The following is a 144,179-nucleotide window of genomic DNA, read 5'->3' on the forward strand; positions in this document are numbered from 1 at the left end:
AGGGCTGCGCGGGTCACACGCTGTATCCCGTGGTGCGTGTGAATTTCCACACGCTATTGGACTGGGAACAGGATTCCAGGGCTGCGCGGGTCACACGCTGTATCCCGTGGTGCGTGTGAATTTCCACACGCTATTGGACTGGGAACAGGATTCCAGGGCTGCGCGGGTCACACGCTGTATCCCGTGGTGCGTGTGAATTTCCACACGCTATTGGACTGGGAACAGGATTCCAGGGCTGCGCGGGTCACACGCTCGCCTAGAACACGCGCTAAGCATAAATTGCGGACTTTAACAATAACAAGCTCAGACGCCAGGATGAACATACCGTTCCTAGCAGCAGTGGCAGTGGGCTACCAAAGGAGGAGGAGGAGGATAGTCAGGGCCAGAATATTCACACCCAGAACCAGCCTTTTCGGGATGCCTGATGACCAGGTGTATGGGAGGTACAGGTTTCCACCACACATCATACTGGACCTGGTGACTGAGTGGGAGGATGACCTCACATCACCCACCCTGTGCTCCCAAGCACTCAGCCCCCTGGAGAAGGTCCTCAATGTACTGCACTTCTTAGCCACTGGATCATTTCAGCGGACAAGTGCCATAGTGGGTGGGGTGTCACAGGCCACCCAGTCACGCTGCCTACACCAGGTCTTGAACATCATGACTGCACGCCCATCAGTCCGCAGGCACATATACCTGCCCAGAACACCTGCAGAAAGGCATGCTGCCGCCCTGGATTTTTACGCAGTGGCACGATTCCCCAAAGTGCTAGGTGCCATCGACTGCACCCATGTGGCTCTACGTCCCCCCAGGGCATCTGAGCACATCTATAGGAACCGCAAGCACTGGCATTCCATCAACGTGCAGGTAGCATGTAATGCCAAGGGAATCATCACCTCAGTATATGCCAACTATCCCGGCTCCACCCACGACAGCTTCATTTACCGAATGTCCACCCTAAGCCGGGACCTAGAAGCTGGGCGGCATGGCGATACATGGCTGCTTGGTGAGTATGTATGCCACTGCACATGCATGCATGTTGGATACTGAGCAAGGTCACAACCTCACCAATGATACCAATCCCCACCTCCACAGGGGACAGTGCCTACCCTCTCAGCCCCCACATGATGACGCCAATTCGGAACCCCACCACGCCACCCCAGGTAAGATTTAACACAGCCCACATTACAACCAGGGGCATAGTGGAGCGCACATTCGGAGTGCTGAAGTCACGCTTTCGCTCCCTTGACCGTTCTGGCGGGCAGCTGTTATACGCTCCCCCAGTAGTGTGCAGGATCATAGTGGCAGCATGTGTCCTGCACAACGTTGCAACACGCCGGGGCCTGGCCGTGGACATGGTGGTGGCCCCACATCCCCAACCACATGCACAGCCGCTGCGCATGGGAGGGGAAAGGGCACGGGGGGAGGCAGCCCGTACACAGCTAGTGGCTAATTACTTCACATAGAAATCACACCCCTGTGGAGTGCACACTGCCCTGGCACATTCCATCTGACAATCAATGATGACTCAACCTGACACTGATCCTGAATGTGTGGAGAATGAACCGGGAATTCCATGTCAGCCTGAGATTGTTCACCTGGAAGTGTCACAATGTGTGCATCCCTACCCACACAGACACCACCAATGCAGTTTTGTGAAGTTACACATTGAAGCAGCTAAAATGAATACCCACTTGCAAAATGCAACAAGAGGACAGTGCCATGTCAGCCAACCCAACCCCAGCACTGCCACACGACACACCGTGCCATGTCATGCTAATTGCAGGTAAACAAAGTAATCCCCACAACATGACATCACTCTCACTATGTACAGTGGCACTATTAGAAACCTGCAACACCTGAAATGCTCACAGCAATGCCGGACCAACAACATACTTGAGCACGTAGTACCATTAACATGACATCAAAAATGTAACATATTAGTAGTCTCACCACCTGGAAATGCCTGCACTCCCACCACTACCAACTGTGCAGTGTTGGCGCCATGTAGAGTTGTAGGTGCACTGCTGCCAACATGGTCCCCATCGCCAGACTAGAGGTCCTTGTGTGGACTTGAGGAAGGGACCTGCAAATTGGGAGGTAGACACAGAAGAAGAGTTACACATCAATGCAACATGCAGTGTACAACACAACAGCAATATGCACTAGGAATGTATACACAGTATTGACTACAGACTGGCCACACAGCTCATGGGAGTCCAACGTCACTGTGTAATTCACTGTCACTTGGGCACACCCTTTGCAAGCCCATGGAAACGGGAAGCAGGAGGGGTGTGTGTGACTCAAACCCAAGCATCTGAACCAAATACATTACAAGCCTGCATGTGCCCAGCCACAATGCAGCGTATGCCCACAGGAACCACGGAAGCCAACAGATCGGAGCCAACAGATCGGAGCCAACAGATCGGAGCCAACAGATCGGAGCCAACAGATCGGAGCCAACAGATCGGAGCCAACAGATCGGAGCCAACAGATCGGAGCCAACAGATCCTCCCAAAAAAATTGGGAATAAAAGAAATCAAAATCAAAATAAAAATAAGAAACAATCAAAAATGGCCATTGATGGGCCCGGGGGGGTTGGGGAGGCCACCCAGGAGGTCCGAGGACAGGATGCACACCAGAACCCACCTGCGTGGATCCTGGGAAAATAAAACACCTCCATGGGCTCATGGCCCACACGGCTACCCTATTGTGGGAGTGTCACTGCTGTCGCTATTATCACCCTGTGCAGCTGCATCCGGAGGTGGTTGCACTATGGGAGGCAGCCCACGCAAGGCCCTAGTCTGCTCCTCCATGGCTGCAAGCATGCGGGTGTGGTAGGTCTGGTTCTGGAGGATGAGTGTGCGGAGGTCCCCATGCAACAACTCACGGGATGCCCGGACCTCCGCCCTCGTTGCCTGCATCTCAGCTGAGAGCGTACGGGTGAGACGCTCCAGCTGCTGTTCTGTCCTTTGGTGTGTTGAAGCCTCAAGCTCAACAAGAGTCGTCCTGAGGTGTAGGAGCTCCTGCCTCAGGGCTTCCCTGTGGCCCTGGGACTCAATGGAGATGGCCTCCTGCAGAGTCGCCAGTGCCGCCCGCCTGTCCCTGTTGGACCCCAACATGTCCTCCCTGTGTGACTGGCAGATGGAGTCAGTTGCCTGCTCTAGTCGCTCCATCAGCCTTTCTGGGGGGACAATGGAAGTGGCCACCCTATCCATGGCCTGAGCCATCATCTCGGATGATGCAGCCTGTTGGGTAGCCATACCGTAAATGGATTGCTCCCATGCGGTATTGCCAGGTGGCGTACGGCCACCACGTCGGCGGGCACCACACCTGTCTGGGGCAAGGCGAACTGCGCCTTGCTGTGCCGGCACTGCCTGAGGCTGCAGGACTGCATTCCCCCTCTGATCTGCTGGCCCAGGAACAGGATCAGATGTCGCGGAGTGTGACCCTGCATCCGTAACCACCGAAGGCGTAGCTGCCAACACTGACATCCCCATGGAGGGTACTGACCCTGGTGCAGGTGGGTGAGACAGAACAGAATCCCTCCCTGGAACACTCACCTGCGACGGCACGTAGGTCTCATCCGAATCAACACCTGAGTACAGCTCGGGGGAGGTGCAGCCAGAGACACCCCTTGAGAGCACGACCTGCAGCACTTGTGGGTTCTCCCCCACCACCACACCACGTCCCTCACTGGTGGTTGGTCGGCCCTGGGACACCTCCTGGGTCTGCACCATCTCCACAACCCCAGCAGTATCAGGTGCGTCTTCCCCTGCAAAGACATGAAAACAAAGTAATGGAAACAGGCATTAGCACCATGGCACACATTGAGGGCTGAGAAGCAAGAGAACCAGTACTTGATTGACATGTCCCACATGACTAAAACCCTCCCATGCATGCACCCACACTGCGTATGAAGTGCAGGCAAACGGCACACACTGATGACACCAAGATGGAAGATGAACAAATTTTCTGCATGCTGCCTGGCAGTGGCATCACACATTGGCCTGTGATTGGCAGGTGAAACACACATGCCATCACACAGATGGCATGTACCATTGCTATTGAGTGAAGATGGAGAGGAGGGCAGCACCTATTCATTCAGTCCAGTTCCCGCATGTAATAGCTTTTCTGATTCTAACAGGTCAGATTTTCACCTGGAGCTGCCAGTCTGTAATGGTCAAATTGCACAGGGACATGTGTGTACAAATGATATCCAGGTAACAAAGTCACTCCCCTTTACCATACCCATGTCAGACATGTGACTAGTGGACAGCGACATGCCTAGTGAAAGTGGTGGAATGCAAACAAACTGACTGAATGAACAGTGAAAAATAAGCAAATCTGTTGTGTCAAGGTGACACTTCAAGGGCAACTGGCGTGCAGTTGTGCTAGATGTCTACTGTTGGCAGAAGGGATACTGCTATGGCCAAATGCAGCTGCGCAGGAAGTATTGCATGAAGCACATGGCTGACCCATACGACTGAGGCGCACACACTCTCTCCTGCCACCCAAACAGAAGCCCTCACACACACACCATGCACATGTATGACACACACATGCATGTGCACTCACCGGACAATGCCTCGTAATCAGCCAGATCTCCCACGCCTTGGATCTGTTCCTCCGTGACGTAGGTCCCAGCGACTGACTCATGTGGAGTGAGTTCCATGTCTACTACTGGAGACCCACCTCCAGTCACTAGAGTTGCGGCATGACTTGAGGCCAGCTTACTCTTTGCCCTGCGCTTTAGGTCATTCCAGCGCTTATAGCAATCATTGGCTGTGCGCCTCACGATTCCAAGGGCACTTACGATGTCCGCAACGGTCTGCCAGTGTGCCTGGCGTTGTGCAGGTGTGGTCTTGGATCCTGCAACAATGACCATCTCGTTGTCATGTCCGGACACATACTCGACAAGTGCATTCAGTTCGTCATCCGTGAAGCTGGGCTTCCTGGACGGGCCGGACTGTGTAGCCGTGTCTGGGGCATCAGCCTGTGCCGGACGAGCACTCTTCCTCTTCCGCTTGGAAGGTGGTGGTGATCCTGAGTGTCCTGCGCCGCTCTGGACACTAGGGGCAGGAGCCCTGGTGGACTCTGTATCAGGAGTGTGGGATTGCACACTCAGCATGGGAGTTGGTGCAGGCATTGGCTCTAGTGTGATGGTGTCAGGGGGAATGTCAGCAGCATGGACTAGGACCGACACTGTCCTGGCTGGGTGTGTGAGGGCTGGGGTGGATGGAGCCGCAGCTGCCCCTGCAGCCACTCCGCCCTGCCTCCTTGGTGCAGCAGATGACCTTGCTGCCCCAGATCCACGTGGCATGATGGCATCAACGTGCACCAGCGCACGTGTCGTAGCCCTGCTGACCTGGAAGTCAGCCATGGAGTCAGCCAGGTCTGGTGCCACAATGGGCTGGTCCAACAAGGGCTGAGCATGGATGGTGTCAGCCACTTCAGCCTCAACGGGAGGGGGGGAGGGGGGGAGGGGGGGGGGATGATGGGTGCCCTTGACTGGTCCTCCACACATGGGGGGACAGGCTCACCCTGCAAGTTACGACCACGTCCCCTACCGGATCCACCACGGCCACCACTTGTGGCTCTTCCACCTTTGCCACCCTTACGGAATCCTCGCCTCCCAGCCATGGCACTGATATTAATGTGCGTATGGGAGTGGCTGTAGACAATTGTCCTGGGCAATTGGGGGTCAAAGGGGTTGGGTACCAGATGGTAATTGTACCCTAGTGCTCTAGCACGGCTGATTGTAACCCCTGGGGAAAGATGACGGGTCACGCAACGCACAGGAGGCCCAAAAAAGGGAGATGACGTGCACGCAACCCCTCTTAGACCACGTGTGCAGAAAGAAAAACCTGCACTACGCTGTGGCACCCAGTAACACAAGAATGAACGTATGCGTGTCACACGCAGCCTAGAATGACCTCTGAAGGGGTAGGCAACACACGGGGCAAGCACAGAAGTTGGATACGTGCGTGACTCACCGTCTGCCAGGTAAAAGAGCGTGAAGAATGAGCGCGTTTGGCTGGCTAAACCCCCGCCAAAAGAAGATGTGTACGCTGTCTGAGAAGACAGGACAACAGTAGAAGGGGACACTGTTTGAGGGAACAGGCCCAGGTAAACCAGTAATAGAGAAAAAAGAGAAAAAGCTGTCAGAGGTAACAGGGAATACGAACTGGAAACGCTGTGAAGTAAATCGCGTGTGAAACGACAAGAAGTACAGATTTCACCCACTCGCTCTCCACGAAAAGCACGTACAAGGAAATGGTGTTCTACATGTACCTTATATACAGGCCCACACGTACAGCGTCACTTACGCGGCGTGTACGTTCACCAATCACACGCTTTGTCACTCCTGCGTGTAGATCCATTTTCACCAATCACACGCTTTGTCACTTCTACGTGTACATCCATTTTCACCAATCACACGCTTTGACACTGGGACGTGTCACGCAACAATTTCCTGCACGTGCAGGTGACTATAGGCGCGCATATGCTGTTGACGGGTTTACGCGCTAAGGGCCTTTGCTGACGTGTGGGATTTCACTACCTATCAGGCTGTCCACGCGTTCACACACGAGAGACCACGCTCCTGGCCAGGAGGCGAAATTACTGCCCCCCCAGAGCCCTGAGCACGCTCCCACCTGCCATCTGCTGCTGCCTGACTGCCTGCTGGCCACGTGCCCCACAGTGCTGGTGGGTGGGGGTGTTGGGAGACATGGGTGGGGGCCTGGTGGAGGGTGCCCCTGCACTGGTGGGGGTGGTGGGAGACATGGGTGGGGGCTTGGTGGAGAGTGCCCCTGGTGGCGGGGGGTGGTGGGAGACATGGGTGGGGGCCTGGTGGAGGCTGCCCCTGGTGGCGGGAGGGTGGGGGTGGTGGGAGACATGAGTGGGGGCCTGGTGGAGGCTGCCCCTGCACTGCTGGGGGGGTGGGGGTGCAGGGGGACATGAGCAGGTGTGCAGGGTAGTCCCCTGTTTTGTAGGCTGCCTACAGGGGCCGTGGAGGGTGTACAGGGAACACCTGTGAGGACCCACCCAGCCTAATCGCGTGTTAAACTTCCCGCGTACCCCTGTAATACACGTACCCTGGCTAATCGCGTGTATAACTTCCCGCGTACCCCTGTAATACACGTACCCTGGCCAATCGCGTGTTAAACTTCCCGCGTACCCCTGTAATACACGTACCCTGGCTAATCGCGTGTATAACTTCCCGCGTACCCCTGTAATACACGTACCCTGGCCAATCGCGTGTTAAACTTCCCGCGTACCCCTGTAATACACGTACCCTGGCTAATCGCGTGTATAACTTCCCGCGTACCCCTGTAATACACGTACCCTGGCCAATCGCGTGTTAAACTTCCCGCGTACCCCTGTAATACACGTACCCTGGCCAATCGCGTGTTAAACTTCCCGCGTACCCCTGTAATACACGTACCCTGGCTAATTGCGTGTTGAACTTCCCGCGTACCCCTGTAATACACTTACCCTGGCTAATCGCGTGTTAAACTTCCCGCGTACCCCTGTAATACACGTACCCTGGCTAATTGCGTGTTGAACTTCCCGCGTACCCCTGTAATACACTTACCCTGGCTAATCGCGTGTTAAACTTCCCGCGTACCCCTGTAATACACGTACCCTGGCCAATCGCGTGTTAAACTTCCCGCGTACCCATGTAATACACGTACCCTGGCTAATCGCGTGTATGACTTCACGTGTACCCCTGTAATACACTTACCCTGGCTAATCGCGTGTTAAACTTCCCGCGTACCCCTGTAATACACGTACCCTGGCTAATCGCGTGTATAACTTCCCGCGTACCCCTGTAATACACGTACCCTGGCCAATCGCGTGTTAAACTTCCCGCGTACCCCTGTAATACACGTACCCTGGCCAATCGCGTGTTAAACTTCCCGCGTACCCCTGTAATACACGTACCCTGGCTAATTGCGTGTTGAACTTCCCGCGTACCCCTGTAATACACTTACCCTGGCTAATCGCGTGTTAAACTTCCCGCGTACCCCTGTAATACACGTACCCTGGCCAATCGCGTGTTAAACTTCCCGCGTACCCATGTAATACACGTACCCTGGCTAATCGCGTGTATGACTTCACGTGTACCCCTGTAATACACTTACCCTGGCTAATCGCGTGTTAAACTTCCCGCGTACCCCTGTAATGCACGTACCCTGGCCAATCGCGTGTTAAACTTCCCGCGTACCCCTGTAATACACGTACCCTGGCTAATCGCGTGTATGACTTCACGTGTACCCCTGATATGCACGTTACCCGCTTTGCGTTCCTTGTTTGGCTGCCCTGTAAACTGGTCCAGAGTTAGCGCAGCCCTTTGCGATGATTTAGCGATTTTGCTGGCTTTTCCTTGCGCGAGGGCGTTCTTGGGGGCGTTACTGGCGCTGCTGCAGGGTCGCTGCGATACTCTGCGCCACGGCTGGTTTGGGAGCATGAAATCCATGAATACGCTGTGCGCGGAAATCGGTTTTATCGCACGTGCCTGGCGCAGTCAATCGCACGCGGACACTCTGCGCCAGCCGCTTGCGACACTTTTCTGGGAAATTCTATGAATTACCCTGTCAATATCCTTGTCTGAGAAGTTGAAAATATTGTCGATTTTGTCGATTAACTGGTGAGGAGGAGACGTTATTGCATTTAATGCTTGTATGTCCTACTTTGCTACCACAAAGAATACTTTACTTTTCAGATTTTGTGAATAACATCAATCAAGTATATAGAGAGGAATTATGGCTTCACATGTTTCATGGAGACTCAATTGTATTAAAAATCAGCTTAATTGCTTGTAAACAATGTTTGTAGTATAACATGAAAAGGATTTTAGTTAGGAAATTGATTAATGAACTGTCTTGTTACTTTTGTTAAGGAGTTTTTAATGTATCACACTGTATTTTAGTTTTATATTTTATGTGAAAAACTTAATTTGAGTGATTAGTTCTCTTAATCATTTTTGTAAGTAATGTTGAATTCCTGATTATTTGAATATGAATTGTATGGGTTTTTTTGTAAAAGATTAAATTAACCAAAACAACAAAGTACAAAAAAAATATAATAATAAGGACATTGATGTGTTTAAGAAATTTAATTTAAGGATGAAATTGACTAAACTCAAAAAGTATATTTCACAATACACCAAATTTAAGACATATACTGACCTACGTTTGGGCTAAAGGCCACTGCCCTTCAGTTACAGCATTTTCACGCACTAACGTTTTTCAAAACAACATACATTGCAATGTAAAGACCCACACCCACTGCAACAGTGTTCACATGCTGTACATGATCCTATGCTCCTGTGAAAAAGCCTATATTGGCATGAAAACTCACAAGGTATCTATTAGAATTGGACAGCACAAGCCCAGAATCCGGAATGGAACCCTGACAGCACTGTTGGTGCACCACTATATGTCAAGCAGCCACATGGATTCAGACATCTGATGAATGGTGGTACACTGGATAAGACCATATACTATTGATTACAACACTTCCAATCACCTATTTTGGCTGGAAACAATTTGGATATTTTGCCTTAAAACCCACCTTTCTGGATTGAATGATGACCTGCACTGGGCGTTTCTGCTATAAACCTTGACAAGCGGTGGTACACATGCATAGGCCATTCTTCAAACATCCCATGTGTTGCCTTTCTATTTTCAATGATATGCCATTGCCACTGGTATTCTTTAAGTGGCACAATTCCAGCATTTGATGAATATCCTCTTTCCCTCCTCCCTTCCCCCTCTTTTTATTTTTTCACTTTCCCGCTCCCCCTGCCTCTGCTTTCCCCTTCTCCCCCCTTTTGCTTTGCAATCATTTGTGCATGTTGTGGATTCTGCTTCCACACCAGTCCAAAATGGCAACTGGTTTAGCAGTTCTTGTATTGATTGCCTTGTGCCACATAACACCACTTTTGGAATTTGGTTCAATACAACATGTCTAGGGTCCTTGTCATGTTCATGCCAATCCTTTGAGAGGACTAATCTTGTGTCTAGAATTGAGATGTGTTGAATGCCTGCAAGTGGTCCTAGATAAGTGAAGTGCTTTTCACTTTCTGCTGGTAGTGGTGTTGCTTCTGTCGAGGTGTGCTTGGCCTGTAAGGATATTTGGCATGTTACATCACAGAGTACAGCACTACTGCACAGGTAGCATTTTTTTTTTGATGCAGCACCACCACATGGGTGTGGTGCATTGCTATATGTGTTGCCAGATTAACATGGACATATAAGTAATTACAGGCTATTCAATCAAAAACGATTTTTACATATAAGATGCAAATCTATTTTTACAGTTAAAAGCACACATGTGCACATTCAAAATGCACACTATTTTTCACCTGAAATGCCTATGTTGCAAGAGACGCATTTGAAAATTAATAACTAACCTTATTAATTACTAACCTGACTAATAAAACTTCATTTAACATAACCCAGTAATAAAAATGTGTCTCCTCTGCAGAATTAGGCCTGCTCTGAAAGTGAACTTTTAAACGCACGTTCATTTTTTTTTCTCTGCTGCTCTGTCCACATAACTACAGGAAGCAAAGAGCTTGAAGGAACAGGAAATCAGTTTGTTACAATTTTTACTGTAGAAATGAGCCATTGTGTAGTGAGGGAGGAGATGACATGATTGATTCTGATTGGAGCAGCGTCATAGCAAGTATCATGCTAGAGGCTGTGATTAGAGTTTTGCTGGGGAAGCTTGAGGAGAGGGGGAGATCAATCGAGATCTTGCAGAGCTGGGAGAAGGACCTGTTTCCTGGCTGAAGCATTCCTGCTGCAAAAGCTGAGAATTCCAGGCAATAACCCCGGTTTGAGAACGGCAGACGCTTGTTTTCACTGGGGTTAATCTTCAAGGGAGCCAAATTCAGAAAGAGAATAGCTGGAGAAAACTCATGCTGAACAGATAAGGTAATTACAGAAGCGTGTGGGAGCTGTGCGAAAGAGTGCGAAATGGTTCAGTCAGTGTATTCGAGGGAGTCCCAGTCCCTTATCAGCATATTTAATGTTACCAATTGAATATATTCTCGCAGCTCTCTGTTCATTTTATCACAAATAATGTTGTACCATTTCATTTATTTCTGTAAAAAAAGGTTAAACTGTGTTTAAAAGAAATTTCTATAATACAAAAATATCTGAAAACAGATAGCTAGTGTGTATTATTTCTCTCTTTCATTTTGCATGGGAAAAGGTTTAAACGTGGGTAGATTTTTAAACAGTGCAATTGTCATTTTAAAACAGATGTGTGCATGATTCTATTCAGTATGGACAGTTGTGAGTGACTGTTTGTAGTATAGCTTGTTGGAGGTACATGAGCCAACGGGAAGATAGACTCTCTGGACATAGTTCCATACCGTATATAAGGTAGTGGAAATTACCACAAAAATACCACAATAGCCCTTGGTGGCACACAACACTACCACTGAAAATGTGGTATCTCTAAAATGTAGGCCTGAGGTCTCTCTAGTGATCAAGAACAATCTAGATAAAAAATAAGGGATTTTGGATATTGGGGCCACAAATAAACCAACCACTATACCAACCAACCACGCAAATTATCGCACACATTATCTAAATAGGTCTGAATTCTGAAATAATGCAATGTATTATTGTTATGTGTGACCCAATATGAATACAGAGAGTGATTATTGCTAAAAGTATTTTGGCGGTAAGAAAATACCGCAAAGCCCCAAATATCCACAAAATACCCAACAGGCCCCAGACTGATTAATTATGTTTTTGCTTGAAGCCCCAGTTGGGACTGAAGTTAGTTTGTACCCCTTCCATTCGCTCACCATGCAACATGCGCCCCGCAATAGAGGCCAGATTTTCCTCTTTTGTAGCACGTTGACCAACTCAGCTTACAAATATACCTAGCACCTTCTGTGCTGGTTGGTTAGTTTTTCAGGACATTTATGCCCCTTTTACAGACTTGCATTGGTGGAGAGGACTCAGAACACGATATGGAAGGCATTGACTTTCTATCCAGGTGATGTGTTTTACTATGAAAGAGATTGAAATGCACTAAAATTTCAAGGATGGTATGTGTTGTTTTTACATTTTAGCATTTATATTGATGTGTTTATTTTGTTTGTGAACATTGTCTTTGCTTGCGGGTTGGTTTTAAAAGTGGTTATTGTCCACTTTGTAGGTTGTTTAGATTCGCTTTCCTGTCCGAAAACTCTTGCTGCCCTGAAGAAGGCTGGCCCACTGTTTATGTTGATGGGCAGTTAGCAGCCAAAACTTGCGTTGACCTTTATCCAGGAACATCTTTCCCAGTCAAGAACTGCCCTTTTCTGCTCCTTGTGTAATTCATGTGAACAAATAAGCACTGTTTGCTTATATGTCACACAACTGTGCATGTGAGTTATTCCGGTGTGCACACCTTGATTTTATTATAGGTACAGGGGTTGATAGGATAGTACAGCTTTGGAAATATACATGGGATAGATACCCTTTGTCGTTTTGCTTATTTGCTTTAATGTTTCACAACATTTGGTTTGATGTATTTTTAAGTTTGACTCTGAGTACTATGCACAGTGTTGGCACAATTCAGGTAGGTGCGTGCAGTGAGGGGTTTGTTTTTGTTCTGTTTGTATGCAGTATTACCTCATATGTCTTATAGTGTACAATGTGTTATGATTGTATATATGTTTTTTTTTGCCACATTTTCCCTTAGTCTCCATATTTTGAAAAATATTAATTTAATTGATCCCTTTGTACTCTGCAAATACAGCCTGATTACCTAACTCACTTTAACTCTCAGTATTGAGGATTCTCACACAAAACTGGCAGCAATCCCCCCCACTTGTTATTTTTTCTTATTTGACTGCACTTGGGTTGCTGTTTTATGAAGCTGTTTTATGAATAATGTTGGTGGGTGACCTCCTCCTTCTGTTGTAATAACGTGCACAACCTGTGGCTGCTGAGGTCTTTTAGAACTAATTGCGAACTAATCAAACTAATTGTTTGCATTGTGTTTGAAGCATTACCAACCAAGCTAATATAATTGGAAACGTGTCACAGTATCATTAATGTTCTTGTGGTTCCCTCCTCCATGTCTGAGTCTGATACGCTCAGCTTCACTGAAGCACAGATTGTTCAAGCCACCAAAGGTCCATCCTTTTTTGACAATGTGCTAAGCACGTCTGAATCAGAGCGCACCATAATGGCAGATTGCTTAATGTCTCTCAAAATAAAAAGCTATCAAGACAGCACTCAATGGCCACCTTTTGGTGAAGTATCTGAAGTCAAATATTCAACAATGGGGTCTGCAAATCCAAACAGCTCCTGTGTTCTTACAGGATAATGAAGACAACAACATTTTTTTTTTCACAGATTGCTATGAAACATAGCCGCAACCTGTTTCTGCATACTATCAAAACAGTAGCCAGGCTCGCTGAAAAACTCATACAGGAGTTGAATATTTTGGACTGTGCTTTCTCTACCAACACAGCAATAGCTGATGCTGTTAACAAACTAAAATCTATTAATAAGGAATTGAGTTTAATAAGAAGTGTAATTTTAATTTAAAGAAGAAATTGAGTAAGCTCATGTCATCTTTGATGTTCTGGGTGCCAATTTTTGCAGGCGCATTTCTTTAGTTTTTCGATTCTACTTGTAACAATAATGTCCCTTTTACAAAAAAGTTCACTGAATTTGATAGGTTTTTGTTAGTGTAACTTAATAATAGCATCCCTTCAACAAAGCTTTTTCACAGAATCATTATTATAGGTATCACCCATGGTTTAGATCTACTTTTTCACATTTGACCACATTTTATGGGGTTGTTTTTTAGTCAAAAATGCAACCCCCCATCCCCCTCTATTCCCTTACCCCACACCATGTATATATTTAAAAAATGTGACCGAATTCTGACCCCAAACATTTTTATTTTTTAAATGCGGTCCAAAGTAAAAGGTCAAACGTTTTTTGAACAATTAGGCTGATACCAGCACCCATCTGAAATCGTGGATGACTAGATCAATCTCTGCAGGATAATCCTTGTGATAATATTTTGCTGTAGAGTACACTCAATGTGATGCATAATTTTCAACTTGTAAATATGAATGTGTTATGTACTTTGTACTTACAGAAGACTTTTAGTGCATGTAATGCATTTTTTAAAATTGTGTGGAAATGGCTACAATAATCATACTATGTAATAAAATGACAGATGTATGTTTGTCCGAAGCCCTGCCCGCTTAACCTGTTATCACTGCTAGATGGCGCTGTTGACTTAAGTATACATAGCCAGATGCATGTTTTTTCCGAAGCTGTCCTGCATGCTTTGCCTGTCATCCCCGCAAGACAATAATACTTCAAGTTCATCTCCCAGGCGAACAAAATGTGTATTTCATTGTATAACCGCTAGACAGAGCTAATGCCTTATGCTCACAACAACAAGCCTTCAGGTTCATTTTCCAGGCAAGCAACATTTGTATTTCAACAATGATAGCATACAATTAGCTGCAGGGATACCACTGTAACAGCATACCTCAAGTTGTACACATTAAGAAAATATGTACATTAAAAAAAATATAAACAGATAAGCACTATTTCTCTAACAAAATACATTACTTTTTTTAATGTACTTATGTATTATGTAAGTATTAATTATAAAATGTCTTGCCATGTATTATTCTATCAATAATATTCTTCATGTACATTTTAAACATTTGACTTCAATTTACTTTATCTTATGATCTCATGTCTACTTCACATCATGCTGCACATGAACTGTATTACTATGAAATCCCACAGCATTATATATTTGAGCCCAAAACCCATAAGTAGAATCCAAGACAAGGAGGAGCAGATACAACAATTGGCTGAATGTACTATGTTAAACTTTCAATGGATTCTGTAACATTTTGTTTGAGGTAATAGGTCAAGATTCTTAACAAAATAAATATTTTTCTATTAACATAAATGACGTTAAAATACACCACATCATATGTTTACACTCTGAAAATGTCTTCCTTTACGCACATTAACCTGTGTACACAGGCATCTCCACTATTACTAAATAATTGAGTAATTGTATGTTTTAATGCTGTAATATGTGCTCTTTCAAATGTGTATGTTATTTGAGCTTTCCAGTGAAATTATTTGAAATGAAGGAATCTTTTTGAGGCTAGTGTCAGGAAAATATTTTTATCATTGTGAAAATGCAAGGTAGAGATTTCAAAAGTTATATGTTTCCAGAGGTCTTTTTGAAGAAGGCATGAGTTCCAAGGATGAATGTACTTTTTTTGTACAACACTCGTGGAGATATTAGTCTACTGTTGATTGTATGTGAACATATTTAGACAGATTTCCAGAGTCGGTATGTAACATTGGTAATAACATGCCATGGTCAATTTGCAGTATATGGCAATAGCAGGCTTCACCTCCACATGTGATGGCTATGACTCTGGATAGCCAATCTATTTATGTAAAGGCAGAACCTTCTCAAATATGACTGCACGCATAATGATGGAATCTTGGAATGGGGTATGACCTAGATATGTGGTGGTGGTACAGGTTCAGATGAGAAAATAACTGACCATTTGGTAGCAGAAGATGGCCATATCAGTTGATAGATACTGAAATGGTGGGGGCAAATGCATGTATCAGTCCATGTTCATCTTATGATGGCAGTACAGGACAAATAAGTGCAAACCTTGCCCATGATTGCAGTACATAGCAATTTCCAGACAACCCTATGCCTATTGTGGCTTTACCCGGGCACAAACCCTCAGCCTAGTTGTATGGTGATAATAATAATAATAAGAAGAAGAAGAAGAAGAAGAAGAAGAAGAAGAAGAAGAAGAAGAAGAAGAAGAAGAAGAAGAAGAAGAAGAAGAAGAAGAAGAAGAAGAAGAAGAAGAAGAAGAAGAAGAAGAAGAAAAATCATCTGAAAAGTGGTCCTGCATAGCAACCTTCTGCTATTTTGTGGCCTTGTTGTGTCTTGAACCTCTATGAAATGAGGGTTTGAGGGGGTTCCAACTTATGGTTTTAATGGGTGTAGTTTGGAAGAACCCAAACCCTGATTGCTGCTTGGAATCTAAGGGTTTAGTATTGACACTTGGGAATGAGGTTCTTTGGAAGGGAGAGCCCAAGATGAGATCAATTGAAGTGCACTGGGTTAAAATTGCTCTAGCTTAGTAGGTGAGCTTTGCCTTACTTCCATTAATGTTGATATAGTAATTGATAGAGCTGAGGAGACATGTGGTAGGGATTTCTGTTTTGTGGTTTACGGCGGTGGGAGATTTTAGAGTGGAGTCCATTAAGCAGTGGGAAGAGGAAAATAGACAAACAACGGATATATGTAGTGTGCAAAACCTTTGGGATCCATCCAGGCGTGGGTTAGTTGTCACCTACCAGGAAACTGATTAGGGTGGGCTGTTAGATGTTTCTGTTATTATCCATTTGATTCCATTTCAATTTTGTTGAGTCACAACTGAATGAGTCAATTTTTGAATAGTCTTTTGTGGACGACTTGCATGTGAGTTCTTGGTAGGTGCATACAATTTTAGGGGTGCCTTACACTAGGTTGAAATTGTAGCAAGTAGGTGTAAAGTTGTATCAGGTTTCAGTGTGCTGATCTCATGCACTGCTAGTTGAATAGCCAGGTTTGTAACTTTTTTCTGATTGTCATGTGGTCTTCTTCTGTGTGGAGGTTTCTTGGCAGCAGGTTCCAGATTTTATTTAGAGGAAAGAGAAGGAAGATCCTTTATGCCTTTTAAAGTTGAAGCTTAGTACTGTTAGTAATGCATGATTGCTGAATTGGAACACTCGCAAATGTTGGTAGTTGATGAATTTCTTTGGCATGCATTCAAGGCCTTTACCTTGAAAGTCATGATGGGTGATACATAAAGTGTATTCTCTATTTGATCGGGGCCCGTAGAGTGTATGTTCGGCTGGGGTTATGCATTTGAATCATTCAGTTAGAGGGAACATTCTGCTTGCCACGTTCTACACTCCTTCTTCTATACTGACTAGATAACCCGAGATTCCAACGTAGTGGCCTTTGACTTAGTCAAGTCTTGAGAGTACAAGAACATGGAATGCAATGGCCTTTGTGTGAAGTTAAGGAAGGTCACAATGATTTAGAAACGATAATACTAGAAGACACATCTCTGTCTGATGGCTTGGATCTGAGATTCCAGAGAATGTTAAACATCTGGAATGAGTCTGAGGTTTCTGACATTTATTGTGGACAGGAGGTAGGTACCTATTTAACATTTGTCCACATGAGTATTGTGGGGTTTATTGACATTAAGCAAGGGATCATAGAAGTTCACTAAGGATTTCTTTCACTTTCACGCAGATGAAATGGCAAGAGCTATTATGCCCCTTACTGTATTCTACCCATTATATTGTCCTAGCGAAGGTGATGAGCTGAGGCAGCCCTGCCATAGTAATTTGAATTTGGTAAGTGAGCAGTGCAAGCTGGCCTCACATTGAGTGTCACACGTAATATGATAGCAGTCCATTAAATTGCCACATGAGTTGGCATATTGTCCCTTAATTCTGTACCTCGATCTATGATGCCAGTTGCTCATCATGAGATGTTTTGTTCCCGTGATGACAGTGCATGCGCCCTCACCCACATGGGGCACTTCAATTCTGAATCCCTTCTCGGTTTTTGCCTGCTGCTTCTACTGTAACCTGTCCATTCTAAACCCTGAACCCCTATTGAGATATACTCATGAGGCTCTGCCCTTTAAAGTTCAAATATATTCCTTCTCCATGTACCAGTTCTCCACCCTGTGATTCCGCTGTGCCATTAACAAAGCATGTCCTGTGTTACATAAAGACCTAAAGTATGTTTTTTGTGTTTGCTAGTATTTTTTGTTTCTGGCTGAAAGTTGGTAAAGACAAAGGTACCCAAAATAATCTTAAACTGAGAATTCTTTGTTTTTGTATAGCTACATGATTGTGACTTGATGTTTCATTTTGTTTAAAATGCTAGGTTTTGCTGATCATGGTATGTAAGCAAATGGCTCATCCTGAGGAGTAAACCTCATTAGGATCTCTGAAGGACTTATGATTTCATTGTTACTTTTCTTGTAAACACATAGAAGGTTTAAGGAGACTTCACGTTAGGAGGAAGTCTTGAATCACATGGTGCGAGAGTTACAGGCAGAAATTAGTTAGTGGTATTCTTTTGATGTTGTTCTTTTCTTTGACACTGTTTTTCACTGAAGTTGTATGCTGTTGGCCCTATAAATCTGTCTCCTACTGACAGTGTGTTAGATTTTATCCCAATTTCCTAAAGTGCTGGGTCTTTAGGATTTTAGCGGGATCCGGATTCAGGTGACCTCTGTAGAGGAGCAAAGACCTGTCCCCTGACACACAGTAATGGTCCCTATGTGCTCCTTTTTATCACACATAGATCACACAGATCACCCAGATCACACATCAGCAACAATGGATTCAAATCTGCAGTGTTTTAAAGCAACGGTTCATTCTACCACACCACAAGAACGACACCGTAGTGAAGAGGACAATGAAACATCGTACGAATTGTGGTGTTTATTTCGGTTAGTTCAAGTTTATTCGATAGTGCAGCTATCATAAACAGACCATAAGACACAATAAGAAAAAACCACAACAAATTTGTTAAAATGCATTCCCTAAACTTCACATACAGCAAAGCAATTTTGCCAGGAAGCATGTTTTTCAGCATTTCACACATTCAATAAGAAATTGCTATTAGAATAAATAAAGTGATAACAGTAACTTATTAAAAGATACAATTATTAAGGCTCAGATATTAAACTGATTTTTCTCAATCCTGCAAGAGACCTTCAATATACTTTCCCCTAGACACAGCTCTTTTCATGAACAAATGCAGTGCCCAAGAAATAGCTCTGTCTTGTATCGACAGGCAATACAGATAGACCATTGTAAACTGCCTATATCCTCTGTCTCTTAACACTTGTATTATAGTTCTATTCCTTATGCAGTTACAGGCTGAGCAGAGGACGAGAAAGTGGGCCAAAGTTTCCACCGCTATTGAGCAAAAGTGCCCCCCATCACCATCAAGCCCAACCCCCTTAAAGATACAGACAACTGAGTTCAGCTTAACAATATTAAATCTCATTAGCACTAGATTTCTGCACTGTGCAGAATATGGGCTCCATTCCAAGTAGGCTTCCAGCCTGTTAGGGGGTGAGATTAACACATGCACCCTATTTGCAGTTTTACCCCTATCAATTGCTTCTCTGGTGTCTTTTAGCCAATTAATTAGCAGGATTAATTAGCAGGGCCTTCACCTTCCCTCTGGGGTATGTTTCTATTAACTCCAGCCTCTCATACCAATGGGAGGAATTAATAGACTTTAAAATGTTTTTCATGCAGGATATCCATTGTATTTTTCTGGCCCCCCAATGTAAAATGCCAGAGATCAGTTCTCTTGAGAGGGAGGCTTGAGGAATGATCCAGGTAGATATCCAACACATGGGGACAGCCATTGTGCACTGATCCTCAATGTGACCTAACCCGAGCTCATTATGTACCATCAATATTGGGGCACTCTGGGGTAAGGTTAGAAGCCTTTTAACAAATGTATTTTCAATAGTTTTGAGTGTTTAGGCTGACTCAAACCCCCACATTTCAGACCCATATACTTCAATTGAGAGGGGCTTAGCTTTGTAGACATTGATCAGCTGCAGGATAGGTTGGGCATTTATGGAATTTAAAAAAAATTAAGTACTGCATGTGCAGCCTGGGCCATTTTAGCTGTTTGATGCTCTATATGGGCTGTGCTGCCCCCCTCCATTTTGAAACCAATCCCAGGATAGTCAAAGACTTTCAATATTGTCTAATGGAGCTCCATTTACTCTATGAATGTAAGAATGATGACAGTCTTTTCCCATTGCCTTTGTCCAATATTTTTTAACATTCACTACTCAGTTTCTCCTAGTCATAAAGTCCACATAGGTATCTAATCAAATCTGTAATGGCGTAGGTGTCCTGGCCATGAGTACAACATTATCTGCACATGGGAGGGTTCATTTTGGACCCCCTTCTGCATAACTATGTAGTCCCTCAGGGATCCTCATTTATTTTATATCTGCATCCTCCTATAGACATTTTGAGGAGACATAAAGTGCCTTTCTATTCCTAAAATGATTAAACACATGTGTTCATCAAAATTGGTAAAGTGGATGAGTCAGTTTCAAACAATACTTAGATTAAGTCATTGGCTGATAGCCCACCAACTGGCTTCCACTCAACGTAAAAAAAAACAGAAGTTGCACTGTTTGGACCAAAACATCTTCTTGACCCAATGAGGTATCCCCACCCACCTTGTTTTCTGGGTTCAGAATTGGCATTTGATACTAAAGTGAGCAGCCTCAGCTATATCTGGCAGGAGGACCTGAGCAGTTTAGCTCTGGTGGGTGCCGAAGTACAGTCTGTGTTTTACAGTCTGCGTCTTTTGAGAAAAACACTCCTGCTTGTCTCTGCGGATGACCATGAAGTGGTGGTGGGAGACCTGGTGAACTTGATATCACACTTGCACTTGGCAAAGGGGGTCATTAAATTCATACATTGATTACTTTTTCATTTCTTCCAAGTTGCTTTGCTTGGTTGATCCAGTAGTAGAAAGTAGTAGAAAATCTGAAACAGAGTGACCACATGGCCATCATGTTAAGGGTTAATATATCGTTGCAGTCTCATCCGAAAAATCAAATTCTAGCACTAATTGACATAGATAGGCCATTCATTTCTGTTCGGTGGAACCTGAAGCTGTGCAGAGAACTCACCTACAGAGTTAGAAAGGATTAATATACAACTTTTAAACTTAGTTGTTTGGGCATGAACTCCCAACAAATGGACAATTGGAACACGTCCGTGATCAAATTCCACTTAAATAGGATTGCAAATCTAGTATCTAACAAACAGCAGACACACAATCACCCTTTCAATACAGAAGTTGCTTGCCTAAAACGTGACAAGAACTCTAGATTCAGAGCACTTTGCCAGGCTCAGAGTACAAAAGTCTAAAAATTCACATACAAGATACAAAAATAAAATCAAAATACTGAAACATCAGCTTCATTTAACAGAGAATCAGAAAATGTTCACTCATCTTTGCAAAGGTAACACTGGGAATGTATGGGCAGTGCTGAGAGGAGCAATGCTCAGTGTATCTGGTAATTTAAACTCTTCCATTTCTGCTGATCGTTGGAATTCCTTCATACAACAAAAATGTCAGTTACCTCAAAAGTACCGTAATTGTCAATTTGATGTGTCAAAGTTAACATCTTTAGAGCATTTATGATTTTCCATTGGAGACGTCCAACATTGGATGACTCAAATGTTCCAAAGCAGCGGGACTGGACAGCATACCTTCTTGCATATTAAAGGCTGATCTCGATGTTTGGCCTTCTATTCTGCAAAATAAGTTTGATCACATTCTTCGCTTTAATAAAAATCCAAACTTGTGGTTTACTGCTATCATAATTTCAATCTGCAAGAAGGGTGACCCTAACGATCCCGCCAATTATTGTCCCATCACCCTTATGGACGCCTCCGCTAAGGTATTTGCAATACTCATCCTCAAACATCTTGAGGATTATATTTTCTCTCATGACACTTTGTCTAGATCTCAGGTAGGTATTTGTAAAGCTATGGGAACTTCTCTGACTGCTACCATTATTGCACATACGTTGGCAAAGTCTAAGCAAATTGACTCGGGACCCATTTACATGGTGGCACTAGATATGACAGCAGCCTTTGGCTGTGTGATTAGAAATATCCTGTGGGAAAAATGATCAGCCTAGGATTTCCCCCCTTCTTGGTTTGTCTTGTAGTAAAGTTACATCACAACACTAGCTTCCAAATTCGCAACAACCAAGAAGGAGCTCTTACCCCCCATTCCAACATTTACTGGGGTTAAGCAGGGTTGTCATCTTGCATCAACATTGTTTAAATTGTATTTATGTGACCTTGAGGAGCTCTGGAAGGGGGATTGCATGTACGCAGAAAGGCTCAGCAGACTTCATCTGCACTGGATGGGGATTGATGATTACCTTATTTTTCTCGACAAGACCCCATTTGGTCTCCAAAACTAACTGAACACATTCTCCTTGTATGCTTCTAAGCATAATTTACAGACTATTCCTGCAAAGTCCAGAATCATGATCTTCGCAAACAGAAAGAAAATAAGAACATTTCAGTTGAAAATGTTAGGCATGAAAATGCAGCGCTCATACTCTCTATGTTACCTTAGTTATATCATATCTGACATATATTCTTTGAACTCTTGGACCTCGAAGTTGAATTTAAAGACGAGGCCGTTGCTATCTCAAATGAAGATTGTGTTCAGGAAGTATAACAAATTCCGTCTGATTCCTGTCAATGATTTTTTGAAAGTGGAACCTATCCTATTGTATGGATTAGATACCTGTCTACTGGACATAAATCTAATTCTTGACAGACTCCAAGGGATGATGTGGAAACAGACTCTAGATTTAGCCCTCGCATTACCAAATCCAATTGTACGTCATGAATTGGGACTATGATCTCTTTCTGCTCTTAAACTATCTAACTACTGAAAAATGCTAGTTGCCCCATGGAATTAACTTAACCAGACCTTGAATGGGTTGCTTAAGGATTCCAAATTACCATCTCTTGTACATTTTGAAGACAAGATGAAACATCTTCCGACTTGCATAAATGTTTATGCTGTAGACCTAGAAATAGGCTTGCCGATTGTCAAAAAGAACCTGTATGAACTTGACTGGTTTACAACCATCGAGACCAATAACAGTTACAAAACATACACAGAATACACATTCTTCCTGAGAAAAAGAACACCCATAGCCCTGTATTTACATTTTAAATTCAACCAATTCTCCACATACAAGCGGCCACACCACTTGCAGGACCAGATTGGTTTAACTTCAAAAGGCTCGTGCCGATTCTGTCTAAGGTTGTGTGGGCTGGAAACACTAAACATCTAGTTTTTTATTGTGCCAACTTTGATGACAGAGCAGGTTTACTAGGCATCCATAAGACTGAGCCCAACACCTTTGCTAGGCAACTATTCTGGGCTCGATGCTTATGGGGGGATAATATTGCATGGATAATAGCTCTAACAAAAAGATTGTATAGGATTGAGGAATAACTGTACATTACTAACACTATATCAATGTAATGATTGTGTGTATCTCTCAACTGTTATGTTTTACCATGCATCATCCTGACACTGAGGGAGCTCTTGTTCAGGCAACTATTGATTGATATTGAATTTAACCTTACAGTTAAGAAATGTAAGTTAATGGCTTGATGTATGTTTTTAAGCACTTGATAAACTAAAAAGTTGGATTTTAGTATAATTGTATGTACCATAGTTCTTAGGTATTGTTATGAATTGCAATAATTGCACAATTGTGAATTTTAAGTTGCTGACAATATTTTTTATTAAATTGCATTGAAAATGTTTGCACAGTAGCTAGTTTTGTACATAAATCAAGCCTATAGTAAAACTCTATTACACCAATGTTGGTACTTGTATCTTTTAACTTTGCAGATGTATGAAAATGTAAATGTATGATAACAATGTACTATATACACAGTGTATGTGTTTGCAACCATTTCTAAAGGTTTTATGTTTTAACCAAGTACAAATAAAAAAATAAACAACTCCCAACTTGATAACTGCAATGGCCTCCTTGCAGGTATTCCATCCAAGCAATACCAACGGTGGCAAAGAGTGCAACATGCTGCAGTGAGACTGGTATTCAGAATAAGGAAATCCTCTCCCATTTCAGTCTCAGTGTAAAAGAGTTGACTTTGAAGACCATTGTCTAATTTTTAAATGTTTAAATGACCTCACTCCCTCATATTTATCAAATAAAATCTGCAGATATTTGCCCCCACGGCAACTGTGCTCAGGGGATACATTGCTGTTAGTAGTTCCATCCTCTGTGTGCTTTTCTCGGGGCGATCAAAGATTTGGAGTGTATGGTCCCACATTTTGGAACAGGTTGCCAGTTGAAATCCAGGCCTTGAAATAATTCCTGCCCTTTTTGTTAAGCCTTAAAAAACACCTATTTAAGTAACTGACTGGTGGTCACACTACGCTAAATCGACCTTCAGGTCACATCTTTTACTGCTGAGTCTGCTAATCCGTGGTTGCCTTTAGCGATCTACTGTTTCCATTGGCACACAAATACAGTTTAGTTTGCCCAGTGAATGTTGCAAATAATTAAAATCAAATCAAATCATATGCTCAAAGAGGAACTCTTCTTCTGCCCAACTGGGAAAGGCAAGAGTGGCCAGTTCCAACGTTGCATGTAACTCATTTATATATCATTTATCAATATTGGGGCCAGAACACAGCCCTGCTCATGTTGACTTAAAGGGTTGGGTACAGGAGCCCCACATCCTGTATCTGACAACACAATATATGTCTTAATATACCAATCGTATCACTTTCAATAGCCCCACCCGGGTACCAGTTTAACACCAACTGCTCTCTATCCACCAGATCAAAAGCAGTTGAAATATCTATAAATGCTGAATGCATTGGTGAGTCTGACAGTGTTACATATTTTTCTATCAGTGACACAAGGTTAAGTGCCTGGTTGAAAGTTTCAAGACCCTCAAGGAATGCCAATTGACAATCTCCAAGAATGTTCTGAGTATTTACCCAACTCACAATGTGTTCCTGTATTACACTGCCCATTATCTTTGAGACTGTGTGCAGTAAAGCAATTGGGCGATACTAGCCAGGCATCGATTTGCCTCTCTTCTTGTATTGCATTGAAAAGGTTGCAAAGTATTGGGGCCCACGGATTTATGTTGGATCGATATGGATATACTGCGATAAGGCACTTGTGTGTTGTTAGATTTTTGCCTTTTAATCACCTTTGTTATATCGAGGCCAATTGAAAACGGCCCTCTCAAGGGACACTGTACTGACTAAAATCAACTTGTGTCTCTCCCTTTCTCCTGTCATCAGATGAGTCGTTATTGAAGATGGCAGAGATGTCAGCCTGCACATTTGGGGAGGATAGCTCAGGGGCCACGCATTTGTCTTGGAAGCAAGACAAGGTAGCGCATTTGAATTCCGATGTTATAAAAGAACATTTATAATTATAATTGGTCTCTATCACTGAGATTGGCAACCTGTGGTCAAAAACCTTTCCACCACCTCCAATAAATCCTCCCATACTTTAAACGCTATGTCCCTTTTTGCTTTTGACAGATCTTATATTCTGCTCTTTTCCTATTTTCCAAATCACTGTTTTGCGGGCTTTGTGTATCATCTAGATGTATCCTAGCATCTTTACAGTCTTTGTTGTACCGGCCTTGGGTGGGTTTGGTCACAGGAGATGCACCCTTTTTCTACAGACTGGCAGCAATATTTGTACACATCTTTCTGAAAACAGACATCATACTGTCTGGGTTTGGTCTCTCTTTTAAACACTGCAGTAATAGGGGAGAGACTACCTTAATGTCCTGCTAACAAAAAGTGGGTTGAGGCAATTCATTCTCATCTAATCCATTGACTATCAGATTTCAGTTCACCCTTTGCTAAAACTGGCCCAGGATGTGCTTCATGGCTGCACAATAGGGTCAGTAATAAGGGGCTATGGTCATTCTCGTTTCCCTTATATATCACCATATCTTCTATCAATGTCCAATGTTAAAGTATGATGATTATGCAATGTTCATTTGAGATCAATGAAAGTACCAAAGTCCATCCTACCCATCCTGCCCATCTTATGTTTCATCAATTTTGAAACCTGCTGAAAAAAAGTACAGCTACCTGTCAATATACCCTACAAATCACTCACAATGAATACTATTGTAAACTACATTGCATAGGGAACACTTTTCTGTAAATACATCTCTGTCCTTCATAAGTGCTTTCACAGGAGGTAATTCCGATTGTTGTTACTTGAGGACACCCAAGATGACAACCAAGAGTTTAGTGCTGGCATCACCATGACCACCATTGTCTCTTCATCAGCAGCTATGACCAGAGATGGGTGCTCATTGGCACCCATGATCACCTTGGAATACTCATGGGGATGGCAATCTAGCACTTCCACCGGCTCCACTGTCTTTCCATCTACTCCTATAAAATCCCTTTGGTGCTGAAGGGGTGGCCATGTATCCCAATACTCATGGAGCACCCAAAACCACTTTTGATTCCCATAGACAACCACAACCAGCTAAAAAGTCCCAACCAATCTTGCACTGCTGCTTTCTCAGAATCATAAAGTTGCTATGAAACCTCTATATGTATTGTAGAGTTGCAGCAGTCTAACAGCATCATTGAGATACAACTTCTGTGCAAATCTATACACAGTGAAAAATTGAGTTGTAAAGGGATGTTGTGATGTGAGATAAAAAAACGGTACAATAGAAATGTTCACTGTGGCACCTGAATATTAATAACAAATAAAACATGCCACCTAACTACGGATTGGGATTGTATGGCATGTGGTGTTTAATGACTGCCAGAATTACATACTTGAAAAGCCGGGTCAGGCCTCTGATTTTGAAATACATTTTTCTAATGGGAAAAGACATGCTGACATGTACATCCCAGCCCAAACCTTAACACAGCAAAAGGGCCTGGTCAATGAACATATGTGTCTTGCTGAAGATGACACAAGGAACAGTGTATTAAGGAAAGTGTGTGTCATTCTGCAGTTGAAACGTGAAATATGCTAATCAGTATAAGCAGGCTGAGAGATAAATGCAGCATTTCCATTGAAACTTCCGCCCATCAAAATGTTGTGCACTATGTCAACTCAGAGCACAAAGTGGGCCTTGCTCACAAAATAAAAATAAAAAACTATGAAAGAAACTTGCATTTCTCGTTGACTGAAAATCACTTTTCAGTTCAGAAATGGACATCATGTAAATAAAAATGCATTTGTGAGTGATCAAAATGAACAGCAGCCCTTTTATTTTCAGTTTGCCACATTGATAAAAAAAAGGGCTGGAGGAAAGAATCTATGATTCTTGGGAGGAAAGCGAGAGAATGATCCTCCAATGGAAAAGTTAGCACTAATACATTTGCACCTTCTAATTGTAATAAATAGAGGTATGGCTTATACATTAAAAATAGGCAAGGACAAAAGCTCACAAAAAAAATATCTGTGATGGTGAGCTGCAAAAATCTCCCAAGACGTGCCCTTCATTCACCTGGGGGTATCCTGAGACAGCTGCCTGACATCATGGGTGGAGAGGCCTTAACATTGAGAGGCCTTAAACATTGCCTGGGAGAGAGAAACTGCAGGACACCAACAGCTGACGAGGCCCTGACCCTTAAGGAAAGCTCGATCAGGGAGGAAAGCTGGTGACAATATCTGACTGAAATGAACTGACCATGAGCTGTCCAAAGAAGAGCATGGAAGTCTTCTCCGAGAGCCCCTACAGACATCCCATGTAAGTAGAGCTGATCCATTTGAAACCAAGTGTTTCAGGAATCTGCCTGCCTTATTTTTGTCCCTTTATGGTGAGTAGGGGGTAATTGTGTAGAGCCTTAGCATATTTGATTGTATATTAATTTAATTGACTCCCAAATACATTGAATCAGGGGGAACTTGGAAGAGTTCAAAAAGTTTACCCTCCCTCCTAGCAGGAATAATGTTATAGTCATATAAAGTAATTGGGGTGTACTGGACACAGATAAAACACAATTTGTAATGTCAACATTCCCAAACCTTTGCTTTAAAACAAAAAGGTGTTTGTTACATTCCCAACTGTTAAAAAACAAAAAGATCTGTGTCCCTAAAATTAAATTCCCAACTGATAACCATTCCCAAAACTTGCTTTTAAATTAAAGGTATACTAAAACAAAAATACCAAATGCCACCACTCCTGAAGGCACACTCATATACGCTCACGCCCCAAAAAATACAAACCGCTAGGGAAAAACAGGCAAGAGATTTCTTGCAAGGATAGCAAGTTTTAATCGTACAAAATTTAAGGGTACAAGCAAAGGACTCTGCTGCTCGAGAACATTCTGGCTTCAAGTGATACAAACATGAGCTTATAAGGCATCACTGCATCATCACCATATAGTACAAATCTGTGTGGCTATTTGGTGAGACCCTATACATTGGCCTGCTCCATAGGGGATTCCAGGCTGTGATTGGTTCCAATCTTGCTGTCTGTCTTCTCTCACATGGGATCAGCTGTGCTCATCTCTCCAGGGACTGAAGGTCTGGCCCTTCACATGTTGCAATTACAGAGTTACTATTTCAAGATAATACTACCTAATCACTATGGCATGCACCTGGAAAATGTGGGGATTTGCAGAGGGGGAGGAATACGATCATGTTGACCCACACATTCTTTGCCCGGTTCATATCGCACTCTCTGCACCCAAGGTTTCCACCCTCGTTTTGAACTATAATTTATTCCTCCTTGCACCTCGCGGTCCAAAGGAGGTATTTATGGAATAAGGTGAAATGGTTGTGTTTGTTTAGATCTTTTATTAACATTGGTTTTATGGGTGGTAGTCTGAGGTCATCCACTATTGCGGAATTCAGGGGTCCTTGGACTGGGTCAGTGGTGGGTGCCATTATTCCTGGTGGGCTGGGTGGGAGTTGGATGTCTGCTGTTGGCTTGGCTGTGATGAATATGCGCCGTGAGGAGTCTGTTGCTGTCTCATGGCCTTGCAGGCTGCATTCCTCTCTGGGACAACAAGTAATTGCAACGGTTGAAGAATAAAGGGAAGTTTCTATGGGAATTGGCAGCACAGGTTTATCTGCCCTCAGCGTTTGGGCCTGTTCAGTTTCTCCGGTGCCTCTGCATTTACTGCGCAGCCATGCAGGACTGAATGTGTCTACCATAACTATAAAAATTGCATCTCTTTATATGCACAAACTAAGTCTATGCATCTATAATTCCCACAATATTGTGTTTGTACCTGGTTTCTTAGCACAGCCCTCTCTCCCCGATACATCACATGTCTATCTATGGGACTCGCCTCACTCTGAAGCGCCTAGTGGGGTGGGAAAGGCTAATTTCCTTCCCAACATTCTCCTCTTTCATTACTTCTACAATAAATTCCTCCACATACTTGTGCTCATTTTCCCTCTTCACTGCAGCTTCATATGATGGTGTCCCCCCTAATTGCATCCCCATACTACATATATTTTGCATGCTTTCTCACACTTTCTCATACTCTTTGGGAGTACATGTCATATAGATACATCCCCCATCCCCTGCTAAATCTGCCCATACTTCCTTTCAGGGTCTGGTAGGGGGGTTATCATGTGGTACAGTATGTACACTGTATCTCAATAGGGTATGGGGACCATGAAGGGGATGGGTTGATCAGTTTGTATTTCTATCTCCTTTCTGCTATGAGGTACTTTTGAAATGCCAATTGAAACCATCATCAGTGTGCTATTAGGCACTGCTTTGGCACAACATTGGAGGCCCAGCTGGCAGGTGCTAAAAAAGACCAGGACAAACATGATGACAGGTACCAGCATCTTCACCAGTGCTCCCAGGAGGGATGGGGCCCAGCTGAATGCCATTGTATGCCAGTGCTCCTCTTGAATGCCAACTTCCTTTTTCATTTTTAACCCTAAGCCGTGCACAGCAGCTATGACGTGTGACAAGGACCCATTTTCAGCATCTTCAGAAGGCACTACCGATCTTTTTGCAAATGCCTCCTTCCATCGCCATCAGCATATCCAAGAAGTAGTGCTTTTGCATTGTCATCAGTCTCATGTGGCGCGTCTCAACGCTTATGATGTTGAACCCCTACTCATTGTCATTTTCCAACTGGACCAATTCCCAGCGCATGATCTGCAGCCATTTAGCATTGGCTGGTGCTTGTACGTCAGCTAGCAAAAATGATGCAAAGAAAGGATCTGCTGACCTAAACAACTTGTATTCTTTGGGTATTTCTTCAAGCAGTGCTAATGAGTCTTTGGATAGACAGTTTGATGTTGTCTTTTTTCTGCTCAATTTGTCATATTGGTTCTTCCCAGAAAGGATGCAACATTCGGGTGGTAGCAGTGGGTTTTGTTCTTCAATCATTGGAGACACTGTTAGTGCTTCATCAGGCATTGGCACACCTTTCAGGAGTTCTTCTGGGACTACAAGAATAGCCCGTCCATGATGGTGGGAGGTGCAAATATGCTTGTTGGCCACACAACTAGTAGTAGTCCATCAGTGCTGCCGTGCCCCTCTTCAGATCTGGAATCAACAATGTTCTGTTGAATCGCTCATTGTAGCCGACAAAGGCAGTTCCTTCGCTGTGGAAGCACAGTTCATAGCTCTACTCTCGGTGCACTTTCACTAGCTGCTCTAATTGCTGCAATCCATGTCAATTTTGTGACGTGCTCTGTCCATATTTTTGCACATGTTCCACATCATTTTTTTCGTATCTAAGGAGGCTTTCAGCCCGGCAACTGAGCAGCATTTCTTGACACTTGTTGTTTACAAATTGTGCTCCTTTAATCACAAAATATGGCTGTTTTAAGCAATTGATGTTTGTTGGGTTGTTCTTGCACTTGAGGGTATCTTGATCGACAAGCTATAGCTGCACGCTGTGTGCCTGGAAGGTTCCTTTTAGCTTACATAACGCAAGATGAACCAAGCATTGTGCCTTTATAATTATGACTTCTTGTGGTACTAAAACTTTGGGTGCCCCTGATGCGTGTGGTATCAATGAGCATACCTAGTAACTGCTATTGGTCATTCGTCTTCCGATTGCACTCATGTCAGAATAGCAACTATTTGAGTGCTCTGGATGATAAATATCTTCGATAGCATGCAAGCCTAGGCCATGGTATGCATCGCATTTGGTCATTCGTGCTTGTCTTTTCATTATATCATGGCATGATATTGAAGTGGGAGAATGGAAGAACAGGCCCCCCCTTCCCCTCTCGCGCTTGGCCTAGAGGATCACGGCCTAGGCACCCGCCACGAGAGGAGTTTGCCTATCTACCAGACGACCAAATACCCTGGTACAGGAACATATGGATGTGCCCACCTACCTGCCCAGCAGCCCGCCCTGCCCATGCCGGCACCTGCGGCATGGATCAACTCGACTAAACCTACACGTCGTTAGAGATGCCATGATGACCTAGCCAACGGTCAGCACACCTGTGCACACATGCACACCGGACACTCCCACACCAATCCACACGAAGAACATACTCAGTGCTATGACATAGGCGACAGACATACCCACGGACGTGCATCTTTATTATTTTCCACATAGGCTCTCAAAATGCAGAAACGCAAGACGCATAATGAATTTATCTAAAAAGGCTTGCTCACGTTTCTTCTAAGAACCATGTACCGTAATAAAGAATATAACGGAGACACGATACTGAGGATAGAGCAATATGATAGCGTAACCTAAAGAGCTCTGCATCAAACGGTTCCACCTATGCACCAGGCCCAAGTAGGCCGCAAGCAAAAGTTTCCATGAACATTGAATGAGCGAGAGCTCGGTTGCTGACCCTGCAGAATGAGCCCGGCGAAAGCACACCGCCAAGGGCACGATGTTGCAATCTCGCACGCTGCAAGCCGACGCCAAGGTCGCACCTGCAAGATAAACCAGGCACACAGTGGGAAAAACAATATTAATTGTGCTGAATTCGGCCTCAAACACGGTCCCACCTCACGTGACAAAGCCAAACCTGACAGGATGCCAAGCCCAGGAGGAAGGAGACGCCTGAATCCCACATTTCAAGACACAGGCAGATACAATTAAAAGACTCATTGGACATCTGCAGCAGTGGGAGTAGTCGACTTCCCAACATATGAATAAATCCTCACATTGTTTACACCTACCCATAGTAAAAACATTGTTGCAAATGACAGGTGCACCGCGAGCTGGGAACAGCGATAGTCCCAGACTGGGAGGCTCGCGAGTGGACCAATCAGAACATGGGGCTCTTATCATTGATGCCATTAACATTGACCAATCCTCAGAGGTCTTCATGTAACAATTTTCATGTATCAAATTGAAGGGACAGCCCAAGTATATCACCTGACTAACCCTCAACCACTAATACCGTTCTCTATATGTATGCTATACTAACCCTACCACTTGAGTAACCAATCCAGAGTGGAAATAGGTTTTTTGCTAAACTTTGTAAGATGACGCAAGTAGCGCGTCATACTAAGGTAAAAAGGGCCTGCGAGCCTCACGATTGTGTGTGTGTCAGGACGGACGCGTACGATCCTTGACCCATCCCTGCCGTTTTGTCTAATAAACAGCAGAGTCACCTTGCTTCTTGCGTGTGTCTCATACTCTATCTCTTTTGGGATATACGGGAGGAGTTGGGGCCTCCCTGCCCGGAGGTCTACGGACGGCTCGGCCAACCCCGGCGGAATTTCCCCCTGACAAGTTGGAGGCACTGCTGAGATCTGTTTAAGATCTGTTTTTTATTTTTATTTTTTTTCCAGGTACTCCCGTTGCGAGGAGGCCCGGCGGCGCGGCCCCCTCTGCCGTTGCCCCCTTCTGAGGACTACAGGACCATCGCGGAACTGCGAGAAGACCGGACAGCGCAATCCGGATATTGGCCTTCGGGAGCCGGTTGAGAAGTATCCCGCCCGCGGTTGGCGAGTGTCCAGACGTGGTCCAGACGAGGGGAGGTGGCGAGCCGCTTGGAGGGGTGCACGCAGTCGAGCGGCCCCGCATCAAGAGAACTTGGTGAGCATGCCACGCACAACAAGCAACGTGAAATTGTGAGGGAGGGGGGAGGAATTAAAAACGGGAGGTGGGAGGTGTTGCACAGGTGCGCGGCGAAGGTTTGACAATTTAGTGTTGGCAATGAAATGAACGGTAGCCGAACGAGTGCGAGAGCAGTCGGCTACGTTGCGCGAGAGAGGGGGGTGGAGCACGAAAACATCACGTGCGGCCGCTCGTAGACACTGATTGGCCTAGGTCGCGACTATGTGTAAGGGTGTGTGTGTGGTTTCCTACGATTTGGCATTTATTGATCAATGAGTAGATGAGGATCCCTATTGTTCGAGCAAGAAACTCGATAGGTAGATGACGTTTCCCTGTCGGCGGTAGCTAGTTAGTTGCCCAATACGGAAGATAATTGGCTGGTTAAGCCCTCCTGTCGAGGGGCGTATCACACGCGAGGCGACGCATAGTGCGCAGTCCGATTATATTATTGATTACCTTGTTCCATGGGTGACAGGAAGACAGCTGTGAGGTTAACTGGGGTAGATTACAAGTGTATTTTGGACTTAAAGAATATATGAAGAACTTACCAGTAGCTCGAAGAGATCGGTGATGTCACCAGTAGGACTTTCATAGGATATCCCGAGCACAAGGAATCTTTCTTTCTGAGAGTGGTGGGGAAGAGAACTGTGGTAAGGGAGTGGAAACGGAGATAAAAGGTAATGAGTTGATCGGGGAAAGGCGAAACGGGGAGCGTGGCTGCGCACGGAGAACGCCGGCCACGGCGAGTGTAGAAGAAGGAGGAGGAGCAAATGAAAATAGGCGACTGTATAAGAATGTCACAAGGGGTACGCAGCCGCAGGGGGCTACGTGCGCCTCGGCCGCAGGGGGCCGTAAGGGTGTTGTGTAAAGGAAGAAAGAAAGAAGAAAATATACAAATGTAAATACTATATTTTAATAATTTTCCTTAGCGGACTATCGCAAGTCCCCAAATTTACGGGGCCAGGTAAAGGTATAAGGCTGTGTATTGTAAGTGTTAGCAAGATAATAGCTACCAAATAGGGGAAGGATAACAAGTGGAGCACTACTATGTCACACGGGACAGGATCGGGAGGGTGGGGGAACACCCTCACTACCCCACTACAACACATATGTACCACACTGTCACCCCATAGGGAGAAACTGATCAAGTATAGCATAGAATGGACACAGGGGACGGACAACAAAATGATAACACCATGGCCGCCTAATGGTAGCTTCGATCCATATACCCAACATTCACTATTAAAACATCTGCATAATACATACAAAGGGAAGAAGTTGACAAACCACGTGGAGGTGTTTAACTTATGGAGGATGTTCCAAGGGACCCGACCAGGACCAAATGGAATGTTCACTGTGGGGGAAATACCGGAAGAAAAAGAGATTAAGGAGGAAGGAGAGAATGGGAAAAAGGGGAGTGAAGACCCAAAGAACACGGGGAACGGACAAGAGGGAGGAGAAAAGAATAATAACTCAAAAGAAAATGAAATAAAACAGAGCAATGATATACCCCTAGCAAAGGTAGTGAAAACAGAGGGAGGGGGGTTGTACCCTTTAAGAGAATTAGGAGAAATAGAAAGAGGACAGTTAAGGGTGGCTGAGGGGTACTCGAACCCGGCATACAGCCCGCCACCATATGTGGCTCATAGGAAGATGCCAGCAGGGGAGGGGAGGACTGGAGAAGAGCAAACTGTGGAAATAGGACATGATGAGTGGGTAGCTGCGCAGATACTATTAAAATTACGAGGTTCATTAACAGGAGAAGAGAAGGAGGTAGTAAGGAAAATAGACGAGGATAATACCAGGGAGAGTGGAATGAGAGGGGAAGAGCTGTTACGACAAAACGAAGAGATTTTGGAGGAACGACTAGCAGAGTTAAGGGATGAACAGAATGAACTGATCAAACAGCTCGAGAGGGAGGAAAGAGAGAGAGCGAGGGGAAGGAAAGAAGGTAAGAATGAATTGGAAAAAATAAGGGAACGAACTGAGGAGCAAAGGAGAGAAGCTGAAAGGGTAAAAGCAGCAGCAGAAAGGGTATCAAGAGCAGTGCTACGAGAGAGGAAAAGGGAAGAAGAAGAGAAAGAAAAAGAAATGGCAATGTGGAAGAAGAGATTACTATCAGAAACGACTAAGAAATACGAAGAAGGGAGGGTGATAGAGAGTATATTATAAAGGGAGAGGGTGAGATGGGAAAGGAAGAAAGAGGATGAAAGGATATTGGAAAAGGTGAGTAGCGCAGTAATGGAGGAATTAAAAAGGAAAAGGGAGGAAATTGGTAGAGAGATGGAGGAGAGAAATGAAGGGGAAAGAGAAGATATGAGGAGGGAGAGTGAAGTAAGGGGGTATGTGTATAGAGACGCAGAAGTAGCAACAACATCAGCGCAAAGGGGAACGGTTGGTAAAGGAGAAAAGGGAGAACCGGACCTAATAGACTTAAAAACAGTAACAATCAAGGGGAAAAAGACAGAGTGGGGGCTGCCGTTTGTGAATGACTTTTGTAGTGAGGAAGAAGAAGGAATGGAGAAGGAAGGAAGAAACAGTGAAAGGGAAAGTCTAGATAAACTATACACCACCCGGACCAATACAGACTCACCATGGATCTGTAGGAGAAAGGATGAATTAGAGAGAAGTGAGGAGGAAGAGCAAGGGATAGCGGAAAGACAGACACATGAAGCCACACCGTCACCATCACACCCTCTCCCATCCTACCCCACATGCTCAACCACCTCACGCTCATTACGTACAATCAAACTTGCTCCCTTCACAAACGAATTGACACCCTATGCAGGTGGTCTTAGAGACCTCCCTAGACGCAGGCAGGAAGGACGAATACACATGCCCACATTAAATACAGGAAATGATGGAAGAAGGGGAAAAGATGGAGAAGAAAGAGTTATGAGTAGGGGAAATACAGACGAAATTGACGATGTAGGAGAGAGGGAAGAAGAGGAGGGGTGTGAGGACTCGATTTTATGGAACCCAAGGGATAAAACGAGACACAACTTAATGCCACTTCTGGAGAGGGGAGGGGTTAGACCACAGTACGTCCCTTGGAAGCATACAGACAAAGAAAATATAAAATGCAGGCTCCCATCATTAAGTGGAGGTGCGGGTAAATGGATATATGAAATGGAAAAACACACCGCAGGACAGAAACTGGCAGTGGGAGATGTAAAGGGCCTTCTAATATCGATATTAGGGGATGCAGCGGATGACATTTGGAAGAGAGCGGGATTCCCTGGGGTAACAATAGCAAACACATCGCACGATGGGGCACCATTCGCAAACTGCAGACATGCACTATGGCAGGCACTGAGAGTACAGTACCCAGACACATCAGACATAGGAGCAATTACCTCACGCAAGATGCGTGAGAACGAAGATCCTGTTGATTATATCCAGGAAATCCAAGAGAAGTGGCGCATGGAAACTAGAGAACAATGGGACAAAACACCAGCAATATTTTATCATATACTAGTACAAGGGCTCCCAGAAGGAGTTCAGAAACAACTGAAGAAAGTAGTGGGAATGGAAGCAAAAGCATGGCCAGAAATACAACTGACAATAGTGCATCATTGCAGGACATGGCAAGGAAAAATGAAACAAAAGGAAGAGGACAGGAAAACGGAAGAGGCTAAACTAGTACAGAAAAAACTTACTAAATACACAATGGAAGGGGCACTAATAACTACACTTACAACAATGACCCAAAGCCCCACACAAGTAGTGGCTGCACAAGATCCCTCCCAAATACCACCTTCACAGACTATACCACAACAGGTGCCGCCACTCCAACCATACACAACCAACATGGGAGGAGGATACTCAATGCCAGGAGCTGGGTATTATAATTACAACAGGGGAAGAGGAGGAATTATGAGAGGGAGAGGATACGGATATAACACACAACAGCAGGTGGGAGGACTTAGATATTCCTACCCCACCGGACAACCAGTATACCAGGACAACACAGGAAGCTTTCCATGGCAGAGTAGGGAACCACCGGTGTGTTGGAGTTGTGGATTAGTAGGGCACATGTCACGCACGTGTAGAGTAAGACCAGGAACACCATCATGGAGCGAACAGGGACAACCAAGGCCCACACAGGAACAGCAGGGCATACAGCAACAGCAGACGTTGCAACAGGGAAATGAACAGCAACAACTAATAACACAACAACAGCCACAGACATATTCACTGCCACAACAAAAGGTAGCGATAACACAACAACCCCAAGCACAACAAACACAACTGGGTAGGGTGACGGTCCTGGGACACAACCCTTACACAGGAAATGGTCAATCGTTGTACCCTCAATAGGACAGCCCACAGACGGCCTTGGTGTGTCCCATCCTGTCAGTAACACCTAATAGTGCGGAGGAACCACGCATAGAGGTAACGATAGGTGACAAAAAATTATCATTCCTTGTTGACACCGGGGCGACCCGGTCTTGCATAAGGGAAGGTACATTTAAGATGTCGGGCGAAGCCATGAACACCCAAGGATTCTCTGGGGCTAGAGGGTTGGTTCCCTTTACTGATAACATTCCCTTATCTATAGGAGATTATGACATGTCAGTCCCACTTTTATATTATAGTGCCTCACCAGTAAATATACTGGGGAGAGACATCATGAACAGGTTGAATATGACGATCTCCTTTGCGGAGGATGGCATAATTTGCTCTACTCCAGGAATTAACATGCTCACAGCACGACAGATTATGCAAGCATACTGCAGACAGACAGCGATTAGGGCTGAGCCAGTAGATGGTGAACTATTCCAGTACGGGACAGACATGGCATTTGCATGGATGCCAGGGATAGAGGGAAAGACATGGAGGAGGCCAGGTGCCTATTTGTTCAGACCAGAAACACCAGCCCATGAACCAGAAGGAAAGGTGGTTCCAGTGGACATTGAGAGCATTATAGCAACAGCTGATTACATTGCGGTACATGCCCAAGACAGAGAAGGAAGAGCATGGAGGGCAGTGATAGCACTAGCAGAAGGATGTAGACTCACCCAGGTGTCAGATGAGGAGCTGTTCTCAGAAGAAAAGGAGGAAGGTGAAATGGTGTTTATGATGAGTGTGGAAATATGGCTAAAAGTGGCGTACAAACAAGTGGCACAGAAAATTGCAATGGCACTTGAGGCACCCACATCCACCCCAGTTCCCTTCTTTGAGGAGGATATGACAAAAGTACCCACATCATTATGGACTACCGGCCCCTATGACGTGGGGTGCATAAAAAGTATAGGGGGAGTAAGGATAAAATTGAAGAAAGGTGCAATACTCCCCAGAGTGAAACAGTACCCACTATCTAAAGAGGCAGATGAGGGCATATATGAAACCATAACGGCCCTTATAAATAATGGCATATTGGTCCCCTCAGAATCACCATGTAACACGGCTGTATAGCCAGTGCGCAAGGCTAGAGGGGGGTCTTGGCGCTTCATACAGGATCTCAGGCCCTTGAACAACATAGTAGAAGCAGAATACCCTATAGCCGCAAACCCGGCCACAATATTGTGTGGCATTCCAGCAGGAGCATCACGATTTACAGTGATCGACCTTAAAAATGCTTTTTTCTCAATACCATTGCACCCAGACTCACAAGATTTGACAAGCTTTACTTACAGAAACACAAAGTGGAAACACACCAGATTGCCACAAGGGTACTGCGAATCACCCTCAATATTCAACAGAGTAATACAGATGGATTTGGGTAATATTGAAGTGGAAAGCACAGTGTTGCAGTATGTCGACGACATAATAATTTGCAGTACAAATGAAAGAACATGCAGAGAGGACACATTAAAGATGCTGACAATACTGGCTGAAAAAGGTTACAAGGTAGACATGGAAAAGTTACAGTACTGTCAAGAACAGGTACTTTACATTGGTCAGCTGATATCCCAACATGGAAGAAAGATTGCACCACAAAGAGCACAGGCCATTTCAAAAACGCCAGTACCACAAACAGTGAGGGAACTGCAGCAGTTCCTGGGTCTGTGCAACTACTGTAGAGCATGGGTATTTGATTATAGCTCATACATAGGACCCCTGCTTGAGGCGTTAAAGGAAGCCAATAAAGGGGAGAAAAAGTTGGGGTGGACAATGGAAATGAAAGAGGCTTTTGATGAACTGAAAGATGCGATATCAACTGCTCCGGTACTGGCAACCCCAGACTATGAGCGACAATTCTTTATATTTTCACATTGCGACTCAGCAGTAATGAAAGCAGTATTGGCTCAAAAAACAAGCATGGGCTACAAACCAGTAGCATTTTACAGCGGCCACTTAGACCCTGTGATGTTAGGTCATTTCCCTTGCGAACAAGGTCTCGCCGCAGCTGCTTTTGCGGTAGAGAAAGCATCAGCAATCACCATGGGGTGCCCGACTACACTGTTTGTGGAACATGCACTATTTGCAATATTGAATAAACCTAAGTCCACCCTAACCACGCAAAGGGCATCAGGTTATGAGATCATCTTATCCAGAGCTGAACTATCAATTGTTAGATGTAGCACGGTCAACCCTGCAAGGTTCCTAGCAGAAGTACTTGAGGAAGGAGATTATGCACACGATTGTACGCAAATCACTGAAATGTACTCATGTACTAGAAAGATTGAAGAGAACGCACTAGAGGGAGGTGAGCTCCTGTTCATTGATGGGTCATCAACTATCGATCAAAGGGATGGTATAAGGAGGACTGGGGCAGCAGTGGTAAAAATGATGGAGGTACCGGTGTGTGTGGCAATGAAATGTGTACAACTACCACAGCATTATTCCGCTCAAGCAGCAGAACTAATTGCACTAATCTTGGCGTTGAAGGAAAGCTTTGACAAACGAGTGACCATATATTCCGATAGCGCATATGTTACGTCCACTGTCCACTCAGGGCTGTCGAAATGGAGAAGAAGAGGGTTTAGGAGAGCTGATGGCACTCCAGTGCAACATGCCCTCCTATTGGCTGAACTAATTGAAGCAATAAATGACCCCCAAGAATTAGCTTTGGTCAAATGCACCGCAAACACCAATGGTGAAGACTACATTTCAAAAGGGAATGCAGCAGCAGACGCACATGCGAAGTATGCTGCATATTTTGGTGAGATATGGAACCCCCCAGAGTCAGAGAGAGGGAGAGGGAGGGGAATGGCTAAGGAGATGTTGATAAGAGAAGGGTACACCCATCTCCCAGCCACACAGATAATGGAGCTACAAGCGGCTGCACCAATGGCAGAAAAAGAATTATGGGTAAAAAGAGGATGCACAATGTCACCAACTGACGCACTATGGCGCCAGGGTGACACTGGAAAGATTGTAATACCACTGGCACTATTGAACACCGCCCTGAGCCAACTACACCACCCAGCCCACACAGGCAAGGAAGTAATTGCAGCACGAATTAGGGAAGACTGGTTCTGCCCTGAGTTAAATTCTCATGTGTCAAATTTTATCAGCAATTGTCTCACATGTCAACAGTTTACGGCCGGTCACACTCTGAAGGTGATAAGAGGTACTATACCCCGGCCAGAGGGACCCTTCCGACATCTCCATATTGACTATGTTGATATGATCAACGTATGTCAAGGAAATAGGTATATGATTGTAGTAGTATGCCCATTCTCGAGGTGGATTGAAGCAGGGCCCTGTTCACATCCAGATGCATTTAGAGCAGCTAAATTCCTAGTGAGGGAGGTCTTCCCCAGGTGGGGAGTGTGCGAGGTACTGCGGTCAGATAATGGCCCACATTTCGCAAACGAAATGTTCCAGCACATCACATCCTTACTGAACATCAAGCATAAATTTGCATCTGCATACCACCCACAGGCCAACGGTATATGTGAACGCCTGAATGGCCTATTAAAGGAGGCAATTGCAAAAATACAGCAAACAACAAAGAAGAGTTGGTTGTATTGCCTTCCACTAGCCCTATTTGAGCTAAGGAATAGACCAGGTTCCGACCACCACCTCACCCCTCACGAGGTGGTTACCGGACGTCAAATGCGCCTTCCCCTAACGCCAACATCAAGAGCATTTACCGATCACGAGAGTACTGCAAATGTCCTTGGTGATGAAATGTACCAATATGTGTCTTCTTTGATTACTAGTGTAGTGTTTGTGTCTCAACAGCTCGAGCGCACGCGGGGCGGGTCTAACAGCGATCAACAAAAAGACGCGGATAAAGAATTGGAAAAGGAAAGACTGTGCAAAGTTGCTAAAGGTGACCACGTACTACTTCGCAATTTCAACAGAAAGTGGAACAGCCCACGCTTCACTGGCCCCCATCTGGTAGAGGAGGTATCAACGAGAGCAGTAAAGCTACAGGACAAACGTGCCTGGAATCACCTACACGACGTAAAGATCTACAAACTCCAGACCCGCCCCAGCGCCACCGACAGGGCCACTGGAAGAACAACAACAGCGTCACCAACGGAGGAAGAGACTTCTACTACAACTAACGGCCTAAGTGTCCCCATACACTGCCACCCCTCAGATTCCCCAGAGACAACTACTAGAAAAGAAAGGGGTGATCCCCATATCGCCCACCCCATGGTTACACGATTAAAGAGTAAAGAGACTTCCGCCAGTTGAGCTCCAAACCGTCTGCCCATTGACCCCCTACCCATTGTAGTAATAACTGAACTGAAGGACATTGTCTTGCACATATACACATGTAAACACCTGAATGTTCTCTTTCTTTTCTCTCGCACATGCAGGTACAGCGTATTATTGTACTATTAAGAAAGTAGATAACTAACCAATTCACTGCCCAGGAGTAGATGGTACCCTCAGGCGATAATTACCTGGAAGAATTGTCACACCAATTTGTATATGAAATAAAAAGGCCAACGTACCTGAAAAGAAGGAGGGTATGTGTCTACTACACAGCATTCCTCTTGGCCATAGAACATTCAATGCCCCACCTCCAACCATACTTGCCTGCCCTAAAAGATAGATCGCTTAGATTGGCGTGGGAACAGCTCTTCGCCTGGGCACTGAATGACTACTTGATAGGGAGAGCTTAAAAACAACAACTAACATTAATAACGAGCATATTAAGAATTTTCAGGCGGGCAACTGTAACGTCGCAAGAATAAGCTGCCAGACTGCAGCAAGGTAAGAGCAAAATGCCGGTGAAATTAGCATTTGTAATAAAATTGATGGGGATTTTAATGACCACCGGATTCTTGGCTGCCTCTGTATGGCAGTACAGCTATGCTATCAATATTATTGCTGTACCCAAACCTAATACACCCCCACCCCCAGCTGCAACAGGTGTTACGTCAGGTGGTACTAGTAAAATCCCACACAAGGAAAATAGAGTTAAACGCAGCACATACTCAGATAATAAAGGTATTGATGATTACATACAAGATTCAGCACACATCTCAAACAACATATGGTACCAACACATGACCCACATAGGTAAGCAGACAACAGAAGACAGCTGCTACGTTTGCTCATTAATCCCATACGCCATGAGCGCTTCTCGAACATTTGTTGCCACGGAGATAGATGAAAAAATAGCACGATGTATAATATACCTGGCACTGTTCCAGACGAAAGGAAGATTTCAAGGGACAGTGGTGCAACTGGTGTGGAAAACACGAGATACATATCCATATGAAAACAACTTCCTCAAGACTTATTTGAGTTACCACAAGAGCAGTTTACATGCTGAAGGATTCAGATACATAACAAGTGGTCCTGAAAAAGGAGAAACAATGAAAGAAACACTACAGTACCTACCATGTGATTGGTACGCCACTGAAGTCCCTGGTAAGAACGGATGTTGGGAAAGACCACTGGTGATAATAACAGGGAAGGTGTACATGAACAACAAATGGGACATAGGAGTGGTTGGTAGCAACATGGTAACAAGAGAAAATATTTCAACTATTGATGGACACAACCATAGATGTTGGATGACTTGGGTCAAGTACGTATCCATGCTCACGTGGATGGAGAAGGATGAAGACCCAATAACAATACTGCCGCTAACTGCGCCTAAGGTATGCTACCAACATAAAGGGGAGGTGGACGTAGGATACAACACCAACTGTGAAAGCGTGATGGAGCTACCTGAGGGGGGAGCAGGAACAGCAGTAGTAATGGAGCATTACTGGGCCTGTGGAGAAAAAGCATACCACACACTGCCCCCTCTGTGGAATGGTATATGCACAATAGTGCACGTTAATGTACCATCACTAGTGGTACCCCAGAAACATGTCAATATGGCGAACTTCCCCAAAATGGATGAAGGGAACAAAAGGAAGAAGAGATCTGTACAACCTCAGAAGGAGCCAGAGAGCAAAACTGACGGCAATAATACTGTCCTGAATAGAAAGAAAAGACAAGGAGAACCTCTGACAGGAAATTACCTATGGGGAAGGTCGGAAACAGCACTCACTTCAATTCCACCAGAGCACAGACTATTCAGCAGAGCAGCAATGTTCTTCTCCTCAATAATACATCCAGGACTACAGGCTTACGCAAACGCAAAATGGCTCCAGATAACTCGATGGGAACTAATGATGACTATTAATTCTACGGTAAATGGATTCAACGCAATAAAAGAGGAACTGCGAGCTGTGAGGATGGTAGCACTTCAGAACAGATATGTACTGGACCTCCTCACAGCAATGGAAGGAGGAGTTTGCGCTAAGATAGGACAATCATGCTGCACATTCATCCCTGCCAACGATACTGACAATGGTACACTGACAGAAGCAGTTTTACAATTGGCCCAGATGCACTAAAAAATGATGGATGAAAGTAAAGGTGTGAAAAAGGATGAGAGCTGGTTTTCAATATTATGGTCATGGATGCCATCTTGGCTGTCAGATGGACTGAAAATTATAGTTGGATGTACTATTTTGGCTGTAGCTACACTGATCATAATAAGATTTTGGAAGGCCCGGAAGGCACGCACCACAGACGAGATGATCGAAATGGTTGGTATGCACCTCTTGATGCCAACAGATGACGGCCAACACACAGGCACAATCATAAAAGAGAGAGAGAAGTTGCGCAACCAGATCATCACCAACCACCTGGACCCACCATCTGTGAAGCTCGAAAACCCAAGAAACCCAAGGAGCTACATAGGGAAATGGGTATACTGCACTCCTGGAGGAACCTGTGCATATATGTATTGGTCATTTGAAGACCATGTTAACCACTATGGACATTTGGGAGGAAAAACTAAAATATGGAGAGTAAGAGGAGATAAAGAAAAGGATATGTTTGTGGTCGACAAGTCGACCAGAGGGGGGACTGAAGTGGGAGAATGGAAGAACAGGCTCCCGCCCTTCCCCTCTCGCGCTTGGCCTAGAGGATCACGGCCTAGGCACCCGCCACGAGAGGAGTTTGCCTATCTACCAAACGACCAAATATTCTGGTACAGGAACATACGGATGTGCCCACCTACCTGCCCAGCAGCCCGCCCTGCCCATGCCGACACCTGCGGCATGGAGCAACTCGACTAAACCTACACGTCTTTAGAGATGCCATGACGACCTAGCCAACGGTCAGCACACCTGTGCACACATGCACACCGGACACTCCCACACCAATCCACACGAAGAACATACTCAGTGCTATGACATAGGCGACAGACATACCCACGGACATGCATCTTTATTATTTTCCACATAGGCTCTCAAAATGCAGAAACGCAAGACGCATAATGAACTTATCTAAAAAGGCTTGCTCACGCTTCTTCTAAGAACCATGTACCATAATAAAGAATATAACGGAGACACGATACTGAGGATAGAGCAATATGATACCGTAACCTAAAGAGCTCTGCATCAAACGGTTCCACCTATGCACCAGGCCCAAGTAGACCGCAAGCAAAAGTTTCCATGAACATTGAATGAGCGACAGCTCGGTTGCTGACCCTGCAGAATGAGCCCGGCGAAAGCACACCGCCAAGGGCACGATGTTGCAATCTCGCACGCTGCAAGCCGACGCCAAGGTCGCACCTGCAAGATAAACCAGGCACACAGTGGGAAAAACAATATTAATTGTGCTGAATTCGGCCTCAAACACGGTCCCACCTCACGTAACAAAGCCAAACCTGACAGGATGCCAAGCCCAGGAGGAAGGAGACGCCTGAATCCCACGTTTCAAGACACAGGCAGATACAATTAAAAGACTCATTGGACATCTGCAGCAGTGGGAGTAGTCGACCTCCCAACATATGAATAAATCCTCACATTGTTTACACCTACCCATAGTAAAAACATTGTTGCAAATGACAGGTGCACCGCGAGCTGGGAACAGCGATAGTCCCAGACTGGGAGGCTCGCGAGTGGACCAATCAGAACATGGGGCTCTTATCATTGACGCCATTAACATTGACCAATCCTCAGAGGTCTTCATGTAACAATTTTCATGTATCAAATTGAAGGGACAGCCCAAGTATATCACCTGACTAACCCTCAACCACTAATACCGTTCTCTATATGTATGCTATACTAACCCTACCACTCGAGTAACCAATCCAGAGTGGAAATAGGTTTTTTGCTAAACTTTGTAAGATGACGCAAGTAGCGCGTCATACTAAGGTAAAAAGGGCCTGCGAGCCCCACGATTGTGTGTGTGTCAGGACGGACGCGTACGATCCTTGACCCATCCCTGCCGTTTTGTCTAATAAACAGCAGAGTCACCTTGCGTGGGGCTCGCAGGCCCTTTTTACCTTAGCGTGACGTGCTACTTGCGTCACCTTAGCAAAATTAACAAAAAACCTATCGCCACTCTGGATTGGTTCCCCGAGTGGTAGGGTTAGTATAGCATACATTTAGAAGACTTGGTTATTGGTTAAGGGTCAGTCAGGTGGTATACTTGGGTTGTCCCTTCAGTTTGATACATAATAATTGTTACATGAAGACCCCTGAGGATTGGTCAATGTTAATGGCGTCAGTGATAAGGGTCCCATGTTCTGATTGGTTCACCCGCGAGCCCCCCAGTCTGGGACCATCGCTGTTCCCAGCTCGCGGTGCACCTGTCATTTGCAACAATGTTTCACTATGGGTGTGTGCAGACAATGTGAGGACTTATTCATAAGCAGGAAGGCCGACTACTCCCACCATCGCAGATGTCTGTTGAGTCGCTTAATTGTATCTGCCTGTGTCTTGAGACGGGGGGATCCAGACGCCTTCTTCCTCCTGGGCTTGGCACCCTATCAAGTTCGGCTTGGTCACGTGAGGTGGGGACCGTGGTTGAGGCAGAATTCTGCACAATTAATATTACATTTCTCACTGTGTGCCTGGCTTATCTTGCAGGTGCGACCTTGGCGTCGGCTTGCGGAATGAGAGTTTGCAACGTTGTGCCCTTGACTGTCTGCTTTCGCTGGGCTCATTCTGCAGGGTCAGCAACCGAACCCTTGCTCATTCAATGTTCATGAAAGCTTTTGCTTGCGGCCTACTTGGGCCTGGTGCATAGGAGGAACCATTTAATGTAGGGTGCTGTAGGTTATGGTATCATATTGCTCTATCCTCAGTATCGTGTCTTCGTTATATTCCTCATTATGGTACATGGTTTTAGAAGAAGCGTGAGCAAGCCTTTTTAGATGAATTCTTTATGCGTCTTGCGTTTCTGCATTTGAAAAGCCTATGTTGAAAATAATAAAGATGCACGTCCGTGGGTGTGTCCGTCGCCTACGTCATAGCACTGAGTATGTTCTTCGTATGAATTGATGTGGGAGTGTCCGGTTTGTCTGTTGCACGAGTGTGCTGACCGTTAGCTAGGTCGTCATGGCATCTCTAACGATGTGTTGATTTGGTGCTAGATGGTTTAGTCGAGTTCATCCATGCCGCAGGTGTCGGCATGTGCAGGGCAGGCTGGTGGGCATGTGGGTGGGCATGCGAGTGGGCACATCCGTATGTTCTTGTACCAGGGTATTTGGTCGTCTGGGAGATGGGCAAACTCCTCTAGTGGTGGGTGTCTGGGCCATGATCCTCTAGGCCATGGTTGAGAGGGGATTGGTGGGAGCCTTTTGGTCGCTTTTCCCACTTCAGTCCCCCCTCTGGTCGACTTGTCAACCACAAACATATTCTTTTCCTTATCTCCTCTTACTCTCCATATTTTAGTTACTCCTCCCAAATGTCCATAGTGGTTGACATGGTCTTCAAATGACCAGTACATATATACACAGGTTCCTCCAGGTGTGCAGTATACCCATTTCCCTATGTAGCTCCTTGGGTTTCTTGGGTTCTCGAGCTTCACAGATGGTGGGTCCAAGTGATTAGTGATGATCTGGTTGCGCAACCTCTCTCTCTCTTTTATTATGGTGCCTGCGTGTTGGCCGTCATCTACTGGCTTCAAGGGGTGCATACCGACCATTTCGATCATCTCATCTGTGGTGCGTGCCTTTCGGGCCTTCCAAAACCTTATTAAGATAATTGCAGCTTCAGCCAAAATAATGCATCCAACTATGATCTTCAGCCCGTCTGACAGCCAAGATGGCATCCATGACCATAGCATCGAAAACCAGCTCTCGTCCTTTTTTACACCTTTACTTTCGTCCATCATTTTGGAGTGCATCTGGGCCAATTGTGATACTGCTTCTGTGAGTGTACCATTGTCAGCATTGTTAGCAGGAATGAATGTGCAGCATGATTGTCCTATCTTTGCGCAAACTCCTCCTTCCATTGCTGTGAGGAGGTCCAGTACATATCTGTTCTGTAGTGCAACCATTCTCACTGCTCGCAATTCCTCTTTTATTGCGTTGAATCCATTTACTCTAGAGTTAATTGTCATCATTAGTTCCCACCTAGTTATCTGGAGCCATTTTGCGTTTGCGTAGGCCTGCAGTCCAGGATGTATAATTGAGGAGAAGAACATAGCTGCTCTGCTGAATAGTCTGTGTTCCGGCGGGATTGAGGTGAGTGCTGTTTCCGACCTTCCCCACAGGTAATTTCCTGTCAGAGGTTCTCCTTGTCTTTTCCTTCTGTTCAGGACAGTGTTGTTGCCGTTGCGTCGGTTCTCTGGCCCTTTGCGAGGCTGTGCAGATCTCTTCTTCCTTTTGTTCCCTTCATCCATTTTGGGGAAGTTTGCCATATTCACATGTTTCTGAGGCACCACTAGTGATGGTACATTAACGTGTACTATTGTGCATACACCATTCCACAGAGGGGGCAGTGTGTGGTACGCCTTGTCTCCACAGGCCCAGTAATGGTCCATTACTACTGCTGTTCCTGCTCCCCCCTCAGGTAGCTCTGTCACACTTGCACAGTTGGTGTTGTATCCTACGTCTACTTCTCCTTTGTGTTGGTAGCATATCTTAGGTGCAGTCATCGGCAGTATCGTTGGGTCCTCATCCTTCTCTATCCATGTTAGCATGGGTACGTACTTGACCAAAGTCATCCAACATCTGTTGTTATGCTCTGCAATAGTTGTAGTATCTTCTCTCGTTACCATGTTGCTGCCAACCACTCCTATGTCCCATTTGTCACCCAGGTACACCTTTCCTGTTATTGTCTTTCCCAACATCCTTGTTTACCAGCAGCTTCAGTGGCGTACCAATCACATGGTAGGTACTGTAGTGTAACTTTCTTCGTTTCTCCTTTTTCAGGGCCGCTTGTTATGTATCTGAATGCTTCGGCATGTAAACTGGTCTTGTGGTAGCTCAAATAACTCTTAAGGAAGTTATTTTCGTACGGGTATGTGTCACGTGATTTCCATACCAGGTGTACCGTGTTCCCTTGAAATCTCCCTTTTGTTTGGAACAGTGCCAGGTATATTATACATCGTGCTGTTTTTTCATCTATTTCCGTGGCGACAAAAGTTCGGGATGCACTCATGGCGTATGGGATCAATGAGCAGACGTAGCAACCGTCTTCTGTTGTTTGTTTACCTATTTTGGTCTTGTGTTGGTACCACATGTTGTTAGAGACGTGTGCTGAATTTTGTATGTAGTTGTCAATATCTTTATTCTCTGAGTATGTACTGTGTTTAACTCTATTACCCTTGTGTGGAATTTCACTAGTACCACCTGACGTAACACCTGTTGCAGCTGGGGGTATATTAGGTTTGGGAACAGCAAAAATATTGATAGCATAGTTGTACCACCATCCAGAGGCAGCCACATACCCAGTGATCATCAAAATCCCTATCATCTTTATTACAGAGGCTAGTTTCACCGGCATTTTGCTCTTACCTTGCTGCAGTCCGGCAGCTAATTCTTGCGACGTTAAAGTTGCCCGCCTGAAAATTCTCAATATGCTTGTTATTAGTGTTAGTTGTTGTTTTCAAGCTCTCCCTATCAAGTAGTCGTTCAGTGCCCAGGCGAAGAGCTGTTCCCACGCCAATCTAAGCGATCTATCTCTTAGGACAGGCAAGTATGGCTGGATGTGGGGCATTGATTGCTCTATGGCCAAGAGGAGAGCTGTGTAGTAGACACGTACCCTCCTTCTTTTCAGGTGCTTTGGCCTTTTTATGTAATAGACAAATTGGTGCGATAATTATTCAGGGTAGTTATTGTCCGAGGGAATCATCTACTCCTTCTGGGCAGTGAACTGTGTTAGTTATCTGCTTTCTTAACAGTACAATAATACACCATACCTGCATGTGCGAGAGAAAAAAAAAGAGAACATTCACGTGTTTACATGTGTATGTGCAAAACAATGTCCTTCAGTTAGGTTATTATTGCAGTGGGTAGGGGGTCAATGGGCAGAGGGTTTGGGGTTCAACTGGTAGATGCCTCTTTACTCTTTGAATGTGTGACCATGGGGTGGGCGGTATGGTAGTTACCCCTCTTTATTTCGGTAGTTGTCTCTGGGGAATCAGGGGGGTGGCAGGGTATGGGGACACTTTGGCCGTTAGTTGCGGTAGAAGTCCCTTCCTCCGTTGGCGATGCTGTTGCTGCTCTTCCAATGGCCCTGTCGGTGACGCTAGGGCGGGTCTGGAGTTTGCAGATCTTTACGTCGTGAAGGTGATTCCAGGCATGTTTGTCCTGTAGCTTTACTGCTCTCGTTGATACCTCCTCTACCAGGTGGGGGCCAGTGAAGCGTGGGCTGTTCCACTTTCTGTTGAAATTGCGGAGTAGTACGTCGTCGCCTTTGGCAATTTTGCACAGTTTTCTCTTTTCCAATTCTTCATCCGCGTCTTTTTGTTGATCACTCTTAGACCCGCCCCGCGTGCGCACGAGCTGTTGAGACACAAACACCACACTAGTAATCAAAGAAGACACATATTGGTACATTTCATCACCAAGGACATTTGCAGTGCTTTCATGGTCGGTAAATGCTCTTGATGTTGGCGTCAGAGGAAGGCGCATTTGGCGTCCGGTCACCACCTCGTGAGGAGTGAGGTGGTGGTCGGAGCCTGGTCTATTCCTTAACTCAAATAGGTCTAGCGGAAGGCAATACAGCCAACTCTTCTTTGTTGTTTGCTGTATTTTTGCAATTGTCTCTTTTAATAGGCCATTCAGGCGTTCGCATACACCGTTGGCCTGCGGGTGATATGCACATACAAATTTATGCTTGATGTTCAGTAAGGACGTGATATGCTGGAACATTTCATTGGCGAAATGCGGCCCGTTGTCTGACCGCAATATTTCGCACACTCCCCACCTGGGAAAGACCTCCCTTACTAGGAATTTAGCTGCTCGGAATGCATCTGGGTGTGAGCAGGGCACTGCCTCGATCCACCTAGAGAATTGGCACGCAACTACAATCATATACCTATTTCCTTGACATACGTTGATCATATCAACATAGTCAATATGGATGTGTCGGAAGGGTCCCTCTGGCCGGGGTATAGTACCTTTTATCACCTTCAGCGTGTGACCTGCCGTGAACTGTTGACATGTGAGGCAATTGCTGACAAAATTTGACACATGGGAATTTAACTCGGGGCAGAACCAATCTTCCCTAATTCGTGCTGCGATTACTTCCTTGCCTGTGTGGGCTGGGTGGTGTAGTTGGCTCAGGGCGATGTTCAATAGTGCCAGTGGCATTACCATTTTTCCAGTGCTACCCTGGCGCCATAGTGCGTCAGTTGGTGACATTGTACATCCTCTTTTTACCCATATTTCTTTTTCTGCCATGGGTGCAGCCGCTTGTAGCTCCATTATCTGTGTGGCTGGGAGATGGTGTACCCTTCTCTTACTAATAGCTCCTTAGCTATTCCCCTCCCTCTCCCTCTCTCTGGCTCTGGGGGGTTCCATACCTCGCCAAAATATGCAGCATACTTCGCGTGTGCATCTGCTGCTGCATTCCCTTTTGAAATATGATCTTCTCCATTAGTGTGTGCGGTGCATTTTACCAAGGCTAATTCTTGGGGGTCATTAATTACTTCAATTAGTTCAGCTAATAAGAGGGCATGTTGCACTGGGGTGCCGTCAGCTCTCCTAAACCCTCTTCTCCTCCACTTGGACAACCCGGAATGGACAGTAGATGTGACATATGCACTGTCGGAATATATGGTCACTCGCTTGTCAAAACTTTCCTTCAACGCCAAGATCAGTGCGACCAATTCCGCTGCTTGGGCAGAGTAATGCTGTGGTAATTGTACGCACTTCATCGCCACACACACCGGCGCCTCTGTCATTTTCACCACTGCTGCCCCAGTTCTCCTAATCCCGTCACTTTGGTCAATCGTTGATGACCCATCAATGAACAAGAGATCACCTCCCTCTAGTGCATTCTCTTCAACCCTTCTGGTGCATGAATACATTTCAGTAATCTTTGTACAATCGTGTGCATAGTCTCCTTACTCAATTGCCTCAGCTATAAACCTTGCAGGGTTGACTGTGCTGCATCTAACAATTGATAATTCAGCTCTAGATAATATAATCTCATAACCTGACGCCCTTTGCGTTGTTAGTGTGGACTTAGGCTTGTTCAATATTGCAAATAGCGCATGTTCCACAAACAGTGTGGTTGGGCACCCCATGGTGATTGCTGATGCTTTCTCTACCGCAAAGGCAGCTGCGGCGAGACCTTGTTCGCAAGGGAAATGACCTAGCATCACAGGATCTAAGTGACCGCTGTAAAACGCTACTGGTTTGTAGCCCATGCTTGTTTTTTGAGCCAACACTGCTTTCATCACTGTTGAGTCGCAATGTGAAAATATGAAAAATTGTCGTTCATAATCTGGGGTGGCCAGTACTGGAGCGGTTGATATTGCATCTTTCAGTTCATCAAAAGCCTCTTTCATTTCCATTGTCCACCCCAACTTTTTCTCCCCTTTGTTAGCTTCTTTTAACCCCTCGAGGAGAGGTCCTATGTATGAGCTGTAATCAAACACCCATGCTCTGCAGTAGTTGCACAGGCCAAGGAACTGCTGTAGTTCTCTCACTGTTTGTGGCAATGGTGTTTTTAAAATTGCCTGTGCTCTTTGTGGTGCAATCTGTCTTCCATATTGGGATATGAGCTGTCCAATGTAAAGTACTTGTTCCTGACAGTATTGTAGCTTTTCCTTGTCTACCTTGTAACCTTTTTCAGCTAGTATTGTCAACATCTTTAATGAGTCCTGTCTGCATCTTTTTTCGCTTGTGCTGCAAATTATTATGTCATCAACATACTGCAACACTGTGCTTTCCACTTGAATGTTACCCAAGTCCATCTGTATTACTCTGTTAAAAATTGAGGATGACTCGCAGTACCCTTGTGGCAATCTGGTGTGTTTCCACTTTGCATTTCTGTAAGTGAAGCTTGTCAGATCTTGTGAGTCTGGGTTCAGTGGTATTGAGAAAATGGCATTTTTAAGGTCTATTACTGTAAAACGTGACGCCTCTGCCGGAATGCCGCACAATATTGTGGCCGGGTTTGCTGCTATTGGGTATACTGCTTCCACTATATTGTTCAAGGGCCTGAGGTCCTGTATGAAGCGCCAAGATCCACCTTTAGCCTTGTGCACTGGGTATACAGCTGTGTTGCATGGGGATTCTGATGGGACCAATATGCCATTATTTATAAGGGCCGTTATTGTTTCACATATGCCCTCATCTGCCTCTTTTGATAGTGGGTACTGTTTTACTCTGGGGAGTATTGCACCCTTTTTCAGTTTTATTCTTACCCCCCCTATGCTTTTTATGCACCCCACGTCATAGGGGCTAGTAGTCCATAGTGATGTGGGTACTTTTGCCATGTCTTCCTCAAAAAAGGGAACCGGAGTGGACGTGGGTGCCTCAAGTGCCATTGCAATTTTCTGTGCCACTTGTTTGTATGTCACCCTTAACCATATTTCCACACTCATCATAAATACCATTTCACCTTCTTCCTTTTCACCTGAGAAGAGCTCCTCATCTAACACCTGGGTAAGTCTACATCCCTCTGCTAGTGCTATCACTGCCCTCCACGCTCTTCCTTCTCTGTCTTGGGCATGCACTGCAATGTAATCAGCGGTTGCTATGATGCTCTCTATGTCCACCGAAATCACCTTTCCTTCTGGTTCGTTAGCTGGCGTTTCTGGTCTAAACAAGTAGGCAGCTGGCCTCCTCCAGATCTTTCCCTCTATCCCTGGCATCCATGCAAATGACATGTCTGTCCGGTACTGGAAAAGTTCACCATCTACTGGCTCAGCCCTAATCACTGTCTGTCCACAGTATGCCTGCATGATCTGTCGCGCCGTGAGCATGTTAATTCCTGGAGTGGAGCAAATTATGCCGTCCTCCGCAAAGGAGATCGTCATATTCAACCTGCTCATTATGTCCCTCCCCATTATATTTACTGGTGAGGCCCTGGAATATAAAAGTGGGACTGACATGTCAAAATCCCCTATTGATAAGGGAATGTTATCAGTAAAGGGAACCAACCCCCTAGCCCCAGAGAATCCTTGGGTGTTCATGGCTTCACCTGACATCTTAAGTTTACCTTCCCTTATGCAAGACCGGGTCGCCCCGGTGTCGACAAGGAATGATAATTTTTTGTCACCTATCGTTACCTCTATGCGTGGTTCCTCCGCACTATTAGGTGTTACCGACAGGATGGGACACACCAAGGTCGTCTGTGGGCTGTCCTATTGGGGGTATAATGATTGACCACTTCCCGTGTAAGGGTTGTGTCCCAGCACTGTCACCCTACCCAGTTGTGTTTGCTGTAGTTGGGTATTGGTCGAGGTTATGTTATGGTCTTGAACTTGTGTAGGTGGCTGTACTTGCTGTGCTAGGGGTTGTTGTGTAATCGCTACCTGTTGTTGAGGCGGTAGGTATGTCCGTGGCTGTTGTTGTGTTACTAGTTGTTGCTGTCCATTTGCCTGTTGCAATGTCTGCTGTTGCTGGATGCCCTGCTGTTCCTGCGGGAGCTCTTGTTGTCCCTGTTCATTCCACAACATTGTGCCTGGTCTCACTCTACACGTACGCGACATGTGGCCCACCAATCCACAAATCCAACACACCGGTGGTTCCCTGTTCTGCCATGGAAAGCTTCCTATGTTGTCCTGATATGTTGGGTACCCGGTGGGGTAGGAATTCCTAAGGTCCCCCACCTGTTGTTGTGTGTTAAATCCGTATCCTCTCCCTCTCATTACTCCTCCCCTTCCCCGGTTGTAATTATAATACCCAGCTCCTGGCGTTGTGTATCCTCCTCCCATGTTAGTCGTGCATGGTTGGGGTGGCGGCATCTGTTGTGTTACAATCTGCGATGATTGTATTTGGGTGGGGTCTTGTGCAGCCACTACCTGTGTGGGGCTTTGAGTTATTGTGGCAGGTGTAGTTATTAGTGCGCCTTCCATCGTGTATTTAGTGAGTTTCTTCTGTACTAGTTTAGCCTCTTCCGTTTTCCTATCCTCTTCCTTTTTTTTCATTTTTTCTTGCCATGTCCTGCAATGATGCACTATAGTCAGTTGTATTTCTGGCCATGCTTTTGCTTCCATCCCCACTACTTTCTTCAATTGTTTCTGCACTGCTTCTGGGAGCCCCTGTACTAGTATATGATAGAATATTGCTGGTGTTTTGTCCCATTGTTCTCTAGTTTCCATACGCCACTTCTCTTGAATTTCCTGGATATAATCAACAGGATCTTCGTTCTCACGCATCTTGCGCGAGGTAATAGCTCCTATGTCTGATGTGTCCGGATACTGTACCCTCAGTGCCTGCCATAATGCATGTCTGCAGTTTGCGAATGGTGCCCCATCGTGAGATGTGTTTGTTATTGTTACCCCGGGGAAGCCTGCTCTCTTCCAGATGTCATCCGCAGCATCACCTAATATTGATATGAGAAGGCCCTTTACATCTCCCACTGCCAACTTCTGTCCTGCGGTGTGTTTTTCCATTTCTTATATCCATTTACCTGCACCTCCACTTAATGATGTGAGTCTGCATTTTATATTTTCCTTGTCTGCATGCTTCCAAGGGACATATTGTGTTCTAACCCCTCCCCTCTCTAGAAGAGGCATTAAGTTGTGTCCCGTTTTACCCCCTGGGTTCCACAAAATCGAGTCCTCACACCCCTCCTCTTCTTCCTTCTCTTCTACATCGTCAGCTTCGTCCATATTTCTCCTGCTCTCCACTCTTTCTCCTCCACCACTTCCCCTTCTTTCATCATTTCCTTTATTTATTGTGGGCGTGTGTATCCGTTCTCCCTGTCTGCGTCCAGGAAGGTCTCTAAGCCTTCCTGCATAGGGTGTCAGTTCTCTTGTGAAGGGCGCTAGTTTAGATGGGCATGTTGCACGTAATGAGCGTGGGGTGGTGGAGCATGCATGACGGGACGGTGACGGCGTGGCTTCACGTGTCTGCCCCTCCGGCATTCCATGCTCCTCCTCCTCACTTCTCTGCAGTTCTTCCTTTCTCCTGCAGATCCATGGTGAGTCTTTATTTGTCCGGGTGGTGTATAGTTTATCTAGGCTTTCCCTTTCACTGTTTCTTCCTTCCTTCCCCATTTCTTCCTCTTCCTCACTACAAAAGTCATTCATAAATGGCAACCCCCAAACTGTCTTTTTCCCCCCAATCGTTACTGTTTTTAAGTCTATTAGGTCCGTTCCTCAATTTTCTTCTTTACTACTCGCTCCTCTTTGTGCCGATGTTGTTGCTACTTCTGTGCCTCTATATACCTGCCTCCTTACTTCACTCTCCCCCCTCCTATCTTCTCTTACTCCTTCTTCTCTCTCCGCTATTCCCCTACCAATTTCCTCTCTTTTCTTTTTTAATTCTTCCATTACTTCACAACTCATTTTTTCTAATATCTTTTCATCTTCTTTCTTCCTTTCCCATCTCTCCCTCTCCCTTTCTATTATACTCTCTATCATCCTCCCTTCTTCGTATTTCCTTGTCGTTTCTGACAGTAATCTCTTCTTCCATATTGCCATTTCTTTTTCTTTCTCCTCTTCCTCTTGTTTCCTGTCGCGCAGTACTGCTCTCGATACCCTTTCTGCCGCTGCCTTTAGCCTTTCGGCTTCTCTCCTTTGCTCCTCAGTTCGTTCTCTCATTTTACCCAACTCATTCTTACCTTCTTTCCTTTCCCGTGCTCTCTCTCTTTCCCCCCTCTCGAGCTGCTTAATCAGTGCATTCTGTTCATCCCTTAATTCTGCTAATCGTTCCTTCAAAGTCTCTTCCTTTTTCCTTAACGGCTCTTCCCCCTTTCTTTTCCCCTCTTCCCCTTCCATTTCACTCTCCCTGGCATTATCCTCATCCATTTTCCTCGCCACCTCCTTCTCTTCTCCTGTTAATGAACCTCGTAATGTTAATAGTATCTGTGCAGCTACCCACTCGTCATTTCCTATGTCCGTAGCCTGCTCTTCTTCGGTCCTCCCCTCCCCTGCTATCATCTTCCCATGAGTTGACCCTGTTGTACTAGTCCGCTCCCCTCCCGTGTGGCCACCTGTAGCTGTATATGGAGGCGGGCTGTATGCTGGGTTCGAGTACCCCTCAGCCACCCTTAATGGTTCTCTTGCTATTTCTCCTAGTTCTCTTAAAGGGTACAACCCCCCTCCCTCTGTTTTCACTACCTTCGCTAGAGGTATATCGTCACTCTGTTCCTTTTTTATTTCATTTTCGGTGTAGTCGTCACTCTTTTCTCCTCCCTCTTGTCCTCTCCCCGTGTTCTGTGTTCCTTCACTTCCCTTTTCCCCACGCTCTCTCTCCTCCTTAATCTCCTTCTCTCCAGTTGTTTCCCCTACAATGAACATTCCGTGTGGTACTGGTCGGGACCCCTGGAACATCCTCCACAAGTTGAACACATCCATGTGGTGCGTTAACTTCTTCCCCTTGTATGTATTGTGCAGATAGTTTAATAGTGAGTGTTGGGTATATGGATCGAAGCTATCATTAGGCGGCCATGGTGTCGTCATTTTGTTGTCCGTCCCCTGTGTCCATTCTATGCTGTACTTGATCAATTTCTCTCTATGGGGTGATAGTGTTTTACATATGTGTTGTAGCGGGGTTGTGAGGGTGTTCCCCCACCCCCCGATCCTGTCCCGTATGACATAGTAGCGCCCCACTTGTTACCCTTCCCCTATTTGGTAGTGGTTACCTCACTAGCAGTTTACAATATACAACCTTGTACCTTTACCTGGCCCCGTAAGTTTGGGGACTTGCGATAGTCCGCTAAGGAAAAATTAGTAAAATATAATATTTACATTTGTATATTCTTTTCTTTAGTTTCTTCCTTTATACAACACCCTTACGGCCCCCTGCGGCTGGGGCGCACGCAGCCCCCTGCGGCTGCGTGCCCCTTGTGACGTTCTTATACCGCCGTCCTATTTTCACTTGCTCCTCCTCCCTCCTCTGCACTTGCCGTGGCCGGCGTTCTCCGTGCGCAGCCACGTACCTCCTTTCGCCTTCCCCCGATCAACTCATTACCGTGTACCTCCGTTTCCACGCCCTCAACACAGCTCTCCTCCCCGCCACTCAAAAATGAAAGATGCCTGGTTCTCGAGATGTCCTATGTAAGCCCTGCTGGTGACGTCACCGATCTCTTCAGACTACTGATAAGTTCTGCATATATTCTTTAAGTCCAAAATACACTCGCAATCTACCCCCGTTAACCCCACAGCTGTCTTCCTGTCACTCCTGGAACAAGGTAATCAATAATATAATCGGACTGCGCATGCTGCGTCGCCTTGCGTGTGATACGCCCCTCGACAGGAGGGCTTAACCAGCCAATTATCTTCCGTCTTAGGCAACCAGCTAGCTACCGCCTACAGGGAAACGTCATCTATCTATCGAGTTTCCTGCTCGAACAATAGGGATCCTCATCTACTCATTGATCAATAATTGCCAAATCGTAGGAAACCACACACACACACCCTTACACGTGGTCGCGACCTAGGCCAATCAGTTTCTATGAGCGGCCGCACGTGATGTTTTCGTGCTCCGCCCCCTTTTCTCCCGTAACGTAGCGGACTGCTCTCGCACTCGTCCGGCTACCATTCATTTCATTGCCAACACTAAATTATCAAACCTTCACCGCGCACCTGTGCAACACCTCCCGCCTCCCGTAGTCAATTCCTCCCCCCTCCCTCACAATTTCACATTGCTTGTTGGGCGTGGCATACTCACCAAGTTCTCTTGATGCGGGGCCGCTCGACTGCGTGCACCCCTCCAAGCGGCTCGCCACCTCCCCTCGTCTGGACTACGTCTGGACACTCGCCAACCGCGGGCGGGATACTTCTCAACCGGCTCCCGAGGGCCACTATCCGGATTGCGCTGTACGGTCTTCTCGCAGTTCCGCGATGGTCCTGTAGTCCTCAAAAGGGGGCAGCGGCAGAGGGGGCCGCGCCGCCGGGCCTCCTCGGAACGGGAGTACTTGGAAAAATAAAAATAAAAGCGGACCTTAAACAGATCTCAGCAGTGCCTCCAACTTGTCGGGGGGAAATTCTCCCGGGGCCGGCTGGGCCGTCCGCGGACCTCCGGGCAGGGAGGCCCCAACTCCTCCCGTATATACCAAAAAGATAGAGTATGAGACACACGCAAGAAGCAAGGTGTTTCTGCTGTTTATTAAACAAACAGCAGGGATGGCCAAGGATCGTATGCGTCCGTCCTGACACTCTCTCCGCAGCGTGGGGCTCGCAGGCCCTTTTTACCTTAGCGTGACGCGCTACTTGCGTCACCTTAGCAAAATTAACAAAAAACCTATCGCCACTCTGGATTGGTTCCCCGAGTGGTAGGGTTAGTATAGCATACATATAGAAGACTTGGTTATTGGTTAAGGGTCAGTCAGGTGGTATACTTGGGTTGTCCCTTCAGTTTGATACATAATAATTGTTACATGAAGACCCCTGAGGATTGGTCAATGTTAATGGCGTCAGTGATAAGGGTCCCATGTTCTGATTGGTTCACCCGCGAGCCCCCCAGTCTGGGACCATCGCTGTTCCCAGCTCGCGGTGCACCTGTCATTTGCAACAATGTTTCACTATGGGTGTGTGCAGACAATGTGAGGACTTATTCATAAGCAGGAAGGCCGACTACTCCCACCGTCGCAGATGTCTGTTGAGTCGCTTAATTGTATCTGCCTGTGTCTTGAGACGGGGGGATCCAGACGCCTTCTTCCTCCTGGGCTTGGCACCCTATCAAGTTCGGCTTGGTCACGTGAGGTGGGGACCGTGGTTGAGGCAGAATTCTGCACAATTAATATTACATTTCTCACTGTGTGCCTGGCTTATCTTGCAGGTGCGACCTTGGCGTCGGCTTGCGGAATGAGAGTTTGCAGCGTTGTGCCCTTGACTGTCTGCTTTCGCTGGGCTCATTCTGCAGGGTCAGCAACCGAACCCTTGTTCATTCAATGTTCATGAAAGCTTTTGCTTGCGGCCTACTTGGGCCTGGTGCATAGGAGGAACCATTTAATGTAGGGTGCTGTAGGTTATGGTATCATATTGCTCTATCCTCAGTATCGTGTCTTCGTTATATTCCTCATTATGGTACATGGTTTTAGAAGAAGCGTGAGCAAGCCTTTTTAGATGAATTCTTTATGCGTCTTGCGTTTCTGCATTTGAAAAGCCTATGTTGAAAATAATAAAGATGCACGTCCGTGGGTGTGTCCGTCGCCTACGTCATAGCACTGAGTATGTTCTTCGTGTGAATTGATGTGGGAGTGTCCGGTGTGTATGTTGCACGAGTGTGCTGACCGTTAGCTAGGTCGTCATGGCATCTCTAACGATGTGTTGATTTGGTGCTAGATGGTTTAGTCGAGTTCATCCATGCCGCAGGTGTCGGCATGTGCAGGGCAGGCTGGTGGGCATGCGGGTGGCCATGCGAGTGGGTACATCCTTATGTTCTTGTACCAGGGTATTTGGTCGTCTGGGAGATGGGCAAACTCCTCTCGTGGCGGGTGTCTGGGCCGTGATCCTCTAGGCCATGGTTGAGAGGGGATTGATGGGAGCCTTTTGGTCACTTTTCCCACTTCACACCTTTACTGCGAGAGGGGTGGACAACACTTCATAAGGCCCATGGAATCTAGGATTTTTCCACTGGCGCATGATATGATATGAAATGATAAGGCATTTATAACGTGCCTATACACAAGTGTTTCAACCTCCTTGCATACACTATCTCCCCCAGCAACAATGGTTTTGTGGGCGTGGTGTCTGGAGTATGTTGATCTACAGTGCTTTGAGTACCGTCTGGGCAAGGTGGTGTGATTTGTCCTGAGCCGCATTTTTTCACACGTGTTAGATTATTTATGTATTCTTTGAACTTTTCGCCCAGAACTGCTGTAGATCTAGGGGCATCTGATGCCCTCCTGATTGGGGAGATGGGTTTGTACATGCGCCTGCCCATTACAATTTTGTGTGGTGAGAGGTGGTGGTCATTACTTGGCTTAGTTCGTAAATCGAACAGGGCCAGGGGCAAGCAATGCATCCAGGTCTTTTTTAGAGTGGTTCAAAGTTTGGAAAGCTTGCTTGGGGGTGGTTAATTAAGCACATGCAGTGTTTGATGCCAAGTAGTGCAGTCATTTCTTTTAAGAGCTTGTTAAAAAAGTGTGTGCCATCATCAGACCTCAAAACATTGCACATCACCCAATGGGGAAAAATCTCATGGACCAGAAATTTTGATGCACATTTGCCATCTTGGTGGGCACAAGGGCCAGCCTCAACTCACCATGATAAGGGGCACACCACTGCAATGAGATATCGCACTCCGTTACATCTCTCACTCCTGTCCGCATAGTCACTATGGAGCTTGCGGAATGGCCTGATGGGTCAGGGCAAGGTGCCTTGTGACATGCAGAGAGTAATTCTAGTGCTGAACAATTGTTGTGCAGTGTATGACCATGGTTGAGAGGTGTTCCTGGAAGTTTGGTATGAACTAGTCTTCCTGGATGTCTGCTGCAATGTGTTGTTTTGAACTGTGAGAGTAGTAGTGCAATTGCTCAAATGATGTCTGCAGTAGTTCAATGGGCATTACTGCCTTGCTAGTGCATTGCTAGCTCCATAAGAGATCAGTATCTGTAAGGTGTGGGATCGTATATAGTATGTGCGCTATTGACTACTCTTATGGTAGTTTAACAATAGGATATTATGATCCAAATCAATAACACTGCAAAAATGGTTGGCTGCAGAAACAACCTCCGACAGAGCTTCCCACAAGGCTCTGTATTGGGTACTTGATATAAAAGAAAACTGGGAAGGTCAACAAATCCTGCGCTCAAACCCTTTGAGTTATAAAGTCCAAGAAATAGGCATTGATGCCAAGATCATTAATGAGATAACAGTTCAAAAGTTGCAGAAATTCTTTTTAATATGTGGAACAGCCGACACGTGTTTCGACCCCTGGTCGTTTTCAAGGCAGCAATTGATTCAAAAAGGTCGATGATTATTGTTGTCGAAAAATTACTTCGCAAAGTTGAAAAGCTGATATTCGTCAATTATGTAGGTCTTCTGTTTTTAAGGCCTGGATTATTGGAAAACCAAAATATTAGTCATGGACCAGTCTGTTTTGCTTCAGCGGCCAAATGGTATGTGGCTTAATATATACCCGTAACAAAATCACAGCTTTCAATAGCTTCACGCCTTCAATATGTTTCTCAATTTTTTCTTAAAGATTAAGGGATTATTCCCGTGTGAACCGCTTCCTTTCAAGACACACGTCCTGTCTGAAAGGAAGCGGTTCCCTCTTTATCCTCAAACATCATCCAGAGGTTCAATATTTCCCATCTGTTTTATAACTGTTTCCCTTTGTCCCTTTGTACTTTTATGTCAGAAAAATGTACATGTGTTCTAGCATAATCTTTGCAAAGAAACCCTGCTCTGGCCATAAGCGGGGCACCCCCCCACCTCCAGTCTCAGTCACCCACTGGTTGTATTACTTCTTGATCCTGACACAGTACAACAACAGGGCCTTACACAAGTAATCTATGGGCACTTCTCCCCCCATGATCGCATCCTATGTGTGTTTGCTAGGAGCGCTACGCCTGTGCTAATACGCCACGAAGTTATACAGATGTTGTCAAAACCACAGTTACATTTTCCCCCCTCCTCTTTGTTCACACAAAAAATATAATTTTTCTTACCCCACCCCCTGCTTCACTTTTCGGTCTCCTTACTTGCACAAACCACACTCGCCTCACATGCACGCAAACCACACAATGCCCCTCCTGGCCCTCCTCCATACCCAATAAAAATGCATGAATACAATAAAATAACAATCACTACTATACCCAAGTTCTCGATGTATATGGAGCTCCTATGTATTTCCTATTTTCTTCTTCATTAAACAATGTTTGTGGTGCCACCTTCCCCCCTCACTCAGGGAGACTCCCTATCTTCCTGTTTTCTTTGCCCTATTATTCTCCTTAAAAATTTAATAAAAACAAAAAACAAAACAAACCACAGGCATACCACACTCCCAATTTCAATCTCTGTGTGTTCATACTGTTCACACTTCCCCATACATCTGTCCCCTACTTGTTATCCCTTGCAAGGCTATACTCATGTCCGCCTATTCGCCTGAACTCCTCCATTCCTGGAGTTCCAACACCGGCCTGCACCTCCCCTTGTGGCCGCACCCTGCTCCAAAGAGCAGGCATGATTTTGCAAAGATGGCTCCCTCACCGCCACTGGCAAGTACATGTTTTGGGGCTGGTCGCTGCAGGTGGGTGCATCCTTTCCAGAGATTTTGCCTGGATACCTCTGTAGGAATGGCGGGCGCTGGGATCTCGTTGGGGTCCCAAAATGAAGGCATGCCCATGGAAGCTCATGCCAGAAAAAATACAACCCGCTAGGATAAAAAGGGCAAGATATGTCTTGCAATGATAACAAGTTTTAATTGGACAACAAGTAAGGGTGCAAGCAAAGAACTCGAGAGCGTTCTGGCTTCAAGTGATACAGACATGAGCTTATAAGGCATCACTACATCATCACCATATAGTAATACTCTGTGTGGCTGCTTGGTGAGACCCTATACATGGGGTTGCTTCAAAAGGGATGCTGGGCTGTGATTGGTTCCAGTCTCGCCAGTCTGTCTTCCCTCACTTGGGGTTGGCTGGGCTCATCTCTCCAGGGACTGAAGGTCAGGCGCTTCACATTTTGCTATTACAGATTTACTATTGCAAGATAATACTACTAAATCATTATTCTATGCACCTGTGAAACTTGGGGAATGGCACAGGGGGAGGAACACGATCATGCAGACCCACACATGCTTTGCTCGGTTCATAACGCACACTAAACACCCAAGGCTTCCACCCTCCTTTAAACTATAATGTATTTCTCCCTGTACCTCAAGTGGCACAGCGAGTAGAGCGCTCGCTTTGACATTGGTGGAGAGTCTGCTAACGCAGGTTCGAATCCAGGCGGGGCCAAACTCAGCCTTTCATCCTTCCGAGGTCGATAAAGGAGCACCACACACCGTGGGTAATAATAAGCAGCGCTCAGATACCTGAGGGTTTGTAGCACTATATAAATGCCAAAATATATATTATATATATATATATACATATATATATATATATATAGTCCAAAAGGTGGTGTATTTATGGAATAAGGTGAAATGGTCATGTTCTTTTATGACCATTGGTTTTATGGGTGGTAGTCTCAAGTCAACCACTATTGCAGAATTCCTAGATTCTTGGACTGGGTCAGTGGTGGGTGCCATTACTCCTGGTGGGCTCTGTGCAGGTTGGAGGTCTGCTTTTGGCCTGGCTGTGAGGAATTTGTGCTGCAAGGAGCCTGGTAATGTCTCATGGCCTTGCAGGGTGCATTCCTCTCTGGGATAACAAGTAATTGCAACAGTTGAGGAACAAAGTTTCTATGGGAATTAGCCGTGCGGGTTGATCTGTTTCAGCCTGTTCAGGTTTCTCTCGCGGGCCTATGTTTATCACACAGACATACAGGACTGAATGTGTCTACCATAACTATAAAAATGACTTCTCTTTACATGTGCGCACTAAGTCTATGCATCCATAATTTGTTTCTATGTCATTTCATGGCCAGTCATTTTTACTACGTTATTTTTACGAATACATTTTGCTGAAATAAGTCATCAACATTTTTATTTTTTATTTTTTGGGGGTCCCCTCCCCGAAACCCTCTTCCTCCACCTATTTTTAACTATTCCCGACACCCCCAATCCCTTATCTGCCCCCCCAAAAATGTTGATAAATTATTTCAGCATAGTGTACTCGTAAAAAAAAACTGTTGTCAAATGACTGTCAATGAAAGAACGCTATACCTATAATTCCTGCAATATTGTGTTTGTGCTGGGTTTCTTAGCACAGGCCTCTACCCCTGGTCCATAACATGTCTATCTATGGCACTCGCCTCACTCTAAAGCGCCTAGGGGTGTGCGAAAGGCGCATTTCCTTCCCAACACTCCTGAAACATTGTATTTAAACAGAGGTGTGCCTTTGGCCCAAAATGAAAGTCTTAAACTGTCCCAGCACCGAAGACCTGTTCTTTGAACAGAGGGCATTGCATTTTTACAAATGCATGGGTTTTGGTGCTGGTGGGAGAGGCGTTTTTCAAAATGAAACTGGTGTAATTTCCTATGAACAATATGCACTATCTCCTGAGAATGTTTAAGTGACCCTGCTAGCATAACAATGTTACATTGTTTTGAGGTGAAAAAGAACCACATGTACAATGTGTAAACTATTCTCATGTCAAAACTGTGCTTTGTTCTCACTCTAAACTTTATCAAGTACTATATGCCTGTTACTATATGCCTGTTTTGTAATTGAAGTTTTGTTGTCTGCCGCAGAGAAGGTGGCATGCGTAATCAAGTAAAGTCATTATTCATTGAGCTTATAATTTAAATAAATATACATTCTTTCTATTATCCCAACCTGGTTCTTGGCTCATTGTCAGCACAGGGGGAGATTTACTTGGCTCTATATGAGTCTTCAATAGGGCTAGCGTTAAAAACAAATACAAATTATCATGGGGCTTGTTGATTGGTGGGAAGGAACTCCCCACGTTAAGGGTGGTTTCTCTATATATTGTTTCAAATTGGGGGTTTGCCCAGGATCTAGCTTATTATTTTTGACTCATTACAAGTGCATTGGGGACAGGATATTCATTTTGGTGTAACTGAATTGAAATTGAAGTAGATAAAAGGTCACTGTGCCATATTAAATTACCACCAGAACTTGACCCCAGGATTCCAGGAAAGTGTATACGTGTGTTAAAATAAGATTGTGCAGAGTATCAATGCAAAAAGGAGATTGATTAGAATTGATTTTTGATTTGTCATTTTGTGTGGAAATCAAGCAGGAGCAGGGTGAGTTTTCCCATGCTCAAAGAAAGTGTTACAAAGTTGCAAAAAGCCATATTAAAAATGAGTACTGTTGAAGTGAATAATGGAAGGAAACATCTCCTGGCTAAGGTTTTCATTTGAGGAGAATGGAGTGAGGACAAAGCAGGGAGCTGGCAAACTGGAATGCTCAAGGAGGTTACCTTAGTGAGCGCTGACATGTGATTTGAAGGTGGAGTATTGCATCACGCATTAACAGAATTTTACATGATACAATATATTCGGAATAAGCAGATTCAAACGGCTCAACTCACAGCTCATTTATATTTCCATGTGCAATTGCTTGAAGAGAGATTGCAACATAAAGAGGCTGATGTGATAAATCAGTATGACCAATTTCAGAATACGCTGAAAACACAGCAGCAAGCCAGTGCTGAGAGAGAAAGAGAGTTTGCTATGCTGCATGATACATTACAGAGAATGCAGAAACTGTAAGACACCTTCCAGGCCAACTGAATTATCAGACTGTTCACAATAGAGCTTTTCAAAAAAGGTAGCAGACACCCCTCTCCAGAAAGAACATGGCATAATAACCTGTTCTGTGGCTCTTTCCCACTTTGAGAGTCTGCAGCCATTGCTTTTGCTCACTGTACATTTCACAGATGGGAAATATTAATTTGCACATAAGTCTTTGTCACGTCCACATGGGCAGTCCAGCACCAAAATGCTATGGCAATTCCCTTCTGAACAAGAGTAAAATCAGCAGCGCTATACACGTGTTTCAGCCTTGTTGGGCCTCATCAGTGAGGTGGAGCTGTGCCTCTGTGAGCACAGTGAGCAGGGGGTCCACCCCTGGGTTCCCTCAGGTAACTCAGGGTGACCAACCCCAAGTTCCTTGAAAATAAGCTAAAGTGTGGCTGTGGACTCTCGAGTGGGTACCTTTCCGAAAGAACAGGTCAATGGGTCGTGTTTGTTCTCGCAGAGGTGCACGTATGACTAAATTTGGATTGCTCACAATAGGGCGTTGGTGGATGGGTAAGATAGTCATGGTGGCAACAGTAAAGACAGACACAAGTGATCACAGTTCGAGAGTGTTTATTAAACTGCAAATGCAGGATGGAAAAATGCCTAACCTAAACCTAAATCTAAGATGGGAGCAAGCATCAAATGAAAAATAAGGCAGTCCTTGTGGCCTCTTGTCAAAATAAAAAAGGCCAATACTAAAAAAAAAATATTGCCAAATCCTTACAACCAATTACAGAAAGAGTGTGGCATAGAGATTTCACTAAAGAAAGAAGTCTTCCATATAATAAGTCAGGATGTGATTGCCAGGGTTCTCCCTTCTTCAGTTTTGAACACGGGACAAGGTGGGTCGCTTGAGCACAGCACACACTCAAGCATTCCTGGCACGAGTCGACAATTCCGTACCAGCTACCAGGTCCTCCGATGGTTAAGTCTCTTTTCAATAAAAGTCTCTTGCCTTCTTGGGCCTGATGTTTTCAACAAAACAAAAAAAAAAAAGTTCCATCTTAAGTGATGAATTTCCACCTCCTGGATCTCCCTCTGCCGGGTCAGATCCAAATGCCAAGGGGGACAGTCCACTTCCCCTGGTCTTACAAACCTTCTTGTAGTCACAATCTTAATGTCTTTTCAACCAATTCACTGTGGACATCCCTCCGCCGAGTTCACTCTGATCAACATAATGTTCATGGGACTTCAGACTTCGTCCCTTCTTGTTAGCATCCCTGCGCCAGGTTGACTCTTGCCAATTTGCAATGAACTGTTTACTACTTTTACTATGCAGGATTCATTTCCCTTATTTTCCCAATCATATGTTGGTCAAAGACTTTCGAATGTACAGAGGATTTTACAAGACCCCTGTATGACCACTTTGACCCCTTTTGCCTTTTCCTAAGGCCTTCTGGTTTTCACAGTCTCTACCATTGGGTAATCACCCAGAGTTTCCTACTTGAGCACCCATGTTGTGCCGGACTTCTCTGGAGCTGATTTTCCCCCTTTTTCATCAATAGTCAACCTTCCCTTACAGGAAGCCAAGAAGCAGAAATAGCCATGCCTGAGATAGAAAATACCATCTATCAATATAAACAATCTCAAGATGACTTGTCAATGCCAAAATCACAGTTAAATGATGCAGAATGCACCATGTATCTAGAAGTGACTAAATAAATTGAACATGGTTTTAAACATAAAACTAAACCTCTGCTCCTGTATTTAAGTAGTGAAGCTGGTTCTGGAAAAAGCATTCTTAATTAAAATAATCAGCACATTTCTACAACTCTTAGCACACAACCTTTTGTCTGTTGTAACAGGCCCCACAGGTTTAGTTGCCTACAACATAGGAGGTGCAACTTTACAACAACTACTGTTCCTTCCAGTAGAACACCAAAAGAAATTAGAATTCTACAAATTAGCAGCTGAAGCTTCTACTGAAGTACTCAGAATTCTGAAACAAATGAAAGTGTTCCAAATAGATGAAGTAAGCATGGTTTCCAACCTCATGTTGGCTTTAATTCACCTCAAAATGCAAGAATCCCCAGAAACCATCTAGGAAGAGCAGTTTGGAGGAAAACACGTTATTGTTTTCGGAGACCTCCTACAGTTAACACCAGTAAAATGTCAACTTATTTTCAAAACATTAGGAAACAAACAAAGCCGCAACACACTCGGCAGCATAGGAAATGTAAATCTCTGGCAACATTTTCAGTACAGATAACTAACTCAAAACATGTGTCAGTTTGCAGTCCTCACCTATGCTGATATTTTAAAAAGCATTAGAACTGGTCTACTTACCATATACGCACAATCCATGCTAAATAGTAGGCTAATCCATGAGCTATATGGGCGAAACCCATCTGCTCCTGATGTCATGCAACAATTAACTCAACAAATATAAACTGCATCTCCTTAATGCCAACCCTTGCAAGCTGTAGTCAATTCAATGAGACAAAGTTTAAAACAAAGAAATGCAACCCATACTACATATCAGCTCCACAGACATACTAGAAGTGCATGGCATGACACTCCCTACGTGTCAAAAAGCACCACTAAATTGCTGTGAAAAAATGTATCTCTAACACAGCGGGATTGGAGAAAATATTCACTTTGTGTCTAAACTGCAAAGTAATTCTAAAATGCCGCTTGACATAGAACAAGGTTTAGTCAATGGAGCAATTGGTACAGTTGTTGGCTTCCTAACATATTCACATGACAACAACATTCAGTTTGTAAAAAAATTGGCCGTACATTAGCATGTTTCCTTCTTTTCAAAGACATGTATCTATGCAGAGAACAATTCTCTTTGTCACTTGCATATGCTCTCATTATTCACAAATTGCAGGGTCTAACCTTAGATCACACATTGATTGACATTGGCAGCAAAGTCTTTAAAGAAGGTATGAGTTAGTAGCACTTTCAAATCTCTGTACACTCATTGGTCTATTCCTAGTAAACTTTGATGCAAACAAATAAATGCTGACATTGCTTGCATCCTAGAATTCAACAGGCTATGTGGACTGTACACCCCCCATATAGATATGTACCATGTACCTCAAAAGGGAAAACCTTTAAAAAGAAAACTAATAAAAACAGAACCTATATCAGATCTCCCAAGAATACCACTAAAGAAACATGACCAACTGCTTCCCCATCAAATAATACAAACACAAAACTGTGTAGTACAACCTCAACTGCATTTCCATCAGAAGACAGAGACACATATCTCTTCTCAAAAATTGACTGCATGCCAATCAAAGGATGCAGAGGCACAACTCTCGGGTCCATTTCAATTGCACAACAGAACTGGAGTAAATCTCTACGCAAATGTAACAAGTGGGAGTGGGCAGCACCCGTGTCCACTTTTTTCACCTAGGAAAACAGCTCCATATCACCTTTATTCCACCAACCGTGCTCGCCGCAGACACTGAAAGATGCTCGCAGATCCAACATGGCGACAGTTTAAAAAATCGGACTCACCTCAAGCTTTCTGCCTTCCAATCAGTGTGCACCAATGATGTCTGGGGATATAACGTCACCCTCTAATTGGCCCGCAGGCCTGTCCGCAGAGCAAATAGGGAAGTGAGCCTGCAGACCGAAGCCAGATATCACCCAAAACATTGTACCTACTTGTTGCCAATTTTAAAAAGAAATACTGGATGGATTTACACAAAATTTACAAAAGCATGCTTTTCTCGACCAAGCCGCCGTTTTGGCACAGTTTTGGTGAAAATCCATCCAGCAGATTGGGCTCTAGGTGTGTCCAACATTTGTTTCCCATTGTGTCTATGAGGAAAACCATGCATTTTGTGACCCGCCTATAACTTTTCCACTACTGGATGACACCTCACCAAACTTCGCAGAATCAATCCAAGATGGTGACATAGCTTGTATTGCAAGGTTTGATGAGGATTCATCCGGGGGGCAAAGATATAAGCTGCCCAAAAAGTGCTCTTCCTATGGGTTAAGCAACTTAACCATAATTACACAATTACACAGCTGATACTGCAGGGCGTGTAATTTTTTCTATTATCCGGCTGCACATGAGTCGTCAATAGGGCTAGCGCTAAAAAATGAAATTAATTATTGTGTGTGGGGCTCCTTGATTGGGGGATGCTTCCTAGGTTAAGGGTGGCCTCTCTCTCTCTCTCTCTCTCTCTCTCTCTCTCTATATATATATATATATATATATATATATATACATATATATATATATATACTCAGTGAAAAAACTTTGTTAAAGGGACGTTATGGTTCCAAGTAAAACCGAAAAACCCTTGAAATTCGCCAGTTATGATAAGCTAAGCAACCATAACTCGCGCCACCACCGTGCACTGCTAACACTAACACCCAGGACATCAAAGATGACATCACAAATGTTATTGATGACATCACTGATGACATCACAGGTCTGGCTCACTATTTTTTCTTTTGCTGACATATCTAGGCCACATGATTTTCTTCAGTAACAGTCAGAAACTAAGAATTTTATTTTATTTGTAGACATATCCTTCTAGTAGGTTCTTACAGTAATTCCCTTAGAGTACAGTCACATCATATGAAACATATACATATGGGAAAACACAAGCTTGAAAGACAGCAATCCTTTTTGTGCATAAAGATAATCACTAGACTTATGAGCACTTTCTGATAGTTCTGTTGTTTTTTTTTATGGCTGTACTTTCCCTGTATATGGTCATATTTGTACACATTGTACTCACACTACTTTCCTTAGAGTCCAATTACATCAAGTGATACATATACATAGGGTAAAAAGCAGCTTTGAAACAGAGCAATCATTTATTTGCATGAAACTAATCAGTTAAGTTATGAATTGTTTCTGCTACTACTTGTGCTGTTTTGCTAACTTCACTTTCCCTGTATATACCCATAATGGTATGTGTTCTTGTGTCTTTGTGTTTTGTCTATAGTAATGCAATTATGTAATACATGGGTTTTATTAGCTACTTATTATATGTTTCACAGTACACAAAAATCTATTAAGAAAACAATTATCATTTCATTATTCAACATATTAACTTTACGAATATCATACCTTCACCTTGTACACTGCACACAATGTTATGTTTCTGTATGAGTAGCTTAGTATACTAGATAGAACCCCATAATAGGATGCTATTTATATCAATGCATCGTTCAATGCACTTATTAGGGTATATTTCTTGCAATGATTCTTGACACTTTTTTCGCAACATAATAAGAATCCCTTCTACACATATTTCATGAGAAGTACATACACATGTGATGTCATCAGTGATGTCATCAATGACATTTGTGATGTCATCTTTGATGTCCTGGGTGTTAGTCTTAGCAGTGCACGGTGGTGGCGCGAGTTATGGTTGCTTAGCTTACCATAACTGGCGAATTTCAAGGGTTTTTCGGTTTTACTTGGAACCATAACATCCCTTTAACAAAGTTTTTTCACTGAATTTCATAGGTTTTTAGTAGCGCAACTTAACCATAACGTCCCTTTAACAAAGTTTTTTTCACTGAATTTCATAGGTTTTTAGTAGCGCAACTTAACCATAACGTCCCTTTAACAAAGTTTTTTCACTGAATTTCATAGTTTTTTAGTAGCACAACTTAACAATAATGACTTTGACTTTATATACATGTAATATGGAACTGACTAGATCTCTTCTTATGAACTTGATGTCCGCGAACTTATTTAATGTTTGCTGACATGTTCGGAGAACAGTACCACTACCTAAAAACTGTGGGGGGGAGGGGTGGTGGGGTATGTTTGATTGTTATTTCATAATATAGGAACATTTAACAAATTCAAAAAGCAGCACACAAGCACATTATATATAGTAATACATAAGAAATGTAACCCATATATGTAACAAACTAACCATTCATGTAAATACAATATGTTCTGAAATGGAATATACCACAAGAACATAAATTGGCTTCCAACATAATTACCTCACAGACACAACAGAACTGAGAACAAGACCAGACCCACTGAATACATAGGACTTATCTTACCAGAAATAGTGAGTGTACTTCATTTTACCCATATATTTATAAACTTTCTGTATTAGATTAAAAAATATATTATCTTTTTTTTTTTTCTCACAGAAATGTCTAGTACTCTGGAATGGCTAGAGGACAATTTCCCACATGAAGAAATGTCACAAGATAGTGAAACTAATGGTAAACACTGTATAATATAAACCATTTAAATATTATTTTTTGTATACATGTAACATATATATATATTTTTTTGTACAGAGCATAACAAAATAGAAACTACCTCTGAAGAAGCTGTTATGGAAAACACGCTTGTTAACATAAAAGAAAAAATGGATTTACTGTTGACCAATTTTAATAATTTGAAAACTTTTGTTGAAGATCATTTTAAAATAAAAACGTCATACCATTGCCCCACATGTACTTGTCCCTCCTCACCATATCCCAGTCAATTATCCCCAAACCCTCTCCATAATCCAAAACGTTTTGATGAGATTTCCATCCCTTCTTCACCTAATACCAATCATGTTGAAACCCCAAATTCTCCTGTTTTTGTTTCTGTTTCTGCCTCACCTTCTCTGTCATAAATTATTAATATATGTTAAATAAAGTTTAATTTTTATATTGTATTGTGAATAGTTTCCGTTTTTTTTTTAAAAAAACAATAAAAGTGTCTGCGGACAGTGCGAGTGTTCTGAAATGTTCGTACATAAACGAAAATGGAGGTGTCCTGAAGAACACCACACCTGTTCGTACTGTTCGCTAGCAAGTTGAAACTGTTCTAAGAACACACGTGGTGTCCTGAAATGTTCGTAAAGAAACAAAAATTAAAGTGTTCTAAAGAACACTATATCTGTCCGTAATGTTCGCTATCAACTTAAAACTGTCCTAAGAACACAATTGGTGTCCTGAAATGTTCATAAATAAACAAAAATGATGTGTCCTGAACAACAGTACAACTGTTCGTAGTGTTCGCTACCCAATTGAAACTGTTCTAAGAACACAATTGGTGTCCTGAAATGTTCGTACATAAACTAAATTACACGTGTCCTGAAGAACACTATATCTGTCCTTACTGTTCGCTACCAAGTTTAAACTGTTCTAAGAACACACGCGGTGTCCTGAAATGTTCGTTTCATGTGTGACGCACTTTTAACTACTTCAGAACCCAAACAGTGTCCGTAGGACATCAATGCGCATGCGCTAACCAATCTCTGTGCACTTGGTGTCCTGCGGACAGGCGCTTCCTTCGCAGACTAGTTCGCAAACAGATCATATGACCGCGCCCACGCTCATCGTGTGTCCTGAAATGCGGACACTGTTCGTGTCCCCGAACAATTTAAAAGTACATTTTCAGTTAATCCATAATATTTTCCAATAAAATCTCACCATGCCACAAGTCCCACATAGCAATCTTGAGTTTCTATATACCTTTTGAAACTTTCCGGTCCTTTTTTGTGTTCGATCTGTCCGCGCACAGAGCGCATGTCCGCGGACCGCGCACAAGCACCCCTATAAAAGACCACGCCCAAGAGCTTATTCCCATTGTGTTTCTGGCTATTCTTCAGAACACAGTGATTTTTGCTGCCACCTGCAGACTACACCATCATCGAGATGGCATCCTTGGCTGCTGAACTGCCACTTGGTGCTGCACCTGCTTCAGCACCACCACCACCCCCTCCACCACCACCACCTCCCCAAGGGCCTGAAGAGGGGAACAGGACTGAGGATGCGGAGGAGGAAGAAGAGGATGATGAGAATGAGGTAGAGGAAATCCCTACTACCCGCACTAGGCGTGAGTCTTGGGTGTGGCGGTTATTTACCATTCATGGGAATGGTCCTAAGGCTCATGCGAACCATGTTACCTGCAATGAGTGCAAAATGATAGTCAGTCGCGGGAAGCACGGTAACTACAGCTTTGGGACCACTACTATGAAGCGACACCTCAGGTCATTTCACTCTGGGGCTATTCGCAGGGTTGTACCTTGCGAAGAACGTAGCAGGTTGATTTCCTCTACTTCATCCTCTGTTTCTGATCCTGTCACCACAAAGACCACCTCTGTGGGACAGCGTCTTTCTCAACCTGCCTCACAGGCCATACAGAATGCTGATGACCCTTACCTTTCGAGGGTCACAGTTGTATGTATGTACTGTGACACAGTACTCTGCAGGGGGAGCAACTTCGGAGTGCTTTTGAGACTATCGTCTCAGAGCACGAGAAGACCTGCTCACTACCCAAATAAAACCCACTCTACATCTTCCTCTCTCAGCTCGCCCTTTCTTATCCCTGTGGTTGGTGTCCCCCCCTTTACCCTCTTTTACCCTCCTCTCCTAGTGTGTCGTGTCTGAAAAACCAAAAAAAATACAAAATTACAAAAGTCAAAAAAAAATAAGGCTCTTTTCAGAGCCGCCTTTCCCAGTTAAAAAATAGAAGTGGAAATAAATGAAGCAGGGCTCTTTGTATTTTTTAGAAGTCCGCGGACAGTTCGCAAACATTAAAAAAATTGGGTTGCTACTCCATCACAAACATTGTAATTTTCTCTGGAAAGAAGTGGTGGCTCTGAAAAGAGCCTTTGGGTGGTGTTTGTAACTCAAAAATTGTAAATGCTTAACATCTACTTCAAAATCGTTGTAATTCCAAAAAAGGTTGCAATGCATTTTGTACATTTCTCAGAAAAATCTGATTGCCAGCATAAGTAAGATGGTCTCCATCTCTGCGAAAAATGTATGTACTACAAAACATAATATTTTCATTGTGAAAAGAAGACATGCCAAAATCTCTTAGAAAGCCACAAACAGCCTTATTAACATTGTGCCTTGCTTTTTCCATTTGTGAACCAAATGAAGAAGAACAAAGCCACATTTGTCTCTGCGCAATCCGTGAAAATATCACTTGAGAATTAGGAAACATGTCCATAACCTTCCTCAGTCCTTCTTTCATAGCAAATTGCAAAAAAATTCCAGTCACATGTCCTAAACTGTTCCCTCCACAATGAATTACAATTATGTCTGGATGTTGCTCTGTCTCCAAAGTAGCACAGAGAGGTAGCAAGTCCAACCACTTCATTCCACGTACTCCATGCCAGTGTACTTCCACATGTGGGAATCCAAGATCTACAGCTACTCCACAGCTTTCTGCATGCACCTTCAACCAATGTATCCACGAATCTCCTAAAATCCAAACAATCTGTTTTCTGAAACACACAGCCATAGATATCTTTTGTTCTCTCAGCAAAAAGAGTATCTGAGAAAATCTCTCCTAGCACAACACACCCACCAAACTTTCCTGACCAATCCCTTTCAGTGCTTATTCTCATTTGCATGACTTCTGAACCCAAAAATCCCTGGATGTAACTCCCGATGTCCGCGAACTACCGCCATGTCCGCGGACATATCGTAACATGAACAGCCTTTCTACCATTTCCACTACACTCTCTCTGCCATTCCCTCATTGGATGTACTTCAAAAATCACATGACCATGCACCAATCACATTCAAGACCTCTACATCTAACTGCATCATCATAGATCAGCACTGCAAATGTACTCTGAATCTCTCTGAGTACAAGTGTCATATCATTGGCAAGCAGCATCTACCAGAAATACTGTTCAAGTCTTCAAGATTTCTACTTGCAGCTCCATGCATATCCATATGCATGAACACAAACTTCAGGTATGCATATTTTCTGTATAGTAGATGACATAGCTCTCAACCATTTTTGTTTTACAGGCGGGTGAAATCACCCGATTTTGTTTTTGGCGGGTGAGACGCCGATTGGAATGAATGGGCGTGCAGGAGGCTTGGCGGGTGAGTCTGCCCTTTACAAGGCGTGTGACACCCGCCAAAAGCGTGTGAGTTGAGAGCTATGGTAGATGAACACATTTTCAAACAGACTTTTACCTTGTAAAATCTGTAAAATGAATTTACTGTACTTTTTTCAATTTCCTAAAATCAACTACCACTTATAAACCTTTATACTTTTTACTTTCTTTATACACACACACTCAAATCATGTTAAACTAACATTTTTTAAATGAAATATATAGACTACATATATTCAAACAAAATTGCATGAAAACACAATCTATGTTTAAACCTTTATAAAAATACTTATACAAGTTCATATTTTTTGTTTTTATTTATTTATTTACTTAATTACTTTAAATTAGACATGACATTGAGGCGCTATTACCTAGAACAGTTTACTTACAGAAATAGTGGTATTCACTAATATATTATACATTTCACAAGACATAGTAAAGATATTTTTTTTTTGCTACAGTTAGTCATTCAATACAATTTGTTCATTAAGAACATATCATATGTACTGAACTGATGCAATGTATCTTATGTAAATAAATGAGTTTAATGGTTTTACAGAAGGCACTGAGGATTTCAATTAAAAAAATCAATATCTAAATTAAAAACAGTGCTATATACTAACAAAGTTACTAATTTGAAGCTTTTACAATTGCAGTGAAGACCAGTTTCCTGAAAAGAAGCAGCCGAATTCGAAGAATAAAGAAAAACTAAGAAGTTACCTGTTAATTTTAAAAAAAAGTAAGTAAAATATCACCATAATATTTATATTATTAATCAAATATACTATAACATTAATACGAGCTATTTCGGTTTCTTGAAATAGAGATTTTGTACCATTTTGTCAAAAAATGTCCATGTCTTAAACAGTGATTTATAGCCAGAATGGCCCACAAATTTCTATTTTTGGACATAAAAATTAGCCAACTGAACCACTACAATTTTCACATTATAGAACAAACAACTGTTTTAATTGTATACATTAGATTTACTATTTGTACTTTTCCACACCAATAGCTTACTTTTTTTTGTCATCTGAACCCCAGTTTAGTAACACATAAATTCAAGAATACCTATCCCTACTAGTTTTAGTTCCCAATGCACAATCATACACCATTACATACATCTTTATCATCTTACTCAAACACTCATGCACACAGCACACCTACATTCCAGAACACCCCAACCCATATCTTCTTTATTTTTTTCAACAGACCCTAAAGAATGCCTACCAAAAGACAACTCTGTAGAAAGCAACGCAAAATTAGAGCAAATGAAAATAAAGGTGCCCAACATAAGCATCCATCTCTAGTAGAATTTGTAAAAAAAGTTGAAACAAAAGAGCTAATACAATCATTTAGTGAAACACAAGAAGTTTCAAGTACAACAACTTCGCTTCCTCTATCAAAATGTAAAACAAACCAAAACACAATTAACAGAAAATCAGCTATCAGTACAGATAAAACTACTTATTCAAATTTTAATATAGTGCAAAGTAAGCATACCAAGAAAAGTATTTTAGCCAAAATATACCGTCACAAAGTCCTTCAAAATCTTATAAAAACAGGAGAGAAATCAGGTTCAAAGCTTAAAACCTATCGTAGGAAATTAATTTTAGAAGCATTGTAGGACAGTGCAATTTTTCTCAAAAGAAATGTATTTATTTTACTGTTAAACAAAATGAAACCACTAACAAAACTAATAACTAAATTACAAAAAAGACTTCTCAATAAGCGAAATGTCAACAGAAAGAACTTCTTAAGTATCTGCGGAGGTGAATGGAATCACACTACGAGCACAGAACCATATTTTAATGAAGAAGCATACAAAAAAAGCAAACGAATACAATTGCCATAAATAGCAGTGGTCGAGGTTATGAAAAAGTGAATAATACCATAATGGAACAAGAAGTACTCCTTACAAAAATATGCCCTGAAAACTTAGAATTTCCCCTCCATTCAACTGAATCAGAACGTCTAGTGTACAAATGGCCATGCACGTCAATGTGTAACATTCCCAAACAATGTTTCAAATCTTAACACCAATTCCTCAATAAATATGTAAAAAGCAAAGACAAAATCAAAATTAAATTACTACAAAATATAGATACCTGTCCAGTCGCAAGTACACAGGACTACAAGGACATTCATTGGCCTGCATTACAGGACCTACTTGTAAAACCACTTTCCATGATATCAAAAGGATATCAACACATCATTCAACTATAAGAAATCTAGTCTATAAACTGTACTATGCTAAAAGTCCTGCTTTAGCACTAGCAAAGTTAAATAACATCCTTCTACATGGTACAGCAAAAGACCTACTTGAAGAAATTCACTATATCCAGAAAAAATATTTTGGAAGTGAAAGCCATTTACAGAATGAAATAGCTTTAAACCAATTAAGCAACAATTCTACACATGGCAACCTTTTGCTAAACACATACAAAAAAGAAATACTAAAATTTAAAAGTACATCAGCTGAAGTACCAAACCATGTATGTGTATGTTGCCGTAGAATTTTTTATAAAAGTAACACAAAAACTGTGGACCTATCATACAAAATAGAAGACAATGAAGGTTGTAAATGGTTTGAATTAGCTCTCTACCTTCTAGCAGAAAACAAATATGAAATAACTGAGCCCTTAATACTTTGCAGTTACTGCACTACAAAAACTTGACAACAACCAAACTTCTTCACGTTCTATCACAAATAATTTTGAATTATACCCAGTACCAAATCCTCTACAACAACTTAATTTATATGAGCGCATCATATTTCAAACAGTACACCCATTTCAAGCAATAATCCGCCTTCAACCAAAAACAGCAAAATTACCTCCCTCTGAATTGGTAAAAGGCATTCGTGGAAAAGTAGTTTATTTACCATTAAATCTAAAAGAAAATGTGCATACCCTAGGAGTTCAACGTCCAATGCAGCAATCTTTAATTATATTAGTAAATGGAGTACCTACAAAAGACAAAAAAATATGGCAACAGCTGGTAGATTTATATAAAGTTAGACAAGCCTTCCAATATCTTAAAGAGAATAATGAATATTACAAAGAAATTAATATTGAAGAAAACCTGAAAGATACAACTGAAATAATTCAAGAAACAAAAGAAGGTGGTCAATTTGAGCTACTAGATCCTGCTACAATATCAAATACTTTAGACCATTATACAATTCATCCTTTGCACTGTAATGACACCATACAAGATGTACTAGAAACTTACCAAATGCGTCAAACAAAAGGATCGCCAATCAGTATATGGGAAAAAAGTATAGACGCACGTCCTTTTCCTCTACTCTTTCCTACTGGCAAAGGAGGAAGGTATGATGATAGACCTATTCAAATATCAGCTTCAGAATACCACTCATTACGGATGTATTCTGAAGATCCCAGATTTAGACAAAATGTGGAATACATATTCCACCTACTCTTTGAAAGTGAACTAGCAACTTTATGTTACGGAGTTGCACACATATTAAAATCAGGATCACACTTTCAAAATATGACAGCTACACAATTATTAGAGAAAGTGCAACAAAAGGATGAGGTTTTACAATCGAATATTACAAATCTATTAGCAAATATGTGTGGTACTAAAGAGTACTGGTTTCGACGTCATGGAGATGTACGTTGTATGATCAGAAACCTTGGCCCACCCACTTGGTTTGTTACATTAAGTTGTGCAGAATATGCATGGGAAGATTTACATGATTTCCTACGCATATCAAATAAAAACAAAACAAACATAGATATTCTAACACCTGGAGAACTTTGTTCTTTGGATCCTGTTAATGTTTCAAGATATTTTCACCATCGCTTCATTGCTATGCTACATTTTATTTGTAATAAAACTGTTCCTCCCCTTGGAGAAGTGCAACACTTCTTTTGGAGAAAAGAATACCAAGCCAGAGGAGCACCACATATCCACATGCTTTTATGGATTAAAGATGCTCCTAAATTTGGTCAAGACAGTGATGCCACTGTTTTACAGTTTATTGAAAAATATGTCACTTGTGAAATTCCATCAGAAGCCACAAATAGTGATCTTCGTACACAAATTTTACAATTTCAAATACACAAATGTGGAAAATATTGTCGTCGCAAATACAAAAACAAAGGCAAATACTACACCAAATGCCGATTTGGTTTCCCTAGACCAGTTACAAATACAGGTCAAGTAAACAACCTCATGTCTTCAGTTAGACATAGTGTTAAAGGTAAGTCACCTAAAAATACATATTACATAAAAAGAAAAGAAGAAGAAAAATATATCAATGATTATAATGCAATCATTGCCCACTTATGAAATGCAAACATAGATGTGCAGTACATTGCAGACAATTCTACTGCAGTTGCACGATATGTCACAGCATACTTAACTAAAGCAGAAAAGACAGAGCTCCAAGACCTCTGTAATGACCTGTCATCAGATAAAACAGTATCTCAGAAATTATACAGCTTGGGCATAAAAATGCTCACCCATAGAGAATGTGGATCTTGTGAAGCAGCTGATCGTTTAACTGTTACTTCATTGTATGGTAAATCTGAAAATATAGTATGGCTAAGTCTTGGTCCAGCTAAATCTAGAAAAAGAGTTCTAAAATCATATGAAGATATAGAAACAATAGCCAAACATGATCCCAACAGCCAAGACATTTTAAAAAACAATTTATTGGACACATACCACCCAAACAGAAGTAATACTTTGGAAAACATGTGTCTATACCAAATAGCCCAAAACTACACATACAAAAATAATATGAAACCTGATGAAAAAAAAGGTAAATATAGAGTGACAGACTGTGAAGGCAGCTTAGTTAAACTCACTAAACCAAATTTAATTAATCATATCAAATTGTCATTGAAGACTCCTCAACATAAAGAAGTATATTACATGTCCCTGCTACAACTCTTCAAACCATGGAGAAAAGAAGAACAATTACTAGATAACTATGACTCATATGAGGATGCTTTCAAAGCAGATGAAAGCACTATAACTGATGTAAACTTTACACAGTACAAAACAATGTTGCACAATGAACAGCAACATGAAGAAGAACTCCATGCCCAACTAGATAAGGATACTCCTGACAGTAGTCAACCTTCTGTAACAGGAAGCCAAGAACCACTGGGAGAACCACTAATAACAAATGAGGCAGAATTAGCTATGATAGAAGTAGAAAACACCATGTGTCAGTATGAAGATAAGGAAGACTTAACTATACTACAATCAAAACTAAACAATGAGCAAAGTAGCATTTTTCAAGAAGTAACAAAACGAATTGCACATGGTGTAAAACATGAAAATAAAGAATGTTCTTGCCATAATTATAAACCTATACTACAGTACGTCAGTGGTGAAGCTGGTTCTGGCAAAACATTCCTAATCAAAATCATTAGTAAGTTCCTTCAACAATTGACAAACAACAAACTGTCAGCTGTTGTCACTGCCCCCACAGGTTTAGCTGCCTACAACATAAGTGGTGTTACATTACACCGATTACTACTATTACCAGTATAACACCAGAACAAATTAGACTATTACAAACTTGCTGCAGAAGCTGCAATGGAATTACGCAGAGAATTGAAACAAATGAAAATGCTACTAATAGATGAAGTGTATTCATAAAAAACCCTTGGCTTGGAAGGTTTGGTCTAAACTGGCGACATCCGATAGTGGTAAGAAACTGAATGTCATAAATGAAAGTAGTCCAATAAGTCCTTAAAGTCGCGTCCCACCAAGTCGGGGGTTTAGCCAAGTACAAGACCCCTTGCTGAATAGTGTGAAGTATAGGTGACCTGGGAGGAGACTGCGCCTGATTCTTGCACACGAGACTTATTTTTTTAATTTTATATTTTTTATTTTTTATTTTTCAGAAAAAATTGCCCTTAACGTTGATCAACGTTAAGGGCAATTTTTTCTGAAAAATAAAAAATAAAAAATATAAAATTAAAAAAATAAGTCTCGTGTGCAAGAATCAGGCGCAGTCTCCTCCCAGGTCACCTATACTTCACACTAATAGATGAAGTGAGCATGGTCTCCAACCTGATGTTAGCTTTGATTTTCCTCAGATTACAAGAAGTGCTCAAAACAGACTATGAAGAGCTCTTTGCAGGAAAACACATTATTGTTTTTGGAGATCTGCTTCAATTAACACCAGTAAAAGGTGAACCTATTTTTAAAACATTAGGGCACAAACTCTGCCGTAAAACTGAGAATTAACAGAAAACATGCACCAATCTGCAGATCTAACTTATGCCAACATTTTAAAAAGTTTGAGAGTTGGTATACTTTCTAAAGAAGCAGAAGCAACATTGAAAACCCGGCACATTAATGCACTTTATGGCGATAATGCATGTGCTACAGATGTTAAGGAACAATTAGCCCACAAAAATGTCAATTGTATGGCCTTAATGCCAACTCTTGCAAGCTGTCTCAAATTCAATGAAATAATGTTAAGTAAAGAAATGCAACCAATAATGGAAATTAGCGCCACAGACAAACTAGATGTACATGGTATGACACTACCCATGTGTGACCAAGCCACAACAAGATTAAATAATTTAGAAAAATCAATCTCAAACACAGCAGGCTTAGAAAAGATGTTAAAATTATCCTTAAATTGCAGAGTAATGCTTAAACGTAACCTTGACATGGACCAAGGACTGGTTAATGGAGCACTGGGTACAGTTGTTGGCTTTCAAACATACCCACGTGACAACAAAATTCAGTTTGTCAATATAAGCTTTGACAAACTTTCAGAAGTAAAAAGGATAGGACGCTCAACAGCTAGATTCCTTCTGTTCAAAGATATGTATGTACGCAGAGAACAATTTTCTCTAACTCTTGCATACACAGTCACGATTCATAAATCACAAGGTCTTACCCTAGACAAAGCAATGATAGATATTGGTAACACAGTCTTTAAAGAAGGCATGAGCTACGTAGCACTATCACGCTTATGTACACTTGACGGTCTATTTCTAATCAACTTTGATGCAAGTAAAGTAAACGCTGATATTCCTTGCATTTTAGAATATAATAGACTTCACTCACTATACACTCCCCATCTAAACACATATTCTGTTCCACAAAAACTAAAACGTTGTAAAAGAAAACTAAATCAAACAGAAATGCAACAGGACGTCACTGCAAATCCTCCAAAGAGAGTAAAAGAAACTAATACTTCATCAAGTACCACAAACAAAAAGAATCAATTAGAGAAAGTAAACCAGGTACTTCTTTAAAGAAGGAAGACAAACTCCAAAAAAAGCAGTTAAATACAGAACTACCTGGACCATTTAAATTCTCAAATATAGTTGGTGTAAGTTGCTATGCAAATGTAGCAATGAATATTCTATTTCAATTACCACCAATTGTTGACAACATTTACTTACACAGTACAAACCCATTGTGTTTGCAAATGTTAGTACTTCACAGAAATGCAGCAAACAATCCTGACAACACATATAGTGTTTTTGGAATAAGACGACAATTGGACTACTGTGCTGGAATGGTGAAATTCACTATAAACTCACAGGAAGATCCACAAGAATTTCTAATGTACTTACTTCAAGTACTGGAAAACAAAAACATACCTATAAATGAAATCTTTCAGATTTCATACATGTGGAAACATACATGCACTCTCTGCAACAATGTGACACAAGAAGAAATCCCCAATGAACGCTTCATATATATATATCAATACCAAATTGTGAATCCATTCCATTTCAGCAACTTGTACAAAATGCAAACCATGGTACATTATGCTCTACCTGCAATTCAGATAATCGCTCCACGTTAGTAATACAAACACATAGTAAATACGTAATACTAATGCTTCTACGTTACAATGCAGATGGTACCGAAAACAACTGCAAGCTGACTGGATTCACACATGGTCAAATATCACTTGGTAAGAAAACCTTCACAACAATAGGTATAATCTACCACGCAGGAGCCACAACCAATTCAGGGCACTACACTGCATATATAAAAAAGAAATGTGGATGGTTTGAATGTAATGATAGTACCATTACTCTAAAGCAGAGATTACCAGCAAATCTTACAAACGCTTATTTGATGTTCTTAAAACCAAAATGTGATAAATAAACTGTATTTAAACCTTTAAATAAATTTGTGTTAAAAAAATATAAACTGTTAGAATACTCCAAAAGCTATCTAACTGCTCAAAGATTCTACAACAACTAATCAGATAAATGAATACCACTAAATTAGTTCAAAGAATACACAGTTAGAATACGCCAATTGGTATCTAACTGTCCCAAAATTATAAATTTGTGTTAAAATAATATAAACTGTTAGAATACTCCGAAAGCTATCTAACAGCTCAAAGATTCTACAACAACTAATCAGATAAATGAATACCACTAAATTAGGCCAAAAAATACACAGTTAGAATACGCCAATTGGTATCTAACTGTCCCAAAATTTAACAATATCCAAATAGATAAATCAAAACCACTAAACTATATTAAAAAAATAGACAGTTAGAATACACCAATTGGTATCTAACTGCTCCAAAATTTTATAATATCAAATAAATGAAGAATCTGTTACTGCTCCAAAAAAATACAACAAAGCAAAGTATAAAGCATTAGCCAGAAACAACAAGTGAACACTGAAAACAAACAAACAAATAACCTGTAGCATAACAGAAAAAGGTTTTTTTTTTAATCCAACATGGATTTTTTTTTCTCCCACAGACCCAATGATTTTAGCAACAAATACAGAAACTGAGCAAATTGCACAGTACTCTGATTTGTACTCTACTAAATATGAGGGTCGAAAAAAAATAAAAATATATTGCTTATGCAATGTAATAAGTCATTACAAAATACTAATACTAACATGCTATTTTCTTTTATCACAGAAATGAAGAAGAAAAACATGGACTCCCATTACTAGACCAAACAGTAAGTATACAATAATAAGGACAACCATAGCAGCATTTCACATCCATAGTATCTAATACCTTTGTTCCTTATACATTTGTTTTTCACCCAAAGTTATAAGGAAATATGAATGTGATATGCTGCGGTGGTTGTTGCCAGGGCATACAATCTTAGGTGCATGGCCAAATGGCCATGCACCCAAGACTCTATGCCTTGGCAACAACCACTGCAGCATATCACATCCATAGAGTCAAACATTTCAACTATGATCTATGGGAAACTTTTAATGTCCGCGAACAATGTGAGTGCTCTTAGAACACTTTGAACTTGCCAGCGAACAATACGGACACCGTTTTCAGGACACCCCCTACGAACATTTCAGAACAACGCAATAGTTCTTAGAACACTTTCAACTTAACAACGAACAATACGGACAGCGTCCTAAGGACACCCCCTACGAACATTCCAGGACACCGGGACTGTTCTTAGAAGCGTCTTCAGAAGACCACCATCTTGTGCATTTGCGAACATTTCAGGACACCGCGAGTGTTCTTAGGACACATTCAACTTGACAAAGAACAATACGGACAGCGTCCTCAGGACACCTCCTACGAACACTCCCCGGACACCGTGAGTGTTCTTAGAAGTGTCTTCAGAACACCCCCATTTTGTTTTTTTGCGAACATTTCAGGACACCGCGAGTGTTCTTAGGACACATTCAACTTGACAGAGAACAATACGGACAGCGTCCTCAGGACAGCCCCTACGAACACTCCCCAGACACCGCAAGTGTTCTTAGAAGCGTCTTCAGAACACCACCATCTTGTTTATTTGCGAACATTTCAGTACACCGCGAGTGTTCTTAGGACACATTCAACTTGACATGGAACAATACGGACAGCGTCCTCAGGACACCCCCTACGAACACTGCCCGGACACCGCGAGTGTTCTTAGAAGCGTCTTCAGAACACCCCCATTTTGTTTATTTGCGAACATTTCAGGACACCGCGAGTGTACTTAGGACACATTCAACTTGACAGAGAACAATACGGACAGCGTCCTCAGGACACCCCCTACGAACACTCCCCGGACACCCCGAGTGTTCTTAGAAGCGTCTTCAGAACACCCCCATTTTGTTTATTTGCGAACATTTCAGGACACCGCGAGTGTTCTTAGAACACATTCAACTTGACAGAGAACAATACGGACAGCGTCCTCAGAACACCCCCTACAAACATTTCAGGACACCGGGAGTGTTCTCAAAAACGTCTTCAGAACACCCCCATTTTGTTTATTTGCAAACATTTCAGGACACCGCGCGTGTTCTTAGAACACATTCAACTTGACAGAGAACAATACGGACAGCGTCCTCAGGACACCCCCTACGAACACTCCCCGGACACCTCAAGTGTTCTTAGAACAGTTTCACTTTGCTTGCGAACAAAACGGACACATATTGACTCCTTAGAACACCCCCTAGTCAGTTTATTTAGAACATTTCAGAACACCCGTGATAGCCGCAAACAAATTGAACACAAAAAGAATGTCTAACACATAAAAAACACAACTTTCAACCTATCTCATACACTCCCACCCTCCCCAAACACTCCTACACACCAACACACTCTACAAAATACACATTTTGAACAAAGTTTCACGGCGCTGTCCGGGGACGTCCGCGAACCCAAGATGGCAGGCGCTACCGAAAAATCTGACGCGCTTCACGCTCCACGCCGTCCAATCAGCGAACACTTTGCATGTCCGCGAACATCACACAAGACGATTGGCCAATCAGGACACTTTCTGTGGAGCGAACAGGGAAGTGTGTCCGCAAACCGAACACAGATATCACTAATTATTTTTGACCTACTTTTTGGTCATTTTAAAAAAAACTACTGGACGGATTTTCACCAAATTTGCAAAAGCACGCTTTCGGGACCAAGCCGCTGCTCCTGGTCCAAATTTGGTGGAAATCCGTCCAGCGGTTTGGGCTGTAGGCGCGAGCAAAATTTTTTTCCCATTCACTCTATGGAGAGTGAGTATAATGTATACAAATATGAGCATATAGAAGGAAGGTGGAGTAATACAAATAAAACTATGAGAAAGTGCTGATAACCATAATGATTATCTTCATGCACAGAAAGGATTGCTCTCTTTCAAGCCTGTATCTTCCGCTATGTATATGTGTCATATGATGTGACTGGGCCCTAAGTCTACAAATATAGTACCTTTTCAATTTTTACTTCCTGACTGTTACTGAAGAAAACTATGTGGCTTCGATATGTCAGTAAAGGATAAAAAGGGAGAGCCAGCCATGTGATGTCATCAGTGATGTCATCAATGACATTTGTGATGTCATCTTTGATGTCCTGGGTGTTAGTGTTAGCAGTACACGGTGGCGCAAGTTATGGTTGCTTATGTTACCATAACTGCCGAATTTCAGGAGTTTTTCGGTTTTACTTTGAGCCATAACGTCCCTTTAACAAAGTTTTTTCACTGAATTTCATAGGTTTTTAGTAGCTCAACTTAACCATAACGTCCCTTTAACAAAGTTTTTTCACTGGATTTCATAGGTTTTAGTGCACAACTTAACCATAATATCCCTGACTTCATATACATGTAACATAGAACATACTAACCCCCTCGTAGTGATTTTCATGTCCGCGGACTACCGCCATGTCCGCGGACACATCGAAAATCTGAGCGTGGTGAATGTAAATTTAAATAGTGTGCCCCATTTCCCCTTTAAAGTTAGCTCTGAAAAGAGCCATTTCTTTTTTTTTTTTTACAGATGCTTGACAGACACCTGTTATTTTGTATTTTTTTTCTTGGTTTTTTTTCTTACTTTACTCCTAAAATCTTCACATAACCTTCTCCAAAGCAACCCTTACATTCCAAAATAGAAAGGCATTTCCTGTAAAAGATGAAGAAATGCCATCTTCTTTAAAATTAACAGCATTACTGGCATCAATATTCTCATTGTTACAGAAGAACATACCAGCTCTAAGCATGAAGGCACACATGCCTCGGTTGATGACACACCTAGCAATATTTTGCTGAGGACAAAAAACTGAACTATTGTCCCATATTGCCCTAGGTAGTAATCCAGAAAAAATTACTTTTGCATTTGGAAGGATCTTCATTACTGCTTGAACGAAGCATTCCAAATCAGCCAACAAAGTAGGGGCACTGACGTTGCCCAAATGGAAAGCACCATAGTGCAAAACTACCATATGCGGACTGTTCATCGTGGCCATATCCTCACAAACTTCCCTGTACATTGCAATCAGGCACACTGCTCCACACCACCTCCACTCCTTCCACATCAAAGTTCTTAGCAACATGCCTGCATTCAGCGTACTGCTGTAAACCATGCACAAACATATCTCCGAGCACCAACACCCTGACTTTCTCCACTTCTGCCATCTTCACCACACACAGTCTCTTTCAACACAAATCCACAACCTCGACATCTGATTGGCTGATCCGTACACTCTTCTTTCCATGTTGGATTTCCTGGAAAAACCCGGATGTAGCACGCCCTGTTCACGAACAGCCGCGGTGTCCGCGGACGGCGTCCACTTTAATCTCTGTGCCATTCCCTCATTGCATACAGCTAAGCAATCACACAATACGAATAACGTCCTCAGAACAACCCCATTTTGTGAATTTTCGAACATTTCAGGACAATTATTATTTCATTATTCAACATATTAACATTACACATATTATACTTTCATCTTGTACTCTGCACACAATGCTATGTTTCTCCATTAGTAGCTCAGTATACTAGATAGAATCCCATAATACAATGCTATTTATATCAATGCATCGTTCAAAGCACTAATAACGGTATGATATTCATTGCAATATCCTTGACACTTTTTTCGCAACATTATAATAAAAATCCCTAGTACACAAATTCCATGAAAAGTACACACACACGATGTGTCATCAGTGATTTCATCAATGACATTTGCGATGTCATCTTTGATGTCCTGGGTGTTAGTCTTAGCAGTGCACGGTGGTGGCGCCAGTTATTTTTCAAAGCTTACCATAACTTGCGATTTTCAGGGGTCTTTCGGCTGTACTTAGAACCATAACGTCCTTTAAACAAACTTTTTTTAATATCACGCAAACAATATACAAACATGGCGTGCAAAAACCAACTTCTACAGATGGCTTTACACAGAATGTTGCAAAGTAAGAATTTATGCTCGTTCACAGTGAAGGTCAGCTGCTTCCACAACTTCTACAGATGGCTTTACACAGAATGTTGCAAAGTAAGAATTTATGCTCGTTCACAGTGAAGGTCAGCTGCTTCCATTTTTTTCTCGGGCCCCGGAGAGGCTCACGAAGCGGACTATAAGGTTGTATTGTGTTTTGACCTTGACAGACAGAGATTGTGATGAAAGACTTCTCTTGAAGGAGTGTTGCTAAAACGTAAGAGAAGATAAAGATAACATTTCTGAAACAAAACCACTTTTATATATTATATCACTATGCGAAAGATCGTTGGCACACGCTGAGTCGTATTTTGGGACTGCACCACTCGTAGACAATGGAAATTGCAATTGTACTGTAAGTAACCCTTTAGATTACTTTATACCAAATATAATTACAATAGCGTAGCATTAAAGACCGCTCAAGTTGAACTTGTTCGTTGAAAGTGGCATAATGTTTTCTACCGCGCACTATCACCGCCGAATTGATCCCCTGTCGTTTAGAGGGCTCTGAAAAAGGCAGACGACACAGGGTGGGTTAATAGAAATAATTTAACCGGTCTATAGGCAGTCAAGTGCTCTACTCGCTGTGCCACTTCACTGTAGCATGTCAAGTGGCACAGCGAGTACAGCGCTCGCTTTGACATCCGTGCACAGCTTGCTAACATAAGTTTGAATCCCGGAAAGGCCAAACTCAGCCTTTCTTCCTTCCGTGGTCGATAAATGAGCACCACACACCGTTGTTAATAATAAGCACCGCTTAGATACCTCACGGTTCTTAGCGCTATATGAATGGGAAAATATTATTATTTTATTATTAACATACTCTGTTGCACTATCTTCGATAGCAAATATTTTCACGCCCTAATGAATAAAATGATGATTTTTAATGAAGATCGGCTGGTGAGACTAATTTATGTTTTTTAAAACAGGTATGTGGCTCCATTTTGCCTATGTCATGATTTACAGACTCCAGCGGATGGGGTCTTCAACTGCCAGGTGCAGGTCCAAATATGCAACTTCATGACCCTCACCATTTTATGGGACAATCGCCAAGGACCAATATGCCCTTACGCAGTACTAGCGGCTACAAACAACATACCAACCAAGAGGGTGGTCTAATGGCTCGTTGTTGGAGCAACCTTCCGATTATCAGAGCGACCATTTACTGCTTTTATCATAAACCAACAGCCTATCTACCGCAAAGGAACAACACGTGGCTCCAAATAAACGTTTGCTGATCGACAGCAGAGACAATAGCAAATCGCTGAATATTCACTAAACCTTTCATGTGAAATAAATGTACTTTACCAAATGTACAATCCTGCTGTTTACTTTTAAACCACAGTTTCATATTCCGAATTGTGGTGCACTGAGTTGTAAGCTGATCTAAAACTCTCTGTACCGCAAAGGAACATCGCGTGTCTCAACATGAACTTTTGCGGATCGACAACAAAGACAAATGCAAATTGCTGAATATTCTCTAAACATTTGATGTCAAATAAATGTACTTTACAACATTTACAATCTTGCTGTTTGCTTTTAAATCACAGTTTCATATTCCGAATTGTGGCGCGCTGTGTTGTGACATAATGTGTGTTGTCTTCCGGGTTCTGTGTAAAATCGCGTAGTACTGGAGACGACTGGGCGCGTTTGATTACGCACCCTGTAACGTCACGGAGAGAGGCGGGGAATATGAATGCTTTGATAGTATCAGGCTTAGGGGCGGGAGATATGATTTAGTGTCGCAAAAGCAGGTCAGCCAGGTCAATAGCGCCAGTCATAGGATTATCACATAATGTCGGCGCACACCAGCCGGATTTATCATTTCTTTAGTGGACAAAAAGTCGGTTGACGCCCCTAGGAAATTGTACTATTAATGGACAAAAGGAGTGTTCTTAAAACACTTTCACCCTGACAACGAACAATACAAACAACGTTCTCAGAACACCCCTATTTTGTGTAATTGCAACCATTTCGGGACACTGCGAGTGTTCTTAGAACACATTCAACTAGACAGATTACAATACGGACAGCGTCCTGAGGACACCCCCAGTTTCTGTATTTACGAACAATTAAGTACACCGCGAGTGTTCATAGCTCATTTTTACCTTCCTTGCGAACAAAAATGACACATACTCCGTCCTCTAAACACCCCACCATTTAGTTTATTTACAAAATGTCAGAACAGCCGTGTTCTCCGCGGACAAATCGAACGCAACAAAAACGTCTAGCACATAAAAAAACAAAACATTGAACCTATCTCATACTCCCCCACCCTCCCCAAACACTCTTACACACCAACACACGGCACTAAATACAATTTTTTATCCACGTTTCACTGCGCTGTACGCCGTCGACTGCGAATACAAGATGGCGGGCGCCACAGAAAATCTGACGAGCTCCACGCCCCTCGCCGTCCAATCAGCAAACACGTTGCATGTCTGCGGACATGACGCAAGGCCATGGGCCAATCGGGGTGCTGTCCGCAGAGCGAACAGGGAAGTCCGTCCACGAAGCGAACACAGATATCACTAATTTTGTTGCCTTACATTTTGGTCATTTTTAAAAAAACTACTGGACAGATTTACACCAAATTTACAAAAGCACGCTTTTGGGACCAGGCCGCCGCTCCTGCCGCAAATTTAGTGTAAATCCGTCCAGCGGTTCGGGCTGTAGCCGTGCGCAAAGTTTTTTTCCATTCAGTCTATGGGAAAAAAAAAGTTTTGGGACCCCCCCTATAACTTTTCCCCCCCTGGACGAATCCTCACCAAACTTTGCAAAATAATTCAGAGTGACCCAACTACTTTTTTAGCAAAGTTTGGTGAGGATCCGTCCAGGGAGAGCGAAGTTATAAGCCGCCCAAAAAGTGCTCTTCCTATGGAAACAGCAACTTAACCATAACTACATGGCCACTAACGTGGCCATGTAAAATATATATCGTTGTAGGCATATTTGCAGAAAAAATCCATTGGGTAAATAACACATATTTATGATGTACTTCAACACTCTGGGGCTCCTTCTCAAAGTCAACCAGAGAATAAATAAAGGTGTAAAAGACCGGAGTAAAGATGTTAAGTCTGTCTTAGCACCTCCAATTTCTCTCCAGCGAAATGTCATGGTTTTTGAAGGTGGAAGGGGCAGCGGCGCGGAAGTAATATTTCAGTCTCTCTTTTCCCCTCTGCCTTCTAACACTACTTATTTTTATGCAAGCATGCCATTTTCATGCTGGTGTACACCTATGGATTCCCATGGAATCCTCTTGTTTTTAACACCACCAAAAGTAGGCATATTCCAGAAGGCTAGAACTGCACATTGGACATTCCATAAACATGTCCTGCCATGCATAAATGGCACACTGCATTCATTAATTTTGCATTAATGGCACGCTGCATTCACTCATTTTGAACAGTGGGTTGTCACTCTTTTACACCTCTCTTTTGCACCCCACTGAGCAAATGACAAAATGTGCCCATAAATCCAAAGGTAAGTCATACCCTTTGGTGATTTGATTTAATTTTGTAAATTAGTTCCATCGCATTTATTAATAAGTATGGGAACATGGTCTGATGTCTTTTAAAGCTATAGTACTGAAAGCGGGCTGCATTATATTTGAAAATGACCAGTAGCACAAAGAATGGTCTTTTAACAGCAGTGCATCAGGAAATGTCCAGGGAAAACCAACTCACTGTGTACAACTAAAAGGCAGATGATTAAATGATTTGCCGAAATAGGTTGGCAATTGAGGAGAGGGAGTGATTCAAATGAGGCACAGAGGGTATTAGGAAAATGTATAGATCTCTCAGACTAGTTGGAGAACTATGACCATCTCCAGGAGCTAAAACGTTATCAGTTTGTGCAGAATAGACTGTATCATTTTAAGAAGCCCCAGAGATATTTGAATCTGTGCCCAGCGGCAAGACTCAGATGCTTAATTCTATTACTTAGATTAGAGCAACTACCTTCATTAATGGTTACTGGGAGAAGTGATAAGATCGCTATGGAACTACGACTATGCCGTTTGTGTAAAGAGCAAGATCAGTTGGAGACAGCTAAATATCTCCTGACAGAATGCCATGAAATGGAGAGTGTAATTAACCTTCTCCTGGGCAAGCATGCTCACAACTACAAGTATATTAAGGAGGATCTTTTCTGGCTCCACTGTGTCAATTTTAACAGCATGCGCCTGCTGACTGCATTATATAACATCTGGCTGAAGGTTGAAGTCAGCCTGGGTATAACAGTATAAGAAGCTGATAAAGAAAATGTGTTTAACCGATCTGCTAGAAAACAAAGTAATTATCACTTCTGACCTGGGAAGGTCACCACACAATGTAAAAGATGTGCCATTGAAAGTTTCTAATTTTCTTTTGACTAAATGATTAAGAGTGCAGCCTGAGCCATGTATCCTATATTGAGGAAGCAGGGATTTTAGTCCTATGTCTGTTCTCTGTAGGCGTTATGGCTTTGATTGAGAGAGTAATAACATGTTTAATGTAAGTTGGAAGTGTCACTGTATCTCTATGAAATTATGTTTTTTTTTCTATTGTATATTCTGATTTAATTATTTATAATACGTTTTTAATATGCTATTTCTAAACATGCTTGTGTAAGGTTTCAATGTAAACTAAATCACAATAAAAATACTATTATTATTAATAAGTATATCGTATTTCAAATATCACGTTTTTATAGACCCCAGCATTCTCAAGGCGTGGTCCTTTGTCGCTGTGGTACTATTTAAAAAAAAAGTCCCACAAACATGCTGTGAAAAACCAGGCCGTCAGAAAGGGAGCAAGAGAGGGGAGGGTGCATCTCACAGCAGCACTCCTACTCTGAGAAATATTATTAACTCTTCCCTCCCAGCATTTCAGAGCACGCGTCGAATCCAGGCAGCAGAACTTGATGAAAGTTTACTCAGGCCTGCTTTCCTCATATAGATTTCATACCGGGTATTATGCTGGCTCCGGAATGTAATAAAAGCCAACAGCCAAGTCGTGCAGTCTCTCTGCTGAAGCGCTAACGCGATTTCATAATTCTAGTATGCTAATGAGCTAATTGTTTTGCTGTAATGAAATAGTTTAATGTAGCATCAATAACCAATGCTGATTCAAACCAGCAGCTTGCTCAATGTGCTGGGGCACAGACACGAAAGCAATCTTATGTTCCACAAATGAGCAATCTCGCTTCAGGCGCAGCCAAAGCGGCCAGTTGTTTATTGCATCCGGAAAGCGTTAATGGATTCGGGCCTCCTACTTGCTGAAACTGGTAGCCATAATCCACATGCTAGGGCTGTTTTTCTTCTCAATTGCATGCCCAGCACATCCTGAAAGGGCAGTCGGCCACAAGGACTAACATTAATTTACTGCTTCTCATAAAACGTCCCGTCGATTTTCTGTTTGAAAACATGTATAATTGGATGCTTTCAATAAACAGCCTATGCCACTCGTTCGGTCCCGAATGGGTTGAGAGATGGTCTGGCGATTGCATTTGGCAAACAATAAAAGAAGCAAGAGATGGCATTGAAACAAAGCCTACAATATTATTGACGTCAATCTGCAAAAATGAGCAAATGGCGCTGGAGCAGTGGAGAGAATGTGTTTAGGACATGCTTCAGAATGTAGATGATACATTCTGTGCCAAGGCAGTTTCAGACCTTTCGCAGACGAAATGACTGCATGTCCTCTGCACACAAGGAGTCGAGCTCTGTTTTTTTTTTAATTGTATTGTTTTACTAAACAATGCTTTTTGGAGTTGCAGTTGATTATCTTCAATTGAATATATTGGACGTCACCACCTGGCACCCATGATGGCACAGGGTTGTCTCGTTACCCACCCATATGGCAATGGATTATGACAGGGGGTTACAACCTGCGGCTCTTCACATATTTTTACTATGATTGGCAATATCCCCTCACCATTAAATATACTTGCTGTTCTTGAAGGGAATTGCAGTCCAAACATCTGGATGGCCATACGTTGCAAACCCCTCTTTTAGGGTCAAGTAGCTGCTCAGTTAGAGATCACGTCAGCGTGTGTCAGCATCTGCGCAAAGATATTACCCTCTAAGCATTGGTCAGCTTTACTAAGTCCTCTTTTGGGATAGAACGAGGGGCCTGCAAATTTAGGCTCTCCACACATGTTTAAATACAACTCCTATCAACCCTGGCCATAATAGTCAATGGCGAGGAACCATGGGAGGTGTAATTAAAAACATCTAAAGTGCTCCAGGTTGCATACCACTTACATAATCCTTGCCATTGCCGAGGGATTATAGAAGAAAGAGGTAACCTTTAGTGTTGTCTGGTAGCACGTTAAATCCTGTATATTGATTCATGGAATAGACTGTGCAGCATTTTTTTTAACTACGCAGGGACTTCGTGCAGACTTAGCATGTCACTGCGAGAGGCAGAGTGTCTTGCGCGAGACACCCCACAGAGTGTGGGTGTGGCTTGCACACAGGGCAGGGTAGAGGGCAGAACAGGCAAAAAGTGGATGTTACGATAGACGGCCTGTAGGCAGTCCATTGCACACCCACTTTTGCGTGGAATAATGCATATTCATGGATCTGAGAGTGCAACCTCTTGGTGGGGAAATGGCCATGCAAGGCCCTCATACTATCCGCCACCCGAAGGCAGGCATACAGACTCTTGAGCATAGGATTCACAGCGCAGAGGTAAGATTGGGTGTCGTATTTAGGGGTGCATCTATGCAGCCGCGGTTCTGATCTGACTTATGGCTGCGTGAATACAGTGTAGCGGGGTGCAGGAACAGTTTGCGGGGGTTCGCATGCAGATTTTACGAGTTTTACCTGAGTTATGATTAATTGTAAGCATGTTGTCATGGCCCAGGTAACCGTTACAGGGGGCACGTGCAGTGTCACTGAGATGCAGACCTGTATGTGGGGGACCCATGTACTGTTTGAACGGTGCATGTATTTATGCCCAGAGGAGCACGCACAGGTAGCTGTTCTGTTTGTTTTTACTTTGCGTGGGGCGTGTCAGGGGCTTTCCGGCTATGACTTGCGTATACAGTTACTTTGTGCAAATATTTCCATGAATACACGGAACGTGCAGAATGAGTTCTGCACGCAGGCTTGCGCAGTGTCATTCTTGGCATGCAGCCTTTGCAGGATAAATGTGCACTTTTCCATGAAGCAGCCCCTTAATGTATTATATCCGTACTGTGCAAAAGTTTTGCAGGCAGATTCATGGAATTAAAGTACGCCGAAAATGGCAGCGCAAGCGTGCAAATCGCAGCGCAAGCGTGAAAATCGCTACACAAGCGTGCCAAAGCCACGCACATCGATTCATGGAAGTCAGTGCACGTGTAAATCCTGGGATGTGCGCTAAAATCGTGGGTGGCGCACGCGGGCGCAAACGTCATCAAACGGCATGCATTACGCGCACAGCGAAAGCGCACATAGCGCAGCGCACACAACAAAAGTGGGCGGAACACGGGGTGTAACACGCGGAATGGGGAACAACGCGTGAAAATGTGGGCATTACGGGGGAAGTACAGGAGGTAAATGCTTGCAACGCCCACACGCGTGCCTACAACACGTATTCATGGAATCCAACAGGGGATACGCGTGTGCCAAAAGAGACGCGCTAATCCGGAAACACGTACGCCAGCAGGAAGTAGGCGTACGCGGCCCCGCCTAGCATAAAATGGTGCACAAACAACAAACAAGCTCAGACGCTACGATGAATATACCGTTCCTCGCAGCAGTGGTCTTGGGCCACCGCAGGAGGAGGAGGATAGCCAGGCCCTGAATTTTTACACCCAGCACCAGTCTTTTTGGGATTCCTGATGACCAGGTGTATGGGAGGTACAGGTTTCCACCACACATAATACTCGACCTGGTGAGTGAGTGGGAGGATGACCTCACATCACCCACCCTGTGCTCCCAAGCACTGAGCCCCTTGGAAAAGGTGCTCAATGTACTGCACTTCTTGGCCACAGGTTCATTTCAGTGGACAAGTGCCATAGTGGGGGGGGGTGTCACAGGCCATGCAGTCACGCTGCCTACACCTGGTGTTGGCCATCATGACTGCACGCTCCTCAGTCTGCAGGCACATATACATGCCCAAAACACCTGCAGAAAGGCAGGCTGCCGTCCAGGACTTTTATGGGGTGGCACACTTCCCCAAAGTGCTAGGTGCCATTGATTGCACCCATGTGGCTCTACGTCCTCCCAGGGCAACTGAGCACATTTATAGAAACCGCAAGCACTGGCATTCCATCAACGTGCAGATAGCATGTGATGCCAAGGGAATCATCACCTCAGTATATGCCAACTATCCAGGGTCCACCCATGATAGTTTCATTTTCAGAATGTCACCCCTAAACCGGGACCTAGAAACTGGGTGGCATGGCGATACATGGCTGCTTGGTGAGTATAAATGCCTCTGCACATGCATGCATGTCAGATACTGAGTAATGTGACAACCCCACTAATGATACCCATCATCACCTCCCCAGGGGACAGTGCCTACCCTCTGAGCACCCACATGATGACGCCAGTTCGGAACCCCACCACACCACCTGAGGTAAGATACAACACAGCCCATTTTGCAACCCGGGGCATTGTGAAGCACACATTCGGAGTGCTCAAGTCATGCTTTCGCTCCCTTGACCCCTCTGGTGGGCAGCTGCTATACGCGCCCCCAGTAGTGTGCAGGATCATAGTGGCAGCATGTGTCCTGCACAACGTTGCTACCCGCTGGGGCCTGCCGGTGGACATGGTGGTGCCCCCACATCCCAAACCACATGCACGGCCACTGCGCATGGGAGGTGAAAGGGCACGTGGTGAGGCAGCCCGTACCCAGCTGGTGGCTAATTACTTCACATAAAATCCTACCCCTGTGGAGTGCACACAGCCCTGGCACATATCAGCTGACAATCAATGATGATGACATAAGGGACAGTCAACTGTCACAACCACACCAGCCTGAGATTGGTCAACTGGAAGTGTTGCATTGTGTGCATCCCGACCTACGTAAAGACAACCAATGCTGTGTCACAAAAAGACACATATTCATGCAGCATGAATGCCTACCCCCTTGCGAAATACCACATGAAAATAGTGCCATGTCACCCAACCTCTTCCCATCTCAGCTACCCAACACACCATGGCATGTCATGCAATGTGAAAGCAACCAAATGAATGCACAACCCATGACACAATTGTCACAAAGTGCACTGTCCCAAATGTAAACAGGCCACAGACAATATGCTCCCTGTAATCAATAAGAAACAGCACACATGAACAAATACTTACCAGCAACACAGAACAGCAACACAGGATGAAACAGTGTCAAAATATGACAGTAAAAAATCAAATTAGTTCAAGTCTCACAACCTCACTAAGTCAGCACATCGACCCCTTCCAACTGCAGAGTGTTGCTGTCAGGCAAATGTGTCAGTGTACTGCATACAACATGAACTGCATCTGCAAAGGAGACGGCCTTGTGAAGACATGAAGAAGACACATGTGAATAAGGAAAAAGACATCGATGCACAAGCACATATCAATACACCATGCAGTGTTAAATCCCACTAGGGATGTCCACACAGTTTTGACTACAGACTGCCCACACAGCTCATGGGAGCCCAATGTCACTGTGTAAGTTACTGTCACTTGGTTACACCCTTTGCAAGCCCATGGAAAGGGGAAGCAGGAGGGGTGTGTGTGTCAGGAACCCAAGCATCTAACCCAAAGACAGGACAAGCCTGCATGTGCCCAGCTGGAATACACAGTGGATGCCCACGGGAGCCACACAAGGCAACACACTGTAAAAAAAAAAATAATAATAATAAAAAAAAAAAAAAAAATTAAAAAAAAATGGCCATGTGAGGACCGGGGGGGAGGCCACCCAGGAGGTTCGAGGACAGGGTGCACCCCAATACCCACATGCGTGGATGTTGAGAAAAAGAAATACCTCCATGGGCTCATGGCCTGCACGTCTACGCTATTGTGTGAGAACTGCTGTCGCTCTCTTCACCCTCTGCTGCTACATCAGGAGGTGGTCGTGCCATGGGAGGCAGCCCACGCAAAGCCCTGGTATGGTCCTCCATGGCAGCAAGCATGCGGGCGTGGAAGGTTTCGTTCTGGAGGATGATGGTACGGAGATCCCCATGCAGCACCTCACGGGTAGCCCACATTTCTACCTGCATGGCCTCGCGTGATGCCCGGATCTCCGCACGGGTTGCCTGGAGCTCTGCTGAGAGTGAACTTGTGAGCTGCTCCAGCTGCTGTTCTGACCTCAAGTTCACCCAGAGTCTCCCTGAGGAAATGGAGTTGTAACCTCATGGCTTCCCTTTGGCCCTGTGACTCTACAGATATGGCTTCACGCAGAGTCTCCAGTGCCGTCCGTCGGTCCCTGTTGCACGCCAACATGTCCTCCCTGTGTGATTGGCAAATGGAGTCTGTTGCCTGCTGTTGGAGCTCCATCTGCCTTTCAGGGGGAGAATGGAAGTGGCCACCCTATCCATTGCCTGAGCCATCATTTCAACCGATGCTCCCTGTTGTCCTTCTATACTGTACATGGAGTTTTCCCATACAGTATTGCCTGGTGGCGCACGGCCACCGAGTCGGCGGGCACCACACCTGTTTGGGGCAAGGCGATCTGCACCTTGCTGTGCTGTCTGAGGCTATAGGACTGCATTCCCCCTCTGATCTGCTGGCCCAGGAAGAGGATCAGATGTTGTGGAGTGTGACCCTGCATCAGTAACCGCCAAAGGCAGAGTTACCAACACTGACATCTCCATAGAGGGGCCTACCCCCGGTGCAGGTTGGTTGGACAGAACAGCATCCCTCCCAGAAACACTCACCTGCGACGGCACATATGTCTCACTGTCCGAATCAGCACCTGACCCATAGAGATCTGCGGAGGTGTAACCAGAGACACCCATGGACAGTATGGTCTGCAGGAGGATTGGGTTTTCACCCACCAACACCCCATGTCCTCCACTGGTGCCCGGTTATGGCTGAGATTCCTCCTGGGTCTGCACCATCTCCTCTACCTCAACAGCATCAAGTGCGTCATCACCTGCATAAACATGAAAGACATCAAATGGAAACAGGCATGAGCACCATAGCACACACATAGGCCTGACAAGCCAGAGATCCAGTACATGAATAACACATGTCCCACATGACTATAACCCTGCCATGCATGCACTGTCAATGAGTTGGAAGGGGAGGCAAAAAGCAGACACTGAGGACTCCAAGATGGAAAAGCAACACATTTGCTGCATGCTGGATAGCACTGGTATCACACATTAGCCTGTGAGTGGCATGTCCAATACACATACATGACGCATGCCAGCACACAGATGGCATGTAGCATTGCCATGGTACTTTTGACAAGTACAGCCATATGTTAGTGAATGAGTACTGTCACCCATCCATGTGAGATGGACATGATGAGATGAAACAATCAAAATAGTGTGACAAAATATGCATGTGCCACACACTGCAACACATCCAGTTAACAATTATACAGTGATGGCAGGCAGATGGATACATCAATGGTTGGTCACTTCAACATGACAGGAAACAACAGTCATGTTCCACATTCAAACAGGCCCCAAAAATTAATGTGAGCAGGCCACTACTCGATCAGCCTGAATGGTCAAATCATTCCATTAACAAGGTAAAACATGTGGGCCATTGTGGGGTGTAATCTATGACAGAAGCATGTCACATATGTGGCATTAGGGCAGAAAAATGTGTTGCAAAAATGGGAGGATTGAAACAATCAGGCAGAACAAACACTGAAAACTTTGAACAATGTTGTTGCAAGATAACAGTTCAAGGGCAACTGCAGTAATGTGGTGCTAATTGGCTACTGTGGTCAGAAGGGATACTGTCATACCCAAATCCAAGGCCGGTGAATGGTTTGGAGGAAGCACATGGGAGACCCATGCCACTCAGGAGTACACACCCTCACCTGGCACTCAATCAGAACACATCACCCAAGCAACATACACATGGATAACACACACATGCATGGGCACTCACCGGACAATGCTTCATAATCTGGTAGGTCTCCCACGCATTGGATCTGTTCCTCTGTGACGAAGGTTCCAGCAACAAACTCATGTTCAGTGAGTTGGTCGTCCTCTGATGGAGACCCACCGCCAGTCACCAGAGAAGAGGCATTATTGGAAGCCAGCTTGTTCTTTGTTCTGCATTTCAGGTCATTCCACCGCTTGTAGCAATCATCAACTGTGCGCCTTACAAATCCAAGGGCACTAATGTGGTCTGTGATGGTCTGCCAGTGGGCTCTACATTGAGCAGGCTTAGTCTTGCAGCCTGCAGTCACCACCATTTTGTGGCTATGTGCCAACACATAGGCCACAAGTGCATCAAGTTCGGCGTCATTGAAGCTAGGCTTCCTTGACGTGCCGTAGTGTGTAGCCGTGTCTGGGGTCTCAGCCTGTAGTGCAAGAGCACCCTTCTTCTTCTTCTTGAAAGGTGGTGCGGATCCTGAGTGGCTTACGACACTCTGGTTAGTAGGGGCAGAAGTGCAGGTGGACTGGGTACTTGAAGTTTGCTAATGCAAAATGACCAAAGGTCTTGGTGCAGGCATTGGCTGCAGGGTGATGTTGGCAGGGCCAACGTCGGTTTGATGGACCTGGACCGACACTGTCCCGGCTGGGAGACTCGGAGCTGGGGTGGATTGAGCTGCAGCTGCCCCGGCAGCCTCCTCACCCTGGCTACTTGGGACAGCAGATGACATTGCTGCCCCAGATCCAAGTGGCCTGGTGACAGCAACTTTCACCGCCACACGTGGCTTAGACTTGGTGACCTGGAAGTCAGCCTGGGAGTCATCCTGTGCCGGTTCAGTTGACAAAATGGGCCGGTCCAACAAGGGCTGAGCTGGGATGGTGTCAGCTACATTTCCCACAACCATGGGGGGGGTATAGGTGGCCCCGATTGGTTCTCCACATACTGGGCTCTAGGGGCACCCTGCAAATCCTGGCCACGTCCCCTACCGCGCCCACCACGCCCACCTCTTACTGCTTGGTCGCCTCCCAACCATGGCACTGATGTTGTTGTGCGTATGGGAGTTGCAGTAAACAATTGTCCTGGGCAATTGGGTTCAAAGGGGTAGGGTACTAGATGGAATTTGTATCCTAGTGCTCTAGCAAGGCTGTCTGTGACCCCTGGGGGAAGATGACGGGTCACGCAACGCACAGACACCCCAAAAACAAAATTACACATGCACGCAACCCCTGATAGACCATGTGCATGGAAAAAAGAACCCGTACTACGCTGTGGCACCCAGAAACACAAAAATAAGCGTACGCGTGTTACACACTGCCTACAATGACCTCTGAAGGGGTATGCGACACACGGGGGCACCCACAGTTGGAAAATACGTGTGCGACTCACCGTCTGCCTTGAAAAAGAACGTGAAAAAGACGCATGTGTGCGCGTTGGCAAAACCCCCGCCAAAAGAAGAAAAGAACGCAGTCTGAGGAAACAGGGAGTACGAACTGGAAATGTTGTGAAGTAATCGCGTGTGAACCAACAAGAAGTACAAGAATCACCCGCTCGCTCTCCACAAAAAGCACGTACAAGGAAATGGCGTCCTACACGTATCTTTTAAGCCTGCGCACATGTGCAACGTCACAGACGCGCATACGCGCTAAGGCCCTTTCCTCCAATGGCACGCTGACGTGCATTATTCTCACATGCTTATTCACAATGTACCCGTGTTGTGGGAAATGCCCGTGCACGTAACGTCACAGACGCGCTTACACGCTAAGGGCCTTTCCTCAGATTTCACGCTGACGTGCAATTTTTTCACGTGCCAAATCACTCTGTATCAAGCTGGCCACACAACAACACACGGAAGACCACGCTCCTGCCCTGAAGGCCGAATTACTGCCCCCCAGACCCCAAGCACACTCCCACCTGCCATCTGCTGCTGCCTGCCTGCTGGCCACGTGCCCTGCTATTTGGCGCCTGCACGTCAGACATCTGCAGGGGTCCAGTTGCTGTGACCACCCCTGCTGGAACAGTAGACTCCCGACTGGTGTACCATCTTGCTCCACAACCCAGCCCCAGGACCAAGTTGCCCACCCACACCTGCCTCGGGGGTTGCCATGTCGGACACAACACCATCTGGCACCACTGGCAACCCCCAGTCAGGGAGGCAGAGGGCTACCAGCTTCACTGCTGCAGAAGTTGGTATCCTGGTTGAGCAAGTCCTGGGGCATTATGATGCCCTCTTTGGAAGTTCACGCGCCGACAATGAAGGACGGAAGAGGATCTGGACGGACATCGTGGCTGCCATCAACGTGGAGGAGGTGTCAGCCCGCGACTTGCAACACGTCCGGAAGCGCTGGGAGGACTTCAGGTCCAGGACCCGCAGCAAGGCCCGGCATCTCCTGAAGGCAAAGCATGGGGAGGGGTGCCGGGTCCGCCTTACCAGAATGCAGATGAGGGTCCTAGAACGTATAGGCCAAGCGCTCCACCTCCAGGTCCTTGGGAGGCAGACCCATCCAGAGTCGAGCGGTAAGTGTGCATGCATACTGATTGAATGTTGTGCATGTTGAGGTGTGGCAGGTATGTGCAGTTTGCACATATGTCTTTGAAGGACCATGTATGTATGTGCATGTACAGGGACATGAGCCTGCCGCATGAGACTCCAGTCATGTGTGAGGCACATCAACGGTGTATGTGTACGAAAGCATTAGGGACAAATGCATGTTGGGATGCACACATGTTTACATATCTGTGTATGTACCATGGCATGGTTGGGGTGTGACACATGGATGTGGGTTCCACCTTCATGTACATGCATGGTGTACATGTGTTTGTCAGGGTATTTGACATGTGTGCCACTGTGATACACCATGGATGCATGTGACACTGACATGTAGGAGGCTGATTGGCAGATGTGAAATGGATGCCGGGATTGCACTGCAACAGGTGGTGTAGATGTGCAGATGCATGTACGTCTGGTGGCGTGTGTGCATGTGTTTGCCAATCCCTGTGTTGCCTGTGATGTCAGGCTAACCTTCAGATGGTCATGGTGTTGTATGTGTATGGATGGTGCTGGCTGCTGCAACATTCCAGGTCACTTGCGCGTGAGTGGTGATAGAGATGATATGTGTTTTGGGGAGTGTGAGGCCATGTGTGAAGGTTGAGACTGCCACTCATCTGCAACTGTCATGTGTGTATCAGACCATTGTACAGTGCCCTGATGCCTGTGATCTGTCTCTCCCTGTCTGCAGTGTCAACTCATGAAGAGGGCAGAGACAGTGCTGTGGAGCACACAGGCAGGGATCCCACCCCCCAGCCGGAGAGGCAAGGCCCAGCTCCCCTCCCAGGTTTCCATCTCGTCGGGGAGTGAGGAGTCTGGTGCCGCCTCCGAGGCGGCAGCTGCCGGGGGTAGGTCCAAGAGGCGGAGGTCAGAGGTGGACTCCTCGGCAGCAGAAGGGGCAGCTGAGACCGCACAGGGCCCTACGGAGGAAGATGGCATGGAGTCATTCAGGTTGGTGGGGGGTTTGGTTGAGGGGGAGGCCGTGGAATTCACACACATGGGGCCTGGAGGGGGGATTTCACTGGTGCCAGTGGTGCAGTCCAGGGGCAGGGACAGGAGGCAGCAAGGGCCGCCACGGATGTGCCTGTGTGTAATCCTGTTCCCGATCCTGTGACTGCATCATCCGGCACCAGCAGGGATGCCTTCGTCCAGACCCGTTTTCAGGGAGGGGATAGCCACACAACAACTGGGCTTCCTCTCCCTGTGGACATGGCAATCCAGGACCGGATTGAGCCTGTCCTGGGTGGGGTGGCGTTGCATGTTCGTGACATTCGGGATGACGTGCGGTGTTCTCGCGAGGACAATGCACGTCATTTCAAATGTCTCGAAGACCGTGTCAACCTACTGGGCAGGGTCACCAGTGCTGGGTTCCTCCATGTGCTGGAGCTTCTGCCGACCCCCTCCTCAACTGAACTCCCTATGCGCCAGTCGCCCTCCATGCCATCTTCCTGCCCAAGTGTCACCCGGGCACCCTGTGGAGCTGTCCCTGACCCAGAGGCCAGGCTGGTGGAGGACACATCCCTGCCACAGTCGGGAGTCGGAGGTCCAGCAGGGGTGGCCACCCAAACAACTGGACCCCAGGAGGTTGCTGACATGTAGGCATGCAGGGCACATGGACAGCAGCAGCAGGCTCTAGGTGGGAGCGATGATGTCTCGGGGCCAACAATATCAGAGGGGCAGGCATCGGACAGAGGGCAGGAGGACCCTGGATTGCAAGTGTCTTCCGTGTGGCAGCGGTTGGGCCAGGCCATAGATGCGGAGCGGGGGCAGGCAGAAGAGGCACGGCTCACAATGGTCAGGGCGGAAAACTCCATGCGGAGGGAACTGAGGCGGGCCGAGTTCCTCGAGCAAATTTGCAGGGAGTTGGAGTTCAACATGGCATCGTCCCTGCGAAACCTCGGGGCCATTGAAGAGGCCCGCCTCCAGGACATAGACCAGGAGTTCGATGATGCCCTGGCACGGGAAATTGGGAAGTGAACCGTCGGACTAGCCTTTCTCCATTGTATATAGTTTGTAGTGTTAGGTTTCATTTTCATTTTCAATTATTTTGGGGTGATTGGACTATGCAACAGAAGCTAAAGACCAAGTAGCAATACTAGGTCACACAGCCACTCTCTTTGGGGCCCAATCTGGGTACATAGTTATTCAAAGTTCAAAGCGATATGAATAGGTATCCAAAATGTATAATGCTTAGTCAATAAAATATAGATGAGTCTGTTTTATGGTTGAGTATCCAAAGTGATTATTTATCCAAAAGAAGTTCAAAACAAGAACAGAAAATTTAACTAATGAATTCTTAGTGAGGGAGCAATTGCCACAATCCATACATAATTCAGACTGAAATATGCCAATGCATTTCGGAAATCATTTCCTTCTTCAGGGCAAGTCTAGTCCTCAAAGTGGACATGTACAAACACATTAACATCATAATAAGCACATTTGTTGTAAAAAATAAAAAGAAGAAAAAGAAATTGTAGCATACCGATCAGAAGTATTTTCAATGGATGGTGAATAGAAAAGACAAAATAAGAATACCCCATAAGTGATATGAAATGTCAATCAATAGCAACAAAAAGGCAATGTAGTTTAATTTTACCTTATTGGTGTGACAAGTGGTATAGAACCAAGCGTGTCTGTCCACAGGGATGGGCCAACAGCAATGTCGTAGACAGCAGATGTAAATAATGTTCGTAACAAATCTTTAAGCATGTAGGGCGTGCAGATACTCCTGTGTGTGGCTATACTGCAGTAACACAGACTGCCGTGTTAAGCCGTTGCCGGGACAACGGTACTTTTGTGGCACACGTAGCAACTTGAATCTAGTAGTCAAAAGAAAAGAGGATCAAATCAGATACCTCATTCTATACTGGCATGCGAGTGGATGCAATAGGATAGGAGCGGTGTGTTGAGCATGAATCAAATACCTTTAATCACAAGGAGAGTGCAAATCCTCCTACGTGTGGCTTCACTGCAGTAACTCAGACTGCCGCGTTGAACCGTTGCTAAGATACAGGTTCATTTGTAACACATGTGACCGCTTCGCATCTGTGAGTGGTCATGAGATGAGTTATGTGGCAGGTCTAGTCTGCGGAGATGAAGACATAAAATATTTATGTGGTATTCTCTATCTATGTCCACAATTGTGATAACAAAAAATAGGAAAGAGCAAAAAGTAATAAAAATGGTAGAAATACTCCATGTTTGAAGCGCAAGTAAAGGCAGCCACAAGGGGAAATTCCTAAACTCCATGCGAACACAAATGCATATCATGTGAGCAAGTACATAAATACAGATATAAACAGCAGACAAGTATCGAAATCAACCTCATGTGCTAAAAATGATCAAGGTCCAGCCTCGTCGCGGAAGGTGACACCCTTGCGTGGCACCTTGGGTCCCAGACAGCGTCCGGGACATGCGGCAAGGCTCATTTGGGTGACACAAAGCGAAGTTTCTAACTAGAACAAATAGTACGAATTCTCGGAACATGTAGTAAAATACAGAATACTGGAGGCACAAACAGTAATGTATCTCAAATGTATCAGTGATAGTTAATTTCTTCGTTCAAACCATTCGGAACCAGACTGCAGAGTTTGTCGATCCAAAATGTCTCCCTGCGGTTAAGCGCAGGCCCAAATCCTCATGGGAATTGTTCTTGGTCAGAACTTCAAGGATCAAAAACTTGATTTGTGAAAGGTTATGATTGTTCGAGGCCCAATGGCGGGCCACAGCTGAATTAGTGTTGGAGTTGCGGATACAAGACCGGTGTTCGTTCCACTGTGTCTTCACCGCTCTGGTTGACTGACCCACGTAGTATTTCCCACATGGGCATTTGATGCCGTATATGATGTTCGTACTGTCACATGTACCGAATGTCTTGAGAAGAATCTTCTTACCTGTTCGTGGATGAAAAATAACATTGCCTTTGATAACTGAGTTGCAATTAATGCAGTGTAAACAGGGAAAAGTACCAGTACGCTGTGTGATCAATTTCTTCAAGGGTGGTCTTGTATGTACCAGTTCATCCCTGAGGTTCCTACTTCTTTGATAGGCGAAAACAGGTGGCTCATTGAATAGATTTTGTACTCTTGTATCATTCTTAAAAATGCTCCAATGTTTCTTGATGGTTTTCTTGATTTTATTACTCTGAATGGAGAATTTAGATACATAAACTGGTGATTTTAGCTCCCTTGCTGGTTTCTTCGGAGCAGATAGTAGAGCTTTGCGTTCTAGGGAGCTAACCCTTTCAACCGCAGAATCTGATTCTTCTTGGTGGTATCCTCGTTTCGAAAACTTCTCCTTCAGAGCCAATTGTTAATTGGATTTCACCATGGAGCAATGGAATTTTATTATTCCGTTTTCCTTTGGTGGACAGGGAGTTTGGACCATTTTTCAACAGGAATTCTTTGGATCGGATCTACATTTCCTTTTTGATTTTTTTGGACATGCATTTCATTTAATTACATTGTTTTGTTCATAATACATTTTTATATTTTAATTCCATTCATTGGGTTCATGCATGTCAAAATGTGTGTTTACACAATCTATGGCAAACAGTGTGTGTGTGTGACGGAAATGTGTTGATGTACATGGTTGACTTTTGATTTGTGTCCTGACAAAGGCATGTCGATGTGGGGTGGATTGGTGAAATAATTGCATGTCAAGACTGGGGGCGTGCTGTGGTATTTTGGTGCACATGAGGGCCATGATTGTGCAGCTTCCTGTCGTGTTGCAAGGGGACATGAGTCGGGGCCTGACCCTCAATGCTGGGTGGATGGGGGTCCTGGGGGACATGAGTTGGGGCCTGAACCTCAATGCTGGGTGGATGGGGGTGCTGGGGGACATGAGTCGGGGCCTGCTGGCAGGTCCCCCTCACTGCTGGGTGGATGGGTGTGCTGGGGGACATGAGTCGGGGCCTGCTGGCAGGTGCCCCTCACTGCTGGGTGGATGGGGGTGCTGGGGTACATGAGTCAGTGCTCACTTGTGTGTGGTGACATGTGGGCTGGCTGGGGGGCTTCGCCAGGGTGGATGGGCTGCCTGTGGGGAATGGCCATGGGTGCAGTGTGTACCCCTGTGTTGGGGTCTGCCTGCAGGCCCTGGGGAGGGGGGAGAGGGCACACCTGGGAGGACACACACTGTCAATTCGTTGGGACACACCCGTAATACACGTACCACCCGCTCGTACAGGGCCAATCGCATGTTAAAATTTGCTCGCACCCCCGAAATACAAGTTCCCCGCTCACACAAGGCCAATCGCGTGTGAAAGTTCCCGCGCACCCCCGAAATACACGTACCCCGCTCGCACAGGGCCAATCGCATGTGAAAGTTCCCGCGCACCCCCAAAATAACGTACCCTGCTCACACTAGGGCAATCGCGTGTGAAAGTTCCCGCGCACCCCCGAAATACACGTACCCCGCTCACACAGGGCCAATCGCATGTGAGAATTCCCGCACTTCCCCGAAATACACGTACCCCGCTCGCACAGGGCCAATCGCATGTGACAGTTCCCACGCACCCCCGAAATACACGTACCCTGCTCGTACAAGGCCAATCTCGTGTGAAAGTACCCGCATACCCCCCAAATACACATACCCCGCTCACACATGGCCAATCGCGTGTGAAAGTTTGCACGCACCCCAGAAATACACGTACCCCGCTCGCACATGGCCAATCACGTGTGAGAATTCCCGCGCACCCCCAAAATACATGTACCCCGCTTGCACAGGGCCAATCGCGTGTGAAAGTTCCCGTGCACCCCCGAAATACACGTACCCCACTCGCACGAGTCCAATCACATGTGAAAGTTCCCGCGCACCCCCAAAATACACGTACCCCCGCTCGCACAAGCCCAATCGCGTGTGAAAGTTCCAGCGCACTCCAGAAATACACGTACCCCGCTCGCACAAGGCCAATCGCGTGTGAAAGTTCCCGCGCACCCCAGAAATACACGTACCCCACTCACACAGGGCCAATCGCGTGTGAGAATTCCCGTGCACCCTCGAAATACACGTACCCCGCTCGCACAGGGCCAATCGTGTGTGAAAGTTCCCGTGCACCCCCGAAATACACGTACCCCGCTCGCACAAGTCCAATCACGTGTGAAAGTTCCCGCGCACCCCCAAAATACACATACCCCACTCGCACAAGGCCATTCGCATGTGAAAGTTCCTGCGCACCCCCGAAATACACGTACCCCGCTTGCACAAGTCCAATCGCGTGTGAAAATTCCTGCGCACCCCAGAAATACACGTACCCCGCTCGCACAGGGCCAATCGTGTGTGAGAATTCCCGCACACCCCTGAAATACACTTACCCCGCTTTCCCAGGGCCAATCGCGTATGAAAGTTCCGGCGCACCCTGAAAATACACGTACCCCCACTCGCACAAGGGCATTCGCGTGTGAAAGTTCCCACACACCCCAGAAATACACATACCCTGCTCGCACAAGCCCAATCGTGTGCTAAAGTTCCTGCGCACCCCAGAAATACACGTACCCCGCTCGCACAAGGCCAATCGTGTGTGGAAGTTCCACCGCACCCCCGAAATACACGTACCCCGCTCGTACAAGACCAATCGCGTGGGAAAGTTCCCGCGCACCGCAGAAATACATGTAACCCGCTTGCACAGGGCCAATTGCATGTGAAAGTTCCCGCACACCCCCGAAATACATGTATCCCGCTCGCACAAGTCCATTCACATGTGAAAGTTCCCGCGCACCCCAGAAATACAGGTATCCCGCACAGGGCCAATCGCGTGTGAGAATTCCTGCGCACCCCGAAATACATGTACCCCGCTTGCACAGGGCCAATCGCGTGTGAAAGTTCCTGCGCACCCCCAAAATACACGTACCCCACTCACACAAGGCCAATTGCATGTGAAAGTTCCCGCGCACCCCCGAAATACACGTACCCCGCTCGCACAAGCCCAATCGCGTGTGAGAATTCCCACGCACCCCCGAAATACACGTACCCCACTCGCACAAGGCCAATCGCGTGTGAAAGTTCCTGTGCACCCCCAAAATACACGTACCCTGCTCGCACAAGCCCAATCGCATGTGAAAGTTCCCACGCACCCCAGAAATACACGTAGCCCGCTCGCACAAGCCCAATCGTGTGCGAAAGTTCCCGCGCACACCCGAAATACACGTACCCCGCTCGCACAGGGCCAAGCGCGTGTGAAAGTTCCTGCGCACCCCCGAAATACACGTACCCCGCTCGCACAAGCCCAATCGCATGTGAAAGTTCACGCACACCCCAGAAATACACATACCCCGCTCGCACAAGCCCAATCGCGTGTGAAAGTTCCTGCGCACCCCCAAAATACACGTATCCCGCTCGCACAAGGCCAATCGCGTGTGAAAGTTCCCACGCACCCTAGAAACACACGTACCCGGCTCGCACAGGGCCAACCGCATGTGAGAATTTCCGCACACCCCCGAAATACACATACCCCGCTCACACAAGGCCAATTGCGTGTGAAAGTTCCCGCGCACCCCCGAAATACACGTACCCCGCTCGCACAAGGCCAATCACGTCTGAAAGTATCCGTGCACCCCAGAAATACATGTACCCCAGTCGCACAAGGCCAATCGCATGTGAAAGTTCCCACGCAGCAGGGTACGTTTATTCGGAGGGGTGCGCAGGGATTTTTACAGACGTTTTCGTGGTTGGGGGCTGTATGCTGGTCCACTGGCATGTGCGCCATGTACGGGAATTGTGTGCTGTTCATGGCGCACGGGGAAGGGTTGGGGGCATAACTGGCGGTGCTGCAGGGTCGCTGCGCTACTCTACACCACGGCTGGTTATGGATTTTGAAATCCATGAATACACTGTGTGCGGAAATGGATTTTGGCGCACGCGGCTGTGCTGAATTCTATGAATTACCCCCTTGGTCTGTAGAGTGAATTGTATCCCTACAAAATAAAACTGTGTACCTCACCTTTGGTATACTTAATAATAAAACCACATATGCTCCAATTGACAATTATGTCTCGGTGGGCTTTTTAGACTATGTTTCATTGCCAACCATAAACCGTTAAGTGAGATTTGGTTAGTTTTGTTGATATCTGCAGAATCTACATGTATCTTCCATAGATAACATTAATCCAATTCATCTTTATTTTGGCTCAAAGCCATAAAAGCAGTACACAAATGCAGTGCAATAGGATAAGCTGCAACTCATTTCCATAAACTAAATCATCAAATATAGATACAATATTAGTACCAAATATAATAAGCTGAGTCGCAAATTCATTCATAGGTTCAGAATAAATTTAAAAAAGTAGCATTCACCCTGAGAGGAGAGCACGCTCACAACCTCTGGTGAAATCCATAGTTTTACCACTCCCTCAAACTATACAGTCTAGGAGCAATTTCAATTTTCTTTGACGATTTTTATTCTGAGCAGCCAGGCCCTATGGATATTACGTGCTACAGAGAATACGATGTATTGCACTCGTGAATGTCTGCAGTATTTAAGTGCTTCAAGAGTCAACCAAATTCTTGCTGCTTTAAACAAAGGTCTCAAGTAACAGCGACTTAAATCCTGTAGTTTTGGGGAAAAAAAACCAAAAAGTGAATAATAGTTCCCATTCCCTTTTCACAGATGTGGCAAATCCCCAGGTTCCCTTGCTTCCATGACTTAAAGTGACCCCCGCCTAAATCTGATATACAGGGATCTCTCATAAGGTGAATAAATATAGTCCAAATACAAGACAAAGCCAGGAGTTAATTTCTCCTTCACATAATCCGGCCCCAAAGAGAGTTTACTTGCAGCTTGTGCCACCAATTCCTTTCTCCTCAAAGATTTGATCTTAGCTAATGCATTTTTTCCAATGTTGTCGGGGGAATTTTAACACTCAGTGATGTTTAGTTCAGTCAGTTTTCTCTCAACATGAGAGACCCGCAGGAGTTACTTCTCCACATCCAAAATCATAAGGTGCTTCAGTGCACTATGGTACTTGCCCAGATGCTCAGTGTTACATAATCTGAGCCAATAAAAAACAAGTTTTAGTGCAAGTAAGTTACCAATTGGGCTTATATCCAATTCCATATGTAATAGAGCAGTCACAGAACTTGATGGCAACAAAAGTACGTTGTTAAGGAAACCTTTTCAATTTTTTTGAGGACCTTTTGGGAACCGTATCCCCAAATTACAGCACCAAAGCTTGAGGCTCCGATAGCCTGCCTTCTATAAAGATGAAGGGTATACGAAATCACCCTGCTACCATGCCTTCTTTCAAACGATTGTGTAGCACCAGAACATTTTCTGAGATTAGAGCAGGTTTTGTCCAGCTGCAGGATCCATCCACCATTTTCATGAAATCGAAAACCTAAGTAATCATAAAATAGTGTCTGTTCTAATATACATTCATTAACAGAGATATTCAAAGTACTATGTTTAGTGAACTGAGGTTTAAAGACCATCATCTTTGTTTTTTAATTATTTAGCTGTAACTCCAGTTCCTTACATGTATTGAGAAATGATTTCAAGTTTGCTTTCGAACCGAGCATTGAGGTAGATAAGAACATTTAATAAAACAAGCGTATTGTTTATTTATAACACGCTTAATACCAGCGAGTGGTTCCTAAGTGCGTGATCAGGTTTCGAACCTGTGTGAACTTCAAATGGGGATGATAGATTTTAGAATACAGAAGTTGAATTGCACATAACAATTTGGACAGTACGCCCCTTTTCCTCATAATGTCCCAAAGAATATCCCTAGAAACGCTATCAAATGTGGTCTGTTGATCCACACATACTGCATAAAATGTCATCTTAATAATAAGGTATATTTCTGGATTAATACATAAGGCTAAACCCTTGATCAATTGTGTTCTTTTTGCTTGACAAAGCCTGCCTGGAGGTCACTAAAAATATCATTTTCGTCTGCCAAACACGAAGTTGAGAAAAAACAGTTTTTAAAAAATGTTTGCCCGCACTGTCTAGTAGGGAGATTAGACGATAGTTGGCCGGTGTATCCTCCCCCTTTTTTTTATAGATTGGGACAATAGTGGCATCACACCAGGAGGCAGGAACAATGTCCTTCTCCATGAAAGCATTACACATTCTGCATAGGACTGGGCTCCAGATCCCACTTTTGTCCTTGTAAACATCACCAGGGATTTGGTGCAGGGAATGGTGCCATTCCTTTGGCTCTCAATTGCCCTCTATATTAAAGTAGAGACTCTCCCTCCTATACTCTGGCTTTGAGGGTGGAGCTAATATGACAGTACAAATAGCATCAACTGGTCAATCATATCGTTTTTGAAAATGTTGTCTCTACCCTTCTCACGTGATACAACATTGGCACTTTGACTACGCATTAACCTCATCACCTACTATCAGTTTCCAAAAGGAAACATAATCTCCATTTTCGTGTGCCCGAAAAAAAGTGCTTCCCATCTCAAGGAGGCAAATCGTTTTTTTTTCCTTTGCCAGCAAGGCCTTGTAATAAGATTTTAGCAGCCGAAGTTGAAATGTATCCAATATCCATATTGTGTTTACACTCTGCACTATCTTGCATTTCGCAGTCTTGCAGTCTTTGTCATACCATTTGGCCTTAATAATAGCATGCTTTTTAACTTCGATCACAGGACTTGTTGCAAAAGGGGTCAGGTCCTCTAAACGACTGTTACATTTATTTATTGTTTTTTGTTTCTGAACATTTTCTGCACAGTTAATTTTAAGGTTGGCTAGGATCACTTCATTTACAGCATGCTTTAAATCCTGTTCAATAACCCTGGACCATCTTACACACGTTTGCAAATTACCCACTAAGTTGATACCTTCAACCCTGGTTGCGGCCTGTGATGGAAAAGTAGTAGGTGTATTAATCTGCACAGCAGCAAACAAAGGGTTATGGTCACTTTCATCTCTTTCAAGGATCATAAAATTGTTCACTCTATGCCAGTCTTTTGCTGTTATCAGGATGTAGTCAATTAAGCTCATTCCATTATACCTCTTGAAAGTTGGTCCACCAGTTGGTCATCAAGAAAACGAGTTTTGCAAGACTTCAATTCTAAATTATGGAAAATGCGGGCCATATCAATTGCATACTGGCGAATCGTCTTCAGATGCAAGACGTGCACAGTAGGGATGTCCTAAGCAGTGTTAGATCACCAGCCATTATGACACAGGTCTTTGAAGAGTTAAACATTTATCTCCAAGGATGTGTGGGAAATTTGAAAAGTTTTGATTTTGTTCAAGCTGTTTCTTATAAAAAAAAAACTTAAAAAAAACTGTGACATATATGACTTCATACGCTAATTTGGGGCAGAGATCAGTCGGGAAAAGATGGAAAGGAAATAGTGGGATGATGCTGGTTAAGGAGGATGGTAAGTGGAAACCAAGCACTATGCACATGGAAATATTATCCAGGTAAGACAGCACATTCAACCAGTCAGCACAAGATCTCAGTATGTTGATGCACCTTTTAAAGAGATATATTTTTGAAAACAAAAAGTCACAGGGCCTCATTACACGGTAGGCGGAGAACCATGGTGCTATTAGAGCCATGGTTCATGCCGGTAAAATACCGGCACCGCCTTGGTGGAAAGGGGAATTACCGCCCCTTTACAAGGTTGGCGGGGCGGTAATTCCCCCTTCCACCATTGCCCTTCCCCATTCCCATTTTTGCCCCATAGGGCATAATGGGAATCGGGAAGGCGCTATTTAAGGTACCGCAAATTGCGGTACCGTAATTAGCTCCCTGGGTCCCTTTTAGGGTTGGTTTTTAACGCCGCAAAAAGCAGGCGTTAAATTCTCCAACCCGCAAAGGGACCTCGTAGTAAGGCGGTAAGGATTTACCAGTACCGGTAAAATACCGGTACCGGTAAACCCTTACCGCCTACCGTGTAATGAGGCCCACAGTTTTTAATATGGGAAGGAGTAACTCAGGCTTTCATCCTTCTGAGGATGCACAAGAAAATACAGTTCAGTTCAAGTGGGAAATATTGGGATTTCACAGCAGATATTCAGAATGAATCACATTTCAAACATGCCTGGATCTGCTTTTCATCATTCAGACGTTTCTAAAATAAGGACAACTGAGCTTTAAATACCACAGTAAAAGGAGTAAATGACAGACATATACCTAACAAAGGTCCACCGAGCTCGGCAGTGTCAGTCACATATATAGTGTTCATTTCACTCTGTCTATTTTTTCTAAGGGTATTTAGATAAAAAAAGCATTGACTTTTTTAGTTTGGCAATAAAGAGAGTGCATGACTGGCAAATAATCAAAGAACTGTGAACAGGGATTGGGAGGCAATCAACACTTTTTCCTGGGAAATAGAACTCAATTGGCCTAATCGCATGTGGTGCGGGAAAGAATGGCTGGAAAATCACGGTATTATATTTAACATAACTTTACCAACAGTTTTACATAGTAATACATTCCAACTTTGGTTTTAAAGTATGTGATTTACTTCTAGTACATTAGAGGAAAACATTATTGGAAGACATCCAGATATGATGCCAGCGAAAAGCCAACAGGATTGATTTACAAAAAAGGTTTTACAGTGGCTTGGAAAGGTTCCCTCTTTAAATTATTTACAGTTACCAGCAAGGTATAAAAATATAAAGCGGGAATATTTACAAAACTAGAGAACTCGTCTGAAGATTCAATGAAGAACTTGTGCTGAATGTCTTAATCGAATTCCGTACCCATATAAAAGCTGTCTATTCAGATATCCAGTTACATTTGTTTATAAAAAAGACCACCGTCAAACTGTTCATGACACCATACCCGCCCAAATATTTATCTCGAGGATCAAATGCAAAAGCTGCCCACTGCACTCAGTTTTCCCAGTCTGTCACTGAGAAGAACATCCTGAAGATATATCATCTCCGAATTCAAGGTGAACCCAAAGAGAGCTCTCCATGCCCCTTCAGCTTTATTAAAGAACATATCAAGCCTTCCATCACCTTCCAGGGGCATAAACATAGATGAAATGCTTATATTAACCAGGGCAATAATGTAATGCTGTGCCACAGGATACATTGCCACCACGGCCCAAAAAAGAAGAACTAGGGACACATATAAAGGACCTGTTATGTCAAGGAGTGAATCACAGCCCAAGATCCTGTACCGCCAGGTGCAATGACTCATCAGGCGTAAGATGATGAAGTCGCATCTTGAAGCATTGTGGGGCCCATGGGCACAGATACACGTCAGGTCCCTCTGAACCACATCAGCTAAGGAGTTCAGGATTCATGGTCACTCCACCCCACCCGCCCCATGTCACAATCACAGCATACGTGTTCCCTTAAAGTCCCCCTAGCCCATTCAAACGTGCATGGTTTGAATACGTTCTACATACGCCATAGACCCCAAAGATAGAGCTTGGCTGCATGAGACAGACTGGAAGCAACGAAAAAGGTAAACATATACGCATGAATCAGGTGTTAAGGATTATATGTTACCAGTAAGTTGCCGATATGGCAACATAGGCAGTAATTAGAAGAACGCCATGGCTTTCAAGTGGTTTTGCCATTAGTGAATACAGAAACAGATGACTTTGTGATGTGCGGTACATCAATGGTTTCCATTGTGCAAAGAAGAATCACTAAAGTAACTTTAATAATGAGGGAATCTTTTTTTAAGAGAATACCTTTTGGACTAAGTCACTGTGAGGGTCTGACAATGTTGAAACAGTGAGAGACAGGAAATATCTGCAGGTAAAACACGAGTTGCCAGGATAACACACTTTGGCTGATATGTGAAGGTGGGATTTCAGCCCTTTTGGGAATTGCTACACTTGTCCTATGTGTTTCACAATTCTTGTCATGCAGCAACTTGCAACTAATTATTAATCCTAGACTTTCCTGAACAAAAACAATGCCCTATTTTGCAGACCCGAAGTATGAAGTACACACATCACATAATAATCTATATATATATATATATATATATATATATATATATATATATATATATATATATATATATATATATATATATATATATTATGTTGGTGTTTCCATAGGAAGAGCACTTTTTGGGTGGCTTATAACTTTGCTCCCCTTGGACGAATCCTCACCAAACATTTGTGATGTCATCTTTGATGTCCTGGGTGTTAGTGTTAGCAGTGCACGGTGGCGCGAGTTATGGTTGCTTATGTTACCATAACTGCCGAATTTCAGGGGTTTTTCAGTTTTACTTTGAACCATAACGTCCCTTTAACAAAGTTTTTTCACTGAATTTCATAGGTTTTTAGTAGCGCAACTTAACCATAACGTCCCTTTAACAACGTTTTTTTACTGATATATATATATATATACATATTCCCCAAGATAAGGCAAGAAAGCCTTCACTGTATGGAGCTGCACTCCCAACACTATGGAATGGCACCAATCCATGGCTGCAATTTGCCGAAAAATGAGGTTTCAGGAACTCTGAAATAACCGCACTTGCAAATAATTGCAAAAGTAGAAAAAAAGTTTTATTTTAACATATCATGGCGTATAAAAACAAAGGCTTCCCAAGAAGTAAGAGTCTGGCTGATGCGTTTCGCCACACTCCTGTGGCTTGTTCACAGTTGCTCCTCCCAGTCATTGGAGCCCAAATTTAAACACTCTACAACAAATACAAAATAGTGAAAAGGTGATTTACTGGCTATTTGCAAATGCAGGTGGCCATTTTGGAACGGGTTCAATTTACTTATAATGCATACCATGGGTATAAAAGCTGAAGTGAAACTGCATGCATGATTAAGTGCAAATGTTATCTAAAAATGCTAATTATATCCATAGTGGAATCTCAACCATGCACATATCGAGACCAAATACTGTTTGAGCATTCGCATTCATTTAGCCAACATAAGAAAAATTAATGCACAGTGCACGATAAAAACAGACATACGTTTTCACAAAAAATACATTCCTATGAAATAGAATACAGTAAATTGCTAGTGCCTTACTTAAAAATAGTAATCATATTCATGGTCTTTGTAAACAGTGAGATTGATACTCTATGATATTGCTGATTAATCAGGGTATCATAGATTTTAAAACAATATGTCTGTGCACCCTTATTTTGCAACTTCATTGCCCGAATGGGAATACAAATAACATTAATTTATATTATCAAACCTTTCCCAACTTCATTGCCCGAATGGGAATACAAATAACATTAATTTATATTATCAAACCTTTCCCAATCCTAAAATAGTAGGTATTGATTTGGCCAATGCAGAATAAGGTGCTTATACCCGGGATTTAGACAGTATGGCAATTGTGGATGTTGCGAAGACCTATCTAACTGTGTCCCGATACACACATGATGGAAGAAACCGTTGATCATATTTCCTGACAGGTATGCATCTTGTATTAGTAAAATGAAAAATAGAACACAAGGTCTTATTTTCTAATATCAATGTAAGTCACATACAAATAAAAAAGTGAAAAGAAGAAAAGGGTGTATAAAAAAGGAACATGAAACCCTTGCCAAAAAAAGGTGTATGAGAGAAGGATAGATTCAAGACTATGAAAGAATCAGAAGATAAAAATCAATAGAAACGAAGATTAGTGTGAGGATCAAAAGACAAATATACATGTTATTGTTCCAAAAAAGCAAGCATGAGATGTCAAAATGACAAAGCAAAACTGAATAAGTAGTAGAAAGGCACTGTCATATAAAAGAGAATAGGTAAACTATCTAAACACCCAGAAACGTGTATAATTCCTCATCTATATTGTGTCCTTTCGGATATTTACTTTCAAAATCAATAATATATTTCGTCTCTTCTTGTCTCAATTGTTTTTCACTGTCACCTCCTCTTGGGCCAGTGTCAACCTTAAAGATACCAAAAAAAGTTAGAGTCTTGGGATCGCATCATGGAACTCGGAAAATGTTTAGCCTTGGGGTATGCATGGTCCTTGTGGTGATGGCACGAATATGCTGCAAAGTCTGCACCTTTAGCTTACATTGTGTGCTGCCCACATACCACTTGAGGCAGGGGCATGTCAAAACCTCAGCTCACAACTGATTTTACCCCTAATTTGCATGGGTGTTTTGAGAATGGGGTGAGTGTAGTTGTTACAATTAAAAGCATATTTACAAAATTAGCATTTTCTGCACTTAAAAAAGACATCACATCCCTCTGAGAGCCAGTTACTGCCTTTTTTGGTGTGGTGAGAAACCATGTAACTATGTATTACAAGATCTTTGATAGATGTGCTCTTTCGGAAAGTTAAATCTGGATGTTTGCATTTTACCCAAATCATTATCTACCTTCAGAACTTTCCAGTATGTGTTGTTGATGTTATGTATCTTTGATAAGTGGCTTCTGAAAGTTAAAATTAGTCTGATAGTACTTTCTTCTGTGCTCTCCTTAAGAGCAGATTTAGATATCATCAACAAGTCCTGTCTTTTCATTTCCCGGACTTTAAGATACGATCTTTCAATAACTTTTTTAGGGTACCTTGATGTAAGAAATTTTGGGCTGTGACTTGGCATGCTGTGTCGAAATATACAATATGACTACAGTTTCTTCTTATGCGAATAAATTCACCGTATGGAATGGACCATAAAAGACTCTTGGGATGGGCACTGTTTGCATGCAACGGGACATTTGCACCAGTGATTTTTCTATGAAGTTCACACCCCAATTTTTGGTAAACAATTTTGATTTTTACGTCAAGAAACACACTATCATGCACACTATTTTGTTCAGTGAATTGTAAATTCAGTTTGTTAATATTAAGGAATTTTACAAATTCTTGCCATGATTGTGCGGTACCATTCCAAATGATGAATAGATTGTCGATATAGCATAGCCATAGTATTATCTTATCAGTGAAAATGTAATTTTCTTCTGTCCATACAATTGATTTTTCACAGTTACCCATCATGAGATTAGCATACAAGGTGCAAACATTACTCCCATGGCGGTACCCTGGGTTTGACGAAATAACTCATTGTTGAAAAAAAAGAAATTATTCTCTAAGCAAAGTCTTAGCATTTCTAGGATCATTGTAGTGTGTTCAAGATAGCTAAGAGATCTGGTTTTCAGAAAAACATCACAAGCCCTTATGCCATCCTCATGTTGTATTGACGTGTAGAGAGACACCACATTCATGGTGGCCAACAAATATGTTGGTTCCCAGGGTAATTCATCAATTTTACATAGAAAATCAGTGGGGTCTCTTACGTATGAGGGTAGCATCAAGACATAGGTGCAGAGGACTTCGTCCACAAATCTGGACATATTCTCAAGGAGTGAGCCACATATTGTCACTATAGGTCTCCCTGGAGGTCTAGTGGGGTTCTTAAGGACTTTGGGGAGGAAATATATGGTTGGAATGACTGAGTGTTTGGTAAAAAGGAAGTTAACCATTTCCTCCTCCAAGATGCCCATGTTTTGCCATTTTATTAGGAAGTCCCAAACTTTATTTTCCATTTCTTGGATGGGATTTTTTGCAAGTCCTTCATAGCATTTGAGATCATTAAGCTGCCTGTACGCTTCTTTCACATAGTCTTGTTTGTTCATTATAACAATATTGCAACCTTTATCCGCTGGTTTCACTATATACTTGTCCATTTTGCAGAGGTTAGACAGGACCCTTTGTTGTTTCCACGGAAGATTACTTTTAGTGTGTTTTTTATTGTTATTTCTCCTTTCTTGTTTGAAGTCATCAATTACAACATTCGAGAATGCTTCAATGTTCATATTTTGAGCACTTAAAGGATTAAACTTAGATTTGCATTTAAGTTTACATTTGGATGGCCAGTCTGTGCAAATTCCTAATGTTTCTAAACTATTAGTCTCTAATATTGTAGATGCATCTTCCAAAGTATTATCACTTTCCTGATGTAATGTGACTACGGTGGTTAGAGTATCCATATCGGCAATTGTAATGTCTGTATGACCTTCCAGCGTTGTTTTGTTTTTCTTTTTGTATTTATTGGTTGCAAAGAACTTTTTCAAGCGTAGTTTTCGTACAAAGCTATCCAGATCCAGTCTTCTCTGCACGTAATCGTAACCAGCCAGTGGACAAAAGTTTAAACCCAGCTTCAAAACCTTAGTCTCTTCCGGGGTCAGGACATGGTCAGAAAGATTGATAATTTTTTGATCATTAAGGCATAGCCTAATATCTTCATTCATTTGCCAGAGAGCAATGATCTTGGCGTAGGGTTGTTGTTTGAACTTGTTGCCCATCTGCCCCCTCCTAGTGGTTTTCTTGCTCCTTTTCCTCGTCCTCTTGTTGCGGCTGTGGATCCTTTGGCCTTCTTGTTGCTTGATCGACCATCTTGGCATAGCAGCCTCATCTCCTCTAAGAAATTGAGGCGCACTGTAGGTTCATGTTCTTCATTTTCCGTGATGTCTGGTTCGGAAGTGGAGGCTGTTGATTCTTGGTTAGCTTCTTTCTCTAACCCTGATAGAACCACTGTTTCCTTTGCCTTTTGTCTCATCTCGTTGAAACGATGTGCAAAAGTATACACTCGACCTTGTTCATTATCCCCTTTGTCTTGTAGGAACTTGCGTTGTTTCCTCATTTTAATGTCTTCTTCATATGTTTTGAGGTCATTATTGATGTTAATTTGTAGCTCTTTCCCTTCTTCGCTCTCCTTAACGTTCTTCAGTTTTTCTTCAAGCTCCCCTATTTTTTCGAGGATTTTGGTGCAATCAGGTGTTAGAGCATTGGTCTGATGCATCTCCCCACTCACTCAGCATGACAGGATCTTGCTCCTCAAATGATGGTATTGTGAGGATTCTCAAACCTTGTGGAATTCTCCCCACATCTAAATAGTTATGTAGGGAATGTTCTTCCCACCACTTGCTTGTTTCTTTTTTTCGTAATTTTTCCAATTCTTTTAACATGGTAATTTCATTATTTTCTTTTGTCTTTTCTGTTACTGCTATCTCTCTTTCTTTAAAAGCTGACAGGGTTTCATTGAACAAGCTTGCTGCCTGTTCCCTTCTAGCAGCCTCTATACTTGCTTGGGAAGCCATAGATTGTATTTAGGTAAATGCGTGATCAAGTTCATGAAGAATTTAAAATATAGGATATGGTGGTGAGTCCAGAAAAACACACGCAAATGCGTGCAGTGGTCACTAAATTTGCACAAGAGAAATTACTGTGCAGTAAGGCGAGATAAGAAGGAAGGCACACTGTTGCGGCACCCAAGCCGCAAGCTTTTCAACAATACAGTGCAAATTGGAAGCACATATCCCCGCAGTGTTTTCCGACCACGTCCTCCTACGCTGCCAGTCTCCACCTTCTCGGGTGGCAGGCTTCCAATGCACCGCATGTTGTGGATGTCAATAAAGGAAGTCCTTAGTGTGCACTCCTCGCTGCTACCAGGAAGCGTTATACGCCGCGCAGTGTTTCAAACATCCAAAACGCTTCTGAGTGCGTTAACAAAGAAATGCTCGCCGGTGCTGATCCACGCTGCAATGTCTTCAGCGCGAATATATTTTCTCAAGATAAGGCAAGAAAGCCTTCACTGTATAGTGCTGCACTCCCAACACTCCGGAATGGCACCAATCCACGGCTGCATGCAATTTGCCAAAAAATGAGGCTTCAGGAACTCTGAAATAACCGCACTTACAAATATATGCAAAAGTAGAAAAAAGTTTTATTTTAACATATTATGGCGGTTAAAAACAAAGGCTTCCCAAGAAGTAAGAGCCTGGCTGACGCATTTCGCCACACTCCTGTGGCTTGTTCACAGGTGCTCCTCCCAGTCATTGGAGCCCAAATTTAAACACTCTATAACAAATACAAAACAGTGTAAAGGTGACTTACTGGCTATTTGCAAACGCAGGTGGCCATTTTGGAACGGGTTCAATTTACTTATAATGCATACCATGGGTATAAATGCTGAAGTGAAACTTCATGCATGATTAAGTGCAAATGTTATCTGAAAATGCTAATTATATCCATAGTGGAATCTCAACCCTGCACATATTGAGACCAAATACTATTTGAGCATTTGCATTCATTTAGCCAACATAAGAAAAATTCATGCACAGTGCACGATAAAAACAGACATAAGTTTTCACAAAGAATGTATTCCTATGAAATAGAATACAGTAAAGTGCTAGTGCCTTACTTAAAAATAGTAATCATTCATGGTCTTTGTAAACAATGAGAATGATACTCTATAATATTGCCGATTAATCAAGGTTTCATAGATTTTAAAACAATATGTCTGTGCACCCTTATTTTGCAACTTCATTGCCTGAATGGGATTACAATTAACATTAATTTATATTATCAAACCTTTCCCAATCGTAAATGTAGTAGGTAGTGGCCGTGTAGTTGTGGTTAAGTTGCTAATCCCATAGGAAGAGCAATTTTTGGTTGGCTTATAACTTCGTTCCCCCTGGACGAATCCTCACCAGACTTTGCAAATAAAGTATATGGCCCACTCTGCAAAGTTTGGTGAAGTTTGGTCCGGGGGGGCAAAGTTATAGGGGGGGGGGTCCTAAAATGTATTTTTTTCCCATACAGCCAAACCGCTGGATGTATTTTCACCAAATTTGCGGCAGGAGCAGCGGCTTAGACCTGTAAGTGTGCGTTTGTAAATTTGTTGAAAATCCATCCAGTATTTTTTTTTAAAAATGACCAACAAGTAGGTCACAAAAAATGTGTGATATTTATGTCTGGTCCGCGGACACACTGCCCTGTTCCTTCCGCGGACAGTGTCCTGATTGGCTAATCGGTTTGTGTCATGTCCGCGGACATGCGACGTGTCCGCTGATTGTATGGTGAAGAGCGTGAGTGCGTCAGATTTTTGGGAGCGCCCTCCATCTTGTATCCGCGGACATCCACGGACAGCGCGGTGACAAATGGTGGAGAAATACAATTTTGTCAAGTGTGTTGGCATGTAAGACTGTTTGGGGAGGGTGGGGGAGTAAGGGATGGGTCAAATATTGTATCCATTTAGGTGGCAGGCACCCCTGTTGTGTTTGTTGTGTCCGTGGACAGCCGCGCTGTCCTCAATGTCCGCAATCGGCCCAGATGGGGGTGTCCTAAGGACACTATACCTGTCCGTACTGTTTGCAGGCAAGTTGAAACTGTTCTAAGAACGCACACGGTGTCTGGGAAGTCCGTAATTAAATGAAAATAGAGGTGTCCTAAGGACACTATATCTGTCCGTACTGTTCGCAGGCAAGTTGAAACTGTTCTAAGAACACACACGGTTTCCAGGATGTCCGTAATTAAACGAAAATGGAGGTGTCCCAAGGACACTATACCTGTCCGTACTGTTCGCATGCAAGTTGAAACTGTTCTAAGAACACACACGGTATCCGGGATGTCCGTAATTGGGCAAGCGGGGGTGTCCTGAGGACACTATTCCTGTCTACTGTTCGCAGGCAAGTTGAAACTGTTCTAAGAACACACAAGGTGTCCCGGATGTCCGTAATTAAACAAAAATGGAGGTGTCCTAAGGACACTATACCTGTCCGTACTGTTCGCAGGCAAGTTGAAACTGTTCTAAGAACACACATGGTGTCCATGATGTCTGTAATTAAACGAAAATGGAGGTGTCCCAAGGAAACTATACCTGTCCGTACTGTTCGCAGGCAAGTTGAAACTGTTTTAAGAACACACACGGTGTCTGTGGACATACAAATTGCCCAAATGACATAGTTAAAATGTTTGGGGGGCGCTGTTGAGCGCGATACAAGATGGCCGCCTAGAGCGCGAGCTCCGTCCCGACGAATATCCTTTACAAAACGATCCTAACTTGGAGCTCACCGCAGATGATTTTGAAGAGTGGAGGCTGCAGCGGAACAATCCTGCACACAACGGCAGAAATCCGGAAGAAAAACGCTATTGTAGGACGGAAACAGAGCGCATGCAACTGTTGGCGGTGGGAGTTGGGAACGCTGGCCGCCTCTCAGATCCACGCGGATAGTGGAAGCGACCGCAGACGCTCTAGCCAGCAGACCATAGAGGTCCGGCGATCCGACATCGACAAGCGAATGAACCAAAGACCACTTGCCACAAGCTGAGGCGACCAACGTGTCTGTGGAGGGAAGAATAGCAGTGAAGGTGCGACAGGAACGGGTGAGAAATGTAGATGGCGCAGTAACCCAAGCGACACGTACCGAACTCGCCATTAAGCTACGTATTGTGAGTGCTTCAGGTTGAGACTGCTGGCCCTGGCCACGAGGACAGCACTGATGCCTGATAAAACGACGAAAGGAGCGGGGGCTAGGAAAAGGGGCCCAATGGACTCGTTCACCAACAGCCAAGGGACGGAGTCGATGGCAGAAACATCCGCCGCCCCTAATATCGGACCTGAAGCTGTAAGTGAGGTCGACAAGTTAACCACGATTGTACAAAATGGCTTCCTCGCGATAAACGTGAAACTGGACGATATTGTCTCAACTATTGGGTCATTGAAGGCAAGAGTGGATAAAGAAAGCTCCAGAATAACAGTAGCCGAAGGCAGAATCAGTAACAACGAGGACACTATTGCAGGCCATGCTCGTGACATAACGCAACTAAAAAACGACTTTCTCCGAATACAATCTAAATGCAAGGATCTTGAATCTCGCTCAAGAAGAAACAACAGAAGAATTGTTTGGGTATCCGAAATATTCGGCAAGGGAGCTATGGAACAACAAGTAGAAGATCTCCTACAGACCCTATTCGGATCTGGAACTTTTTCGGAACACTTTCTGATAGAAAGGGCACATCGCACACTGGCCCCGACACCAAAACCAGGGGCGCCACCCCGCACGATCATAGCGCACCTCCTAAATTACAGGGACAGAGATACGATTCTTAAAAAAGCCCGTGAGCAAGGTATGCTACATTATGAGGAGAACCGTATCCACATATACCCGGATTTCTCGGCAGGCGTTCAGCCCAACTGACGATCCTACGAACCGGTGAAAAAACTTTTACGAGCACGTCAGGTCCAGTATGCATTAATATTCCCTGCCAAAATGCATATTCAGCACGGAGGAAGAGCACACTTTTTTGAGAATCCTGCGGCTGCAATGGCCTATATCGAGTCACATATACCTCTTCTCCCAGTAGGCCGGGGCCCGGATCAAAATGGCGGACCCCGCCCCGAGGCGGACCGATGATACCCTGAGGCAGGGGGAATCAAAGAAAGTGCCTACCACAGAAACGAAACAGGAATATGACAAAATAAGCGGTGATGCGCCACAGGAAAACGTGGAAGTCGGACTGCGGGCCCGAGCGGGCGGCCACACAGTGACAACATGGCAACCCCAGGAGATCTCCAACAGTTTGTAAGGTTAAATCATCCAGTTGGGGAGGATGATGGGGGTGGGGGGCTGGGGGGAAAGGGAGAAAATTGACCTTTTGTTGAAAAGTTGAAAAGTTGTTTTGTTGAAGGTCAAACAGATAATTGCGCCATGCACGTTGTACGGAATTTGGATAACACTGTAATAGTGAGCAGATACGATGGCAGATGGCACTGACAATGGCAAGGGGATGAAAATCAGACTGCTGTCATGGAACGTCAGGGGGCTGAACAAACCCTCCAAAACTAGGAAAATATGAACTTACATTAATAGACACTCACCCCATATAGTCATGTTACAGGAGACACATACACAGGGCCCCGGCAACACAAGTATACTTGCCGCATGGGGCAAGCAAAGATACCACACAGAATATTCCACTCAGGCACGAGGAGTCATAACTATACTACATCCATCACTGGGATTCCAGACCAAAGGACATACAGAAGACCCTCTGGGGAGATATGCACTGATCTGGGGAGAGGTTGCAGGGAAATCGATCACATTGGTTAACACCTATGGCCCCAATATAGATGACCCAGACTTTTATCTCAATATACTGGAATTACTGATTACACTAGATACTACCAGTACCAGTAATACTAGACCCAAATCTAAACAGATCCTCCAGAGCCAAGCGGGTGCGGTCTAAAGCATCTATAATCCTAGATCAGGTTATGCCACAGCTGATGCTCCGAGATGCCTGGAGGGCGCTGCATCCGGATGCGAAGGAGTGCACATACTATTCGAGCATACATGACTCGGAATCTCGTATAGACTATTGGTGGGTGTCGGAAGACATGTTGGGAGGGTTAGAAAGCTGTGAAATATACCCACGAACATTATCTTACCACTCCCCAATATCCCTGGACCTGATGTTTGGGGATATCCCAAAATCTCAGAAAAGATGGAGAATGCCCACACACATACTCAAAGACCCCAATGTCGCGGAGGTACTACATATAGAAATGGAGGAATTCTTTAACAACAATATGGGAACAGTGGATAAATATTCAACATTATGGGAGGCTTTTAGGGTCTGGGTTAGGGGAACTCTGATCTCCAAATCCTCTGGGCTGCTTAAAGCGGTGAGACAGGAATTAACTGAAACAGAAACATGGCTTCGGCAATTAGAGAATTCTTATAGCAAGACCCGAAATAAGGATACGTTAGCTTACATAAATCATCTCCTAAAGGAATTTAATAAACTGGCCATGAGAGAACTGCAATACATAGCAGCCCCAGCCAGGGCACGTAGATACGGGGAGGGGAACAAGGCGGGAAAAGCTCTGGCCAACATCATCAGGGCGGATCGCCAACACACACCGATAACATGTATTGAAAGCACGGAGAGTGGAATGGTGACCGGGGGCAGATCCATTAATCTTGAATTCCAGAAATTTTACCATAAACTGTATTCAAACACAGACGAGAAAACCGTACCGGAAATACAGGCATACTTGAATGACCTGGAATTCCCGACCCTACCACCAGACACAAGACTGGCCCTTGATAGCCCAATCACGGAGGAAGAAATCATAGAAGCCATAAAAGCATTGCATTCGGGAAAGGCCCCGGGATCTGATGGGCTCGGGGTGGAACTATACAAAGAATGTGAAAAGGAACTTGCCCCAATTTTGTTAAAAGTATGGGAGGAAGCGCTGGAACTTGGGGAGCTCCCTGAATCCATGCGAGAAACTGTAATAACAGTCTTACTGAAGCCCCGCCGTCCCCCACAGGATATGTCATCGTACAGACCATTATCACTCATTAACGTCAACGCTAAAATTTTCACCAAAGTCCTGGCAAATAGACTACTACCAAGCATGCCGTCACTGATTCACCCAGATCAGAACGGATTCATCCCTACAAGATCCACTGCGTTCAATTTGCGCAGACTATTTGCAATAATGGCGCAGATCGACCCAGAGGCTCAAGCTGTGGCGGTGTCACTGGACGCCGAGAAAGCATTTGATTCGGTGTCCTGGGTGTACCTATTTCAAGTACTGGGAAGATTTGGAATGGGTCCCAATTTCATCAGCTATGTTAAATTACTGTACAATAAAACCGGGGCGAGGGTCCTTACAAACCCGGTGATCTCTGAACTCTTTGCACTGGGCAGAGGTACCAGGCAGGGGTGTCCATTCTCACCAATATTGTTTGCACTGACTATTGAACCAATGGCCATAATGATTAGGCTAAAACACGGGGATAAAGGAATAAGAATGTCTGGCCCACCCCAATCGATTTCTCTATATGCGGATGATACTTTATTATACCTTAGGAACCCTGAGACCAATCTGGCACCTGTAATACAAGATATAAATGAATTCGCTAAATACTCGGGATATAAAATAAATAACGAAAAATCCGAAATACTAACACTGACCCTCAAACCACATGCCCGGGATCCACGGGAAACCTTAAGTGGGCAACCGGACACATCCGATATTTAGGCGTGCTAGTGTCCCGAGACAAAAACACACTCTTTGCAGACAACTATGAAACGATAATACAAACGTTGAAGACAAAATTGCAAACATGGGCCAAGCTACCCATATCCCTGAATGGCAGGGTTGTGATCCTTAAAATGGTCGTGCTCCCTAAGTTATTATATTTATTCACTAATATACCAATCTGGCCAGGCAAAACCTTCTTTGAAAAAATAAGATCAATGGTGGTCTCCTTTGTGTGGAACGGGAAAACCCCTAGAATGAAATGGGAAAAACTCACTGAACCTTATTGTAAAGGGGGGCTAGCCGCGCCGGATTTCGAGCTATACTATCTTGCAGCGCAGGCGCAGTACGCAAAGCATTGGTATGACCCCGAGGATAGATCGCCCCATATATGGCTTGAGAAGTTTGCAGCACATCCCATAGACCTCCGTTCTATAATATTTTATTCTCAATACAAAGATCCCTGTCCCTTCGATCCAGTCAGGACCACGGTACGTGCATGGAAGGCATTACATAAAAAAACTGAAGATAGATACCCCATATGACCCAGATGTACCCCTTTGGAAATACCCCGGCATACCACCCACATTGGATAAGACGATACAAAGACACTGGGACCCAGACAGGGAAATCCGAATGCGGGACATGTTACCAAATGGCAGATTTGCAACGCTCGAGGAACTCAGGGAGGCGTTAGGAGGGGGACCTACCAAAATACTTGAATACCATAGGATGAAATCTACATTCAATGCACGCTGGCCACTCTTCCCGGAGGAGCCACCATCCCATCCTTGCATACAAGCCGCCACATCTGGTACAGGGCTGGGAGTTTCTAAACTTTATGCACTGGTACAACTACACACACCCACCACAAACCAGGTAAAAGCCAAATGGGAGGAAGACCTGAACTTGAATATCCCAGAAGAAAAATAGGCGCAATATTGTATGCTTACCAAAGCTGTATCCATGAACGCAGGGCTCAGACTTATTCAGTTCAAGATCTTAAATAGACTGCACTACACTCCTGCAAAGATGGCCAAGTTCTCAACGACCCACTCGGGGGACTGCCCTAAATGCAAAGCCAGCCAAGCGGGAGCATATCACATGTATTGGGAATGCCCCCCATTTGCTACGTTCTGGAGAGAGGTGGCGGGAATACTTGAAGACATTACACAAGTCCCTGCGGACATGCAACCACCGAAATACTTGTTCGGAGATATAGGCAAACAAGGTGAAAAGATCAGACGACTATTCAATGTAGCTTGTGCTGTGGCCAAACGGTGTATACTGAGATGTTGGACAAGTACCTCTCCGCCAAAAACTGAACATTTTATTTGTGATCTGGCCTATATATACTTGAATGTGAGGAGCAATACACCATGACTGTGACAACGAGATGTCGCCCCAAGGACATATGGGCCCCATTCAGAATGTACCTATGTGAAATGGCCTCTGATGAGGAACTGCCTGTGTAAATTGTTTTTATGATCTCTGATCTATGCCTTTAACAAATATTGTATTGTATGTAACAGCGTATGCGGGTGCAATGAGTTTAATCTGTGTTGACCTTCAGTAACAATAAAAAGAGTTTTAAAGAAACGTGTTTGATTCTATGGGTGTGATCTGCTGTGTTGTGGCTAGGGCCTAGAGTCTTGGGTGCATGTGGTGGTTGTGGTCAGGGCATAGAGTCTTGGGTGCATGGCCGAAGGTCATGCACCCAAGACCAAAGTTCAAGACCAAAGTTATAAGTACCAAAGTTATAAGCTAGCATGGGTGTGATATGTTGCACTGGTTGTGGTCAGGGCCTACCCAAGACCGAAGTTATAAGTACCGAAGTTATAAGCTACCATGGGTGTGATATGTTGCAGTGGTTGTGGCCAGGGCCTACCCAAGACCAAAATTATAAGTACTGAAGTTATAAGCTACCATGGGTGTGATATGCTACGGTGGTTGTGGTCAGGTCCTAGAGTCTTGGGTGCATGGGCCATGCACCCAACACCGAAGTTATATGCACTGTTTACATATATTCTTTGTCAATTTCTGTGAGATAAGATCATGTACGTATTGGTAGTTTGTAAGGACTTATAGCATTGTACAATAGACATTGTTCATTCATTTTGGCCCTCATATTTAGTAGATTACAAACCAGTGTACTGTGCTATTTGCTCAGTTTCTGTGTTTGTTTTTCAAATCATTGGGTCTGTGAAAAAAAAATAATCCATGTCGGATTAAAGAAAACCTTTTTTTTGTTATGCTACAGTCTGTTTGTTTGTTTTCAGAGTTCACTTGTTGTTTCGGGCTAATGTTCTATCTCTTTGCTTGTTGTATATTTCTGGAGCAGGTACATACCTGTTGGCGTATTCTAACTGTCTATTTTTTGTTATAATTTTGTGGTATTTATTTATCTGTTTGGTTGATGCAAAATCTTGGGGCAGTTAGATACCTGTTGGCGTTTTCTAACTGTTTATTTCTTGTAATAATTTAGTGGTAATCATTTATCTGTTTGGTTGTTGTAGAATCTTGGGGCAGTTAGATACCTGTTGCCGTATTGAAATAGTTTATAGTTTTTTTAATTGAAGTTTTGTTAATGTTTAAGTACAGATTAGTTATAAAATGTTGGTTTTAAGAAGATTAAATAAGCGTTTGTAAGATTTCCTGGTAATCTCTGCTTTAGAGTAATGGTACTATCATTACATTCAAATCATCCACATTTCTTTTTAATATATGCAGTGTAGTGACCTGCATTGGTTGTGGCTCCTGTGTGGTAGATTATACCTACTGTTGTGAAGATTTTCTTAACAAGTGATACTTGACCATGTGTGAATCCAGTCAGCTTGCAGTTCTTTTTGGTACCATCTGCATTGTAACGTAGAAGCATTAGTATTATGTATTTACTATGTGTTTGTATTAGTAAGGTGGAGCGATTATCTGAATTGCAGGTAGTATATAATCTACCATGGTTTGCATTTTGTACAAGTTGCTGAAATGGGACAGATTCACAATTAGGTATGGAAACATACTTGAAGCGCTAATTAGGGATTTGTTCCTGTGTCACATTGTTGCAGAGAGTGCATGTATGTTTCCACATGTATGAAATCTGGAAAATGTAATTCATAGGTATGTTTTGGTTCTCAAGTACTTGTAGTAAGTACTTTAGAAATTCTTGTGGATCTTCTTGTGAGTTTGTAGTGAATTTCACCACTCCAGCACAGTAGTCCAATTATTTTCTTATTCCATGAACACTAAGGTCCTCATTACGAGTCCGGCGGTAACCAAGGTGGTAAAACCACCTAGTTACCGCCGGACTCGTATTACCATTCCGCCTCCATGATTCCCGGAATTACTGGGCCATTACAACCCCGGTGACCCGGGAATTCCGGAGGCGGAATGGTTTAAATCCCCATTCCCATTGAGTCTGAAAGGACTCAATGGGAATGGGGATCATGGAAACACTGCACCATCTCGTGATGGTGACGGTGTTTCCTCGTCCGCCTGCAGGCAGGCGGTGTTAAACCCACCAGGTCAGACCTGCCGGGATTGAAGCCTCCGCCTTCAGGAGTCATGATCACCCGAAATGGAAACAACGGTGGCGGCGGGTTTACCGCCGCCGTTATTTCCATACCGGGTGAGTTGTAATGAGGCATTATATGTGTTGTCAGGATTGTTTGTTGCGTTTCTATGAAGTACTAACATTTGCAAAAACAGTTGGTCTGTACTGTGCAAGTAAATGTTGTCAACAATTGGTGGTAATTGAAATAGAATCTCCATTGCTACATTTGCGTAGCAACTTACACCAGTTATATTTGAAAATTTGAATGGACCAAATAGGTCTGTGTCCAAGTCATTTTTTCTGAGTGTTTGTTGCTTCTTTGAAGAAGTACCTGAGTTACTTTGAGTAATAGGTTCTTCTTTGGTTGTGGTAATTGATGAGGTATTAACTTCCTGTTGTCTCTTTGGAGGATTTGCAGTGAGATCCTGTTGCATTTCTGTTTTAATTATTTTTCTTTTACAACGTTTTCTTTTTTGTGGAACAGGATATGTTTTTAGATGGGGGTGTATAGTGAACTTAGTCTATTGTATTCTAAAATGCAAGGAATATCAGCGTTTACTTTGCTTGCATCAACGTTGATTAAAAATAGATCATCAAATGTACGTAAGCGTGATAGTGCTACGTAGCTCATGCCTTCTTTAAGGACTGTGTTATCAATATCTATCAATGCTTTGTCTAGGGTAAGACCATGTGATTTAAGAATGGTGACTGTGTATGCTAGACTTAGAGAAAATTGTTCTCTGCGTACATACATGTCTTTGAAGAGAAGGAATCGAGCTGTTGAGCGCCCTATCCTTTTTACTTCTGAAAGTTTGTCAAAGAGAATATTGACAAACTGAATGTTGTTGTCATGTGGGTATGTTTGAAAGCCAACAACTGTACCCAATGCTCCAATAACTAGTCCTTGGTCCACGTCAAGGATACGTTTAAGCATTACTCTACAGTTTAAGGATAATTTTAATATTTTTTCCAAACCAGCTGTGTTGGAGATAGAATTTTCTAAGGTATTTAGTCTTGTTGACAAATCGGTAGTGTCATACCATGTACGTCCAGTTTGTCTGTTAAGGAAATTTCAATTATTGGTTGCATTTCTGTTTTCAACATTATTTCATTGAATTTGGAGCAGCTTGCAAGAGTTGGCATTAAGGCCATACAATTGACATTTGTGTGCGCTAATAGTTCCATAACATCAGTAGCACATGAGTTATGTCCATAAAGTGCATGGATGTGCCGGGTTTTTAATATTGCTTGTGCTTCTTGAGATAGTACACCAACTCGAATATTTTTTTAAATGTTGGCGTAGGTGAGGTCTGCAGACTGTCGCATGTTTTCTGTTAATTCTGTGTATTAGAAATGTTGCCAAAGGTTGACATTTCCTATGCTGAGAACAGTTTCCGACAGAGCTTGTGTCCTAAGGTTTTTAAAATTGGTTCACCTTTCACTGGTGTCAATTAAAGAAGATCTCGGAAAACAATAATGTGTTTTCCTCCAAAGAGCTCTTCATAGTTTGTTTTAAGTACTTCTTGTAATCTGAGGTGAATCAAAGCAAACATTAGGTTGGAGACCATGTTCACTTCATCTATTAGTAGCATTTTCATTTGTTTTAACACTCTGCGTAGTTCCATTGCAGCTTCTGTAGAAAGTTTGTATTATTCTAATTTGTTTTGGTGTTCTACTGGCAGGAGTAGTAATCGTGTAACGTGACACCGCCTATGTTGTAGGCAGCTAAACCTGTAGGGGCAGTTACAACAGCTGACAGTTTGTTGTTTGTCAATTGTTGAAGGAACTTGCTGATGATTTTGATTAAGAATGTTTTGCCTGAACCAGCTTCACCACTGACGTATAATAGTATAGGTTTGTAATTTTGGCAGGTACATTCTTTATTTTCATGTTGTACACCAGGTGCAATTTCTTTTGTTAGTTTCTTGAAAAATGCTACGCTGCTCATTGTTTAGTTTTGATTTAGTGTACTTAAGTCTTCTTTATCTTCATACTGACACATGGTGTTTTCTACTTCTGTCATAGCTAATTCTGCCTCATTTGCTATTAGTGACTGTCCCAGTGGTTCTTGGCTTCCTGTTACAGAAGGTTGACTACTGTCAGGAGTGTCCTTATCTAGTTGGGCCTGGAGTTCTTCTTCGTGTTGCTGTTCATTGTGCAACATTGTTTTGTACTGTGTAAAGTTTACATGGGTGATAGTGCTTTCATTTGCTTTGAAAGCGTCTTCATAGGAGTCATAGTTATCTATTATTTCTTCTTCTTTACTCCATGGTTTAAAGAGTTGTAGCAGGGACATGCAATATAGTTCTTTATGTTGAGGAGTTTTTAATGACAATTTGATATGATTAATTAAACTTGGTTTGGTAAGTTTTACTAAGCTGCCTTCACAATTTGTCACTCTGTATCTACCTTTTTTTCATTAGGTTTTATATTATGTTTGTATCTGAAGTTTTGGGCTATGTGGTATAGACACATGGTTTCGAAAGTGGTACTTCTCTTTGGGTAGTATGGGTCTAGTAAATTGTTTTTCAAAATATCTTGGCTGTTGGGATCATTTTTGGCTATTGTTTCTATGTTGTCCTATGATTTGAGAACTCTTTTTCTAGATTTAGCAGGACCGAGACTTAGCGATACTTTATTTTCATATTGTCCATACAAAGCAGTACCGGTTAAACGATCTGCAGCTTCATAGCAGCCACATTCTCTATGAGAGAGCATTTTATGCCCAAGCTGTACAATTTCTGAGACAATGTTTTGTCTGATGACAGGTCTTTCCAGAGGTCTTGAAGCTCTGTTCTTTCTTCTTTGGTTAAGTAGGCTGTAACATATTGTGCAACTGCAGTGGAATTGTCTGAAATGTACTGCACATCTATGTTTGTATTCCACAATAGGGCAATGATTGCTTTGTAATCATTGATATATTTTGCTTCTTCCGTCTTTTTATGTAATATGTATTTTAGGTGATTTACCTTTAACACTATGTCTAACTGAAGACATGAAGTTGTTCACTTCACCTGTTTCTGTAACACGTCTAGGGAAACGAAACAGCATTTGGTGTAGTATTTCCCTTTGTTTTTGTATTTGTTACAGCAATATTTGCCACATTTGTGTCTTTGAAATTGTACAATTTGTGCATGAAGATCACTATTTGTTGCTTCTAATGGAATTTCACAAGTGACATATTTTTCGATAAACTGTAAATTTATGAGCATCTTTAATCCATAAAAGCATGTGGATATGAGGTGCTTCTCTGGCTTGATATTCTTTTCTACAAAAGAAGTCCTGCACTTCTCTGAGGGGAGGAACAGTTTTATTACAAATAAAGTGTACCATAGCAATGCAGCGATGATGGAAATATCTTGAAACATTAACAGGATCTAGAGAGCAAAGTTCTCCAAGTGTTAGTATATCTATGTTTGTTTTGTTTTGTTTGATATGCATAGGAAATCATGTAGATCTTCCCATGCATATTCTGCACAACTTAATGTAACAAACCAAGTGGGTGGGCCAAAGTTTCTTATCATACAACTTACATGTCTGTGACATCAGTACCAGTAAACTTTCGTACCATGCATGTTTGCTAACAGATTTGTAATGGTTGATTGTAAAACTTCATCTTTTTCTTGCACTTTCTGTAGTAATTGCATAGCTGACATATTTAGAAAGTGAGTTAATGATTTTAATGTGTGTGCAACTCAGTAACATGGAGTTGCTAGTTCACTTTTAAAGAGTAGCTGGAATATGTATTCCACATTTTGTCTAAATCTGGGATCTTCAGATTACATTCGTAATGAGCAGTATTCTGATGCTGTTATCTGAGTGGGTCTATCATCGTACCTTCCTCCTTTGCCAATAGGAAAGAGTAGAGGAAAAGCATGTGCTTCTATACTTTTTTCCCATATGCTGATTGGTGATCCTTTCATTTGTCAAATTTGGTATGTTTCTAGTGCATTTTCTGTGGTGTCATCAGAGTGTAATGGATGAATTGTATAATGGTATAAATATTGGATACTGTAGCAGGAGCTAGAAGTTCCAAATGGCCAGTTTCTGGTGACTCTTGAATTATTTCAGTTGTTTCCTTTAAGTTTTCTTCAATATTTATTTCTTTGTAGTATTCATTATTGTCTTTTAGATATTGCAAGGCTTGTCTAACTTTATGTAAGTCTACCAGTTGTTGCCACAATTTTTTGTCTTTTCTAGGTACACCATTTACTAAGACAATTAACGGGGTAATTCATAGAATTCAACGCACAAGGGGCACAGCGGCTGGCGCACAGTGTGCGCGTGCGACTTACTGCACCAGCCACGTGCGCTAAAATCCATTTCCGCGCACAGTGTATTCATGGATTTTGACATCCAAAACCAGCTGTGGCAAAGAGTGGCGCATTGACCCTGGAGCAGCACCAGTTACGCCCCCAACCCCTCCCCGTGCGCCATGTACTGCGCACAAATCCTGTACATGGCGCACAGACTCACAATCTCAAAAACGCCTGTAAAACTTGCCGCGCATCCCTCCGAATACACGTACCCTGAGCGCGGGTAGTCTCACACGCGATTGGCCCTGTGCAAGCGGGGTACGTGTATTACTGGGGTTCGCGGGAATGGCCCTGTGCGAGCGGGGTAAGTGTATTACTGGGGTTCGTGGGAAGTGTCACACGCGATTGGCCCTGTGCGAGCGGGGTACGTGTATTACTGGGCTTCACGGGAAGTTTCACACGCAATTGGCACTATGCGAGCGGGGTATGTGTATTACTGGGCTTCGCAGGAAGTTTCACATGCGATTGGCCCTGTGCGAGCCGGGTACGTTTATTGCTGGGGTTCGCGGGAAGTTTCACACGTGATTGGCCCTGTGCGAGCGGGGTACGTGTATTACTGGGGTTCGCGGGAAGTTTCACACGCGATTGGCCCTATGCGAGCGGGGTACATGTATTACTGGGGTTCCCGGGAAGTCTCACACGCGATTGGCCCTGTGCGAGCAGGGTACGTGTATTACTGGGGTTCGCGGGAATGGCCCTGTGCGAGCGGGGTACGTTTATTACTGGGGTTCGAGGGAAGTGTCACACGCGATTGGACCTGTGCGAGCGGGGTACGTGTATTAATGGGCTTCGCGGGAAGTTTCACACGCGATTGGCACTATGCGAGTGGGGTACATGTATTACTGGGGTTCGAGGGAAGTGTCACACGCGATTGGCCCTGTGTGAGCGGGGTATGTGTATTACTGGGCTTCGCAGGAAGTTTCACATGCGATTGGCCCTGTGCGAGCGGGGTACGTGTGTTACTGGGCTTCGCGGGAAGTTTCACACGCGATTGGCCCTGTGCGAGTGGGGTACATGTATTACTGGGGTTTGTGGGAAGTTTCACACGCGATTGGCCCTGTGCGAGCGGGGTACATGTATTACAGGGGTTCGTGGGAAGTGCAAGCGGGATACATGTATTACTGGGCTTTGCGGAAAGTTACACACGCGATTGGCCCTATGCGAGCGGGGTAGATGTATTACTGGGGTCCGCGGGAAGTGTCACACGCGATTGGCCCTGTGTGAGCGGGGTATGTGTATTACTGGGCTTCGCAGGAAGTTTCACATGCGATTGGCCCTGTGCGAGCCGGGTACGTTTATTGCTGGGGTTCGCGGGAAGTTTCACACGTGATTAGCCCTGTGCGAGCGGGGTACGTGTATTACTGGGGTTTGCGGGAAGTTTCACACGCGATTGGCCCTATGCGAGCGGGGTACATGTATTACTGGGGTTCCCGGGAAGTGTCACACGCGATGGCCCTGTGTGAGTGGGGTACGTGTATTACTGGGCTTCGCAGGAAGTTTCACATGTGATTGGCCCTGTGCGAGCCGGGTACGTTTATTGCTGGGGTTCGCGGGAAGTTTCACACGTGATTGGCCCTGTGCGAGCGGGGTACGTGTATTACTGGGGTTCGCTGGAAGTTCCACACGCGATTGGCCCTGTGCGAGTGGGGTAACTGTCTTACTGGGGTTCGCGGGAAGTGTCACACACGATTGGCCCTATGAGAGATGGGTACGTGTATTACTGGGCTTCGCGGGAAGTTTCACATGCGATTGGCCCTGTGCGAGCAGGGTACATGTGTTACTGGGCTTCGCTGGAAGTTTTACACGCGATTGGTCCTGTGAGATCGGGGTACGTGTATTACTGGGGTTTGCGGGAACTTTCACACGCGATTGGCCCTGTGTGAGCAGGGTACCTGTATTACTAGGGTTCGCGAGAAGTGTCACACGCGATTGGCCCTGTGCGAGTGGGGTACGTGTATTACTGGGGTTCGCGGGAAGTTTCACACGTGATTGGACCTGTGTGAGCGGGGTACGTGTATTACTGGGGTTCATGGGAAGTGTCACACGCGATTGGTCCTGTGCGAGCGGGGTACGTGTATTTCTGGTGTGCACGTGAAGTTTCACACGCAATTTTGCTGTTAGAGCAGGGTACGTGAATTTCAGGGGTGCGCGTGAAGTTTCACACGCGATTTTGCTGTCAGAGCGGGGTACGTGTATCCAGTGTGGTGCGCGGGGAGTCCTACACATGAATTGGCAGTGTGGGTCCTCCCAGGTGTCCCCTCTACACCCTCCACGGCCCCTGCAGGTAGCCCACACCACAGGGGACTACCCTGCACCCCTGGTCATGTCCCGCAGGCAGCCCATCCACCATGGGCATGCCCCCCAGCCAAGCCACATGTCACGTTGCAATATAATCACCAACTCATGTCCCCCAGCACCCCCACCCCCCAGCAGGCCCCCACTCATGTTCCCCTGCACCCCCACCCCCCTGCAGTGAGGGGCATCTTCCAGCAGGCCCCCACTCATGTCCCACTCATGTCCCCCAGCACCCCCACCCCCCACCAGTGAGGGGCACCTGCCAGAAGGCCCCCACTCATGTCCCAATCATGTCCCCCAGCACCCTCACCTAACAGCAGTGAGGAGCACCTGCCAGCAGGCCCCCACTCATGTCCTCTGCACCCCCACCCCCCATCAGTGAGGGGCACCTGGCAGCAGTCCCCCGCTCATGTCCCCCTGCACCCCCACCCCCCCAGCATTGAGGGGCACCTGCCAGTAAGCCCCCACTCATGTCCCCCTGCACCTCACCCCCCAGCAGTGAGGGGCACCTGCCAACAGGCCCCCATTCATGTCCCCCAGTACCCCTACCCCCCAGCTGTGAGGGGCACCTGCCAGCAGGCCCACACTCATATCCCCCTGCACCCACACCCCCCAGCAGTGAGGGGCACCTGCCAGCAGGCCCCCACTCATGTCCCACTCATATCTCCCTGCACCCCCACCCCTCAGCAGTGAGGGGCACCTGCCAGCAGGCCCCCACTCAAGGCCCACTCATATCCCCCTGCACCCCCACCCCCCAACAGTGAGGGCACCTTCCAGCAGGCCCCCACTCATGTCCCCCTGTGCCCCCACCCCCCAGCAGTGAGGGGCACCTGCCAGCAGGCCCCCACTCATGTCCCACTCATGTCCCCCAGCTCCCCCACCCCCCAGCAGTGAGGGCACCTGCCAGCAGGCCCCCACTGATGTCCCCCTGCACCCACACCACTCAGCAGTGAGGGGCACCTGCCAGCAGAGCCCCACTCATGTCCCTCTGCACCCACACCCCCCAGCAGTTAGGGGCACCTGCCAGCAGGCCTCCACTCATGTCCCCCAGTACCCCCACCCCCCAGCAGTGAGGGGCACCTGCCAGCAAGCCCCCTCTCATGTACCCCAGCACCCCCACCCCCCAGCAGTGAGGGGCACCTGCCAGCAGCCCCCACTCATGTCCCCCTGCACCCCCACCGCCCAGCAGTGAGGGGCACCTGCCAGCAGGCCCCCACTCATGTCCCCCTGCACCCCCACTCCCCAGCAGTGAGGGGCTCCTGCCAGCAGGCCTCCACTCATGTCCCCCAGCACCCCCACCCCCTAGCAGTGAGGGGCACCTGCCAGCAGGCCCCTACTCATGTCCCCCAGCACCCCCACCCCCAGCAGTGAGGGGCACCTGCCAGCAGGCCCCCACTCATGTCCCACTCATGTCCCCCTGCACCCCCACCCCAAGCAGTGAGGGACACCTGCCAGTAGGCCCCCACTCATGTCCCCCTGCACCCCCACCCCCCATCAGTGAGCGGCACCTGCCAGCAGGCCCCCATTCATGTTGCCCAGCAACCCCACCCCCAGCAGTGAGGGGCACCTGCCAGCAGGCTCCCACTCATGCCCCACTCATGTCCCCCAGCACCCCCACCCCCCATCAGTGAGGGGCACCTGCCAGCAGGCCCCCACTCGTGTCCCACTCATGTCCCCCAGCACCCTCACCCCCCAGCAGTGAGAGGCACCTGCCACAGGCCCCCAATCATTTCCCCCCAACATGTCAACATCACCCATAATCATGGCCCTCATGGCCACCATAATCCCACGGCACGCCACCCCTGCCCAAATAACCAACCAAGCATAACGTACACCCCACATTGAAATGCACATTACATGAAACAACCCAAATGGCATGCATGTACATCAACACATTTCCATCACACACACACAATGGGTGCCAGTGAATGTGAAAACCCACATTGTGACATGCATGAAACCAATGAGAGAATACCACACATTGAAGTATGGGAACAAATTTATTGAACAAAAAATGTGGTGAAAGAAAATCAAAAACAAAACAATGGACATAAGGAAAACAATGCAGAATGTCACATAATGATAAAAAAAGGAAATCAGAATCCAAAATATATGAAATCAAAAATGTATCCAAAGTCTCCTTCCAACAAAGCAAATCCAAACAGAAATGAAAAAGTAAAATCCATTGCTCCATGGAAAAATCAAAAAAGAAAATGCCGACAAATCCGCACTCCAACTATTTACAAGGATGAAATCCTGGGTCCATGAGCCCAACTGTCCAAATGAAACCTACAAAAATACACTAACTAATGAAGAACTATATACAAAAATGTGGGTTATTGTCCAAGCACCCAAAAAAAAACATTAAAACCAAAATGAAACCTAACACTAACTAACTAACTATTTACAATGGCAGCGGGCTAGTCCGACTGCTCACTTTTGGCTGTCCCAGGCCAGGGCATCATCGAACTCCTGCTTTATGTCCTGGAGTCGTTCCTCTTCCATGGCCCTGAGTGTTCGCAGGGGCGATGACATGTTGGCCTCCAACTCCCTGTGAATTGCCTCGAGGCACTCGGCCCGCCTCAGTGCCCTCCGCATGGAGTTCTCCGCCCTGACCATTGTGAGCGTGCCTCTTCCGCCCGATGCCACTCCGCATGTATGGCGTGGCCCAACCGCTGCCACACGGAACACACTTCCAATCCTGGGTCCTCCTGCCCTCTGGCCGATGCCTGCCCCTCCAATGTTGAAGGCCCTGAGCCTTCATTGCTCCTACCGTGTTGATGATGCTGCTGTGCCTGTGCCTGCGCCCTGGCTCTTGCTGCCTTCACGTCCTCCTCCGGATTGGGTGCAGTTGTCGTGGTGGCCACCCCTCCTGGACGTCTGACTCCCGACTGTGGCAGGGATGTGTCCTCCACCAGCCTGACCGCTGGGTCAGTGGCAGCTCCACAGGGTACCCAGGGGATACATGGGTGGGAAGATGGCATGGAGGACGACTGGCGCGTAGGAGGTTCAGGTGAGGAGGAGCTCACAAGAAGGTCCAGCACATGGAGGAATCCAGCACTGGCGACCTGTCCCAGTAGGTCAATGCAGTCAGAGAGGCATCCGAGATGACGGGCAGTGTCTTCACGAAAACACTGTAGGTCACCTTGCATGCCCCGTTGACGCAACGCTATCCCAGCCAGGACAGGCTCAACACGGTCCCGGATAGCTACGTCGGCAGGCCAGTTGTTGTGCACCCATCCCCTCCTTGGAAACGGGCCTGGACGTAGGCATCCCTGCTGGTGCTGAATGATGCAGTTACAGGATCAGGGACCGTATTACACACAGGCACCTCCGCCGCGTCCTGTGCTGCCTCCTGTCCCTGCCCCTGCACTGCACCACTGGCACCAGTGGAATCCCCACCTCCAGACCCTGTGTGTGTCCCTTCCACAGCCTCCTCCTCCACCAAACCCCCCACCAACCTGGATGACTCCATGCCATCTTCCTCCGCTGGACCCTGAGAGGTCTCAACTGCCCCTTCTGCTGCGAGGAGTCCATCTCCAGCCTCTGCCTCTTGGACCTACCCTCGGCAGCTGCGGCCTGGGATGCGGCAACAGACTCCTCACTCCCCGAAGAGATGACAATCTGGGAGGGGAGCTGGGCCTTGCGTCTCCGGCTGGTGGTGCGATCCCTGCCGCTTTGCTCCATAGCACCCTCTCCGCCCTCTTCATCAGTTGACGCCGCAGATAGGGAAAGATAGAACACAGGCATCAGGGCACTGTACAATGGACTGATACACACATGACAGTTGTACATGAGTGGCAGTGTCAAACTTCAGACATGGCATCACACTCCCTAACACACATGTCATTTCTACTCACACACATGAGCAATTCCACAGCAATATTGCACCAGGCAGCACCATCCATACACATACAACAACATCAGCATCCGAAGGTGAGCCTGACGTCACATGAACCACAGGGAGTACACAACACATGCACATAAACCAACACACTTACATGCATATGTGCATGTCCACCAACTGTCAGATTGATGAGATCGCCATCCATGTCACATCTGGCATTCAGCCTTCTACATGTCAGTGTCACATGCATCCATGTTGCATCACAGTTGCACACTTGTCAAATACACACACATGCACATGTACACAGTGCAGATACATGCAGCTGGAACCAACATCCATGTGTGACACCACAACCATGCCAATGTACATACACAGTATTTCAAACATGTGTGCTCCCACATCTGCATTTGGCTGGCATGCTTACCCACACATACCCCATCCATGTGTCTCACACATGAGAGGACTTGCATGTGTCAGCCTCACGCCCCTGTACATACACATCAATACATGGCCCTACAAAAACACATGCGCAACCTGCACACTACTGGCACACCATGACACGCACAACATCCAATCAGTATGCATGTACACTTACCGCTCGACTCCAGACGGGTCTGCCTCTCAAGGACCTGGATGTGGAGCGCTGGGCATATGTGTTGCAGGACCCCCATTTGGTGGTCATACCGGTGGCCCCAGTGCCCCTTGTCATCCGCTGCCATCAAGAGGCGCTGGGCCTTGTCAAGGGTCCTGGACTTGAAGTCCCCCTCCTCGTTGATGGCAGTCACGATGTCCATCAAGATCCTGGTCCGTCCTTCATAGTCGGCGCAAGAACTTCCAAAGAGGGCATCATACTGCCCCAAGTCTTGCTCCACCAGGACACCAACTTCCCTGGCACTGAAGCTGGTGGCCCTCTGCCTCTCTGGCTGGGGGTTGCCAGTGGTGCCAGATGATGGTGTGCCCGAAATGGCAACCCCAGAGGCAGGTGTGGGTGGGCAACTGGGTCCTGCGGCTGGGCTGTGGAGCGATGGTATCCCAGTTGGGAGTCTTCAGTTCCAGCAGGGGTGGTCACAACAACTGCACCCCTGCAGATGGATGATGTGCAGGCAGCAAATAGCAGGGCATGTGGGCAGCAGGCAGGCAGG

The sequence above is a fragment of the Ambystoma mexicanum genome, chromosome 8, assembly GCF_040938575.1.
Source record: "Ambystoma mexicanum isolate Mex_15411 chromosome 8, UKY_AmexF1_1, whole genome shotgun sequence".
In the NCBI taxonomy this organism is placed as follows: domain Eukaryota; kingdom Metazoa; phylum Chordata; class Amphibia; order Caudata; family Ambystomatidae; genus Ambystoma; species Ambystoma mexicanum.